Here is a 125,135-nt window from a genome sequence, read left to right on the forward strand (position 1 = left end):
CTCTGAGGAAATCGGTGGCTAGGTAATGCACAAGGGATGTGGAGACGTTGCTCATCCATGTCAGCCAACATGACCTTTCCAGATTTTGTTTCATGCAAACTCCAGGACTATGTTTTGATTGTCCAGAACCATAGTTGACCCAGAATGCTTTGGTACGACTTTTGGAACTCGTCGTTTTTAGGGTTGAAATAAAACTGTTTACCCAACAATACATCAAGATAAATTTTGCCGTATACGTACTGCTATAATCTCCATATCCATAATAGTTATTGTAGCCAGTGTAGTCATAGCCTCCGTAGCCTCCATAACCTTGACTGTTGTATCCATAGTTGCCGTATCCCTGGTTCCAATAATTATTGTATCCTGTGTTCCAGCTTTGACTGGGGCCTACAACAAAATTGCAGCAAGAGAATTAAAACAAAGTTTTTATTTGATATTGCATTCAAGAAAACTGGCCCTTCGAAACAGCAGCTTGTTTCCAAAAAGATACAAGTATAAATGTGTATGTTGCATAAATTTTATGCTAATGAATGATGATTAAGCCATGAACCCTGCAGTTCAGGTGCTAAATAACATGGCAAAATATACCCAAAGTTTGCTGATTAGTTGCCATCTATCTCTTTTTAAAAAAAGAGAAAAGGTATTAAAAAGAGAAAACAGAAACACCTCAGCAATCTTCCTCTTGCTACCTATTTTCCATTTTATTATGGAGGGAAGGGGGGTGAGTTAGCAGGGGATAGACAAGCAGGCCAGAAATGAGGGGCTAACCAACTTCGAGCCCAACTCTTTGCTGTCTGGATTCAGGGGAGAAATTCAGGTAAAGGAGGACGCCAAATTATTGTCTGTGATGCTGGCTAAGGCATTTCTCATTGACCTAAATTTGCGCAGGCATGGATTCTGACATCACAGTTAACTATTAAAATGCTGCACAAAAACAATCTTGTGTGTTTAATTTCAGGCAAGCCAATGATGGGTTTTTATGATGGTGCAGCAGCAGCAGCAGCTGGATCACATTGGGCCACACGTGTGGATGTGTTACATAACTTTCCCAACTGTTCAAAATTATTCCCCTCTAGCAGTTCCTTTTCAAATTTGAAAGTAATAGTACACAAATTAATCTCTTCATCTAAACACAAAGCCAGTGGCTGAATTTTTAACTTTGTTGAATATTGACAAGAATCGTGAAACTCAAAAAGTCTCAGATATGTGGAAAAGACCGGCCTATTTTTTTTTACATGCAGAAACCTACCTCCACCACGGCCACGGGTTCTTCCAGAAAATCCGCCTCGAGTTCCCCACTGCTGTTGCTGCTGATATTGCTCTTTTGACATTGCTACTTTTATTTCGCACTGAAATATCAACAAAAAAAAAAGAGTCAACCGATTATTTTGATATTTTTGTGAAGTGTTAATTATCTACTTCACATTATCATCTTTACCTATGACATTAATGCTTCTATATTCACTGGGAAAGGCAAAGCAATATATTCCTCATATGATTTGCCAGTGTAATTGTTTAAAAACTTTACGTCACAAAAAATGCAAATTTATTTTTTAAAAAAAGGGTTAGCATCACATCACAGGTTCTCTCAAATACCTTGGTAAGAATTATGTATGTTTCAGCAGTATCTACTTAATGAGACAATATTTCTCAGGTTTAATATTTTTGTAACTGGCAAAACCTTATTAAATGTTTGCGTTTGAAATTAAATTTCACCAAGTAATATAAGCTCCAAATACTGTTACTAGGGAAAAAATTGTAAAAGCAAGAAAACACCATTAGTAAAATATTGATAACCCATTACCATACACTTCAGAAGAATCTTTTTGAAATTACTATTACCATTAATAAACTAGATCAAATCAAAAGTGATTAGAAAATGGTGACTCTTATTGAAACAAAAAAAATTAGACTACATAACACAAACACACACAGAGACATATACGCAAAATAATGTAACCTATGGCGTAAGGGAGAAGAAAAACATTGCAGCACATAGCACCCCTTATTAATTTTTCTCATTCTGCAAAAAACATGCAATCTTTTTCAAAACTACCAACTCATTGGTGTATAGATTGAATGAAGATCAAAGGACTGTGTGTGATTAATCACAGATAATGATTCCAAGTAGTTGTTCACCAAACAGGATTTTTGAGAAGCATGCAAAAAATGCATCACACTTGTTACAAGTGTCGCTTCATCCAAGGAATCCACACCAGCCTCTCCATTTGTGTTCTCTCCTGTCTATACTTCAATCTTCAAAGCACTGACCTGAACAAAACCAGGATTCGCTTTCTAAAAAGAAGGCGTTTTGGAATCATAGCTTGAAACATACTTTACTAAGACCAACGTTATGATATTTTTTCTCCATGATTTTCTTCACTGGTTCTTCATCTTTGAAAGTAATGAAGCAAAATCCTCTGCGCTTATTGGTTTTGTTGTCCATAGGAAGTTCTATTGATTCCACCTGATCAATATACCAAACGGGATTAATAAAAATCAGTTATTCTGTAGTCTGATTATTATAAAGCTTAACAGTCATTTATTTATTAATTAATGCTAAGCAACCATTATACTAAATAATCTGAAGAAACTTCCTATTAGTCCATTTACTGAGTTAGAATATGTTTATACTGCTGATCGCACATGAACTTTTATTTATTTACGAGAGTATACATAAAATTGGTAATTACTAAAACCCATATAAAATCCAGCTCAACCTCTTTATAAATCATTACATCTATCTATACACTCGCTAAGAAAAAGTAGCTCTATATATTTATAATTATTTCACTTTTACAGAAAAGATGCCTGAAATTTGACTCATCTCTGCAAAACTTACTACCGCTACTTACATTTAATTTGAAATGCTGTTCATATAATAGAATTTCTTCTACAATAAAATGAGTGCAATTTTCCCTCTCCATTTAACTCAGTGCTAAAACATCTGATGATTTTAGTGAAGTTGGCATTACCTCACAATTCCAGAAATGATCACCAATACAATTATGACATTCTAATCAGTGACAGATCAATACTTAAATTGACTTCTGGGTGAAAAAAAATAAGGCATCCCAAGAAGCACTTGGTTTATAATAATTTATGATTATAAACTCTATGCCCTTGTGCCCTCTAATTGAAGACAAGATTAAAATTTGGTATTTACATAAGCAATTGTGAATCAAACAAACTGGCCAAACCAACACCCAAAACAAAATACAGGTAGTCCTCAATTTACAACAGTTCATTTAGTGACTGTTCGAAGTTACAACGGAACTGAAAAAAGTGATTTATGACCATTTTTCACACTTGTAATCTCATTCCTACTGTCACATGATTAAAATTCAGACACTTGGCAACTGACACATATTTATGACGGTTGTAGTGTCCCAGGGACAGGTGAGATCCCCTTTGGCGACCTTCTGACAAGCGCAGTCAATGGGGAAGGCAGATTCACTTAACAACCGGGTTGCTAACTTAACAACTGCAGTGATTCACTTAACAACTGTGAAAAGAAAGGTTGTAAAATGGGGCAAAATTCAGTTAACTGTCTTGTTTAGCAACAGAAACGTTGGGCTCAATTGTGGTCATAAGTCAAGGACTATTTGTACTACATTTTCTTCTTCAAAAGTATTATACCATTATCTAAATAAATAATTAAGAATTCTTTAACCAAGACATGAAAACAATTAACTCACCTCACCAAAACCTCCAAAATACTCCCTTATTTTCTCTTCTGGCGTATCTGGTGATAAGCCACCCACAAAAATCTTTTTCACTGGTTCTTTTGTTTTCATTGCTTTAGCTCTTTTAGGATCAATCACTTTGCCATTCAGTTTGTGCTCTTTCTGATCCATGACCTGAAAGCAATTTTTATTTTTAAAAAAAGCTTTACAAAATAAAACATATTATGCTTTTATGACTATAATGCAACAACCCTTATCTTATAATTTGTAATATCTTGAAATTAACAGAACCTCAAGAATGTGCACAATATTTTCACTTTTTCATTACTGATGTGTGCTTGTCTATTTATTTTGTTTATTAAGCTTATATGCCACCCATCTCGCCTGGAGACAATTTTGGGCAGCTTGTCTAGTTAGAAAGAAATAAAAACAAGCTTACCTTTTCCACACTCTCAGATTCTTTGAACAGCACAAAGCCAAAGCCTCTTGACCGCCCTGTAATTGGGTCTAACTTCAGAGTGCAATCTACAACTTCACCAAATTTTGTGAAGTAATCCTTAAGATCCTTCTTTGTAGTATCCCAGCTAAGGCCGCCGATGAACATTTTTCTGTAGACACAATTGAGTTTAAAGCTGTAAATTATGAACACTATATAGCAGCGTATGTCACAAGTATACCAATTTGCCTTTAAGGTTCCAAGATTACAAAAATGTTTAAAAACAAACCATCCGTGTCCACAATCACCTTCTGTGACCTAATGCACTAGAAAAATAAAGTGGGTCTGGAATTTATTCCTTATGTTAATATTTAAGAGAAATAAATGTACAGAACAGTAGCAGTGGCCACATATACAAACTCCACTGATTCTATCGATGAATCTTGGGAGGAAGTGATTCACACCAAATATCTTATTTTTCAAAAACTGCTCTAGTTAGAGGCTGATCTGCAAATGGAAACTGGTCCATCAGCCTGGTATTACTGCATGAAGAGAAAATCAGCAAAAGAAAAGTTCCATGCAAGTAGCCTAAGCCTAATTGCTGCAATGAGTCTGAAAGACTGTCTCAGAAGAGGTTACGCGCATAGTATTTTTTATTTAAATAGCAAAGTTAATCGTAACAGTGGCCTAACAGCAAAGCCCCCTTCCTTCCTCCATTCTGCTGACAGTTCAAGCTAACACCCACTCAGTAACCTAAAATACTCCCCATAGCTATACGCTTACCTACATAAGATAAAGTAGGGCTGCCACCTTGGCATGGAAGTGACCACACAACTGGCTGACTCTGCTTACATGTCATATCCAAGGCTGCTTTTACTCTATTGCAATAAAACAAAGTGATGGGTGTCTTAGACCTTGGTGCAAACACAAGTGGTTTTGTCTGAATGCAAATCAATAACAAAATTTGCACCAAGTTTAAAAATACTAGTAACATCAGCTTCAGTCTCTTGATTTTGAAAGTGAATATATCTTGGTTACTGTGAGAACTTGTACAAAATGCACATGACACAGAACCTACTAATCAATCATTATGGATTGTCAAGTTTTCAGAACTCAGTCATGAGTTATCTTTATAGTTCCATATGCTACAGCAAGGAAGTTTTTCATGTAATATTTTATCTATTTATATTTCCTGTTTCTCCGCCCAATCTCCCTCAGAGATTTTTACATTGATATTACTCCTGTAAATCTTTGCCATGTAAGTACCTAACATCAATTTCCAAAACAATAAGTATGGACATGTTCAGCCGCGCCCTACATAGCAATGCCAGACGGAGAAATTTATAATCAGGGAACTGAATGTACCATATATTCAAGTTTTCCAAATAGGCCAAAATGTGGGGAGGAAAGACTAAAATGTGAAGACATACTGAAGAAAAAAACCATAATTATCTCTTCTTCAGAACAGCATATTGAAGTCTCACTTCTCTTCCCAGCCAACGCCATGGAATTTTTTTATCTTAAGTTTGCACCTTATACTTTAACACTTGTTTACTGCATGTGACGAAATGCAAATGTTAACAGAATGCCTCAAATTTGGGCTGAATGAATTTCTATATGGAAACATTAACTAATTTTCAGAAGTGGATCATGCAAAAGGAACCAGCTGATGCATATTTAGGCTAAAATAAGTAAGCATGCATCATTACAAAAGTTCAAAAATAGACCAGACTACCATTTGATTGGGACAGTATAAGATTCCTACCTTGAGTAAAGGGTAAGACCAGAAGACTCTAAAGGTCTCTTCCAGGCCTATGATTCTATCATTCAAAGGTGGCTAATCAGATGCCTGTGGTAAAACAGGGACCCATGACACATGTTGCCACTGAAGCATCCCACAAAATTAAAATTTGGGATTTCTGATGAAGTGTTGGGGATTTAAACAGAAACCAGACTCTCTGGCTTTGCAGAGGCTTATGACAAGGGAAATCAGCTTAGAGAGAGGATGAAACCAAGAGATAAAATTAGTATCTTAAGCCTCAGCAAGGCTTAAGATCTCACAACTGTTAAAAACCATTCCCAAAAGTTTTTTTAATTAACCTAACCTATTCTAATAATGTAACATTTCCAGCCATATCCTTGTGGCTCTAGAGGCCAAACAATGTTGTCTTCTCTCCCAAACCTTCACTAACTGTATGTTTGTTAAAGACTTGGGGAAAAATTTCCAAGTGACAAATGTCCTAAGCAAGCTATTGGTCTGCTTTATGTTGTTAAAAGTTCTACATTGAAGTGAAGACTATTCTTCCTCTTTAAGGTAATCAATGGATGTTACTTAACTGTTTAAATATTTTTTTAAACACCTCAAAAAACCTACGTATTTACAAGACGGATGCACCATGATTGACATGTCTATTTCAAATAAAACATGCAAACCATATGTAATACTAGAAATGCTTTTTAAAATAATGTACTAGTTTTAGTTGCATTAAAAGGTTTTTCTGTAACAACTTTAAAGTTGTGACAGACTAAACTGGAAAAAATCACTCAAACACAGCCAATTTTTGAAGTTTTTAAAACTGAAAAAGTTTGAAATCCTCTGCTTTAGAAAATCAAATCTATATACCATACTGTATACAAACACTAAGCTTTCTTCTCACAAATATATGGGTACCCTCCAGATATTTAACAGCCAATCATGTCAACCACAAAATCAAAATCTACATTAGGGTCTATGACGTTCCATATGTCAATGCCTTTCATTAATCTACATTTCACATTAAAAACACAGTCATATTCAATGCCCAAGCCTAAAGCAAACGTTTCAGATTATTATCCTGAAATGAAGAAAAAAAATTATACAATTTCTCTGGTACTACACTATTTCCCACAATACATTTTTGTACCTGCATACATGGCCTTTTACCAACAAAAAGAGAATTGTTGTTTTCATCCTGCAGGTCATTTTATGTCCTTTCCAACTATGTCAGTCTAAAATACATGTGACTCCAAATTAGATTTTGCTCCTGGCCAGGGGAAAAGGCATATGAAATAATACAGGTAGACCTCGACTTACAACCACAATTGAGCCCAACATTTCTGTTGCTAAGTGAGACATTTGTTAAATGAGTTTTGACCAATTTTACAACCTTTCTTGCCACCGTTAATTGAATCATTGCAGTTGTTAAGTGAAACTGGCTTCCCTATAGACTTTGCTTGTCAGAAGGTTGCAAAAGGGCATCAGATGACCCCAGGACACTGCAACCATCATAAATATAAGTCAGTTGTCAACTGTCTGAATTCTGATCACATGGGGACGTTAAGTATGTGAAAATGGTCACAGATCAGTTTTTCCAGTGATGTCGTAACTTTGAACAGTCACTAAATGAACTATTGTTAAGTGGAGGACGACCCGTAAACTGCATACCATTCTGTTAATTCAGACCACAAGCGTGTGATTTCGAACTACAGGCAGTCCTCAACTTACGACCACAATTGAGCCCCAAGAGTTATGTCCCTAAGGGAGAGACATTTGTGAAGTGAGCTTTGCCCCATTTTATGTGACTTTTCCTGCCACGTCTGTTAAGTGAATCCATCCCCCGCACTTGTTAAATTAGTCGGTTAAGTGAATTTTGGTTCCCCCGTTGGCTTTGTTGGTCAGAAGGTCGTGAAAGGGGGAATCCCATGACGCAAGCCAGGGACACTGTCATAAATACGAATCAGCGGTCAAACATCCTGATGTACATCACGTGACCGTGGGGAGGGGGAGAAATAAACGCTGCGACGGTCGTTAAGTGTGACAAACGGCGGTAACTCCCTTTCTTTTTTCCCCAGCGCCGTTGCAACTTCGGTCACTAAGCGAGCCGTTGTAAGTCGAGGACCGCCTGTAACTTCTGCCACTTCCACCCTCCCTCAGGACGGCCGTCTAAAACATCGACCCAAAAGCGATCCCTTCTGCAGTTTCCACACTCTTTCCCTCCTCCTCCTCCTCCTCCTCCGACGGCGATGCCCGACCGCCCCGCGCCTCAGCCGGCTGGATTTCGGCGCGTTTCTTCCAAGACTCCCTGGAAGCCCCCGGAGAAGGGGGAGAAGGGCCGGGTTACGGGGACGGAGGAGGGAAGAAGGAAAGGAAGGAAGGAAGGAAAGAAGGAAGCGGCGGCCAGAGTTTCCTGCAAGAGGCGATCGCCTCAGCCGCCCGCAGTCTCCTCAGGACGCCCGTCGCCTCCTGCAAACCGAAAGCGCTGAAGGGGGTGGTGGTGGTAGGAAAGGAGGCCTCTCCGGCTTACCCTTCATCCTCCTCGTTCTTGCTGGCGTCGATTTTGGCTCCCTCCGATTCGCTTGAGCCGCCGCCGCCGCCACCTCCTCCTCCTCCTCCCCCTCCGCCTTCTCCATTTCCCTCGGCCTCTTCCGCGCCGTCGCCGTCGCCGTCGCCGCCGGGAGCCACGATCCCTTCGAGCTGCTCGGTCTCTTCCGAAGACTCCGCCAGCGCTTCGTCTCCGGCGAACTGGTCGTCCGACATGAGGGAGGGAGGGTGGGGGCGGTTGTTGTTGTTTTTTTTTAAAAAAAAAAGAGTCTCGAACTGGGGGAGGGGAAGAGAAATAAATATGCCGCTGAAACGGGGGGAGGGGAGAAAAAGCGGTGTTCTCCACAGGGAGGGAAACGGGAGTCTCCGGTTTATTTCCTTCTTTCTCGCACTTTTAATGGCGCCGCCTGGCTGATTCCGATCTAAAATGGCTGACGGGAAGAATGCGGCGGCGCGGTCACGTGAGCCCAGGGCCCCCGTTTCCGAGCGCGCATTTCCTCCGAGCGCGCACCACCGAGCGCGGATGGCTAGAGCGGCGCCGGCTTTCGCGCCACACTCGGAGCAACGCCGCCTGGGGGCCTTTCTCCTCGTTTTGACGCTTCCGACTCTTTGGTTCCCTTAACCTCTTTCCCCACCCCCACCCGCCTTCTCTACCTCAGCGTTCCCCGACCTTGAAAAATTGTACTGTTAAAAAAGACGTGGGGAATTGCAATCCGCTCGATCTTTTTGCCACGGTTGAAAAACACGAGTCCTCGAGACATAAAAATAGGGCTTTTTATTTGCATGCACATTTTAGTCACTTATGGCTTCTGTAGAAAAGGCGCCAGAAAATCACTCCTGCGCTGCAAAACAATCCTTCCAACCGATTCTTAAAACAGCCACGTTACATTTCATAATAGTTTAATAATGCATATTTAATATATTTTATTTTTTTCCCTGTCGATATACTAAGGCTTGGGCTTTATTAGCGAACATTTGTTAATAAAGGTCAAGTCTCGGTATATCTATTTTCTAGGGGAGTAGATAAAACATGACCCAAAAACAATGCTTCCAATTTAAAAAAGAAAAATATTACTGCACGCTACCAAGATCAAATTCCCCCACTGAGGTGGTAACGGAAGAGACTAAAATCCTGCAACTGTTTGGGCATTTTAAAGCACTGCTACCCTCACTATGAGTAATGTTAAGGCAGAAATAAATTGGTCCAAACTTTTTGGAGACCCTTAAACGTCTCAAAGTCAACCCGTCTCCAAGATACAATTATTTTAAATGGGGGGTGGGGTGGGGGAGTAGAGAGCATTCAGAAAAATAAAAATATTTGGAAGTGTCTTCAGCTCCCAACAAATCTTTTTTTAAGAAGCCTTAACTATTTTTTAAGAAACCTTAACTATTACCTGCATATTAGATACAGTACTTAAAACCATCAGTTCTGAGTTGTCAGTGGCTCTAATTTGACCTTTCATTCCAAATTTTGAACTATGAAACAAATCTTCTCATATTTTGGACGTTTTTATTCATACTTAAAATACTGTATTAAAACAAAATAGTTTGCTTTCTTAAAATACAAGCAACACATTTAGCCTTTCCCGTTTTGTTCTGTGAATATCTTTATTTGCAATTAATCAGCCATGTATGGAAGTGAAAACTTATCAGCAAGAGTAAATATCAAGTTCATAACTCTTTTCTAAAAAGCCATTTGCTTCAACTCTTTCAATTAACTCCAAAACAACTCACCTGGGTCTCAAATGGGCAAAAATGAACTTAATAAAGCTGGTAATACATTTTGTGTTTTTGCTTTTTTTATGGATCACAGCTCATGAAAGTGAAGTCCCTTTATGTCAAGCTCAAATCCTTATCTCTTGAATGCATCTGTGGAACTTTCTTGAAACATGAAAATATAACTATTAACTTTTTCTTTACTTCCCAGTAAAGCCTAAAACTCTGAAGTTTTCAAACTGTTGATCAGGTTCAACCAGTTAGCTTTCTGAGATTAGACATCAGCCAATTGTTGCCATTTTCTGGGCAAAATAGTGAAACATTAAAAAAAAGTATAAAAATAAATCTTAAGTTTACAGACAAAATTAGCCTGAATGAGGTAGTTAAGTTTTGAAGCTGTTTATATGGATTCTTAATGCTAGGTTGATATGCAAACTTTCCCAAGTATGCTACATTTTTGTATCTTTAAGATTTAATGTTAACATTTTATCAAGAGTGACAAAATCATATTAAATGTTCTATTCAGGAAACTTTTCAAATTCATCTGATATAGGGGATTTTTGTGTGTAAATCCTTTCGTTACTTACACCTTAAGTAACATAATTTCTGCGTAATTCAGGCTCTATTTTTTCTTTGCTGAAATATTTGCCCAGCCGAATTATTTTCAGATAATCTGCTTTTAAAAAAACATTTTAACCAACAAAATTGTAGTAAAAAACCAATCCTAATTGTGCTGCTTTCATAGTGATGAAATATTATTTATCCAGAAACATCCACTATCCTGCTTCCATAAATCGGTTTTGCAGTCATATTTTATCAGCATTATCTTTGCAGAGGGTTAGAAATAACAAAAGGTTTCAGTGGCAGTACATTCAGAATATATTGTCAAACGTACAAGTTGTAAAAAAGCTCAAATTATTTAGCAGTCAGCATCTTACCAAAGTTGATGGCTACATAAATAAGGTTTGTGTTCGCCTCTATTTTCATGTGATCACAAAGTGGTCATTTCAATGCATGAAAATTTATTTATTAACATTTCTATATTGAAGATTCCCAGCAGTTAACAAAATTATAACAAATCATAAGGCATTACAACACAGGACACTACTCTTGAAAAATCATTCTATCTTTGCAGCCTCCTCACTGCAATTTTCTAAATCCAGGTACATATCACGGCACACTCCATTGCTGCTGACCCTGCAAGTCCCAGCATCTGTCGGAAGCATGGCGACGGAGTCTCAAAAACTGTTCACCTCTGCTACTATACAGCAGTGCCAAGAGCACAACCTCAAAATGCAACAGTCACAGAAGGTAAGTTTTTTTATTTGAGTCATTCAACAAGAAATACAAATAAAATTGTATAAACACAAGAACCACATTGGCATCGTAACACAGATGACAAAAGGACAAAAAAGTAAAAACCATAAAGAAAACTAGCCGGTCACTATGTACAGTTAGACACTGCTGTGTCATACACTAAAAGTCTTTTACAAAACAATTTCATGTCACGAAGACTACCCTCCAGTCAAGTCCTTTTTAAGTTCTGCAAGATGGCTTTGCTGTAGTCTCTACCTATAAAACCAAGACAAAATCATTATGAGACCTGTGCAACGTTTAAAAGAATTTTTAAAAGGTCCATTTTCATGAACTGCTTTAAGTCCTCTATTTATTCCTTGCTTCACCGTTAAAGATCATATGCATCTGTCAACATAAAATACTTTTGATAACCCAATTATATTTTACAACCCGGTTGATCAGTTCAGCTCAAATGATGGAGCTATATCAAAGAACTGTAGAAGCTCAGCCAAGTAGTTCTTGGTTTACTAGAAACCAAGCTGTGGTAGAATCTTTCATAGCTTCAACCGCTAATGAAAATAGAAAAATGGCAATACACCAAGGAAAATTATAGTTAGCCATGTGGTTAAAATAGAAGCTGTTACTTGCACATGATCTTTAATGTTCCCAGATTTAAAAGTTCGTTTTGGTTTGTAGATTTCACTAATAGCTATAAAAGAAAAAAAGCAAGCATTAAATCTTAAAGAACGAACACTTAAAATGAGGTCCACAATTGATATACAACACTAAACAGAAGGCCAAAAATGATTAAGCTGTAAAGGCATTTATGCACTTTAACTCCTGTAAAAAACCATTTTAAGTTAAGTTAAGACACTTAAATCTTCAAAGAAGATTTTTAAAAAGAAGCCAAAGTCTGAAGTTTTCCACTTTAATCTTTACGCTGGTACATGAAGTTGGAAGAGACCATACCACAGGACAGCGTTTTCTGGTGTATGCCTTGCGCTCTGCCTGCAACGTGCGACCCCCAGAGATAGACGTGGTCAGGGTGACACACGGCCTGCAAGGAAGTTCCCGCTGGCGGGTACAAACAAGGTATAATGTCAGAGTTAGAAGACAACAATCTTGTTTTGCTTAAGTTGTACCCATTTCAGTACTTTACCTGTTGGTTAACACTTCTATTAAGTTTAATTATTCGTCTACACCACCTGGCACACAAAAATGTAAACAGAAAAACTCTTATGTTTCTCTGACATACTAAGGACGACGAATCACCTTTTACAGAGTTAAAGATCTATAGACACTTAAAACAGAAAGTTTAACAGACATTCACACGTTTTAATTTTTTTAAAAAAAAAACAAGCTATCCAAGAGAAGTGATTTTTTAAAAAATTTATTTGTCTATTGATCTTTAAATTAGATTAGACATAGGAGAGGTGACACATTCACCCAATACACACCTTTTTCTTCCCAAGTATTTCTTTAATATGGCTGGTAGTTGTTTTGGTGATTACCGCCACCTCGGGATGCCTTTCCATATGTGCTTTGCTGTCCTATTCCAAGAGAGAATATTGGCAGTTTTGGGAACTGTAAGAAACTGCAGGTTGGTTTGACAAAAAGGCACACTCTTGTCAAGCTAGACCTTATTATTTAAACGCAAAAAAAATATTCTGTAATACTCCTACACCGATATCAACAATGTTAATGAATATTCTACCTTAACTACTATTATATAAAAAAGCATCTCAGAATATTGACAAGACAGTTTTTAAAATTATTTGACATTAGACAGTTCAATTAACATAGTTAAAAGTTAAAGAAGGTAAAGGTTTCCCTGTCCAGTCATGTCAGACTCTAAAGCATAGTGCTCAGCTCCGTTTCTTGGCCAAGGGAATCAGTGTTGTCTGAAGACAATTTCCGTGGTCATCTGGGCAGCATAGATATACGCCACAGGAGCACGGAACGCTGTTACCATCCCATCAAAGTGATACCTATTTATCTACTCGCATTTGCATGCTTTCAAACTGCTAAACAGACAGGAGCTGGAGCAAGTAAACAGAAGCTCACCTTCTTGCACGGAGCTCGGGTCTCAAACCCCGGCTATCAGCAATCCAGCTGACAAGGGGCCCAGTTAAAAGGGTGTTTTAAAAAAACTGAACTTTTAAATGCTTCTTTGAAAAGATAATAAAACTGTTAAGATTTCCCCAACTCTGCAGGGAATGCTTTCAAAAAGCATGCACCTACACTTCTGAATAGTATCAGCTCTCCCTGGAAAGATAGAGTTGTCCCAAAGGTTGGATGAGAAGATGTTTCACTTCTCATCCAAGAAGCTTCTTCAGCTCTGTCAGGACTTTCTCTGTCAGAGCTGAAGAAGTTTCTTGGGTGAGAAGCGAAACGTCTTCAAAGAAAAAACAAGAAAGTCCAGTTGCCTCTTGCGAAAAAAAGCACCTTTGGAACAACCATGACCTGGATGACTAAGAATTTCTACAGACTGGAAAGAGAGATTAACTAGAAAAGTTAAATTAACAATATAATTAAATGGAAAGTCAAATGAAAATCTTACCACTGTAGTCAGCATATCCCTGGCTGTAGCCGTAACTTGGGTAATTGTACCCAGAATAATCGTATCCCCCATAGCTGCTGTAGCTTTGATCACTGTAAGGACTGTTGTAACTTCCATATCCTTGATCATAGTAATTGTTATACCCTTGATTCCAATTTTGGCCTTGACCTAAGAATGAAGTAATTGCAGCGTTAAAAGCCCACCATGTGTTTAAATTAATAAACAAGAAGTTTAAGGGCAAAGATCTGCACAGTACCATATTTTTCGGACTGTAAGACGCTCCAGACTATAAGACGCACATTAGCTTTAGAGGAAAACCAGAAAAAAAATCTCCCTCTGCCTCCACGGCCCATTCACTGCAAACGGGTGGCAGCAGCGATGATAGGCAGCGGCGATTCCCCCCCAACTAGAACAGCTGATCTGCGCTGCACCAACCCCCCTCCCCCCCCCACCCCAATATTTGCTCTATAAGACGCAGACATTTCCACCCACCTTTTGGGGGGGGGGTGTAAAGTGTGATTTATAGTCTGAAAAATATAGTACTTGATTTGTTCCTTTCCCATCTGATATCCCAAAGCTTATTTAATGCTAACCCTATCCTTTTACGAGACAAGCTAAAATGTACTTTTCCTCCCCGCTAAAACTGAGGGAATTTTTCACAAATTATTTTATTTCATGAGTTAAAGAGACCGGCTGTTTCCCCAAAAATAAGACATCCCCTGATAATAAGCCCAATCAGGCTTTTGAGCACATGGCAATAAGGCCAAGCGCTTATTTCAGGGTTCAAAAAAATATAAGACAGAGTCTTATTTTCGGGGAAACACGGTATACGTCAGTTACAATTTACCATACTTACCCCTGCCACGTCCTCTGGATCCCCCACGCCCACCAGATGAAGCACCTCTGCCTCCCTTTTGTTGCTGTTGCTGCTGCCTATATACATCTTTGGGCTGTGCTACTTTGATCTCACACTAGGACAAAAAAAAAAGAGTGTAATTTCAATACAAAATATATGAAGAATATATGAAGTTAATTATTGCAGCTTCTGCAAGTAAGAAATTACAAATACCTTGCCAGAACCAATCTGATGGTATCTGCTTTCCAGCAATTTCTTTACCGGTTCTTCATCCGAGTATGTGATGAAGCAGAAACCTCTCCTTTCGTTTGTTTTTGTGTCCATGGGAAGCTCTATATTCTCAATCTGCAAAGCCACATTAAAGACAATCAAAGGGTATTCACCTGACCCCAAGCTCCTTATATAGGACCTCCAATTTTTAAAACAATCTTTTTTACTTAGCACTTTTCTTCTTTTTTTTTTTTTTAATGCTTGGAAGGTATCGTAAACTTTATGGAATTGTAGCTCACATCTTTTAAACCAACTCCATAAAGTTTAGCCCCTTCACTTTTGCCATACAATGAAACATTTTAGAAAATAATCATAACACTTCACCATGTTTGTGTCATCCCTACCCTGACAATACAATACATTTTGCTACAAACACGGATGTACCAAAAAAAAAAAAAGAAAGAAAAAGAAAATTCCCTTGGGAATTTGCAATATTTGCAGGCTATTTGGGCTGCTGTTTCTTGATTTAGAAGTTGCACAGGTCAAGTTAGTCAAAACAATTTAAATAAAGCTTTAAATGGATTATACCTCTCCAAAACCACCAAAATACTCCTTGATTTGTTCTTCGGATGTATCCGGACTCAGTCCACCAACAAACACCTTTTTGGGTGGCTCTTTCCCTTTCAGAGCTTTTGCCCTTTTGGGATCTATTAACTTGCCATCCAATTTGTGTTCTTTCAATTCCAAGACCTAAAAAAAAAGAGATTTATTGGTAATTTAGTTCCAGGAGGAAAAATCAACACAGATGTTTGAAATTGTTTAGAGAAGATTCCATGTCCCACAGAGGTGACTACATACCTTCTCAACACTGGCAGCATCTTTGAAAAGCACAAACCCAAACCCTCTTGACCTCCCTGTGACAGGATCTGTTTTTATTGTGCAATCCACCACTTCACCAAAGCGAGACAAATACTCCGTCAAGTCTTTTTTGCTCGTATCCCAGCTCAGACCACCAATGAACATTTTACTGGAATGGAAAAGAAGTTTCAAAAACTGACATTCATACGAAGAGTTATACATTGACCTAAAAAAACTTATTAGCTAATTTGCCTCAGTTCAGGTTTGTGGTTCAGATACAAATTGTACTTAGAAAAAATATATCCAGAAACACATTTTTTAATTGGAACAGGAGGGGGAGAAAAGAAAATCCTCCAGAATGTCCTCCTTCATCTACTTTCCATCACAAAACATGCAATTGTCATACAGAAGTTATTAATCTTCTCCAACATTTACAAACGATGTAAATGATCCAGAATATCACCTAAACCAGGTGAAGGGAAGAATCAACTGTCCAACCATCCAAAATAGTTCATTACATATGCTAAGTATGCAATACATTTTGAACATAAACAACTATCTTAAGCAAAAAAGCAAAACAAAACAGAAAGTGACTTCAGCCACTCTGGAAACATTCCAAATTCAAAACAGTCCCACAATTCAACCATGAAACACCATTTTCAAAATAGGGTGGCAAAACTTACAGACATACTTATGATGCATGTCAAAATATTACTTTTTGATCTCTAAAAACCTTATTTGAATAAAGTACTGAATTTAAGTGTTTGAAATTTCTGCATGTCTCTACTAAATATGACTGTAAGGAACATAAACAATCTCAAAAACTACCCCCTTCTGATAATTAACATTTGGAAGTCTTTAAAAAGCAGGGTTTTTATTTTAAAAAATTAAGAGCCTATCTGTATATATTCTGAAATTATGGCCAGTTATCTCAGCTCCATAGACAAAATTTGGAGCATGTTTATTGAAAAGGTTAATGGATTACAATGGGATTTTTTTCCTAAATATTTTTCCCCTGAATCAAAACAGTGTAATAAAATAACAAAACTACAGTACTTAGTCTAGTTAGATGTAATTAGAGATCAAGAAAAGTAACTGGATTACTTCAATACTGTGGGGGGGAAAGGTGAACTATAACAACAGGATTCCAAGGAAGTAACTTTTAAAAACTTGCACATTTTATTCCAAGATAGGTGGCAATCACACCTTCCTATAAAATCAGGATATAGTATTGTACCTATAAACTTGTTACAAATATATTTTGGTATCACAGCAATTCTGTGAGACACTGGATAAGCAAATTGAGTTCTTCCTGTTACCAGTTCAATTTCTTAATCATTATATTGCACTTGTAAATTCTCCTTAACCATAAATGCATGTAAGAGGTTTATGCATTTGAAGTGAGGGTCCAACTACTGCAGCTCTCTACAAAAGTGACATTTCTTCATCAAGATCTCAAGCAATCTTTCTTTTAAATGTAATTAAAACAAATAACTGAAACAGGAAAACCTAAACCATGTCTGCCAAAAGCTAAGGGAATCACAAATTTTGCAGTGGGAGATAAATGGTAAGGTATAACTGGTATGATGTTGATTTTGCCAATAGGCCACAATAGTGGTCTCAGGTTTGCAATAGAAAAATGGAACAGAACTCTGAATTCAGAGGTCAGTGTTTGCTATCGTCAAACTTTCCTATATAGAATTTTAGCGTACACTACCTTGATTGTATTTTTACTTCATTATCTTCTCAATGTCCAAAGTAGCGCACACACACTATTGCCTCATTTATTCTTCACAACAACCAACCATGAATTGGCTGAGGGGGCACATAACTTACCCAAAATCAGTCTTATTCTCAAGCATCAGAACTACACTAAAACTAAAGGTGGGCATCCTGAAAACCAACAATCTTCAAATATAAACATATACTCTATAAATATAGATGAAAAATGGATAGATATTATCTCCTTCATAGTTGTGAAGGATCTGATTTTGTGACATTTAAACTTGAAGCACTCAAAATTTGTACTATATTCTCCAAGGAGCTAAGGATCCTTCATCTGCACCCAAAATAACAATCCAAGCAACTTGTTGTGTATGTTTAACCATACAGTCCTTTGCATCTTTTCTAGATCCATTTTGGCTTCCAAGTGCCATGTGTAGCTCTCTCCCTAAGCCAGGGGTCTGCAACCTTGGTAACTTTAAGACTTGTGGACTTCAACTCCCAGAGTTCCTCAGCCAGCGAAGCCACAAGTCTTAAGAGTTGCCAAGGCTGGAGACCCCTGCCCTGCACATGGCTCACTTTCTATTATTTGCAGTCCTCCAAATACAGGCAGTCCCCAACTTCATTTAGTGACCATTCAAAGTTACAGCAGCACTGAAAAAGTGACTTTAAGACTGTTTTTCACACACACAAAAGCATCCCCAAGGTCAAACTTCGGAGGCTTGGCACTGGTTGCAGTGCCCCAGAGACATGTGATCTACTTTTGTGACTTTTTGACAAGCACAAGTCAATAGGGAATCCCGACTCACTTAACTGCAGTTATTAACATAACTGCCTTGATTCACTTGACTGTGGCAAGAAAGGTTCTAAAATGGGGCAAAACCCCATATAACTTGTCTTGCTTTGCAACAGACGTTTTGGGCTCGATTGTGGCCGTAAATCAAGGACTACCTGTAACTACTTTTAAAATGCATTCTGGCCTCCAATCATCTCTTAGACCGGACTCAAACTTGGCAACTTTAAAGGCATGCGGGCCTTCAACTCCCTTAATTCCCTAGCCAGCAATGCCAGGAGTTGAAATACACAGATTTTTAAAGGTTTTTGGACACCACTTTAGATCATCTTTCTCCTCCTGATGTAATCCAGGTGCGTTGGGACTTAAATCTCAGCCGAGAATAAAAAATCATAATCTAATATATCTAGAGAACACACGACTCCCCTACAGCAGGGGTCTCCAACCTTGGCCACTTTTAAGACTTATGGACTTCAACTCCCAGAATTCCTCAGCCAGCTTTCCTCAGCCAAAACTGGCTGAGGAATTCTGGGAGTTGAAGTCCATAAGTCTTAAAAGTGGCCAAGGTTGGAGATCCCTGCCCTACAGCAAGAAGAGTGGCCAATAAAAATGAATCTCGATCTGAAATCTTGAACCCTGGAATGATCTCCCTGGAGAAGAATCAGACCCAAGACCACTCTTAAAAATAAAATACATTATAAAAAATAAAATATAAATTATATCGCGGGGGCTTTGCGGCCAACCACGCTTTTCCAACCAAGGGAAGCCACGAAAAGGCGCCCAAGCAGCGACGCCCAATAAGGATCCTGCGGCGGCGGCCTCGCCCCGCCCACAATGCACCTTCTTGCCAACTCCGCCCCCCCCTCCTTCCTTCCAATGTTGCCAAGGTTTTGAGATCGCCCCGCCCACCCGATGGGGGCCAGCAACGCGCATTCTCGGCCGCTTCGGACCCGCCTTCCTCATCCAGGCACGCCCACTACGTTCCTATAGGCTGCCGGTTGCGTCACGAGACAACGATCAAACCTTTCCCCCCCCTCTTGCCGGACGTGGAGAACCGTCCCCCCCTTCCTCTCGCGAGAGGACATGGGGGGAGTGAAAAGACACAAAGGGAATTGCAGCGGCGGGAGGTGCAACGCTCACCAGGGAAGAGCGCGATCACGTGGCAGCTGCCGGGCGAAAGGCCTTGCTGAGGGCTTCCCCTCGGTTACTCTTTTTTTTTTTTAAACAGGCCAAAATGGCGCCCGATCCATCGACTCGTTCTCCTCCTCCTCCTCCCTCCCTCGTTCGACAAAGCTGCCCCTTCCCTTCCCCCTGCCTGGGATCGATTCCCCTCGTACCCGTCATCCTGCTGGTTCTTGCTGGCGTTGATCTTCGAGCCTTCGGCGAACTCTTCCTGGCCGCCGCCGCCACCGCCGCCCGAGCTTGTGTTGTTGTTGTTATTGCTACTGCCGTAGTCGGTGTTCTCCTCCATAGCGGGAACGGGCCGAAAGGGGGGGCGCAAAAAAAAAAAAAAAAAAAAGCGCGCGCACACCGACGCAAAGGAAAGAGATTGACTACTACGCGGTCCGACCCGAGTATTAAAATGGCGGCCGTAACAAGAGATCCGGGCAGAGCCTGCGCTGCGTTTATATAGGGACCCGCTCAGCCAATCAGGGCGCTCCAGCGGCGCAGGCGCAATGCGGCTTCTGAAGGAGCGGCGGCGGGTGGAGGAGTGTCGGGGTTGCCCATGGCGGAAGGGCAGCGGCGGGGAAGCGCTTTTATCTCTCGGGGTGCCCAACACGCTTCTGCAAAAGGCTTCCCTTCCCTTTGCAACGGCAACTTTGTGGATCCCGGTCCCTTTCCCGGCATAGTTTCCTGAAATTTGAGCCGGCCTCCCTTGCAACAGAGCTAAACCCACCGAAATGTGTGACAAAAGCATGGGCCAAGCATGGCTTTCATCAGGAATCCCCCCCCCACTCCAAACACGTGTACATATATGGAGACCTGGGAGCGGGTCGTAACTTGTGAACACCACTCGGGTTTAACGGGGCCCTTGCGTTGGGCTGCATTGAGGAGCTGAAGGGCCATTGGCTCAAAAAAAATCGGATTTTTTTCCCCTCCCCTCCTTAGAATCTTTTCTTAAATTAGGTTCTGCATTTGCCTTCATTCCTTAAGAAGCGTCAAGTCTTTAAAATGCAGGGCTGGTTTATCCCTTCGTCTTTTTCCTCTCTGCATTATTTTTGCCTCCCGCTTTTTTTAAAAAGAGAATAAAAATGACAAACTCTCGTTGAAGGAGCCCTTGCGACCTCAAAAAAGATATTCCTTGTCTACAAAACCCAAATAGAGAAACTGCCCAACTCCCTTGTTAATGTTCTCGTGTTATTGGTTTGTTGGAAGAAATGCCCATCTGGGTTCAGTTCCAAGTGGGAAGAAAGACACGAAACACGGAGATGGCTTGGAAAGATGAGTTTAATGGTGGACAGGACCACATGGTTTGAGATCCTGGGCAAAAAGAGCAGGAGGGGAAGAGATTTATACCCCCTCTTGGAGCTTCCTGTTCCTGTGCAAGAAATGTACTCCAATTGGTTGTCAGCCTTCCATGGGACCATGCAGGGGTAACTTTGTAAGTTGTCTTGAGTCCCAGGCCTGGTTGAATCTTGCTAGGTGATGATGTAATGAAGGGGCTTTGGGCAATTCCTATTATGGCTTAATGGCTTTGTCCTGGTTTGGATCTTGACTAATCCTATCATGTCCTGAGGGCCATGTCTTTTGTTTTGTAGATAAGCTGGCCCAGCCTTTGTTTTGTAGATACCGTGTTTCCCCGAAAATAAGACCTTGTCTTATATTTTTTTTGAACCCTGAAATTAGTGCTTGGCCTCATTGCCATGCGCTCAAAAGCCCGATTGGGCTTATTATCAGGGGATGTCTTATTTTGGGGGAAACAGGGTAGATTGGCACCAAAATATCTGCTGGAGTGGGGAGGGGCAGGGAGCTGAGGCTCTGAGTTTGTCTTTCGGAACATGTTTCTCCTTTAGGGAAAATATAATATTCTGCCTTTTTAAAAAATATTTCCTACAATATTTCATTCTAGGAGAGGGGTGGGTGCTAACTTTCTACAGGTTCAAGGGGGAATTATTTGGCAGGTACTTTCTTAACAGTATTTACTCAAGGATGCATTTTCTCTCTCTTGAACAGGACTCGTTTTTTTACTATAACTACAGATTGCACGCTTCATCTGCAATTGTAGGCCTTATAAACAGGACACATTATTTTGAAAGTATAACACAGAACATCACAGACCAAGTGTTAGGAGATACATGAGGTTGCATCTCCTAATTTTTTAAAAAATGTAAAGGTTTACTTTGCATCTATGCCGACTGGCATTTCCGAATAATAAAACGAAAACCTTTGAAAATCTGTCTGTCTGCTTCAAACTCTTTAGATGTGCTGAAAGTTAATTTTATTCCAACAAAATTTTCCAAATGGATTATGGATTATTTTAAACTAAAGTTAATCTGCTCTTATTACAGACTTGTAATAGCTTTTAAATTATTTCTGGTCTACGTGGCTGACATGTAACAAAGAGCCTAGGAAAAACTATCTGCGCTATATTCTATAATACAAGTTGGAGGTCTTTCCAAGTGACACATTGTCCCCTTCCCCTTACAAAACTGACGGAAAACCCACACCTTTGGAGATAATATTTAGAAGAGAATGTTACCTCTAAATAGAGGAGCATAAAAAATGATTGGGTATAAAATACCAGTGGACACCATTTGTGATTGGAACTAAGACAGCCTGTGCTTTTGATGGAAGGAGGCAGCACTGTTTTTTTTCCAAAAGATTAATAATTTATTAAATTTGTATGCTGCTTGACTCTCAACTACTCTGGGCAGCTCTCAACAATCAAATCAGAGTAAAATAATAAAAATAAAACATTGCTTAAAACAGCGAGAACAGAGGAAATGAAATTAGAAAAATAGATATAGTCATATTACATTACATATTATAATATTAGGCTATACAGTCTGATCAGGTAATCTGATCTAATCAGTTTTATTAATGGATCTCCAATTTCTTAACCAAACTTAATGACAAAACAGGCAAAATGGTGCTAAAGGTTGCATTCCTTAGAGCCATTTTTACACCTCCGTGATTTCCAAATATGTTGGATTTAATTTCCATCCTCACCATGCAATCCTAAAATGGCAATGCTCATCCACATTTCAAAGGTCCACGATGGGAGATGACTGTTCTAGAAAAGGTATTCAAAATTCCATTGCATGTATGAAGCCACCCAAAAATAAAATCACCAATACCTGTGTTGTTGTTTTTTTAGTCAAACTGTTGATGTGCCTTTTGAAGATTACAAAAACTGAATCACATCACTGGCGACTGCAAATATCGTATTTATTAAACTTACAAAAGTTATAGCTGAAGCGAATTCATCATGATTAAGGGAAGATGTATTGCTACAATAATTCACCGTAGAGGGGCTCAATATTAGAAATAATCACTGAGTGAAGTCTCCTTATGCAAAAGCAGTGTATCTTTGAATGTCTGGTCCATAACCGCTAAAAAAGGAGAGAAGTACAACACTTTGCCCTTATGCTTTTGGGGCTTCCCACAGAGACAAAATGGTTAGATCATATCTAGGAAAACAAGGGTCTTCAACCTACCATCAGTACAGATAGTCCTCGATTTATAACCACAACGGAGCCCATAATTTCTGTTGCTATGCAAAAGAGCTAAGCAAATTTTCTCAATTTTACGACCCTTCTTGCCACAGCAGTAGTAACACAGTTGTAAGATGAACCTGGCTTCCCCATCGATTTTGCTTGCTGGAAGTTCGCCAAAGGTCATCTCATGACCCCAGGACATTGCAACCGTCATAAATATGAATCAGTGGCCAAGCATCTGAATTTGGATCAACTTCGGTCATTAAAACGAATGGTTGCAAGTAGAAGACTACCCCTAAGCACATTTGGAAATTTAAGGACATGCTGGGAGAGGGGTGGGGGGCTCCCTGTTATAATGCTGGCGCTGTTCTTGTATCAATCAATCAGAGTAGAGCTGGAAGGGATCCTGGAGGTCTTCTAGTCCAGCCCTCTGCTCAAGCAGGAGACCTTATACCAGAGCACCAGAAACCCAAAGAGCAGCTGGCCGGCGCACACATGCCTGGTTTTTTTGGCCGTTTTCAGCTGTTTTGGGGCTGTTTTGGGGGCATTTTCAGGCCATTTCCCAGCGCTCCGGCACCCACAAAGACCAGCGCCAGAAGCCAGAAAAGCAGCTGGTGACGGCACGTGTGCCCACAGAGAGGGCTATGTGTGCCACCTCTAGCACCTGTACCATAGGTTCGCCATCACGGTCCTATACCATTTCAGATAATTAGTTGTCCCATCTCTTCTTAAAAACCTCCAGTGATGAAGCACCCACAACTTCTGAAGGCAAACTTGTTCCACTGGTTAATTATCCTCACCACAATCTGGAATTAGGTTTCGCCTTAATTCCAGGTTGCTTCTCTCCTTGATTAGTTTCCATCCGTTGTTTCTTGTCTTGCCTTCTGGTGCTGTGGAAAATAAGTTGATACCAGCCCCCCGCCCCCCTCCTCTGTGACAACCTCTTGGATATTGGAACACTGTTATCATTTCCCCCCTCTCCCCCCAGTCCTCTAGATTAGCCAAAACCAAGTCCTGAAACCTTTCTTCATATGTCTCCAGGCCAGGGGTGGCTTCTACTTACCTTTACTATCGGTTCACAATGGGAGCGCATGCGCTGATCGTCCATTATGACATCCAGGCGGGTGAGCAGAGCTTCCTGCCCAGTGGTGGGTTTCAAATTTTTTTATTACTGGTTCTGTGGGTGTGGCTTGGTGGGCGTGGCAAGGGAAGGATACTGCAAAATCTCCATTCCCTCCCCAATCCAGGGGAAGGATATTGCAAAATCCCCATTTCCTCCCGATCAGCTGGGACTTGGGAGGCAGAGAATGGATGGGGGTGGGGCCAGTCAGAATTTTTACTACCGGTTCTCCGAATTACTCAAAATTTCTGCTACCAGTTCTCCAGAACTGGTCAGAACCTGCTGAAACCCACCTCTGCTCCCGCCACTTTTACTACCGGTTCGCAAGAACCAGACAGAACCAGGAGCAACCCACCACTGCTCCAGGCCCTTAATCATCTTAGCTGCTTTTCTTTGCACTTTTTCCAAAATCTCAACATCTTTTTTTCTTGTAATGTGACCAAAACTGGATGCAGTATTCCAGGTATAGCTTTACTAAGGCTTTATTAAGCGGTACTGATATTTTTTTTATTATTATCATTCTATGCCTTTGTTTACACAACCAAGGATCGTATTCTATACAATTCTATATTTTAAGGGCACAACCTCTTCAAACGCCCCATGGCCTTTCACTTTTATTTGGCATATGGCAAGTCAAATGGTCTCCTCGGTATCATTTTTATTTTATTTTTATTTTTATTTGGGCCCAGTTTCCTTTTGAGCAGCTTGGCAAACAGACAAGAGGTGGATCCACGGGGCAATCACGATAGGTTTGCAGGGAAATGGGGCAAAAATCCTGAAGCATCCAGAATGAGTTTATATGTCTCCCTAAAACCAGGCATTGTTAGTTTTAACTCACAGGGAAGCATTCCAGTATTACTGTCCCGTGTTTTAAAAGGAAGGAAGGAAGGAATTTCTTTTAGAGCTTCAAATAGCCTCGACAAACGTTTGCTTTAGATATTTCAAATTCAGAAGACTTGCAAGCCATATCGGAAGGCCGGGTTTAAAAGATGCGCAGGGCAGCCTCCTCTTCTCATCCCCTTAAAATAAATAAATAATAAATAAATAAATAAATAAATAAATGGAGAACCTGAGCAGTTCCTACTACAGATTTCCATAGAAAACTATACTAAGGAAATATATTATTTAATATTACATATACTGACAGCAGCCTCAATACTCTATGCGCAAAATTGGAAGAAGGAAAACTTACCATCAGAAAAAGATTTAATTAGGAAAATCTTAAAGAGTGTGCAGAGATGGACAAATTAACAAAAGAAATCAAGAAGAGGATACAGAATATTACAAAGTGTGGTGTAGGTGGTATGAATGGTTGGAGAATAGGAAAAATGAGAAAGAGGGAAAAAAGACGGGAGAAAAAATGTTGAAGATCGAAGTAAAATTTAGAAAGAAAGAATGATGGAAAATAAATTGTTGAATAAGATAAAAGTTAAAGTGTGTGTGAATAGATGTAAATAGTAAGAAAGGATCACTTCGAAGTAGCTGTGGGGAAAAGTGATTATGTATATAAACGTTGTGTGTTTGTATCTTGTGTTTAATGTTTTCAAAATAAAAAACTTTAAAAAAAAAAGAGGCTGATGTCAGCTATTTTGGTTTCCTAGCCCCTTCCCAAGCGCGCAGGACCACCAATTCCATCGGTCGCCTCACCCATCCACCCGTGCAACGTGGTCACTGGGGAAGTGGCGAGGCCGGCAAAAGCTCCGCCGTTCCACGCGCAACTTTTTAAAAGAATCCTGAGGAGAAAAGCGGGCGCCACCCTCCGCGGGAAGCCAAGACGCCTTCGCTCCCGGGCTCAGGTCCACTTTTTTACACACATATAAATATACACACACACACATGCACACGCGCTGGGAAAATGGCCGCTCGTCTTACACAACATGGTGGTTTTGGGGCGTGCACGTTCACGCGGGGTGGGGAGGTGGGGTGGGTGTTTCTTAACCTTGCACCGAGCTTCTGGAAAGGGCTCCTTCCTTCCTTCCTCCAAGCGCTTCGACTCCCCTTTTTCTCCCGGCGGGAGTTGGGGGGAATAATGAATAACTTGAATTCTCCCTCGGATGCGATAGAGACGGGGGGAGGACACGGCAGCGTTTTGCACGCCCATTTCACCCTGCAAGCACAAGCACACCCACACAGAGAGAAAGAGAGAGAAACCCTCGTTTCCTGGCGCGGCAAGGTTGGCAGAGGTGGCCTTTATTTTATTATTTTATATTTTATTTTAATTTATTTTAATTCGGCTCTTCAAACCCGGGAACTTTCTGCAAGCCTTTTTTTGAATCAAACCCTCTCCTGAGCAAGAGAAAAGAAAGAAGAGAAAAAAAACGCGCGCCTCCGCGTGATTTGCACGGGGGTGGGGGGAAACCTCCGCGTGCAACGGACAGGCGTGCAAAGCCCTTGCACCACCCCGCGTCAAGCCTACACAAGCCCGAGCCAAGGTGCAAAAAAACCCCCCAAAAAATACAAAAAACCCCCAAGGGTTGAGAAATAGGCAAACGCGCGGCTTGCAAACCCGCCTCCCCACCTCCACCCCCCGGCCAAGCACCCACTCGCAACCTCCCACTCGCAACCTCCCACCCTGCGCCCGCATTAAAACGATTGCAGACCCCCTCCACCTTTTTCGCCCCCCACCTTCCCTTTTCCCCTATTTGCAGCCACCAATCAGAGCGCCGTCATCCCGGGGCGCTGCGGCGGCTCCGCTTCCAGCCACGTGGGTCTCCGCCCTCCGCCCCGCTCGTGCTCGCGGAGGGCTCGTGGCCAGCGCCGCCGTCGGTCTGCTCCTTGAGAAGTCGCCTCCGGAAGCTTTTTCCCCCCCCCCATCACCTCCCGTCCCCGATTCCCAGGGAATTTCCTCCCCCCCACCCACCCCCGATCGCGTCTGTTTCCCGTCCACCCCACACCCCGGGGGAGATCGGGGCTGTGGCGGAGATCGAGCCAAAAGCTTCCTAGCCGGGGACATGGTGGGCTTCACGGTCCCCGCGGAAGTCAGCGTGTTTTTGCTCGACGTGGAAGGCACCACCACTCCGATCACGTTTGTCAAGGTGAGTTGTTGGGGAGTGGGAGTTGCGTACGTTGCAAATCCTCAGGCTTGTAGGAAAGGAGGGTTTTTTGGGGGGGGGGGTGTAGACGGGGCTATTGCAAAAAAAAAAAATTATTTTTTAAAAAAAAACCACCCGTGGCTTCCTCTCGCGGGAAGCAGCCGCCTTTTGCCCTGCCTAAAACTTGCAAGCGCGTGGGAATTGGGGGGGGGGGGAAGCGGTGGGGGAGGGGACGGATCTCCTTCAGTCTGGCTTTCTTTTACAAAAAGAAAGGAAAAAAAACACGTGAGGATCGGGCCCCCCACGCGTGTGGATCGCGCAGCCGGTTTAAGTGGTTAGTGGGGAAGATGCTGGATTAACCCCCCCCCCCCCCAAAAGTAGGCTCTTCTCTTTTAAGCACTGAAGCCTGGTTGGGTTAGTTAGAATTTACAGTAGTGGCCAAAATTGTGGGAACCTTTTGGGGAAAAGTGTATTTTCTAAAACTAGCTAATAATACCACTTTTTTGGCGGGGAGGGGGGGAGAGTAATACCATAAAATTATATATATCAATGGAAAGATAATTTAATCAAGAATGTAAGAATGTATTGATGTTAATCAGTAACTTTTATGAAGGATTTGCTATTAGAATAGCAGTTACAGTAGAAAGTAGAAAGGTGAAACAGGTAGAAAAAACGAGATATACAAAACTTATCACCATAGAAAAAAATGAGATATACAAAAATGATCACCATGTCAGTTAATACTTATTTGGATAACCTTTAGCACGATACAATGTTTTCCCATGGAGTGAGCCAAGTCTTTTAGTTTTGCAGCTGTTATAATGTGAAACCAAGATTGAATGACTGCTTCTATTTTATTTTATTTTATTTATTTATATTTGAATTTATATACCGCCCTTCTCCCCCTAGGGACTCAGGGCGGTGAACAGCCGAAATTAAAATACATACAATATAAAAGTTAAGATAGCTAAAATAAATTAAATCAGTCGGCCCCCAATTTTAAACCCCAAAGCTATACAATTAAAAACTCTCAAGGTTGACTCAGCCTTCCATCCTTTCTAAGGTAGGTAAATTGAGGACCCAGTTTGTGGGGGCAATAAGCTGACTTTGTATAAATATACAAAAGTATGAAGGCTATTGCTTAACGCATTGTAAGCTGCCCTGAGTCTCCGGAGAAAGACGGCATATAAATCAAATAAAAAAAAAAACCTAACCCATAAAAAGCCTAATTAGGCTAGGCCGGCTTGCTGAAATAAAAACGTCTTCAGGGCCTTACGGAAGGTCCGGAGGTCCGGGATCAGTCGTATTCCGAGAGGAAGCTCATTCCAGAGGGCGGGTGCCCCCACAGAGAAGGCTCTCCCCCTGGGGGCTGCCAGCCGACATTGCTTGACCGATGGCACCCTGAGGAGGCCCTCTCTGAGAGCGTATTGGCCGGTGGGAGGTAGCAGAAGGCGGTCTCGTAAATACCCTGGCCCTAAGCCATGGAGCGCTTTAAAGGTGAGAACCAACACCTTGAAGCGCACTCGGAAGACCACCGGGAGCCAGTGCAGCTCGCGCAGGAGAGGTGATATATGGGAGCGGCATATCGCTCCCGTAATCACCCACGTGGCTGCATTCTGGACCAGTTGGAGCCTCCGGGTGCTCCTCAAGGGGAGCCCCATGTAGAGAGCGTTACAGTAGTCCAGGTGGGAAGTGACGAGAGCATGAGTGACTGTTATTAACTGTATTAACTGGGTTTTTATTGCTGGGTTGCTTCTGACAAACAAATTTCTTCGCTCCATAGATTTTCAATTGGGTTAAGGTCTGGGCTATTCCCAGGCCATTCCAGCAGTGGTGGAATAGGATTATCTTGAAACTCCAAAAAAAAGGGATGTTATTAGCCATCAAACCTCAAAAATACACTTTTCCCAAAAGGTTTCCACAATTTTGGCCACGACTGTAGAATCAATCACTCAGCCCAGCCTAGCTTGTAGGGTTGTTTTGTGGGAAAAGGAAGGAGTGTTAGTACATCCGGTTTGAGTGGAACAAAAATCAAGGCAGGGTGGAAATTGTGCCTGGGTGTCTGTATTTCCTGTGGTTTGGATGAGAGTGACAGTGTAGGACAGTGTTTCTCAAATGTTGGCAACTTTTTAAGATGGGTGGATTTCAACTCCCAGAATTCTGGCTGGGGAATTCTGGGAGTTGAAGTCCACCCATCTTAAAAGTTGCCAATGTTGAAAAACACTAGGGTAGGATATGTTTTTTTTTTTTTTTAAGTGGAGACAGTATTAATAGTTTATCTCTGTACAAAGTGCTGGGTTGGGTGTGTGCATTTTCTGTAAAGCTATGCTGACATAGGAAGGAAATTGATTTAAGTTGAAGACTAAAAAGATTAACTGTTTGGTAGCTTTTACTTAAGGGAGTCATGTGGTTTAAAAAAAAAACCTTTTGCGTTATATATTTATTATTTATTTATTTTATTTTATTAAATTTCTATACCGCCCTTCTCCCGAAGGACTCAGGGCGGTGAACAGCCAGAAGATAAAACACAGAGATACAAAAATTTAAAATAGATTAAAAATGAATTAAATAATTTGGCTGAATTTAAAATACCCCATAATTTAAACAGATTAAAATTTGTATTTAAAATTTATATTTAAAAGGGGAGAAGATTTAGGCCAGGCCAGCTTGATGAAATAAAAATGTTTTAAGTGCGTGAAGGAAGGTGTGCAGATCCGGGATCCTCCGTATCTCCGGGGGGGGAGCTCGTTCCAGATCGTAGGTGCCCCCACAGAGAAGGCTCTCCCCCTATGGGCCGCCAGTCAACATTGTTTGGCCGACGGCACCCGGAGGAACCCCTCTCTATGGGAGCGTACTGGCGGTAGCAGGTGGTAGCAGGCGGTCCCGTAGATAACCAGGTCCTAAGCCATGGAGCGCTTTAAAGGTGATAACCTTTATACTGTAAAGATTACTTTTTAAACCTCACATTGGCCATGCAGTTGAATGTTTGCTGATAATCTATATACTAATCTATACAAAATTTGGCTGGGCTAAAAAGATGGATGGATAGATGGATATGATTTGATGCGGTGTGTTAAGGTGAAACCAGCCAACTCTGAAACATTTAGTAAAGCATTATTAAATGATAGCTTCATGCAATTCAGTCTGAGACTCTACACCAATAATGTTGCATTGCCATAGGAAAAAAAATGATTAAATTATGTTTTATATTTGTCTTCCCATTTTTTTTTCCACAACACCAATCCTGAGAGATAAGTTGGACTGACAAAGAGCGACTTCTATGCCCGTGGGTAGATTCAAACCTGGATTTCTCCAATATTAGTCTTAACGCATTAACTGCTTTGCCTTTTCAAGTACCGGAATAGCCCAGTGCATATTTATTGGGCAGTAAATTGCAGTGCCTCTATGGACTTATTACCATGGAAAGACAGGAAGATATAATAGTTAGGAATCGACTTTCTGATTAGAGGGAGTGTTGACTTATGACCACGATTGAGGCCAGAATTTATGTTGCAAAGCGAGACATTTTTTAAGTGAGTTTTGCCCCATTTTACGACCTTTCTTGCCGCACTTGTTCAGTGAATTATTGCAGTTAAGTTAGTAAGACGGCTGTTAAGTGAATTTGATTTATCCATTGACTTTGCTTGTCAGAAAGTCACAAAAGGAAACCTCATGATTTTGGAACACCACAACTGTCATAAATGCGTGACTGAGGTTGCCCACAGTCTGAATTTTGATCAAAGTGGCCATGGGGATGATGCAATGGTCGTAAGTGTGAAAAAGAGTCATAGGTTACTTTTTTCCCAATGATGTCGTAACTTTGATTGGCCGCTAAATGAATTGTTGTAAGTCGAGGACTACCTGTAATATTCTAAGGGATCTGCTGTTATTTTCTTTCCAGGGCCTGTGAGGTATGCAGCCTTTTCACTTTGCACATACTTCGCACTGCAAAGTAACCCCTCCCATTTAGGGAAAAAAAAGTCACAGTAGCACAACAAAGAAATAATTATGGACTGCAGGACAATGGCATGATTGATATAGATTATGTAATGTGGGGGGGGAGGTACTGCTATGGAGAAGACACTCCAGGGCCAATTGGCTGACCAGATACTACAGGAATTTGGTGTCCCTTCAAGTAACCAGGCTGTAGGTCAGGTAGGGCTTAATCGGCAGCACCTTGAATCGTACCTGGAAGCAAACTGGCAACCTGTGCAGCTCGCAAAGCAGAGGTGTTAACATGGGCATGCTGAGCCATGGCCAATTACTGCCTACAACTTCTGCCTTTTGAATCAATTTAAACTTCCAGTTTGTCTTCATGGGCAGCCCATGTAGAGCTGGCTGCAGTAGTCAAGCCACGAGGTCAGCAAAGTTAACGCGGAAGCAACAGATTCACTTAACAATCGTGTTACTAACTTAATCATCGGCCGTGTGTCGCTTAACCCCTGTGGCAAGGAAGGTCGTAAAATGGCGAAATTCACTTATCAAGTGTTTCGCTTAGCAACAGAAATTTTGGCTCAATTGTGTTCATAAGTCAAGGACTACCTGGAGTTGTTTCCTAAATTAAAGAGATTTATCTTTATCGTGTTTTCTTCCAGAATTGTATCTATTCCACACAAGCATCTAGATCACAGTTGTCCAGCCTTTTGGCTTGCTTGGGCCACATTGAGTGGAGAGGAATTGTCTTTGGCCACATAAAAAATATATAATTTGTCTGTCTGTGTCTGTGTCCATGCATCTTTTATTTTTTACGTTTTATATCTTCTGTGACTGCATTACTAGCTGTCCAGGGTCTCTTGTAGCCTATGGGCCACAAGTCGTTCATGCCTGATTTAGAGTTTCTGGATGAGAATGCATATTGGCATGGAATTTAATTTAAAGGAACTTAAAGGAAGGTGAATCATGTTTCTGTTTTCAAAGACAGTACATTGCCTTAAATACACATCTCACACCAACCTCCAAATGTCCATGGAGATTCTCAGTCATCCAGGTCATGTTTGTCCCAAAGGTGATTTTTCAAGAGGCAACTGGACTTTCTGGTTTTTCTTTGAAGACGTTTTGCTTCTCATCCAAAAAGTTGAGAGCTGAAGTTGTGGTCCACCAGCAGCCTGCGGAGCTAGCAGCGGAGTTGGACAGTGAGGAGGCTGGGGAGGAACATGGGCCAGTCCTGGAGTCTGGAGAAGCTCAGACTACGGGCTCTGCATCGGAGGCAGAGATGGGGCCAGGGCCATCTGGGAGGTATTCCTCCAGAGTGGGATATCAGAGAGGCAGAGGAACAGGGAGGAGCCTGTTCCTAGTGCACGCATGCACAGAGCTGCCAGAAGACAACAGTTAAAACTAAAGGGACGACTTGGGAGTAAGGCCTGGTGATTATTGGCCCTTTCCATAAGGTTTAAAAGAGGAGCAAAGGCACGTGGGTCCTTCGCAGGAAAGCAAAGTTGTTAATTCTGTTCCCAGTCGGCATCTGTTTGATTCTGGACTCTGTGTGGCTTTGCCAAGTAGGTCTTTGGCAGCATGTCAAGGGAGATAAAGGTTGGTGATTATCTCGAAGGACTTCTCCCGAATGACTTTTTGCAACTAATTGGGACTCCGCTGTGAATGAACGTAATTCACAGCTGTTGCAATAAAATATGTTTTTAGGACTACTTGTGTGTTTTAATGACTCAGGAAGCCTAGGTCACAACAGAAGAAGCTTCTTGGATGAGAAGTGAAATGTCTTTAAAGAAAAACCAGAAAGTCCAGTTGCCTCTTGAAAAAAACACCTTTGGGATCGACCTCCCGAAGTACTGTTTGCTGCAATCTAATGCACAAATAGGTCATCGGCACAATTAGTCAAACAGAGGTGGAAGTTATCACTTTTGGTTGCCCAAAATTGGGCTTTGTTTCAATTGACCTTAATAACTTTAACAAGGTCTCTTATATAGAATTAATTTTCCCCATGATTTGCTTTTCAAGCACGAGCAGCCAACCTTAACCTACGTGACTTATTTAACATGAAGGTCACATCATGGTCACTTAGCAAGCCCAGTAGACCTGGACATGGAGATCTGGCAGACGTGATCAATCTTAGTTTAATGTAGTTCTATCTCATAGAGATGTTCCTCAAATTATAGGCTTTTTGATGTTTTAAGAATAGCACTTACAGTTGCTGATTCAGCATTTGATTATGTAGCTAATTGAAAAGCACACGGTCTGCTGGAACAGGAAAAAAATATAACAGGAAGGAGGAATCGGTCTCACATCACTGGCATACAGGAAGTCCTTGACTTACAACTATTCATTTAGCGACCGTTCAAAGATACAACTGCACTGGAAAAAGTTGCTTATCGCCAGGGTTCGTATTTATAATCACAGCACCGACAATCAGGTGATCAAAATTTGAGTGCTTGGTAACAAGCATGTATTTACAACACTCTGTGTGTGTGTGTGTGTGTGTGTGTGTGTGTGTGTGTGTGTGTGTGTCTCACACTTGTCATTTCAAACCTTCCCAACTAGATTCCAATAAACAAAATGGGGAAAGCCGGATTCACTTAATGACTTAACAACTGCAATGATTTGCTTAACAACCATGGTAAAAAAAAAAAAGGTCATAAAATTAGTCGTGACTCAGTTAATAACCGCCTTACTTAGCATCAGAAATTCTGGTCCCAATTGTCATAAGTCAAGATCTACCTGTATGTCAAAATTACTGTTTTTCCATTGGGCCTATTTGAGTTTATTGTATTAATTATTGAGGGGCTTTTGCAGCCAAACCAATCAAGAGCCTTAAAAACTAAACCTATTTGTTATCACCTACTTAGACTATGTGGGCAAGGATACTTTAAGAAGAGATTCTTCATTTGTTTTTAACAATGAAGTGCCTTTTTTTAAAAGGTTAATACTTTGAAGGAAAAAAGGAGGAGAAAAGGGGGGGAAAGATTCCCCCCTTGCCCCCCCCCCCCACTTTTTTTAGGCCAAAGAATTTGAAAGAATATAATAAACTTTGTAAATAAAAATGGTGACAGTTTATAAAGATTACTAGATACAAATAGAAATACATGTTATTTCCATAGCAAGGAAGATAAATCAGGAATGGTTAAATTGATTATTTAAAGAGGAAAATACGTTCTTATTTGGATATCACTTCTGGAATTTGTGCATGTGAAAAAAAAAACTTTGATCTTGGTTTGGTTGATTAGAAAGATTTGGTGTTATAGAAATGGCTAGTTATATATTAATGTCTAAAAGCAAAAAAGAAGAGTTGGAAGTCTATGCCCTCTTTTCTTTCTTTTTCTCTTCCCCCTTGTATTCCACACCCCTATTTCCCCCGTTCCCTTTCCTGCCCTTAATTTCTTATTTTCTTTTCTTTTTTGTATTTTATATTTTATGTAATAAAATAAAAAAAATTAAACGGACAATGAAACTGCAAAAAAAAAAATCTGCATTTATTAAGGTATATTTACTCTCAAAAAAGATTCTGTCTCTTTTTCATCTTTGCTCTTACTAAGTATGCTCACTATTTTCCCTAGCTACGTGTGTTTAAATTTCTCTTCTGAGAATTAGGTTGTATAGATTTGGTGAAGTAACTGAATTAACCGTATTGGATAAGCAATGCTTTTGAAGATGCCCCCAAGGTCTGATGTTGTTTCCAAACATATGTCTACAGTAGCTTAAAACACAGATATCTTTTTGTTGTGTCCCCAGGATATTCTGTTTCCTTACATCAGGGAAAATATTCGCGATTATCTAGACACCCACTGGGAAGAAGAAGAGTGCCAGCAAGATGTTGGCCTGCTGAGAAAACAGGTAGAGCATTGGACATCTCTTATTCATTATTTATTTCATTTAAAATACTTGTATAGCCCAGTGGTGGGTTGCCCCGATTCTATAGAACCGGTAGTAAAACTGGCGGGAGGCTCCGCCCACTGACCCTGATGTCATCAGAAGCGATATGCGCAGAAGCAAGGCACGTGCGCAAGTGAAGCGAGCGCACAAGCACAATCCCATTGCGAAGCGGTAGTAAAGGTAAGTAGAACCCTATCCTGGTATAGCCACTTATCAACACTCAGCCACTCAAGCCACTCAACACAACTCTGGCTCTTCTCATGCCAGTCTGATATTGGCAGAATAACAGAGTTGGAAGGGACCGTGGAGGTCTTCTAGTCCAACCCCCTGCTCAGGCAGGAAACCTTATACCATTTCAGGTAAATGGTTGTCCAATCTCTTCTTAAAAACCTTCAATGATGGAGCACTCACAACTTCTGGAGGCAAATCATTCCACTGATGAATTGTTCTAACTGTCAGGAAATGTCTCCTTAGTTCTAGGTTGCTTTTCTCCTTGATTAGTTTCCACCCATTGATTCTTGTACTGCCTTCAGGTTCTTTGGAGAATAGCTTGATTCCCTCTTCTTTGTGGCAACTCCTGAGATATTGGAACACTGCATTCATGTCACCCCTAGTCCTTCTTTTCACTAAACTAGACATATCTGGTTCCTACAACTGTTGTTTGTATGTTTCAGCCTCCAGCCCCCTAATCATCTTTGTTGCTCTTCTCTTTACTCTTTCTAGAGTCTCCACATCTTTTTAATATTGTGGCAACTAAACCTGATTTTCTCCATGAGGATCCGTTGCCCTTCAGGTCTTCAAATGTTATTATTGCTTTAATTTGAGTCCATCCATCTTGCTATTGGCCGCCCTCTTCTTTCCTTCCAACTTTCTAGCTAACCTCCAACCGACATAAATTCTGACTTGCCAAATTGCTGACAAAATCCATACATTAATGAGGTATGGAAGAAATATTTTTTCCCTTCAAAACCTATTCACCTGGAGACAATTTTTATTTGCCCAGAAGTCATACTAATCTAGTAGGAGGTGCATTTTTTTCCCTTTTAAATCTATGTAAAAATTGCATACAGGCCTGCACAGAAATGGCATTGAGGAAAAATACCGAAACCTCCTTTTTTACGACTCTGTAATCCCTTAATTCAGGGCATACTGTTAAAAATAAAGATTATGAGGACATGAATAATATTTTTTTAACAAAATGAAAACTAATTGCATGGCAAGATGCCATGAATTAAAGCAAAACAGCACCCTTCCCAAACTCTGTTAATTTATAAGGTGCTCCCACTCTTCTTGAAAGCTTCCAGTGATGGAAGCTCCCACAACTTCTGTTCCATGGGTTGATTGCTCTTGCTGACAGAAAAGTTCACGTTATTTATTTATTTATTTAGAAAATGTATATAGCCGCCTACTCACTCGCAGTGATTCTAGGTGGCTTGCAAGCAATAAAACACAGTATAGAAAATAAAAATAAAATAAATAACCCAACAACACACACACACACACCGAGCAACAGTAAACAGTTAAATGAAGCATTTGATGGAGTCCATCCCACTTCTGGGCTCCTCAGGCCCGCTAGAAAAAAACTGAGTCTCCAGGACCTTACGAAAAAGTGTCAAAGTGGGAGCCAATCTAATTTCTGAAGGGGTGATATTCCAAAAGGAGGGAGCCACCATGGAGAAGGCCCTTCTCCACCAGACGTATCTCCTTAGGCCAGGGGTCGGCAATCTTAAACACTCAAAGAGCCATTTGGACCCATTTCCCACAGAAAAGAAAAAACCGGGAGCCACAAAACCCTTCCCATGCCTGACTATTTCCTGAGTGGCCACAAAACTAGCATATGTAGTTGAATTAAACGTTCTGTTTTCTTCTGAAACTTTTCTTTTCTTGGATTTATCCATGGTTGGCCTACCGGGGTCGAAAAGCTCAATAAATGGCATGCCAGTGGGTGTCGCACATTGGCGGTTGTGACGCATATTTTGAGCGACAGAGCCGCAGCAGAGGGATGAAAGAGCCACATGCGGCTCCAGAGCCGCGGGTTGATTACTCCTGACTTAAGCTATCACCTTGCTTGTTCTCTGTTTTGATTTCCTTAGGCTGAAGAAGACTCTCATATGGAGGGAGTGGTGCCTATCCCACTGGAAACCAGGGATGGAGAAGAAGAGGTTGAACGGGTCATCCAGGCCGTGATAGACAATGTCCTCTGGCAGATGTCTTTGGACAGGAAGACCACAGCTTTGAAACAGCTCCAGGGCCACATGTGGAGAGCGGCCTACGAAAATGGCCGCTTGAAGGGAGAGTGAGTAGTTCCTTGTGATGGGCAGACTTCTTCTATGGCTGAGGCCGCTTTATACATTATATCTTTCATTATCCAAGAGGTATTGCAATGAAATGATATCATCAGAGGGAGCTAGGATGGAATGTTTGGCTCTTTATCAGGGGGTGATTTAATACAAGTTTAGGTAGGTAGGTAGGTAGGTAGGTAGGTAGATAGATAGATAGATAGATAGATAGATAGATAGATAGATAGATAGATAGATAGATAGATAGATAGATAGATAGAATTTTTTATTGGCCAAGTGTGATTGGACACACAAGGAATTTGTCTTTGGTGCTCTCAGTGTACATAAAAGAAAAGATACGTTCAAGAATCATAAGGTACAACACTTAATGATAGTCATGGGGTACAAATAAGCAATCAGGAAATCAGTAATCCTCAACCATTGATTTAGCAACCATTCCAAATTACAACAGTACTGAAAAAAAGGGGGACTTATGATTGTTTTTCACACTTACGACCGTTGCAGCATCCCCGTGGTCACGTGATCGAAATTCCAGATGCTTGGCAACTGGTTCATATTTATGACGGTGGTCGTGTGATCCCTTTTTGCGACCTTCTGACAAGCAAAGTTATTGAGGGAAGCTAGATTCAGTTAACAACTAATGTAATAACTGCAGTGATTCATTTAACAGCTGTGGCAAGAAAGGTCGTAAAATGGGACAAAACTCACTTCACTACTGTCTTGCTTGGCAACAGAAATTTGGGGCTGAATTGAAGTCGTAAATTGAGGACTACCTTGTCACAGAAAGAAGCATTTTCTACAATGACTCTACTGTATGAAATGCTTTTTCCTCATTTTATAAGACACTTCCCCCCCCTTGCACTGTTTTTTACCATGTTTCCCCAAAAATAAGACCTCCCCTGAAAATAAGACCTCCCCAAAAAACAAGACCTCCCCAAAAATATTTAAAGGCATGCACAGCCAGTCCCTGCCATTTCCTCTGGTTAGGGTTAGGGAGACAGAGCTGGAAATTAGGTAAGACGGCAAGAGGAGCCCCATCTTGCTCCAGGCACCCCAAAATAATAAGACCTCCCCAAAAATAAGGCCAAGCGTTTATTTCAGGGTTCAAAAAAATATAAGACAGTCTTTTTTGGGGGGAAACACAGTACATCCTTGGAAAACAATATTTTTGCTCAACCTTTCCTTAAATATTTTATGATTATCTGATTTTACCATAGATGTTTTAATTGCTTTTCAATATACTTATTTGTCATTCACTGCTTAGAGATCATGATTAGGATAAGCTTCCAGTGATATCTTAAAATATTGGTGAGGAAAGCTGTTTCATTGCCTCTTCAACAATTCTGTCTCCATGTCCTTCCTGGCCTATTCCAGATTCTTTAAGGATGTCGTTCCCGCAGTGAAAAAGTGGAAAGAAGCAGGAAGAAAGGTGTATATTTATTCCTCTGGGAGTGTGGAAGCTCAAAAACTTTTGTTTGGAAACTCTACAGAAGGTGATATTTTAGAGGTAAGCATACAGTCTCAATATCTACGGAGATTCTCAGTCGTCCAGGTCATGGTTGTCCCAAAAAGTGCTTTTCAAAAAGGCAACTGGGCTCTCTTTGAGATTTTTTTTTCCCTTGAAAACATTTCACTTCTCATCCAAGAAGTTTCTTCAGTTCTGATTGAATGGTGAGGAATGGAAGGATCTATATTCTTCACAGTCAGCTGGTCGTTAGCACTCTGAAGATCTGTCTTTAGCTCTCTCAGAGTCATTGAGGCAACTTGTAAATTTATCTTTACCCTCAAGATCACCTGAATCAGTGCAAATGGGTGTGGAGTCTTCTTGGGACTGCTGAAATGACTTGTGTTGTGGACAGGAGATAGTGATATTGTATCCCTTCTCCTCTGTTGAGAGGGGGCTGCTCAATTTCAGAGCGCTAACAACCAGCTGACTGCAAAGAGTATAAATCCTTCCCTTCCCCACCATTCATCTAGAACTGAAGAAGCTTCTTGGATGAGAAGCAAAATGTTTTCAAAGAAAAAAAAAAACAAGAAAGTCCAGTTGCTTTTTGGAAAAGCACGTTTGGGATATACAGTCAAAAGATGAACCAACTGCCCACACAGTGTTTCCCTGCCAAAGATAGTAGCACTTTGTGCCTCTAAAACAACAGTAATATTACAAAGGCAGCCACTGTGGTATAGTGCTTAAGATATTGGACTAGAACCAGTGGTGGGATTCAGCCAGTTCGCACCACTTCGGGAGAACCGGTTGTTAACTTTCTGAGCAGTTTGGCAAACTGGTTGTTGGAAGAAATCATTAGGGCAGAGAACCGGTTGTTAAATTACTTGAATCCCACCAATGACTAGAACTATAGGAATCCCAAGTTTCTAGTTCGGGGTGTCAAACTCAGTTTCATTGAGAGCCCTATCAGTGTTGTGTTTGACCTGGGGGGAGGGGAGGTGGCCAGCTCGACATCACTTGTGTCGGGGGCACCTGTGGTGGCCAAGTGCTAAGGCAGGACTTCCCTCAGACTCTGCCTCACTCTCATTATAATCTTCCTTCCTTCCTTTTCCTCTTTTTTCCTTCCCTCTTCATTCTCCTTTCTTCTTCCTTTCCCTCTTTTTTTCTTCCTTAATCTCTTCCCATCTTTCCTTCTTTTTCTTTGTCTTTCCTCTTTTCCTTTCTCCTTTCTTGTCCCTTCTTGCACGCTCAAATGGTTTTGCTTTTAGTTTGTTTTGCCAGCGCTCTGCCAACGAAAACAGAGTTCAGGCCCCGTTTTCTGCTGGGATGGCCTCCTGCAACCGCACAGCCCCCCCCCCCTCCATTTTCAGTGGCAGAGGGCTGCAGGAGGCCATTGTGGCCAAAAACGGCCTGGGAGGGCCATGCATAGCCCTCCCGAGCTCCTTTTTCGCTGGCACCCCGGGGGGCAGTCCTTTCCAGGGCGCCACCACAGGCCAGATCTATGTACCCCGCAAGCTGGAATCCGGCGCACGGGCCTTGAGTTTGACACCCCAGTTCTAGTCTGTCATCAGCCATAAAAATTCCTCAACTGATTTTGGGCGCGTTCCAGTGTTGCTTACCTCAAGAGGATTGTTGGAGGAATAAAACTAAGAACTACCGCTACATGTTCTTTTTGTAATATTGCATCCAGTTTTGGTCACCACAATATTAAAAAAAAGATGTTGAGACTCTAGAAAGAGTGCAGAGAAGAGCAACAAAAATGATGAGGGGACTGGAGGCTAAAACATTTGAAGAACAGTTGCAGGAATTGGCTATGTCACGTTTAATGAAAAGAAGGATTAAGGGTGACATGATAGCAGTCTTCCAATATCTCAGGGGCTGCCACAAAGAAGAGGGAGTCAAACTATTCTCCAAAACACCTGAAGGCAGGACAAGAAGCAATGGGTGGAAAATAATCAAGGAGAGAAGCAACCTAGAACTAAGGAGAAATTTCCTGACAGTTAGAACAATTAATCAGTAGAAATGACTTGCCTCCAGAAGTTGTGAGTGCTCCATCACTGGTGGCTTTTAAGAAGAGATTGGATAACCATTTGTCTGAAGTGATGTAGGGTTTCCTGCCTAAGCAGGGGGTTGGACTAGAAGACCTCCAAGATTCCTTCCAATTCTGCTATTCTGTAATGTTCTCCTTCCACCTATCAGCTCTTTGATGGTCACTTTGACACCAAGATAGGACCTAAAGTTGACAGCGAGAGCTATCAGCGGATTGCTGCAAGCATTGGATGTGCCACCAACAACATACTATTCTTGACGGACGTCACTCAAGGTAATAAATCTAGTGGCTGCTCTCTGGTGTGGTGAGTGGGCACACGTCTAGTTGGTGCTAGAGGCAAGACGAGAGCATGTGCCCTGAAGGTCAACAGCAGCGTGGAGCAAAAGTTTTACAAAAATAATTGCCTTATGTAATTCCCCCTTTAGGGAAGAGGAGCTGTAGAGGAGATGCTTTGGATCTAAAACCAGGGTGGATTTGATTTAAATCGAGTTGATTTAAATCACAATTGAAATCATGATTTAAATCACTAGTAAAAAGGCTTGATTTAAATCAACTCGATTTAAATCATAATTTTTAAAGAGCAACTGTCATCTCTGCTACTCCTTTGACCCACTGTTGACTCACCGATAGTCCCAGTGTTGCAGAATATACAGCCTCATACTACATAACTAAGCTCCATTTCATGCTGAATAAACTAAATTATTTATGTATCTTAAATAGAAAACTATCGTACGATAGATTTTTACCCCCAAAGTTTTTTATTAAAATAAATTCGATAAAAATAAAAATAAAATCCGATTTAAATCAAAAAAAATCTGATTTTTTTGATTTTTTTTAAAAAAATCATTGATTTTTATCCACCCTGTCTAAAACTGATCGGGTTTAATGTTTGACACCACTAGGTGGAGCTTGGAAACCTCTGTCCAGGCTGATGATTTTAAGGCAACCACAATCCACTAAAGTCTGCTGGGTGACTTCCACAGTGTTGGGGTTTGAAATTGCCAAAAAAAGGAAAGGGGAATATCCCTATTTTAATTCATTCCCACATTTTAAAAAAATGTCTCTTGCAAATGTGAGAGTAACAGGATTGTTTCTGTGGGCAGGGACTTTCTGATGGGAATGTCAGATTAAGCATTGTTCTCCCTTCTCCAAATTATTGCTTGAAATGGTTTGAATGCATTCTTGTTAGGAATTTTTACAAAACCATATTCCAAAATAAAAAAAATATTTGATGCTACACATCTTAACAGCAGCACGAATAACGTATGCAAAAAACTGGAAACAGGAAAGGACACCAACGGAGGAAGAACTAATAGATAAGATCTTAGAATGCACTGAGATGGACAGATTAACAAAAGAAGTTAAGGAAAAAGAAGAGACAGAATATTATAGAGTATGGAATAAATGGTATAATTGGTTTAAGACTAACAATAAAGAACAATAACTATCAGAAGAGAAAAATAGAAGTACAAAATAGAGACGTATCAAATGCGCGGAGTGGAATAAAAATGTATATAACATGAAGGTAGAAATGTATAATAGTAAAGAGATAGATAAAATGTATAGTTCTCTATAGGGGAAAAAAGGGGGAGGAAGGAAAAGGAGGGGAAGAAGACGGAGTAAAAGATTAAGATAAAGGGGAAGAAGAATAAAGTAATAACGAAGACCATTATGAAACAATGCTTAAATATGATAAGTTATTTATATGTTGTATGTTGTGTAAATGTCTTAATATGTGTTCTAATAAAATTACAAATTTTTATAAAAAATATTTTTTTAAAAAAGAAATGGTTTGAATGCAGGGATTTTTTTTTTTTTACCGTGTGCTTTCCCCACCCCCCCACCCCCGGCTTTATAGATAAGCCCCTTACATGTAGTCTTTGACTTACTGTAGCAGGGATCTCCAACTTTAAGACTTGTGGACTTCAACTCCCAGAGGTCTGGGAGTTGGAAGTCCACAAGTCTTAAAGTTGCCAAGGTTGGAGACCCCTGTACTGTAGGACTGTAATAGAGCCTGCCCACTAGTGTTGTAAGTTGTGACAGTTGTAAAACGGAATCGTCTCCTGGCCGACCTGATTTTGCAACCTTTGTTTGGAGGTGGTCATTCAGCGAATCACCGTGGATGTTAAATGAACCCACAGTTATTAAGGGAACGCCGCAGTTGGTTAACTAAACCTGTTGTTCAGCTATGGGGTTGCTTTTGCCAAGACGGGTTTCAGCAAAGAAGTCGTAAATCACAGTCCTGTAATCACTGGACACTGCAAGCAGCCATAGAAGCAGCTTGATTGCTGAGTACCCAAAATGTAGTCATGTGACCATATGGGTGTGCAATCATGTGACCATTGGAACTGGGTCATAAGTATCTTTTGGGGCGGTCTATCATAATTGAATGGTGCTAAGCCGACCCATCGTAAGTTGAGGACTAACTATACAGGTAGTTCTCAACTTACAACAGTTCGTTTAGTGACCGTTCAAAGTTACAATGGCACTAAAAAAGTGACTTATGACTGTTTTTCACGGTTATGACCTTTGCAGCATCCCCATGATCACGTGATCAGAATTCAGATGCTTGGCCACTGGCTCATATTTATGACGGTTGCGGTGTCCCAAGGTCACATGATCCTGTTTTGTGACCGTCTGACAAGCAAAGTCAATGGGGAAGCCAGATCCACTTAACAACCAGGTTACTAGCTTATCCATTGCAGTGATTCACTTAACAACTATGGCAAAAATGTCATCAAATGGGGCAAAATGAACTTAACAAATGTCTCATTTAACAGAAATGTTGGGTTCAATTGTTGTAAATTGAGGACCACCTATAGTTGGTTGTAAGGAAATGGGAAATACAGGTAGTCCTCGATTTACAACAGTTCATTTAGTGACTGTTCCAAGTTACAACAGCACTGAAAAAAGTGACCTATGACCGTTTTTCACATTTACTACCATGTTTCCCTGAAAATAAGACCCTGTCTTATATTTTTTTTGAACCCTGAAATAAGCACTTGGCCTTATTGCCTTATGATAATAAGCCCGATTGGGCTTATTATCAGGGGATGTCTTATTTTGGGGGAAACAGGGTACCATTGCAGCATCCCCCTGGTCACGTGATCAAAATTTGGATGCTTGGCCACTGACTCGTATTGCAGTGTCCTGGGGTCGTGTGATCCCCTTTTGTGACCTCCAAACATGGAGTCAGATTCACTTCACAACTGTGTTACTAATTTAACAACTGCAACAATTCACTTAACGGTGGCAAGAAAGGTCGTAAAATGGGGCAAATTCACTTAAGAAATGTCTTGCTTAGCAACAGAAATGTTGAGCTCCATTGAGGTTGTAAGTCGAAGGCTATCTCTACCTGGACCGAACAGGTGATACCCCGGAAGTAGCCAGTTTGGTGCTGTCCGGACATGAGCTATGGTGGCGCAGTGGTTAGAGTGTAGTACTGCAGGCTACTTCTGCTGACTGCCGGCTGACTGCAAATTTGGCGGTTCGAATCTCACCAGGCTCAAGGTTGCTTCAGCCTTCCATCCTTCCGAGGTGGATAAAATGAGCCAGACTGTTGGGGGCAAGAGGCCGACTCTGTAAACCGCTTAGAGAGGGCTGTAAAGCAATATATAAGTCTAAGTGCTATTGCTATTGTCTAAATGAGCCTCGCTTTGTGTCCTTTAGAAGCAGATGCTGCCGAAGAAGCGGACATGCATGTCGCTGTAGTGATTCGGCCGGGCAACGCAGGACTGACAGACGATGAGAAATCGTATTACAGACTCATAACCTCTTTCAGCGAACTGTTCCTGCCGTCCTCTGCTTAATTTAATTTGCACCTAGGATTAAGGAAGAGGGATGGGGAAAGAGGAGAGGAGCAGCTGAGAAAAATCCTCCTTACCATTTATTGTCATTCCTGCCAGCGATAAAAGAGTCTCAAAAACAGGACTATTGGGCGCCTGACTTCCCCGATGACCCAAAATTGGAACCCGATGGAAAATTTGCCGGTTCTGTGATTGGAGCAAAGTGAAGCTCTCAACAAGGGGTTGCCTTGGTTTTTTCTTTGGATTTGCAAACGGAAGAGTCAAGAGATGCAACTCAAAAGAGAAGGTCCTCCTGTCTTTTGGAGGTCAACCGGTGGGATGCAAAGCCCACCTCCCAGTCAGTTCAAAGGGGCCAGCAGTGAAGACTTTCCTTACAGGATGTGTCTTGGGTATATACTACAAACTCCTCATCTTGTATTGGCGTCACACTTGATGGCAGGTTTTTAAAGTCTTCTGGTCTTCTTGTTTGTAGTGAACGTAGGGGAAATCCAGACTATTTATAGTTGAAAAAAACGTGGCAAACGGAGCTCTCTGAATTGATTGGTCTTGGGAAAGGGAAGGAAAAAGTAGCACAGGCAGCATTAACTCAATCAAACATGCAAGCTAGTAAGAACATCTGTGCCAACTGGAACATGTTTGCATGTGGAAGGCATGATTGATCCTTTGTCACAAAAAAGTTGCATGATTGCTCAAAGGTTGTCCTTAAACCTGGGGGAAAGGGAGTGCTTTATTATTAATTTTTTTTTCCTGGGATCAAATAGCTGGAAAATTGCATTCTAAAAATCCTGCAGGTTAGTCCTTTACCTAGTGCGCTTGAAAGTGTAACGGAGACCTTAATTGTTTTGTGTGGCTTCACTTGTTCCTTTTATGTGCAGCATTTCAAGAGTGGTAAGCATGTCTCAATGTCGACACCGCTTCCTTTTCCTTTTGGTTGGTTTTTCAAGGCCTCCCGAGTGTTTCCAGCAATCCAAAATGGAAATACTTGTCTCTTCAGCATGTTGCACATTTTTATGTTCTGCTAGAAGTGCTATTTTGCTTCCTCAAACCCTACTCCTTCTCACGAAGGATGTAAGGGGGAACAATCCCAAAATCCTATTGAACGGAACTTAATGCCAATATTTGTTTCCATTTGGCCAACCTATTTACCGTGTTTCCCCGAAAATAAGACCCTGTCTTATATATTTTTTGAACCCTGGAATAAGCGCTTTGCCTTATTGTCATGCGCTCAAAAGCCCAATTGGGCTTATTATCAGGGGATGTCTTATTTTGGGGGAAACAGGGTAGGAGTTACATCCTTGCTTGGAAATGGGCCTATTGTAACAACTGCAAAGCTGGATAAAATACTGAAATCGTAAGGTGTCATCCCAATTTAATTGGAAATGTCCAGAGAATCTAGTAGGCTGCCCGGAGTCTTAACAATGGAACCAAGCACACAGTATCTAATTCCAAAATTTGATGTCCTCTATGTATGTTGTGGGCAGCCCTTCCAATACTTGAAGATGTTGTTAGAAATCGGCCTTGCGGTTGTGTTCCAGTAGAAAGGGGTGATTCTCAGAAATCCCCTATACAATCCATGTACGGTAGGAAAAGTCAGACATGGTATTAAAATTCTCGTGTATTGAGCTTATAAATCCTTTCCCAGTCTGGATGCTAATGGAGAGTGGCTCCATATTACCGATTTAATCAATGTCAATATAGGATTGTCGCCTTGTGGTGCATGTCTTGCCTTTAAATAAAATCTATGACTGAAGTAGAAGATTTGTGTCTGAAAGTAGCTTCAGCTTAGGTTGTTGCCCATAAAATGTGCATTTGTGAGGGGAAAAGTCAACTTTTTATTCTTCACTGTTGATAACTCGTTCAACATCTTTTCAGTTTCCGAGGTATGCCAATGAAGACAATCCTGTCCAAATCAAGGAAATCTCTGCTCTTGTGTCTAAACCTTTAGGTATTTAATTCAGATTTTCCTCAGACACATGTCCTTTACTGAGGCTCAGATCCAGATCAATACAGGTAGTCCTCGACTTACAACAGTTCGTTTAACGACCGAAGTTACAACAGCATTGAAAACAGTGACTCGCGACCATTTTTCACACTTATGACCATCACAGCATTTCCATGGTCGGCGTGATTTACATTCGGATGCTTGACAACTGGTTCATATTTATGACGGTTGCAATGTCCCAGGGTCATGTGACCATCTTTTGGCAACCTGACAAGCAGGGTCAATGGGGGAAGCCAGATGGCTTCATTTAACAACCATGTTATAATTTAACAATTGCAGTGAGTCATTTAACAAATGTGGCAAATCGTAAAATGGGACAAAACTCACTTAACAAATTTCTTGCTTAGCAACTTAAGTTCCGGGCTTAATTGTGGTCATAAATTGAGGACTACCTGTATTACTTACTACTTCTTGCTCTGTTTTTCCGTACTACAGAGCTTAGGAAGAAAAGAGTGCAAATACAGATGGTCCCCACCTTACAATTGTAATTGAGCCTGGAATTACAGCCGTTAAGTCATGCTAAGTCATTAAGTGAGCCTTTGTAGGACCAACCTGATTTTTCATTTTTGCATTTGCAGCAGTCATTAAGTGAATGCCATAGATGTTAAACGAACCATTGTCCATGGTGGGGTTTTTGCCAGAAACAAGAAGTAGATGCCAATTTTCCAACAAAGAATATTGTAAATACAAAAATAAGTGAATAAAATTGCAATCATGCAACCATGGTTATTGCAAAAGGACATAAATGTAGACAGGTTGCCGGGCATCCAAACTACAATCATGTGATCAGCGGGAGCAGCCATTTTAACTGAATTCAAGTCATAAGTAGCTTTTTTGGGAGGGTCCATCACAACTTTGAATGGTCAGTAAGCGACCAGTTACAAGTCAGGGACTACCTGTACCTTCCCCATGGAGAAAAATGTAAACGTCATATAATTCCCTTTGGCTTTGGCTGAACCATTTCTGGATTATCTGTCTCTTGCCTGCATGAACACAGATGTTTCTGTGAGTATTTGAGCAACAAGGCTATTCTCGGTGGGTTCCTCTGAATATTTTTAATTGCTTGGCATTTGGGCTCAGCTTTATAAAGCAGGCAAGAATGTAAACATGCTGTGTAGGTGCAAGCACAAAACAATACCCAGGCTTTCCATAAAAGAAATTTATTTAGTGGTCACGTGTCAGTATACAGTTATGAAGTCTTTGCTCAAACATATTGAAAAATGTGCCGTAAGAAATACTTAAAAGGTATTTACACTATTGTGAAAAAAAGTTGGGTTGCATATTCGATGGAGAGAGAGAGGAAATGTTCACAAAACAATTTTTTCCCCTCCCTTTCAGGAAAAAAAATACAAAATATAAATGATACAACATAAACATTAAAAAAAAAGTTCACAATGAATTATTTACAGTAAAACACATTTTAACAGAAACCCATTTAGCTGCTTGTTGGCGGATTTTTTTGTTTCCAACCTTTTCGTAACTTGAGAAGCACAGCTGTTTTGGATTCCTCTACAGCTGGGGAAAGGAACCTGTTACCCACCAGATGTTTGTAACATAATCTTGCCATTGGCCATCCTGTCCGGAGCTGATGAGAAATGAGTTCCAAAACATCTGAACAGCATTTAGCTATCTACACCTGACTTAAAGCGTCTCTCATCAACCCCTCTAATACAGAAACACGTGTGTATTTTACAATTCTGTGTGCGTTTATATCCTACATTGAAAACCATTATCACTTTGACAGGTCTCCTATTTCTAATTATTAAACTTAAGCTTTTCACCCAATTCACTGCTCTCTCTCTTAAATATTTTCTGACTCCTATTTCAAGCATTCGCTATCTCACATCGAGATTCTGGCCCCATTCTTGAAATTTAATATTTTGGACTTAATCCAATTTATGTTCCAAGCCCTCCACCTCCCCCTCATTTCTGTTCAGCGAGAATTAACTCTGATGTAAAAGTAGATAGGATTGTGTGGCAAACCATTTCATCCCAAAAATCTATACCTTCAAGTGTAGTTATATGATTATTCCATATGGCAAATTAGCAACTTTTCAATTGCCCCTTTACAAGCTCCTTGTTATTGCTACTTGGTTAACGTTCCAACATCTTCTGACGCTTCAAACCACGTTACACTTTTCTCCTTAAGTAACAGTTCTAACCCACAGCTTCACATTGGCGTAACTAGTCTTAAAATTCCAGCATAGAAACATCTTCCAATCTCTGAAAAAAAGATGGATGTAAATATACAGGCCATATATAGGGAAAAAGAAAACTCATATGCAACTTGGAAAAATTTAGAAAGAGGATTTTGCAGGACAGGCCCTTGAGATTCCTGCCTCGATGCAAATATTAAAGGCTCAGAAACAATCCTATCCCAATCCTAACAAGCCCATCATTCATCCATTCACTGGGCCCCAGAGGGAAGCCGCATAAAAATGTTCCTGTTTCTTTGTGTTCTTGTTCTCCAAGTCAGTGAGAAGTGAACCTGTTTTCAGTATAAAGGGTGGCAAAAGCACCAGAATATGGGAAGGCAAGTAGGCTGACAATCCAAGCCCTGGTTTTTGTGAGATCAAGCACCATCTGCTCACACACTATAATGGATCAGGCTGCAGTAAAATTGGCAGTTCCTTTCAAAGAGTCTGAAATGCAGAAAACGGGAGGGAAAGAGAACAGTGCACTTCAGCAGACAACTGACCCCAGAAACTCAGTAACACGGGAAACTGGTTTGCAAACCTCCACAAATAATAGTCATGGGAACTGTAGATTCCATGGCCAAATGTACAGGTTATAGTAAAGCTTATACACAAATGATCTGTAAGATACTAGCCGTGGTATCACAATCATAACCCTGTCACAATCGTAGCCTCTCTTCTGTATGTTGTATGCATAGACACCAGATGCAGCTTGCATTGCAACTTGACACTTGGTTTTGCAAATCTGGATACACCTCCTCCACCCAGTGGATGCCCTTATGATAGGTCCACAGACCATGGTTGCTGCATGATCCTGGTCTAAAGCTTATTGCAGGTAACATGACCCTCGCCACTTTTTATAGTCACTCAAGGTGCAGCTGCATATACTGTACGTATGGATAGCAGTCATTCATAGTTCTCTACCTCTTTTTTGCGTAACATAACGATATAATGCAAAATTAAGTTCTGCCAGCCAGTCACGAGAGAACTATGGGGAACAAACCTAAACCCAACATCTCCTACCGTGTTATAAAATGTCTTAAGCAACCAAAAAAAAAAAAAAGGAGCAAAGAGGTAGTGTAGACAAAATGTTTCAAACTGAGCCGTTTCGAGGACCAAGCACCCTGTCCTAAAAGTGTGACAACTATTCTAAGCAAGAAGTGGGCTGTTTTGAACATTGAGGAAAATGTGCCAGCAGTGCTCCGCCTTGAGCCCAGAAAATGTGCAGGAAGTTTCCCGCTTTGCGCTTGAAACAGCCATTTTGCATTTGAGGGAGGATCATTTGAGAAAAGGTGCTCTTTTTCCCCCAAAAAAAAACAACTGGATTTTTTATTCCTTGAAGACGTTTCACTTCTCATCCAAGAAGCTTCTTCCGTTCTGACTGAAGAACTGAAATGAACTGAAGTCAGAACGGAAGAAGCTTCTTGGATGAGAAGCGAAACGTCTTCAAGGAAAAACAAAGCCCATTTGGGACAACCATGATCTGGGTGACAGAATCTCCACAGAATTTTGATGCAGGGTGTTTGTGCTCAAACCGAAAGCGATTCAGTTGGAAACATTTTGTGAATCCATGCAAAGAGGCATCTTATTCTTTCTTCAGAAGAAAGTTTGGGCGATTGCAGAGATAAATTAGCAAAAAAACCCAAAATTTAAAACACGGTAAATGAAAGGGGCCGCGAGTTCAATCCTTGGACATCAAACATCATCCGCCTGGTCAGTTGGGAGTTGGGTTACACCTGATCTGTTTGATACTCGGAGGCTTCAGAGAGGCTTTCAGAGAAGCTGAGGAAATTCTCTTGGTACTCGGAGCAAATGATCTCGAACCGGTAGTGTCTGAATTCCACCGCGAAGGAGCCGAAGAAACATAGGAAGCACATCACCATTCCCCACTGGATCCGTGACGCATGCATGTGCAACTTAAACTCATTCATCAAAATGAAATCTGAAGGAGGGTCAAGGAAAATGCACAGAAACATACACAGTAAGAGGAGCAAACAATGAAATGCCTCTTGGAATCGGCTATACCCAGGAGTGGGCTGCTGGGGGTTCGCTGAGATTCGGGCTGCTGGGGGTTCGCTGAGGCCCGCCCTGCCCCTCCTAGGAGTCCCCATGCGGTCTTTTTGGATGCAGGTTAAGTGCAGGGTGTGTGCGGAGGCTCGGGACAAAGGCGAAAAAAGGACCACCGGAAGTTCGGAAATTTCCTCCAGAGGGCCTGGGGAGGCTGTTTTTGCCCTCCTGGAGGCTCAAGGAAAGCCTCTGGAGCCCAGGGAGGGCAAACCCCCCCCCCGTCGTGATGAAGGAGACTGGCTAGTCCACGCCCACCATGGCCACACCCACCAAGCAACAGGGCAGAGAACCCCTTGCTAAAAGTTTTGAAGCCCACCCCTGGTTATACCTGAAACCTACATTCCATCGAACTCACTCCTGATCATGACAAGCAACATTAAAGGCAGTCCTTGACTTACAACCATCTGTTTAGTGATGGCTCAAAGTTACATTGGCACTGAAAAAAATAACTTATGACGGGGGGGGGGGGGATGTGATCTCCTTTTGTGATTTTCTGACAAGTCAATGAGGAAGCCAGATTCACTTAACAACTGGGTTACTAACTTAACAACTGCAGTGATTCACTTAACAACTGTGGCAAGGTCATAAAATGGGACAAAACAACTCTCTCGCTTAGCAACAGAAATAGTTGGCAGAATTGTAAGCTCAATTTCATATTGCTTATTCAACCATGGTTTGCAACTTTGTTAGTCCTAAGAACAAAACCATATCAACAAGCAACTAAGGTAAGCAACTGGAAATGTTATTGCTTGGCTGATAAGACTTGTCCAGATACTGCTGCTTGTGTTTTTTTTCCCCCACAATATATATTCATTAACACAAAGATTAGATATCAGTAGTGGCCAAAATTGTGGAAACCTTTTGGGAAAAGTGTATTTTCTAAAACTAGCTAATAATACCACTTTTTTGGGGAGTAGTACCGTAAAATTATATATCAATGAAAAGATAATTTAATCAAGAATGTAATGCAATAACTTTTATGAAGGATTTGCTATTAGAAGAGCAGTTACAGTATAAAGAAGAAAAGTGAAACACGTAGAAAAAACGAGATATACAAAAATTATCACCATGTCAGTTAATACTTAGTTGGGTAACCTTTAGCTTACAATGTCTTCCCATGGAGTGAATCAAGTCTTTTAGTTCTGCAGCTGTTATCATGTGAAACCAAGATTGAAGGATGGCTTCTATTAACTGGGTTTTATTGCTGGGTCACTTCTGACTAACAAGTTTCTTTAGTCGGCTCCATAGATTTTCAATTGGGTTAAGGTCTGGGCTATTTCCAGGCCATCCCAGCAGTGGAATAGGATTATCTTGAAACTCCAAAAAAAAAAGTGGTGTTATTAGCTATCAAACCTTAAAAATACACTTTTCCCAAAAGGTTTCTACAATTTTGGTCACTACTGTATGTTACAATAAAGGTAAGTTTCTCAGGAAGACAAGGCGCGTGGCAATTCAGGTATATGCCATCAGATTGATTTTGATTAGGGTAGAGTTCCTTAAGTAGTATTTTGCACAACCCAAAAGTTCTACAAGAATTTGATAAGGTATAGCATATGTGGCAGATTAAGGGCAAAAAAGGATGAATAAATAAGTTCTTTCAAACACAGCCAATTTCTTTTTTATAATCTCAGAGATGTCTCTGGTGTAGGCAATCTGGGAAAATTTCCTTTCTAACTATCAGATTCCACAGCCTAAATAGGTTTGGAAATCTTTGACATAAAGCATTAGATCTGGAATTTTCAACAGCACAAACTCATATTCAGGACCTCCTTAAAAAATGATCTCATCAAGAAAAGAAACAGAGTATTTCCTGTGGGTTATTTCCTCAGGCTGTAGGAACTTCCCAGCGGTCAATGTGTTAGATTGAAATTTTCATAATTGCACAATACTGTCTTGCTGTTAGAATCAATTTGAGTTCAGGGCTGCACATTTTCCATTCCTTTTCTAGGGAGAGAACATTTCACCGAAAAATCCAAATAGAATTTGAAAATTTAGATACACATGAACGTTGAAATGCTAAGAAAAATATCTAGCAATTTTTTTCCCCATTGAATGATGAAACTATTAAACGTAGAGACGTCCTGTCTGTTCTCTGCACTTCTCATGTTGATACACCTGTATTCACACAATACGGACAGCCCCAAAGTGCTACCAAAGAATGCATATAAGAAAAAAACATATGAAGAACGCCTGCAGAAACTTGGTATGTCTAGTTTAACGGAAAGAAGGACTAGGGGAGACATGATAGCAGTGTTCCAATATTTCAGGGGCTGCCACAAAGAAGGGGGAGAGTGAATCTCTTCTCCAAAGCACCAGAGGGCAAGACAAGAAGCAATGGGTGGAAACTAATCGAGGAGAGAAGCAACCTAGAACTAAGGAGAAATTTCCTGACAGTGAGAACAATTAACCAGTGGAACAACTGGCCTCCAGAAGTTGTGAATGCTCCAACACTGGAAGATTTTAAGAAGATGTTGGATAACCATTTGTCTGAAAAGATATAGGGTTTCCTGCCTAAGCAGGGGGTTGGACTAGAAGACCTCCAAAGTCCCTTCCAAACTCTCTTATTCTAAATGACAAGGCAAAAACATGGCCATGTTATTGCAACCCCATTGCGCCGAACTTTTGACCAAGATTTCAGCTTACTCTGCTGTCCAAACAAAAAAAAAGTATTTTAGGCTTTGTGGAAAATAAGAGTTTGAAATAAAAATATATGGATGTATGTATAAATCTGGAATGGTGGATATTTCAGGCTCAGTCAACATGGTACACCTAAAATTTTAATTAAGCAGCTATGTGTGATGAACAGGGTGAGAATAAGATTATAGCATCTGCAAGTTCATTAAGTGGACTTTGCAAAAGTTTATATTGCACCTAAATCCCTGCTTTTCCAGAGTCTTTTTAAGAAGTAAATCTGTTACATCAAGAACAAAGATTTTCAAACTGTGATTAACGGTGAAATAATAATAATTAGCGGCTGCAAGAAGATCGCACATCCTGGCTACAAACAACAGCATGACAAAACAGCAACAATGGTTCATTGGAAGTTCTGCAAGAAATATCACTTGCCTGCAAGCAAAAATTGGTGGGATCACAAAACAGACAAACTGGTAGTAAATTAAGATGCTAAAGTGCTCCAGGGACTTTAGAATCCAAACAGACAAGCATCTGCCACACAACACACAACACCCCAAACTTAGCCATTTTTGATAAGAAAGACAAAGAAGTCTGCATGGTGAACATTGCAATTCCTGGAGATAGCAGAACAGAAAAGAACGAATGGGGGGGAAGGAATCACAAAATATGCATATAAGAGTAGAACAAGTGTGACAAAAGAAAGAAACGTGGTACCATGAATGACATGTGCCTTGGGTGCAATCCAGTGATGAAATCTAGCAGGTTCTGGAGAACCGGTAGCGGAAATTTTGAGAGTTCGGAGAACTGGCAAATACCACCTCTGGCTGGCCCCAGAGTGGGATGGGAATGGAGATTTTGCAGTATCCTTTTCCTGCCACGCCCACCAAGCCACACCACGCCCACCAAGCCACGCCCACAGAACCAGTAGTAAAAAAAATTGGATTTCATCACTGGAGCAATCCCAAAACATTTGGAGCACCAGTTAAACACCATCAGTCAAAAAAAAAAAAAATCACCATCAATCAATTGCAAAAGGCAACTTCGTATGAACTGTTTATGACATTACCCTTTAACATCATCACTGTGCACCAACTATAATAATTCAAATGCCACTAATTTTTAAGCACTAAAGCTTTGTTCCTTCAAATATTGAAACGTGGAAAGTTTGAAAACCCGTAATCTGGGCCATTTGGCTTTAAAATGGGGCCTTCTCCAAACATCAAATGAAGCACATGAAAAAAGCCACAGAACTGAATTTAGGAACGATCCAGAAACAGCTTATCAGGATGCAAGCTAGTTTTTTTTTTTAAAGCAATACTTTCATTTTGAAAAGGGAAAAAAAAACCAAAAACTTAAAGGATACAAAGGACTAGGCAGAGTGTTATTGCTGCTGACAAAATCACTCGTGGGATTCCAGCTTTTCTACCTTCGTTCTTCAAGTTTATTTTGAGGGTTAGTGCGGACTGAATCCAACAGGCCATAGTGCCGAAACCAAAGGCCAAAAAGGTGCCAACGTTATGTATTTCTTCATCATTGGAAAGCTAAAAAGAACACAAAACATGTGACTTTCGTTAATACACCCAGTTAAAAAAAAAAACACTCAGCCAACTTTTCCTAAGAATTCTACTTTCTATTGCTCAACTCAGAATGCCCTAATATATCTGCAATGTTTATTGGGACAGAGGCAGGTCTTTGCTTTCTGTTCCCAAGAATTATTTAGTTTATTTCTCGACTTCCAAACTGATACATGCAATCCTCATTTTAAGGACTGTAGCTGAGCCCAGAATTATAGTACTAAGTCATGCCGGTCATTAAGCCGGTTTCCAAGTGACCTACCGAATTTTATGACCTTTTCTTCCTGTTTAACATTTCATTGAGTTATAAAATATTGTAAAATACAAAATAAAATAGAAAACAAGTGGGGAGGAAAAGGGGGAAGAGAAGTGAGGAAGGATAAGAAAAAAAAGTAAAAGAAACATTGACTTCAGACTCTCTCTGTTGCAGTAAAATAAGGCGTTAACATTAAATCACAACTTTTTGCTTTTTCATAATAATATGAACAAGCCATTTCTGTAATGATCTATCAATCGAATTGGTTAAAACCCAAAACCAAAGTTTCATTCTTTTCCACTTCAAGCACGAAGTTCAGAAGCGGATTTTATGACTTTTTCTGAAGTAGTTGTTTAGAAAACAGGGCAGCTTTTACGTCATTGCCTGCAGTGGGTGTTTTTGTCAAAAACCAGAAGTTCAAAAACGTTGTAAATCACGGGTGTCAAACTCAAGGTCCGCGGGCCAGATATGGCCCGCGGGGTGCTTAAATCTGGCCCGTGGGGCTGGCCTGGAAATAGCAAAGGACTGGCCCGCAGTGCCTCCGGCACCCAAAATGGAGCGCAGGGGGGCCATACACAGGACACCTCCCCTGCCTCGTTTTGACCAGCAAAGTGCTGCAGGAGGCCATCTAGGCTGAAAACAGGGCACAGGGGAGCACGCATGAACCCCACACACCCCGTTTTGGCTGGCAGGGTACTATAGGAGGCATCCGTCCCATCTCCTCCCCACTGTCCCATCTTCCCCCCATCTCCTCCCCCCCCCCCCCCCCGGGCTGGCTCGTGGAGGAGAACTACAATGCAAATCCGGCCCTCGAAGAAATCCAGTTTGACACCTCTGTTTTAAATTGTGGTCATGTGACCATAGAGTGCTGCAAATGGCTGTGAATACAGGCTGGTTGCCAAGCGCCAAAAATGTGATCACATGACTAGAGGGGCAGAATTCAAATCTGGGTCATAACCTGGAGAAGCGACTGGTTATAAATGGAGGACTACCTACAGCTCTTACATATTTGGAGCTATGAGTTAAAGGATGTTGACATTCTTATGTCATTTCCGAAGAAGACCAAAAGAGATCACTGAGACAGTCCCACCTTTTCATCATCTCTTATACTTATCCCAGATAATGTAGGTACTAAGTAGATGGAGGCTGCCTATGGATTCTAACTGCTCATACTGATCTATTAAAACTAGGCATATTTTACAATCTTGCCACATCAGATTTGCTGGCCTGACAGATTTTCATCTCTTAATAAACCACAGTCCTATTCTTGTCAAATCCATCTGTCTTGTTTCTTGCACTCATTTCTTGTTTATTTATGGACTATTACGAATTTGCCAAATGTCTCAGGTGCCTGGAGCCAAAAAAAGTAATACAGGAACTTTTATGGCTTGATCCCAATCAATATTTTGGCCCATGCAAATACAATTTATATATATCCAGGCAGCCAGGCATGCTCAATGGATCCTGCCCTTCTGCCATATAGTTTTCCTACAGAAGAACTGAAGGAAGTTCAGAAGAGGCTTGTGTTGCTGAAGCGAGACCAATGTCACCGAAAGATCTTGCTAAGCACACAGTTACCTCCATGGTCTAGCATAATGGCTTAGTCAATTCAGAAGAAAGCCATTTATAGGTAACTGGGACATTTATTAAATGGGACAGGAAAAAAGAGTTCTGGATGCTGTAAGCTGTAAGTCATAATTTGCTCAACTACATTTTATTGAATAAACCATAATAGTTTATGCAAAAAGGAAAGCCTTAAACCATGGCTAGATATAATGGTATGTAATCTTGGAGCCTGGGCAAAGAGTCACTGCCAAGGGGAAAAAAATAAAGGTTTTCCCTGTCTACTTTTTTCTGCCTCTAGGGGGCAGTGCTCATCTCCATTTCTTAGCCGAGAGAGCCAGTGTTGTCTGAAGATGTTTCTGTGGTAATAGCAATAGCACTTAGACTTATATACTGCTTCATAGTGATTTTTATAGCCCTCTCTCTAAGCAGTTTACAGAGTAAGCCTATTGCCCCCAACAATCTGGGTCCTCATTTGATGCACCTCGGAAGGATGAAAGGCTGAGTCAACCTTGAGCCTGGTAACATTCGAACTGCCGAACTGCAGCTAGCAGTCAGCTGAAGTAGCCTGCAGTACTGCACTCTAACCACTGCGCCACCTTGGCTCTATCTGGCCAGCACGACTATAGCTTGACTATATGCCGAGGCCCATGGATTACCATTCCACCAAAGTGGTACCTATTTATCTACTCGCATTTGCATGTGTTTGAACTGCTAGGTGGGCAGGAGCTGGAGCAAGTAACGGGAGCTTACCCCATCACATGGCACTCGGGTCTCAAACCCAGGCTGTCAGCTTTCCAGCTGATAAGCTCAGCGACTTTAACCCTCTGAAACATCAACAAGGGAATGACCAGATAAAAACTAGCATAACCCACAACAGGATAGTTAATGGGGGCAAGGGGCTTAGAAGAGACCCTTCCTAGTTTCTCAGGCTGTAAAGGAGACGTGTGTATGTGTGTGTGTGTGTGGAAGGACTGTACTTTCAGACTTGCAAGATTCTCTCCACCATAAAGTTGAATTAACTCATCTTGTTGTGGTTCCTATCTGGTTTATCCCAGGAGATCAACACTAGGTTTATGTAACACACTAATCCAAAAACAACAAAATGATGTTACCGCAGAATGAAAGGTGTGACCCCCGCCCCCTACCAGTAAGGAGGAGAAAACAAAATACCTGGAAGTTGCCCAGAAGGGTCATTCCAAAAGAAGCCAAGCAAAAGGCCACCAAGCCACTGACATTGAGCCATGGAGTCAAAACCTTTGGCTTTAGCTGAATGAAGCGGAGGACAGCTATGACCAGTGCTGAAAATAAAGAGAAAAAAATTGGTGACACAGCTCTGCAATTTTAACTTTCACAAGTAAAGACCCATTTACATGGACAGGTATTGTCACTTATTGCGAAACAACTGTTAGCAGAGGTTAAACAGCCCCAAAATGAATTCTCCCTTTAACTTTGTGGATGACTAAACTAGTAAACCAGTAACTAGCACCAGTTCCCCCACTCCTATCCCCATGTGATTAGAAATGTATAACTGAGTTTGCACACAAAGCTTAACTTCGTTTCGGAGTCAGCCTTTTTCTGCATTTATACGATTTTCTGCATTTATACTAAGCAAATGGGCTTGGCTCACACATGCTAAAGAATAACCTAACCAGTGGTGGGATTCAAATTTTTTTACTACCGGTTCTGTGGGCGTGGCATGGTGGGTGTGGCATGGCATGGTGGGCGTGACAGGGGAAGGATACTGTAAAGAGGAAGTATTTACCGGTTCTCCGAACTACTCAAAATTTCCGCTACCGGTTCTGTAGAACTGATGAGAACCTGCTGAAACCCACCTCTGGGTCTAACTAAATCTCTAACTAACCTGGTATGTGAGCATTGCAGCGCATAACAAAACAAATCGCTTGTTATATTTTTGCAGCGTCATCACTTCTCCTGGCCACACATGGGGAGCTGAACACTTGCAGAAGGGAACATAGCATATAGTGTAAAATAAGGGTCCCCAACCCGAAGGCCATGGCCCATTACTGGGCCATGGCCTATTGAGAACTGTGCTGTGCGAGAGGCGTCCTGTGGGGGGGATGTGAGCTGTGCGTGCGTCCATGCACATGCGCATCAGCCCACCATTCATGTGGCCCAGCTCCCCTCTTCTCTACACCCTCCCCCGGCCAGGCCGCCAAGCCGCTGATGTAAAATCTTGATGACCTTAGAGCAAGTTTCTAAATTTTGCAGGAAGCTCACACATATTAAAAAAGACTCCCTACCACAGAGATCCCGCTCCCAAATCAGAAGTGGTAGAACTGGGTAAATACATATTAGTAAAAAACAGGGGGAAAAAAGGACTTTGTGTCTGCTCTTTCACAATGTCTTTCTGTGAACTACAATATCATTCCAATTCGACTGCCGCAAAACATCTGCATAGATAATTGATTGTTTATCTTAGCAATTATGTGGCCCTGTTTCTCCATCTCAGCAACTTTAAGATATCTGGACTTCGACTTCCAGAATTCCTCATCCAGCAAGGTTTGTGTCAGTGGTGGGTTGCCGCCGGAACCAGTAGTAAAACCGGAGGGAGGCCCTGCCCACCGCCCCGGATGTCGTCATCAGCGATCTGCGCATATGCAGAAGCAAGGCATGCGCGCAAGCCCGTTGCGAACTGGTGGTAAAGGTAAGTAGAACCCACCCCTGGTTTGTATGCTCAATCTCTTTTTTGAATGCATGTACAGGTAGTCCTTGACTTACAACAGTTCATTTAGTGATGGTTCAAAGTTACAACGGCGTTGAAAAAAAGTGACTTATGGCTGTTTCTCACACTTACCACGGCTGCAGCATCCCCACGGTCACATGATCAAAGCAACTGACTCGTGACGGTTGCAGTGATTCCCTTTTGTGACCTTCTGACAAGCAAAGTCAATGGGGAATCCAGTTGTTAGTAGCATAATTGTTATTACTAACTTAACAACTGCAGCGATTGACTTTACATCTGTGGCAAGCAGATTGTCAAATGGAGCAAAACTCATTTAACTACTGTCTTGCTTTAGCAACAGACATTTTGAGTTCAATTGTAGTTATAAGGTGAGGACTACCGATACAGTACAGTACAGCGCAATGCTTTCTGGAATATAATTTCTAAGAGTCATTTCATTTTCTGCAAGAATAGCCACAGGTTTACACAAATCGTAATAGTGAAGCTGCTTCATCTTCAGACTAAGTATGGGGTCTTAAAATCATGGATTTTTAAACAGCCCTTGGAACAAAACACTAACTACACATTGACAGTTCCACGCTGGCAATGCAACTAATAAATGCTTATATTTATCAGACTTATGGTTAATGTAGGAATTAAAGGGAAACACACTGATTCAGACCAACAACTTGTTTTCAAGTGGCTAGGCAAACATTTCTGAGAAGCCTGCAAGGAAAATTAAGAAACAGTATTCTCCCTTTTGCTTGGCTTCTGCACTTAACACTGTATGACAGGCACGATATCTCAGAAATTAGAAGCTGTGTTGATCAACATCGGCCAGCAGCAACTGAAAAATCAATTTTCCTCTAATCTTACCACAACAGGGCATTCATCCATGAACACCTCGTAATGGTAAAAGCAGATCAACGACAAGCCTAATTTCTGAGAGTGGTAGTGGTTTTAATGGTTTTTTAACCATTTATAAGTGGTTTTAATGGTTTTTTAACATTTGTATTACATGTATTTTATCTTTTGGCTGTTCACCGCCCTAAGTCCTTCGGGAGTAGGGCGGTATATAAATACAATAAACTAAACTAACTAAACTAGTCAACTTCTTTCTCCTGGACACGGCCAAGCAGAAGGGCCACTTAAGTGAGGATATTGAGCAAAGAGTTTGTCTCAATGTCCTAAGACTCATTTGTGGGGGAAATATGGAACCTTGCTCTCTAGCTCTGTCCATGTTGGTCCTTTTCCTCTTACTACAAGGTGATCAGTGAAGCCCTGGAGGATTTAGGTTCTTCAGAAGATTTAGTACTTTGCAGGTTCAGCCATACAAGAATCACTGCTAAATGAATTTCTTGTATCCAACACTTTTGTTCCACTCTTGACAGAGAGGCTGGCAGGAGACATCATCATGGAGTTAAGACCATCAAGACTGTTCCTGAGTAAGAAGGCATCGACAAGGCTTTATTGTGGTTACTATTTATTGTGGTTACTATTTATTGTGGATACTATACTAAGTGCTAAGTATAATCAATTCTCAGAATTATGAAAAATACCATGCTTCCCCAAAAATAAGCCCTCCCCAAAAATATTTAACCGCATGCACAGCCGGTCCCCGCCATTTCCTCTAGTTAGGGTTAGGGAGACAGAGCTGGAAATCAGGTAAGACGGCAAGAGGAGCCCCATCTTGTTCCAGGCGTCCCAAAATAATAAGACCTCCCAAAAATAAGGTCAAGCGTTTATTTTGGGGTTCAAAAAAAAATAAAATAAGATAAGGTCTTATTTTCGGGGAAACACGGTAATTATCTAAAGTCTTTTGTGCCTATCTATATGGGAAGAGTGACCAACCACCCAGACAAGGAAGAGTTACATATAAATGGTACATTATTATTGCTGTTATTAAATACACACTCACCACCGTGTGATGTTCACACACATGCAGAGTTCTTAAACAACAGAGTCTCTAAATGCCTCATGCAAACCAATAATAATAACTGAAGATGTGGATTTTTAAAAAAATTTCACATGAAAAAACAATATGAAGGCACTCATGGGACAACATTAGAATACTTAACAACATATTTTTATAGGTCTAGTTCCTGCTGAGGTAGTAAGCTTTAGGTCTGATAGGGCTCCCCCAAAAAAGCATCATTTGGTAGCTTCTTCGCAACATTATTGCCCACCAACAATCTATCACTAATGACAGACAGCAGAATTTTCATCTTCTATTTTAATTACCCATAATACTTGGATATGATGTGATTCCAGAGCTTGGTGGAACATTTTAAATGGCAGCCAGCTCACAACAATCTGCAGAGAGATATTAAAAAATGTGACCACCCCGTACAGTAGGACAGGCCCAAGCAAAGTACCTAATTTTTGAGTTTAAAGATTCCAGTTATTTTCACTCTACCTGGAATCTCTACCTATCCTATGTAAACTGAGGCTATAAATAGGGACTGGATGTAGTGTCCATTACCAATTATTGACTAAAACCACACTAAAGCGTTAATGTGTCAGGGAAAATGAAATCACCTAGCATTATCCTAGACATGCTCACTTTCTTTTTTCTATAATAACTGGAGGATGTGATTGTTTTTAGCCCAAACCCAATTTTACCACCTCAGAAAGAATTTAGCCCTTGTAGCTTGCTGCTCACTAAGTCTCAATGACATGGATTTGGCTGAAACAGGAGATTCTCTAGAATGAATTAGAAGAGATTAGGAAAAAAAAAAAGCCACACATTCTTCATGCAACGCCTACCTAGGAATGCTGCCATGTTCATGACTTGGCTAAATACACAGCTAGCAGGAGGGACATCACCTGCAATACTTCAAAAATAGAATGTGTTTCATTGTAAATCTACTAAGAGGCAAATAAATCAATTTAAAATAGCATAGGGTAGAACAAGCCTTGTTGGGGAAAAGAAGAGGGGATAAGAGAAGAGAACGGACAAGGGGATGATTACCTTATATATGGCGGCTTTAAAGAAGTTGGTTTGCTGCGGGACACAAAAGGAAAGTAATCACACCTAAGTCAGAACGACAACATTAGTCATTTGGTGCTGTTGAACTTGCTTTGCATAGAAATACCTAGTTTTAGACAAATGATCTACTTTCAAAGAAGATGAAACAGAGCTCCGATTGCAATCTACCCAAAACATCTACAGCAGTCTTCTCCAATTTGGGCATCTTGGCATGTGGACTTCTACTCCAGCACTGTTGAAGGTAGGAGAACCTCTAAAGTTCAGAATCCACATATTTAGAAATGCATAGGGGGGGGGGCTTTTCACCCTAAATAACAATTTCTATAAGTTCTGGTTCTGAACTCTCAGGAAATTCTTTTTGTGAGGTACTTTCCAACTTTAAGATGCCCCAAGTCTCCTTCTGCATTCACTTCTCCCACCCGTTTCTACTCTCTTGAGAGCTGGTCTCCATTTCTGAATGAAGTTGTGTGGATATGTATCAACTGCCTATCCTGGAGAGCCGTGATGGTAAGCAAGGGCCTACATCAAATAGTTCTTCTCATAATTTTTCTTTCACCTCAGCACTCAGTATGGGGCTTATAATTAGATTCTTCTCCCTGAATTGCGGGGTTATTGGTGGTCTCCAAGTTTTGCAACAAAACCATCAAGCTCAGAGAACACTAAGGATCCTACAATTCAACTCTGAGCTACAAATATTCTCTTCTATCTCTCCCTGAGTTGCACAGGAAGAATGGTGGAATTCCAACTCCTTCCAAGCATGGCATAATGCCTCTTCTTCTTACTCTGCCAGTCATGTATGGGTGTATTTGTTTGAATTAGATTAGACATTCTTTGGTGCTGGAGCAAAAGAAAAGGAAGGAAACTCGGCAGGTATTTGTGGTCTAAGCTGTTTGCCAGGCTTTACAGATTGCTCTTAAAACTCACCTCGAGAGTCTCTTTCTCTATCAGTTCCTCTATCCTAATTCCTCTTATCGGTTGTGCAAATGGTATTTGCTTTTTCAAGCTATTTTGCATATACACTGGTTCTTCTGGTGGCAATATTTTATTACCCTGTTTCCCCGAAAATAAGACCCAACCAGAAAATAAGTCCTAGCATTATTTTTCAGGATGCTCGTAATATAAGCCCTATCCCCAAAGTAAGCTCCAGTTAAGGTTGTCAGCCAAATGGATGCATTTAGTACCGTATTTTCCCCAAAATAAGACCTAACCAGAAAATAAGCCCTAATGTGTCATTTGGAGCAAAAATTAATATAAGACCCGGTCTTATTTTTGGGGAAACATGGTCGTAAATTACCTTTGCTGGCTCAATGTAATTATATCATCCTTCAATATACAGTGGTAGCTTGGTACTTGACTGCTTCAAAACTCATTGAATTTGGTACTCAACACATTCCAACGTGAAAATGTTATCCTAGTACTCGCTGTTTGTTTGAACCTCGACGCGCTGCAATAGGAAAAGGGGGGCAGCCACGGAGAACACACAGGAAGTCGGCCATGCTAGGAAAATCACTGCAAAAGGAAGAAGGGAACCGCTGCCAGAGGTCGGACAGGAAGTCGGTCAATCTGAGAAGATCACTGATATAGGAAAAGGGACAGACAGGAAGTGTTCCTGGCCAAAACAAAGGGTCACACGGTAAGTCACGTGGTTTGTTTGGCACTCATCCTTTTAGTACTTGCCGCATCTCCTGGAACCAATTAATGACGAGTACCAAGGTACCACTGTATCAGAAATGGCTGACTTGCTCCCTATACTGTATATTCCATCTCTCCTTGTCCTCATTCTTCTTAGAGTTTACTTCTTTAATTTCTATATACACATGTTACATTCTGGAAAGCATAAGGTTTACAAGGCATGATGATAATCAAGACCAGCTTCATTCTCTGGGCTCCCATTTGGTAACTGTTTGGAATGTTGCCCCAAAAATAAAGCAAAGAAGAAAAAAGTAGACTCTTGTGCTATATGGCTCAAAACTATGAGAGGCTAGTGACCAAATGTATAATCAAACAAGCTGAACATCTTATATTTGTTTTTATCTACTTTCAGTGTGCCCACCCTTGGCTGTTTATATCATATTGGGTTATTAATAGAGAATAGGCTAATGCCCATGAAGCTCTCAGCTAGGGCTGGCAAGTGCTTCGGAGTCAGTTCCTCAAAGGTTATTCAAAGTGGATGGGAGCAAAATTACAGCACTCATCTGCAATTCTTTAAAGCAGCCATGTCTTTTTCTGGGATCATGCAACTGCCATCCCCAGAAAAGACATGGCTACTTTCAAGAGTTACAGATAGTGGTGATCTTCACAGACTTGTGTGTTTCAAATAGCTCTTGGGAATTAAATCCAAAGCACTGCATAGCCTTATTAAAAAACACTAAGATATATACTGGAACTCAAGTTAATAAAAAAGGCTTTTAAAAAAACACTTCACGCTTAAAGGAAGCTAATTCTGTTTTATTATACCGGTAGATGGAGTAAAAGCTCCTAATACTGTTTTGGAAATGAAACTGGTGAAGCCTTCAAATGCCAAATAAGAAGAAAGGAAATACATATTTTTTAAAAATTGTGTTTTACCTGTCTGGCACATCTAGTGGACGAATTTTGTTGTCTTCTACTGCTATAAAATATCTGTCAAAAATAGGAAAGGAGAAAAACAGGAAATGTTAATACAATTATCTCTCACAAAGAAAAAGGAAGGGTATGTGGGGCTATTGGAACTAGGAGCTGACAGGAAAGTATTTAGGAGAAGGTCAGGGAGAAGCATATGTGGGGGAAGAGTGACTGGACTGAGAGGCAGGAAAAGACCAAGAAAGTTATGTTTGGATGGAGTTGATAAATTCCTCTAAAAAGAGGCAGATGAGAAGTTTAAAGAACTAAGGACAATTACAGGTAGTCCTCAATCACAATTGAGCCCAAAATTTATGTTGCTAAATGAAACATTTGTTGATTTTTTTTGCCCCATTTTACAACCTTTTCTTGCCATAGTTGTTAAATGAATTACTGCAATTGTTAAGTTAGTAACAGGGTTGTTAAGTGAATCTTGCTTCCCCACTGACTTTGCTTGTCAGAAGGTCACAAAAGGTGATCACATGACCCCAGGACACTGCAAGTGCCATAAATATGAGTCAGCTGCCAAGCTTCTAAATTTTGATCATGTGACCATGGGAATGCTACAATGGTCGTAAGTGTGAAAAAAAGGTCTTAAGTCACTTTTTTTCAGTGCCGTTGTTAACTTTGAACGGTCACTAAATGAACTGTTGTAAATTGAGGACTACCTGTAAAGAAGTGGCATATGGGTATTATGAAAACTAGAATCACTGAAAGAAATGGAAAGATATGGAGAGGAATAAGGGATGGTGTTTATGTACAGTAGTGAAGTTATAGATAGGTTTTCCTTTTTTCATATGTCATGTTTCTGGTTTCTCAGCTTAGTAATTTATTATTTTTTGACTTTTATCTTGCTCTTTGCATAATGTTGCTTTCCCCAGGGAAAAGCCATGAGTTGTCAGAGAAAGCCATGACTTCCTGTGACTTCCTGTGACAATCAAACACAGAATAAGCTCCAATTTACTATTAAGGAGTCTTTACTCTGAGCAGATAGTGATGTCTGGCTAACTTTGACTGGTGCTCTTCAAATGAAAACCCATCTTTTTCAGCAAGCCGGGTTGGCTTAAGAAGAAAATTTTAAATTCTTTTAATTAATCTGTGATTCTTAACTTCGGGCCAAAATTTATATATATTTTTAAATGTTTTAATATTTGTATTCTATGTTTTTTATCTTGGCTGTACACCGCCCTGAGTCCTCAGGGAGAAGGGCGGTATATAAATTGGAAATTAAATTAAATTAAATTAAATTAAATAACAGTGTGTGGAATAAAGAAACTTACAGGACATTTGACAAAAACCCAACAAAATTGCTATTAGGGTGGTCTTTGCAGTTGTTGGTGCTGGCCTTTTTTTGGTGTGTCTCTTCCCCCCCCCCCAACAATGTAGGGTATCCTTGTGGCATGGCATTTTGTGATTTTGTGGGAACAGACGTACTGATTCATCTTAATATTTTTTATTGTTTGATTCCACTTAAAACATCTAGCCATCTTGGGAAACTAGGTCAGTAATAACATCTGCTGACAATTTATGGTAGAAAATGAGATTTAGATCTGACTAACTTTTTGCATGCTTTCCAGGGTGGTAAACCGTACCCAGATAAAATATTGCATAAGGTAAAAATTGCAAATTAAACAATGCAGAACAGAACAAGTTTTCCAGATTTGCTTATGTTGCATAACTATGCAGATTACCATCACATTTGGATTGCAGACATAGATGCTTAATTTCTTGCATATGTGTGCATGTTTTTTATCAATGGCATTGTTTATATTGGCAAGGCAATGTTGTTCAACCTCAATACACAACAGATAAACTTTGCCAGGCTTAGGAAATGCTAATTTTGGATCGGTACTGCAAAAATATAAAGAAACAAACTGGGGGAAAGAACTTCCACAGCTCTGGGATCTTGACTGAAAACACTTCCAGGCAAATTTATTATGCAATTATCTTACCTCATCCAAGGAAAGTTATTGTTCTGAAAAAAAACAAAGCATTCCAAGAAAGAGATTTGATTATAATAATGTTCCTTGGGTAGAATGCTGCTTATGCTGGGCATGTTTTCAGTCAAGATCTGCTGGAAACATGTTGTGACTTCTATTATTTGACAGATTTTATTTGTGTCAAATAATCTTCCTTCCAGAAACTACAGCAAAGGTACTTACACAATCCACAGTCCTGATGAGGTAAACAACGTCAAGACAAGCGGTAAGAACATCCATACACTGAATTTCTTCCCATCCATGCCTGAGAACAAACAAGGAAATAGGAAATGAACTAAGCTATGTTGAATGGAAGTTAACAAACTCATTGGCTGAAGACATATTTTTTGCTAAGCGCAAAGAAAGTGTAGAATATGGATGGTGCAGCTCTTCGCCCGTCTTGCTTCTTTATCTCATTGGGATCTCCTTTTTTTTCTCTCTGGAGCAACGTGATCTTATGAGGAAATGGGGTTGTGTTGTTACGATTATTATTTTTATTTATTTGTATCCCTCCTTTATTATTTTTACAAATAACTCAGGGTGGCAAACATATCCAACACACCTTCTTCCTCCTATGTTCCTCACAATAGCAACGCTTTGAGGTGGGTTGGATTGAGAGAGAATGACTGGCCAAAAGTCACTTAGCTGGCTTACATGGGTAAGGTGGGACTTGAACTCATTGTCTCCTACTTTCTAATCTGGTGATTTAACCACCAGACCAAACTGATTCTTAAATTAAAAATACAAAGCATCATGTTCTGGTTGCTCAAACCTCTACCTGGACACTATATTCTATCCCAGTGTTTCTCAGCCTTGGCCACTTATTAAAGATGTGTGGACTTCAACCCCCAGAATTCCCTAATTTCTGGAGGTTAAAAGTCCATATTGAAGTTGTTAAACTTGAAATAGACTGCTCTATCCATTTTCAGCATTTATCTTCCATTCCCAAAAACTGGAATGGAGAAACATCATGTAGGAATTAATTAATTTCAGATGTAAATGATGTAAAGATTGGGAAAAAGATGAGGAGGACACTTTCCAACCAGGGAAATATTATCAACTCATTGGTGCATGCTGAGTTGGCAAAATGGTAATTCTGTCTGGCATCCAGAAGGCAAGAGTGCAATTACGTACTCAGATTACACCCTTAATTTGTTCACAGGTTAAAAATATTGCCTAATATGCCAATCTTGCTTTGTTTAAACCTTGGTAAGAGGTTTGTTTTTGAAGCTCAGGCACAGTTGTGCAAATCCTATTCATGTGTTTAGTCTGCAGTTTAATATATTATGCAAAGATAGAAAATGATTAAATTCAGTAACTAGGCTAAGCATGCCAAGTGAACATAGCTATATATTCAGCTAAGTTATTTGCTACTAGGCAAGCAACTGAACGGTTTAAAATTGCTGCCTCATATTACCCATTCTTCAAACAAGGAGCTTTGAAAGCACATTTTACATAAAATGTAATGAATACACATATGTAAAAGCAGTAGTCTAGCCTATGTTTTGTTTCAAGGACTAAAATAACGTTCCTTTCTTTGCAAAACTAGTATAGAGAAGGGTTTTTCCCCCCATGCAATTTATATTCATGCTGGGGTTTTTTTATTGGCAACACCTTTCAAGTAGTAATAGCAATACTTTTAATTAGCACATGCTTATAACTAGGGGCGAAATAAGTAAATCAAAACAGGCAAATCAAAAGTATATATAAACTAATATAAAAATAAAACAGTATAGCAACCAAGATAAGAAATTCCCTATACAGTACAACAATCAATGTAAAAAAAATTTAATACTACCAAACATTTAGTATAAATCTTTAGGATAGGAGAGAAAGAAAAAGTGAAAAAGAAAGAAAATGAGAGTTTGTTTCAGTTTTAAAGAGTGCTATGAAAAGAAGTGGTTTTTATTTTAAATTTCTGGAAATGGACTAAATGGAGAAAGCCCTAAAACATGAAATGGCCATTTTAAAATGAGGGGAAAAACATGATTGCATTATTAATGCAAGTATTCAAAAGTATGAATGGTAATTAAGTTTTTCAAATAATGGAATGTTTCAGAGGTACAGCCAGAAGGCAGCCTCCGTATTTTAAATGATGACTGAAAGGTCCAACCAATAAAGGGATGGATAAAAATTAAAAAATAATGGGATTTGGTGAAAAATTCATGACCAGTTTGATTCACCAACATACTTTCACTAGTTTCTTACAAACCTAGCAGTCAACATTAGACGGAACCTCAGATCTAACTTCACCTGTATCCCAACGTACATTTGTCACCTGGAAAACTGAAGACTGTTTTCTCTATGTAATTTCCATGTTTAATTTCCAAGCAAGGTGCAGGTCATCTCATAATCAGATTTTCTCTAATTCCTTCCACACCAGTCCTCAGTCCTTGCATATTAACTAACAATTAATTCAAGCTTGTTACTCAACTTTAGAAAGATGCCATCACTGACAGACGGCCATTTCTGTCTTTCATCCTAACATCCTTATTAACTTTTAACTCAGTCAACACTGAGTAATGCCAAAATGCCTCAATTTTGCAGCTATGAACTTCCTATTAGGGGTTTATCTACCATGTTTCCATGCCTCTCTTGTGACCAAATGTGGTTCTTGGCTTGGAAACTCTAAAGCAGAATTACTGGATGAAGTTAGGGAAAACCCATTCTACAGTTCCCATTTATGTGGCGTTGTGGAATGTTTACTTTTATTTTTAAAACTGTACAATATGGTGACGTTTTATAGAACTACCGTATTTTTCGGAGTATAAAACGCACCTACCTTTTTTGGTGAGGAAAAGAAGAAAAAGAAATCTGCCTCTGCCTCTGAGCAATTTTGCCTCATTACAGCAAACAGCAAACAGCCTGCTTTACTTTCATTTTTGTTTTCAGCATAATTTGATTAGTACAAGGGGAAAAAAAACTGCTCCAGCAATTTACCTCTTTGTAGCAAGCAGCAGAGCCCTGCGCAAAACAGCTGAGAGCAAATCAGCTGAGTTGGGAGGCTGATCCAATCAACTTGTGCTAATTAGGCTGTGCTGAAGCTGAAAGGAGCTGTTTTTTCTTACTGTTTGCTTGCAAGGAGGTAAACTGCTGGGAGACACAGGCCAAAGGATGGGGGCCGGTGGGTGGGCGGGGCTACATTTGGTGTATAAGATGCACCTAAATTTTCACCCCCTTTTAGGGGGGAAAAAGGTGTGTCTTATACTCCGGAAAATACGGTAAGTCCTCCTGTTATGGTCAATAAAGGATATTTTAATGTTGTTTTATTATGCATCACCTGGAGTCACAAAGTCAGCAAGAGTTAGAAAGGAAAGAAGTCTAAGAATATGGAGAGGTCATATCTGGATCTCAAACCTTCGTTGTAAGCTCACTCACATGGAAAGGATCGACTGGACCTTCTGTTTGGCTGAGGCCGTGATGGCATCAACTTATCCTTTGTGATTTCAGTGGCAATTTTAGGGCTCTCTGCCGTCTGCTTTTGTTCAAGGTGGGCCATCCCGAGGCAGTCTGGAAAGCTGGTGCACCAATTGCACTGCTGCTTGTCTCAGTGTGCAAGAATGGAATTAAACCTGAGGAGAAAGGAGGTTGCACCTATATCTTTCTTCCGTCCCCAAAAAAATAAAAATAAAATAAAACGGGGCTATGGGTTGGGCAGCCACAGGAGAGATGGACGCTGCAATGTGAAAAGTAGATAAATACAACACAATGCAATTGATAGGGTTGTGCTTAATCTATAAAGAGCTTTAGCGCTCAGCATTGGGTGAAGTGCCAGATCATAAACTCTCTATTGATGTTGACCTGACCATTTTGTTCACGCTGGGAAAAACAACTGTCTGTCCCTCATTTTTAGGAGATGGGCTGATGACTTCTGGAAGAGTTTGCCCATAATGGGTCTGGCTTTCTGGAATGACCTCCCATCATGGAAGGTCTGGTTGGCCCCAATGTCCACCTTCCAAAAAAACACCTGAAAATTGAAGTTTTTTTGAGATGGTGTTTGGGGAATTAGAAGTATTGCACTTTTATCTTGTACTACGACACGATGGTCTTCTTTTGTAAGCTGCCGAAAGTCCACTTAAGATCGCTGAGGGAATAAAAGTTTGATGAATAAGCCAAGCAAAATAAGAAGTGCAATTTTTAGCTCCCTAATCCTTAGGCCTCATAAGTGGGAGAGGCCAAGGAGATTTCGACCGAACAGCATAAGTTAATTCTGTAGAGACTGGGCAACAATTTATACAGCATTGTGGATTGAGGGTTTGTTTGTTTTTTTGGAAATGGGGCAATCTTCTAAAGGAGACCAATACAAGAAAATAAATAAAATAATAAATATTAATAAATAATAATAATAAAATAAATAATAAAATATGGCAGCTGCTGGGAAAAAAAAATTCTCTCCTAATTCCACATTGCCTCCCTAGCGTGTCAGGAATGGATCTGAATAGGACTTGCCTTCACACAGGCCTAGGATTTTAAACTGAGTGGATCGAATGAAATGGTGGGCTAAATTACTTTGACCCTCATTCCTTATAATAATAAAAAAAAAATGAAGTATCCTTTAAATAACGCTCAGCTCCTGGTGACTTTATGAACATGTCCATATTGCCTTTTCGGCCACAATACAGAAGTCCTTTTTCCAGACCTTCTTTCTATAACCCTAACTCTAATTCCTTTCCTTTGACTATTTTTTCCATTCAATTTATACACAAAACTGAATTATACATACGTGTATACAGTGTGTGTGTGTGTGTGTGTGTGTGTGTGTGTGTGTGTAAAATTCAGTTTTGTGTATAAATTGAATGTGTATACACCACACACACACACACACACACACACATGTAAACATTAAACGCAATTATAGAAGAAAAGCTAGCAATGGCCATGCCTCATGCAGTTTTCTCTCTCTATGAGGGAAATTATTTAATATGGCACACATCCCAGCATTCTGTCATCTTCAGGGATTAATTTATCCCCACTGTGAGATAAGAGTCACCTTCATAATTCATCTGCGTATATATGTGTGTGTGTGTGTGTGTGTGTGTGTGTGTGTGTGTGTGTGTGTGTATGTATGTATGTATAAAATTTATATTTTGCTGATAAAGAAATAAAGGGAGACTAGTATAGATCTATTTCAAGCTATTTAGCTCTCATCAGCTAACCATACCCTTACTTGGATTCGAACTTGGGCTGCCTGCATGAGGGCTCCTGGATTGGAGCTGAAAGGCGAAAGGGAAGCAGAATGCTCCCTCCCACATGCTGGGGTAGACCAGGTGCCTCGATAGAAAAACACTTTATATATACACTTTATACTGGAAAAGAAGCTTGCAATCCTTCCTGACACAGTTAAAGCAATATTGCTTTAACTATGTCAGGAAGAATTGCAAGCTTCTTTTCCAGTAGCACCCGCTTTAGAAATAGGGGCCTATTTTAACATTCACCACTGCAATGCTGCAATCTTGATACTAATTAATAGCAGCTACAAGAGAACTTTAAAAAATCTCTGTTTTGAGACTCATCCAGGGCTACGGATCAATGCTATGTTGTTTTAAGGCACGCATTTTCAACTTCATTCTTAGCCTCAGGACCTCCGTACTTGCATTAGCAAATGGCTCGTGTCAGAAAATCATGGGAATGTAGCAACCAGCTATTATGCCACCATTAGAGGAATTAAGATGCATGGCAGAGCTCACTTTGCAACACCAAGGCAGAGATCAAGGTTTCAGTTTAACTCTTCTCTGACAAATTTGTCTAATCCCAAAATATTAATTAGATTTTTTTTATCCCGCCTTCATTGCTTTATAATGTTAACTCAAGGCAGCAAATATAATATTCCCTCCTCCAATTTCCTCCCCACAACAACCCTGTGAGGTGGGATGGGCTGACAGAATGTGACTGGCTGAAATGTGACTGGCTGGTTTTCATGCCTAAAGCGGGACTAGAACTCACAGTCTCCTGCCGATTGGACCAAAGTCTCCCATTCAAGTTCATGCCTTAAGGCAGGACTGGAACTCACAGTCACCTGGTGACTGGCCCAAAGTCACCTAGCTGGCATTCAGGTCTAAAATAGGACTAGAACTTACCGTCTCCTGGTTGTTAGGCCAGCACTTTAATCACTACACCAAATATCATTAGGTCATGCAGATTTGTCCCTTTAATGCCTGAAAAACAGTATTTACAGAACATATCAGAACAGGCCAGAGGAGAAAAGGTGTTGGATTTGGTTCAAGTCTCAACGATAAAAGAGAGTCAGCCACTCCCCCTCAGCTCAACCCACCTCATTTAAACAGTTGTTATGAGGATAAAAAAAAAAGAACTCTATGCGCCTTGAGAAAATAAGAGCATAGATTTGCAATAATCCATTTGTAAATAAAAAAAAAAGTTCTATCTAATTAATCCCATGCTTTCCATTCTGATTGCATTTCATCCTCATATCTTATATTAAAAATAAGACGCCTCATTCAAATAAAGCTCAGTTCCTGGTGATTTTATAAACATGTCTTTTTAGCCGCAGTACTGAAGTCTTTCTCCAGACCTTCCTTCTGTATTTGTAACTCTAAAGAGTTCCTGATGGACTCCTCTGTAAGTACTAACAAGAAGGGTCTGCAATGCTTTGGAAAATCTCTTTTAAGGGCGCATAGCATCTACCTGCCCTTCTTGAAAGTAGACATGTTGTTTCCAGGACTGCAAGATTTACTCTCTGCAACTTTTTGGAATCGAAGAGAAAGCACTCCAGAGGTTAGGCCCTGCTTTATTATGGAGTTCAGACAAGGCTAGGCCAAAACGCCGAGATCATTTCTTGTGTGCTTTGGCCAAATAGAACACAAGGAAGATAGCATGATAGATTAATTATAGGATTCAAATATGTTCTTGGTGATAGGAGCTCATTAGTCTCTGATGTGGCAATGGCACTAGTTTGAAAGTCGTGCCATCATGCCAGGTTAAATATCTTTTTAATTGGGAGGTTAGCAACATCTATGTTCTCCAACAATGATTGGTACCCCTGTTTACATGGTGCTCATTGGACTCTTACATGGCTTCTAACCTAGATCATAGGACATAGGTAGTCACCTCAATACAGAATCATAGTGAGCAGTGTTTAAGCCACTGGATTCACCTCACATCTCAGTGTAGGAATCCAAATTAAAGCAACCCCATATGGTGATTGAACATGTCTAATGAAGGGAAATCCATCCCGTTTGTAGAAACTGGTTCCACAGTTGAACTATTCTTATTGTAGGAAGATTTTCTTCTAATCTTCAACTGAAATCTGTCTTCTAAAATTTAGTTCTTCTGTAACTACAAGAACAGGTCTTGGCCTTCTTCTGGGTGACATTTTTTCAGATAATCGAAGAATACTATCTATCATCTCTGCATTTAGCCCTTTCTTTTCGAAATTAATCATCCTCAGGTTCTATAAGCTCTCTTTACAGATTTAGCTTCTAGTTCCGTAAGGATACCTTTTGTATTTTCTGAACTTATTCCAAAATCTCTGAATCCTTCTTAAAATGTGATATTTGGAACTGGGCAAGATTCAGCAGCTGAGGGCACACTAATCCAGAATAAAGTGGCACAATTAATTCCTATAATTTCTAAATTATACTGTACTTCCATTCATGCAGCTGAAAATCTTTATTTTTGCAGTTACGGTACTTCACACTGCTGACTCACATGCAGTTTATAATTAACTATTATAGGAATAACTTTTTTTTACAAGTACCACCAACTCAGAACATTCCTTTCTCCTTTTTATGTTACACATTTGCTTTCTTTTGTTTTAAGAAAAAAACAAAGTCTTAAATTGCGTTCTACTGTTTTCAGATCATTTATCAAGATTTTGTTAGGGTTTTACTTCTGCTTTTTAAAATATTAGCTATCCTACTGGATTTTGTCAACTGCAAATTTGATAAGCATACCTTCCACCCCTTCCTCCAAGTCGTTAATAAAACTGAAGAAAGGGGCATATAACCATGATAACATGTAATGCATGCCATTTGCATTTTAAATATGATGGGATTTTCTTTCTTTTTAATTGGACAATTTGCATAGGTTCCAACAAGAATAAGATTTAAATCTTTTCCTCTTTAGCCTTTCCCTTCTGAATTTCTCTCCATTATTGTAAAACAAAAATCCCCATGAAAGTATTTGCCATACTAGGTTGACTGCAATTCACAAATAATGCCAAAGCTTTTAATTCCTTAAGAACATCTCATCCAGCAAGATGATGAGGAAAACAAAGGAAGAATGCAAATGCCCAAACAATGACATTGTTTGAAACCGAACATGGAAAAATGATGGATGTGCAAATGAGGTACCCTACAGCACTAACAATGTGTCATACTGCCCTCGATCTTGCCTAAAAATTCACTTTAAGGAAGAAAGAAACAAGCAGATCTGTCACAAAAATATTAAAATCCATGTTTTAAAATCAAATCTATTTCCAATCATAACATAAGTACAGAAAAATCACAGTAGGTGGGAAAAAAAGCTAACCTACTTTTCATCTTAATGAAACTGGAGATCATATTTGAATTTTGTACAGTATTCATTTTAAGGCTATTAGTTTAATAATAATAATAATAATAATAATAATAATAATAATAATAATAATAATAATAATAATAATAATAATAATAATAATAATAATAATAGGGTTATATAATTTAGCCAGTTTGGTGTAGTGGTTAAGGGCACCAAACTAGAAACCGAGAGACTGTGAGTTCTGGTCCCACCTTAAGCACAAAGCCCTTGGACCAGTCACCCTCTCTCAGCCCCAGAAAGGAAGCAATGGCAAACCACACTTCCGAAAAACGTTGCCAAGGCAATCACCAGGTGTCAATAATAACTCAACGGCATTAAAACTGAAACATGTGCAACATAACACTGCAGACTTAACAAAAAGAAAGCAAAAATAATACTACTAATAATAGGCACCTTGGGTGCAAACCCCAAACAACTGGACCATCTGTTGAATATCTTTGGCATTGACAATTGCAAAAGCCAGCTTTACTTGTAATGAGTAACTTTTACTTTGGAACTTTGATCCTCAAAGGATATCTTTAACACCAGTATCAAACAACATCAGCCTATCCCAGTTGCTTGAAAGGACTCTGTAGAAAGTCAGCGTCTACCCCCTCTCCCTGAGGGATGAAATATTTGGGGATATATTAAAAAGGAAGAATATTATATTTCCCTAGAAGAGAAATGGAGAAACATGGTTTTTTTAGAGGCAGAAAGCAACCCCCATTTTCCTTAATAGCAGATATCAGCACTTAAGAGATAAAGAGCTTATTGAAAGAAGACAAGTATCTAGATAGCTCTATTCATAAGCCAAATAACCCTCACCCAAGAGCCAAAACAGGACGAAAGCCATTAAGGCACAATAAGAATTGCCCAACACCCTTTCAGGACACAAGCCCCTTCCTTGCACCAACCCAGAGCAGTCCAAGCTTCACTTGGGAGCTCAGATAAGCAGCAAACAAAAGGTTGACAAATTAACTCAGACAAACACCTTATATAGAGGCCAACTATGACCCCTACATAACCCCTACAGACCCCATAGGAATCTGACAACAGCCAATAAAATACATGTTCTTGCACAGGAACAGGAAGCTCAAGTTCAAAGCCCAAAGAAGGTATACAAACCCACCCACTCTCAACTCCATTTTGTCAGCTGCCCAGAATCACATGTGGTTCTGCGTCATCAATAAACCATCTTTCCAATAAATCAGCCTCCATGTTTTCAATGTCTTTCTCCCAGCTTGGAACTGAACCAGATGGATGTTTCCTCCCACAACTCGATAGATGGATAAATATGCCAAATCCATTCTAAACATCTGGCTGTGTGACAAACCATAATAATAACTCCCCCCATGGACATCCCCTTGTTGTGTGGGACGGATATGCAATGGTCTGTTGAGGTAGAGAATTATGTTGGCTATAGAATAGAATAGAATAGAATAGAATAGAATAGAATAGAATAGAATAGAATAGAATTCTTTATTGGCCAAGTGTGATTGGACACACAAGGAATTTGTCTTTGGTGCATATGCTCTCGGTGTACATAAAAAGACAAGATACACTTGTCAAGAATCACAAGGCACAATACCCAGTGACAGTAGTGTATTCTACTAGAAGGGTCACCCATGCCAGTCAGATTTTATTGGAAGAGGCAGCTTAAGTCTATCAACTAGTGGTGGGTTGCTACCGGTTCGCCCGGTTCGGGTGAACCAGTAGAGGCGGTGGTGGAAGGCTCCGCCCACCCGCCCAGACGTCATCAAATACGCTCTGTGCATGCAAACCAGTAGCAAAGGTAAGTGAAACCCACCACTGCTATCAACTCATTTAATATGGTGTGAAAACAGGGGAAAAAAAGTCCTATATTGGACCAGTCATCACACGGTTCAACAAAAACTACAATAGACGTTACATTCCTGGGTATCTCTTGACAAGTGGGCAATAGGGTTCAACAACAATGGCTGGGCAACCAAGGCCTTCTTCTGTAGGATTATGGGAAGAACAACAACTGCAGATAAGACAAAAACAATGTTTGAAAACCATGCCATTATGGCCTAAAAGGTAGTCCTCGATTTATGACCACATTTGAGCCCAATACTTCTGTTGCTAAGCAAGGAAGTTGTTGAGTTGCGTGTCCCATTTGATATTTTTGCCACAGTTGTTAAGTGAACACTGCGGTTGTTAAGCGAATTGTGACCATTAAGGGAATTTGGCTTCCCCCTGTTTACTATGCTTGTGGGAGGCCAGCTGGGAAGGTTTCAAATAGTGATCACATGACCTAGGGTAGGGGTTTGCAACCTTAAGCACTCAAAGAGCCATTTGGACCCGTTTCCCACAGAAAATAAAACACCGGGAGCCACAAAATCCTTCCCATGCCTGACTATTTCTTAAGCGGCCACAAAACTAGCATAAGTAGTTGAATTAAACGTTCTGTTTTCTTCTGAAACTTTTCTTTTCTTGGATTTATCCATGGTTGGCCTACCGAAGGTTGAAAAGCTCAATAAATTGCATGCTGGCGGGTATCGCACATTGGCGGTTGTGACACATATTTTGAGTGACAGGGAGCCACAGCAGAGGGGTGAAAGAGCCACATAAGGCTCCAGAGCCGCAGATTGCTGACCCCTGACTTAGGGACAGCAACTGTCATAAATACATGCCAGTTTCCAGTTTCCCACATTTTGATCACATGACCATGGGGATGTTGCAACGACCATAAATGTGAAAAATGGTCATAAGTCACTAGTGTTTCAGTGCTGTTGTAATTTCAAATGTCGCTAGCTGGATGTTTGTAAGTTGAGGACTACCTGTGTTATAAATCAGAACCAACAAAGCAGGGGTACTTAAAGCAAATATTTGAACACTGGAAAAAGAACTTATCCAGTCTTAAATCTCATTGAACAACCATTAGCAGATCAAAGGAGATTCATTACCAGAAATAAGATATTCAGGGATACAAAGCTGGTTCAGAAAAATTATAAATGAAGGAATGAGAAGAGAGATGGAAGAGAGAAGGAAGGAGAGAGAGGGAAGGAAGGGAAGGGAGGAAGGAAGGGAAGGGAAGGGAAATTAGAGTAGGAGTGAAGGTAAGAGAGAGAGGAAGAGAGGAGGAGGAGGAGAAAGAGGAAGGAAGGGGAAGTAGGGAGGAGAAGAAGAGGAGGGGAAGAGAAAGTAAGAAGGAAAGAAAAGAGAGAGGTGGTAGGTTTGAGGAGAAAGATTGCTGTACAATAAAAAAAGATGAAATGGAAGAAAGGCAACCCCGAACAAATATAAAGATATTAAGATAAAGAATGAATTGTTTAAAAAATAAAAGAGAACAAATATGAATAAATAGCAATAATTAGAATTTAAGGGCAAATGAAGATGTTGTTTATGTAAGCAAGCATAAAATATTGAGACATGATCAAAGAAAAGGGGAAAAAAGATTTTGGCAAAAACTGTAATTGAGTAAAATGTATTTGAATTTGATTAATTGTATAAGATGAGATATGGCCAATACTTTGTTCAAAAAAGATGTGGGTAAATGTGGGGGGCTGGGGGCAATAAAACTTGTTTTTTTTAAAAAAAAATTATAAAAATGTAAGACCCAAAACCAATAATAGTAGAATAGTAGAAGAATCTTAGATAGCAACAATTGCAAATGTAAAAGAAAGAGCTGATATAAACCGCACAAATGGTAATTTAGAAAAAGTAATAACAACAGAACAAGAACAGGGTATCATTGAAACAACCTATAAATTCACACACACCCAAAAAGAATAATTAAAAGAAAACATTTTAACATATGCAGAATTACCCGAATGACAGAGGCTGCCAGCATTGAAATTGGAGGATTGAATAAAGTGCTTGCAAGGATTAAAATAACATCTATTGCTAATAAGTTTCCTACAGTACGATGGTGGTTACACAAGAAGTGTATATTGATATTATATATACAAAAAGCAAAATTATATTCTGTCCCAAATTGGAACATCAGATTGGAAGCCAAAATAAAAACATTAAGATCAGGTGCAAGTAATTTATAGAACATGAAAAACCCAAAAAAGAGGATTGTAAGAATCAAGATAAGCCTAATAAATATATATATATTGGCTTAGCACAGAAAAAATGAAGAAGCTGTGGAAATCTGTAAACTGACCAGATTCATTTGGCTAGTGAGACGGGCAGTGTCTCAATTTGATAAATAATCAGATAAAATCATAAACTAACAGCAGGGAAAATTGAATGCTATGAGGCACGGATCATCCAATTTAAGCAAAATCAACTATTTCAATGAAATCGGACATAATTCTACCGATGTATAAGTGGCAATAGAAATTATAGAAATAGAAAATAAAATAAAAGGAAAGAATCTAGTCCTGGAAAGGGTTATGGGAAATTTTAAAAGGCTATAATAAAGTGTTGGAAGGATAAGAGAATTTGAAGATGAACTTAGTAAAAAAAAAAGCAAATAGAAAAATCAATAATAATAGCAGGAATGGTTAATAATTGAGTGAAAAAGATTAAAAACTGGACATCCCCTGGAAATGATCAGTTGCATGGATTTTGGCTCAAATATCTAACTAGATTGAGTCCAATTATAGTTAAAATAGTTTAATTAAATATTGCACCAGGGACTGGTTAATAACTTATCCAATTCAAAAAGAATCAGCAAACCAGACAACACCAGGAAACTATAGGTCAGGTGTCGGCAACCTTAAACACTCAAAGAGCCACAAAGGTCCTAACCTGAAGCCCCACGTTCAATTCTGGAGCCAACCGGAAGTCTGGTTCCCCAACCATAGAGTCTCCTCCTAGTGCAGTGTCCTTTTTTCCTCTGCTGACCGGAAGTTCAGTTTCAACACCACCACCACCACCATAGAGTCTCCTCCTAGCGCAGCAACCTTTTTCCTCTACCTGTCCTAACCGAAAGCCCTATTGTGGAGCCGACCGGTGACAGGAAGCCACAACAGAAGGATGAAAGAGCCACATGCGGCTCCAGAGCCGCAGATTGCTGACCCCTGCTATAGGCCAATAACATGCTTGCCTACAATGCTTAAATTACTCCTAATAATAATAACAGACAACATCCAAGATTAATTAGAAAAAAATAATGTCCTTCCAGTAGAACAGAAAGTAAGCAAAAGGAAAAGCAGACATACAAAATATTAACTTCTTATGGTTCTTGAGAATTGCAAAAAATGAAAAAAAAAACATTACATATGGTCTGGATTGATTATAAAAGGCATTTAATTTTTTACCACCTAGTTGGATCATCATCAAATGTTTGGAAAACCACTGTTGCCAATAAAAACATTAGCATGTTTGTAGAAAAAATAATGAAGCAGCGGAAGACAGAATTAGTGACTGGAAATGAAAAATATGGGCTTGTCAACATTCGGAGATACATCACCTTTAATATTCGTCATTGCTACATTCCCGCTTTCTGCAATTTGGAAGAAAAGTAATCTTGGCCATCAAACAGCAAAAATGCTAATAAAAGCTCACATTTGCTTTGTATAGTTTATCTGAAGCTATATAGAAACTCAGACACTGAAATCCAGGCATTGACGAACACTTAAGGATTTTTAGCATAGAACTAGCAATGGAGTTTGGCCTAAAGAAATTTGCTAAGGTAAGCAGAATTGCAGGCTAAGATACTGCTCACTGCCAGGAGTTCGATCCTGACTGGCTCAAGGTTGACTCAACCTTCCACCCTTCCGAGGTCAGTAAAATGAGGACCCAGATTGTTGGGGGCAATATGGTGACTTTGTAAACCGCTTAGAGAGGGCTTGTAAAGCACTATGAAGTGGTATATAAGTCTAAGTGGTATTGCTATAAATCAGGGTAAAATCACAAACATTAATGGAATTGAAACACCAAATGCCAAACCATCAGAAGTCATCAGGATGAAGTTACAGATATCTGGACGTTTTACAGTTGGCTTACATGAAGCATGGACAAGTTAAAATTATGATCAATAAAGAATACACCAAGGAGGGAAAACATTGCTAAAGACAACAAGTTAAACTGAACTGTTTGGACTAAAAAAAACCATGATGTCTATTCATTATGCATTACATCCTCATAATGATATTCTTAGATTGCAGGTAGTCCTCAATTTATCACTACAATTGAGCCCAAAATTTCTGTTGCTCGGTGAGACATTTGTTAAGTGAATTTTGCCCCATTTTACCACCTTTCTTGCCACAGCTGTTAAGTGAATCACTGCAGTTCTTAAATTAGAAACATAGTTGTTAAGTGAATCTGGCTTCTCAGTTGACTTTGCTTGTCGGGAGGTTGCAAAAAGCGATTGCATGACACTGCCACCGTCGTAAGTGTGAACCAGTTGCTAAGCTTCTGAATTTTGATCACGTGACCACGGGGATGCTGCAAAGGTCATAAGTGTGGAAAAAACGGTCCTAAGTCACTTTTTTCAGTGCTGTTATAACTTTGAACAGTCACTAAATGAACTGTTGTAAGTCGAGGACTACTTGTATACGTGCCCTGAAGAAATGGAGGCAGAGATTTACTTCAAGTCAAACAAAGTATCAAAGAAGAAAAACAAGAATTGGCTGGTTATGTAAAAGATAACCAAGACAAGCACTGTTGCAAGTTAAAAATTGGAACCTGGTCTACAGTGAACGAAAAGTAAATATCAAAATAATGTAAACAGAACGCTGGCAAAGAAAAGCATCATATGGTCAATTTCTAAAAAAAACATTGAAGGGACAGTGGATAAAGATAAAATCTGGCTTACAACTGGAACATTGAAAACCAAAATGCTTGATTTTGGCTGCATAAGAACAAGCTATCCGAACAAATGCAATCAAAGCCAGAACTGAAAAATCATCAAATAATTCAAAGTACAGATTGTGCAAAAAAGCAGAAGAAACACATGACATACTTAATTTTCTGCATGAAGATTGCACAAGCAGATTTGCTGGAACAGCTGTAAAAATTGCCATGTGCCATTAATGAAAAATTGGTGGGAACATAGAGTTGAAAATGAGAAGGTTTTAAATACTGTAGGATTATAACCCAGATATAACTGAGTTAGAAAAGAAGAAAGCATGGACTGGATGTGGCAATACCAGGAGATAGTAGGAATAGCAATAGCATTTAGATCACAAAGTATCAAGATCTGAAAATCAAAATTGAAAGATTATGGCATAAATCGGCTGTGGTGGTCCAGGGGTTATCAGCGCACTGAGTGCCACATCCATAAATCTCAGACGGTACTTAGAAAATCTGGGCATTGACAAAAATTTCCATCTGTCAATTGCAAAAGACCACATTGCTCACATCAGCACATATACTGTGCTGATACATTACGACATCCTGGGGTTTTTGGGAAGATGCCTATGAAGGCCAAGACAGCTACAGAACTGGCAGCTATGATTTCACATATGCTTCCCAATTCAAAATGCTCCTAAATTTGCACCAAAGCCAGCATGCTGGAAGTCCGCACACATCTTCAAGTTGCCAAGATTGAGTAACAATATCATTAGAAACTCAAGGGATTTTATAACCCATCTTGGAATTCCAAATTAAGGAAATTGTAGCAGAAGGCAGGGAAGAATAGAACCCCACGGAATAAATAACATCTGATTCAGATTTCTCCACAAGTGATAAGTGCATAATGACAAATCATTGGTTGATTTTATATTAATTCCAGAAAAGAAGTGATTTAAAGCTTGTCACATTGATCAATTGAAACGTTGCCTTTTGCACAGGTCATGGCAGCGTTCACCGTACTTCTTCCCATTTCTCACACAACAACATCTGTCTGAATTATCACATCAAGCCAATCCATTCTATTTGACAGACATTAAACTCACTTTAAATTTACAAAACTGGCACTCAAATTTTAGTCTTGTTTTTTAAAAAAAAACACAGAGAAAAAGAAAAAGAAACAAGTTCCAGGAACACTTTATAGCCTTAAAAGTCCCTAGATATTATGCCAAAAAGCAAACACATACAATATTTCAAGCCCTGAACTCTGCCAATTTCACACAATCGCAGACATTTGAGAGCTCTGGTTTCTCCCTCAGTAATTTATTCTGATTGCACAATATGCTTCTTTGAAATTATCAGGAGAGCTGTAAAAAGCAAAATTAGACAGAGACATTGATCCAGTTCAGATGACAAAGTAAAGTAGCCTGCAGATTAGAATATAAGAGTATGGCTAAGGACCATTTTAACTCCTATCTGTAATAACAGATTACTTTATGATTATCTTATGTCAACCACACAGACCAGCATGTTATCCAAACCCACATTAGTGGTTAATTTATGATTAAGCAGCCATTATTCCTCCAGGAACACAAAACAGGAAACTAGACTTGTGGCAAAGCTGCTTTTCTGATGCTCCCTCTTATTATTCTGTTGCAACTGCTGTACTATCATACATGTGAAAATAAAAAAGTTAGAACAACCAGCATTCCCATCTCACATGCAAAGGCTCTGGCTGTAATCACCCCATGGTAGATTTTAGAAATATTTTTGAGAAACAAACCTCACAACAACTATACCAATTAAAAGGACATAGTCAAACTGCATTCTGACCCAGTTTGGTGTAATTTAGAGCAAATTCATCAAGCAAGTGCCTTAACCATGGTTAAGTCTAATCCTGGTCTAGTAGGTCATGCAAATACAATGGTTGAGGCAGAACCATTAGTCTAGAAGACTAATGCAGTAAAGTCTATCCTAAGTGCCATGCAAAGCAATGACACTTAAGAATTGTTGTGATTAATTTGTTTCATTACTTTAGAGCCGCCCTGAGTCTTCGGAGAGGGGCGGCATATAAATTTAATTAATTAAATTAAATTAAATTAAATTATACAAGTCTTACTCATAACTGTTTTTGACTATTGAGGCTTACAGGACCAGGAAATAAGGAAGACAATAAAGAGAGCTTCTGTTCTTATTAAAAGAAAAAAGCTTTTATCCATAAAATTGGTACATCTGTCTTTTTCTTTTTTTGGGAGAGTTCCAGCAGCTGTGTGCTTTAACGTCTTCAGGGTTATGGAGAAAACTTACCGTCTAACGTCCAAGAGCTTCAGCATATATGACGCTTTGTGGAAAGTCACACTTCGCTCTCAGCCTGTTAGACAGAAAGCCACATGTGAGTTATAATATCCAAGACATGCTATGAGAGGCAATAATCCCAAAAAAGAAGAAGGGGGAGAAGGAGAAGGAGGAGGAGGAGGAGGAGAAGGAGAAGGAGAAGGAGAAGGAGAAGGAGAAGGAGAAGGAGAAGGAGGAGAAGGAGAAGGAGAAGGAAAAGGAGAAGGAGAAGGAGAAGGAGGAGAAGGAGGCGAAGACGAAGGAGAAGGGGGAGAAGGAGAAGGAGAAGGAGAAGAAGGAGGAGAAGGAGAAGGAAAAGGAGAAGGAGAAGGAGAAGGAGAAGGAGAAGGAAAAGGAAAAGGAAAAGGAAAAGGAAAAGGAAAAGGAGAAGGAGACATATTGACAGATCTACTATGGCAAATTTAAATAACCAGTGTGCAGACATGTGATTGCTGCACATATGAATGCTGAACACAAACAGCAGGAACCTGGAATCGTCCAGTTGTTTGAAATTCAATCCCATTAGTTTCCCCCAGCACTGTCCACAGCAATGCATTGTGGGAGACGTAGAACAAAAAAAACGTTTGGATAAGATATAGGCTGCTCATCCCTGATTTATTAATGCCATTTCACTGACTCCTTCATGAAGGCAGCCAGCAGATGCTGGTTGGGATTTAAAAAAAAAAAAACTGGTGATCACAAATTTGAAATTGCTACTTCAACTGGTACCACATGAGTTCATTAGCTGATCAGTTAACATTAGGAAAGATTGAATTTTTAGAAACAGAACAATTCCCCCCTTGACATCGCTGCCTGTAGCACACAATTTTATTTATTTTTTTATTTTTATTTATTTTTATATGCCCGCCCTTCTCCGGAGACTCAGGGCGGCTTACAATGCGTTAAGCAATAGCCTTCATTCTTTTGTATATTTTATACAAAGTCAGCTTATTGCCCCCACTAACCGGGTCCTCATTTTACCCACCTTAGAAAGGATGGAAGGCTGAGTCGACCTTGAGCCTGGTGAGAACTGAACTCGCAGTAATGGCAGGCAGCTGGATGTTAAATGCTGCCTTAGTAGGAGGCATTAGCCTCCTACACCACTCAGGCACAATGATGGGCTTATGTAAATCAGCATGAAGGGACAGGGCCTTCACAGGAATTTAAATGTTCCCCTGCCAGGAACTGCGTGCAAAGTCTGAGTGGTGTATGTGTCTTCCAGGACCAGCCTCCGATGACCGGTATCCGCAGGTATAAAGATACACAACTGGGGGGGGGGGGGAGATTGGGTGGAAGATATGAAAAGATTATGCTCTGGCATTTGTGATGATCCAACCCTCAATTACTCAGTAGTGACTAGATATACAGTCACAAACAGGTGAACTTAGATGTAGCCAAAATCTTTTGCCCAATATTGAATGTTCTTCCTTCTCGGAACATCCAAGTTCATACAAGATGATGACCTTTTTTCTCTTTCTCTTTTCAATTTTCTCTTTCTTTCCCCCCCTCCCTTTCTCATCTTCCTTCTGCTCAGATAGTTGGTACAAGCCTGTGGCAAACTTTCCTTTTTATTCTCTTTAAACTTATCAAAGAATTTGGACCCAAACTAGAATGAAATGGGCATCTCCTTTTCTATTTTTTTTTTTTAAAAATTACAATTGAAAATCCTTCAGCGTCTTAGCCATTGTTGGGAGTATAAATCAAAAGGCAGCCTTGAGGAAGATATGAGGTTTAGAACTCCCAACCCACATTCTAACCACAAATTATGGATTAAAAAATGTACATAAGCCTCAGGTATAGAAAGACAATGTGTTTATTTACCCTAAAGAGAAAGCCAACATACTGTGCTAAATTTATTCCACGTATCCCTATTTGTAAAAAAAAAAAAAAATTACACTTCCACAATCAGAGAACAAAGAAAGGGTGTGGGCAAGGGAAATCCTTCCCTGTGTCCAGTGCTGCAAGCTGATACATAATAAAGTGGACAAACAGGCACGCATAATTATAAGCACAAAAATATTCTCCCTATTTTTCTGTAAAGAGGTTCCCGCAGCTTACACACCAATTGCAGCAACAGTTTTTTTCCCCTTTTATCCTTGCCTTCATTTCCACTCTCTTTCACTCCCTTTTTACAGTATGCAAACCCCTTATTTATTTATTTATTTATTTATTTATTTATTTATTTATTTAATTGATTGATTGATTTCTGTACCCTCCCCCCATCTCAACCTGATGACTCTGGCCAGCTCATAATTCTAAATAGCAATAGAAATAGCACTTAAAGACTTATGTACTGCTTCATAATGCCTTACAGTCCTCTCTAAGCAGTTTACAAATTGCCCCCAAACAATCTGGATCCTAATTTTACCCACCTCGGAAGGATAGAAGGCTGAGTCAACCTTGAACCCGTCAGGATTGAATTCCTGGCAGTGGAATTCTAACTAATGCACCACCACAGACATTTAAAACCAATAAAAACAGTACAAAATAGATATCTACAACATCCAATTTAACAGTAAAACCAATAGATGGGACCCTTAATACATTTGGAACCCCAGATTTGAACACATAGCCAAGTTTTTAGAATTTTTGGGGTCAGGGTCACTCTAATTTCTGAAGGGACCTTGAATCTCTGTCAAGGACCTTTGAGTACTCATATCTAATGATCTAAGTGCCAAAACCCACTGTAACAACATCGCCAAAAAGGCATTAAGAGTTGTAAACCTAGTCTTGCATAGCTTCTTCTCCGGTAATATTACACTACTAACCAGAGCACGCAAAACATTTGCTAGACCAATTCTCGAATACAGCTCATCTGTCTGGAACCCGCACTACATATCGGACATCAATACAATTGAATGTGTCCAGAAATATTTCACAAGAAGAGTCCTCCACTCCTCTGCTCGCAACAGAATACCTTATGCCACCAGACTTGAAATTCTGAGCTTAGAAAATTTAGAACTACACTGCCTTTGGTATGACCTAAGCCTAGCTCATAAAATTATCTGCTACAATGTCCTACCTGTCAATGACTACTTCAGTTTCAACCACAACAATACACGAGCACACAATAGATACAAACTTAAAGTGAAGTGTTCCAAACTCGATTGCAACAGACTGGTCAATGCCTGGAATGCACTACTTGACTCTGTGGTTTTATTCCAAAACTCCCAAAACTTTAACCTTAGACTGTCTACTGTTGACCTCACCCCATTCCTAAGAGGTCTGTAAGGTGCGTGCATAAGAGCACCAGCGTGCCTATCGTCCCTGTCCTAATGTTTCCTCTATTTGTATCTATTTTATGTATCCAATCCATGTTTATACTTATTAACTAATACATTCTTGACAAATAAATAAAAATAAATAAATAAAAGGGAGGATGTTCCACAGAGCAGGGGCTACAGCAGAGAAGGCCCTCTTCTGGTCCCTGGCCAGCCAACATTTTTAGCTGATGGGGATCCACAATGTGTCCAACCTGGTGGACCAAATTGGACAGGCCAGGATTTGAATGCTGATGCACACCTAGAGATCTCATGCGCCTTACCCTACGACAGTCGGTCCCAGCCCTGGCCCCCTCCAGATGTGTGGACGTGATCTCTCAGAATTCTCAGCAATGGCCACACCAGTTAGGAATTCTGGGCGCTGCAGTCCCAGCACATCTGGCTGTTGCCAGCATTTGGAAAGCTGGTGGAAGAAACCCAAGAATAGTTTCGCACTGTTTTCAGGAGCAAAGTTCTCTGAATTCTCTGGAGGAGGCTTAATTGTGGCTTTGGAACTTGATTAACAGTCCGACATTGGGACGGAGAATACCCAGCCCCCACTCCATTGGGTGGCATCTAAATCACCCTATCCTTTGCCAGTTGTTTCTAAGAACAAAATTAACCCGAATTAAAAAGATGCCCTTTCCTCTTTTTCTGGCACATGGCAGCCCAACCAAGTCCTGCAAGGAGGTGCCAAGGCCCTTCCTGCACAATACCAGTACCACATTTTGCACGCTTTTGCACACAAACCCATCGTCAAGGGCACTTCAATCTTGAAACAATAGCAAGCACATGGCTTTGAAATGTCCTCAGGCTGCCTGCCACACGCCAGAAAGAAAGAAAGAAATCTTCATCATCGCCATCTAGGCTTTTTCCAAGATCGACTTCCACGAATGGCTGCAGGATGGAAATACGCTGAAATAAGGGGCATCCTCCCTCCCGCCCAACAGTTTGCTTCTAAGGACTACTAGGATAAAGGAGACAACTCTTTTAAGGTTTTTAACAGGCTAGGATGAGGAGCAGGGTGAAAAAAACATGAGCAAATGGGATTCTCGGGGAGAGCCGGCCTCTCTTCAGGGCAGGCGAAGCCTTGTGTGAAAAGTGGCTACCCTGGAACGATGCAGGAAAGCCAGCATGTAGCAGAGAGCGCAAGGCTCGGGGAGGAGAAACATATTAATAGCACCATCTTATATACCGGCTTCAGCAGGGGTTACCCCCCAGGGAAGAGAAGCGGAGGACTGCAGCTTGCAGCTTGCAGCTGTCAGGGCAAGTTGAGATTTCAGATGGGGGGAAAAACCGCTGCATGAATCCCAAAGTGGGGCTGATTTGCTGTTTTTCCTTCCTTTTCTCCCCCCCCCCCCCCCGTTCTTCTTCTTCTTTTCCTCCAGGCTGGCAGAGAGGGGTTTCAAAGCCCATAAAGGTTGACTCAGCCTTCCATCCTTTCGAGGTAGGTAAAATGAGGACCCAGATTGTGGGGGCAATAAGCTGACTTTGTATAAAATAGAACACTGCTTTGGGGGGGGGCAAAAAGCCCTACTAAGCAGGTATATACAAAAGTATGAAGGCTATTGCTGAATGCGTTGTAAGCCGCCCTGAGTCTCCGGAGAAGGGCAGCATATAAATCTAACTAACAAATAAATAAATAAATAAATAAATAAATAAATAAATAAATAAATAAATAAATAAATAAATAAATAAATAAATTCCGCCAAGCCGGGCTATCAATGTAATGATTTTTAAATTGGGTTTTAAATTTTGGGGGTTTTAAATTTCAGCCGAATTATGTAATGATTTTAATTATTTTTAACTGATGTTTGTCTTTGTGTTTTTTAATAGGCTGTACACCGCCCTGAGTCCTTCGGGAGAAGGGCGGTATAGAAATAAAATTATTTATTTATTTATTTATTCATTTATTTATTTATAAATCAATCAATCAAGGCAGCCTTTAAATCAAAGGAAAGGACTGGCTAAGGCAAGGAAACCAGAAAGCAAGGAAAAACCCTCCTCCTGATGATAAAAGTGCCAATCCTTCAGGGCTGCACCCAGATCTTGGGAGATGCCTGCAAGAAGGAGAAAGTGTGGGGAGGGCAGAGGGAGGGAGGCAGGCAGTGGGTGAACCACACAGGGTACCCCCAATATTCAGAGTCGCTGGGGCTTACAATGGGACCGGGTACTGGATCGCCACTGTCCCGGGGAAGCTGGAGTCTTTTGGAAGATGGTCCAGGCAAGAAGGAAGAGAGGGGAGGGGAGGGGGGGGCGCCAAGGGTGGCAAAGCGGGGAAGCCCCGGTTGCAAAGCGAGCATCCCGCTCGTCTACCCACCTGCCGAGGATCCGCGATCGGCCCGCGAGGAGGAGGAAGAAGAGGAAGAAGAAGAAGGGGCGCGGCGATCTCAGCAAGCCCAAAGACCACCTTGGCCCACGGCGAGAAGAAGCCACGAGGAAGCGGTGCGGTGGAATGGGTGGGGAGGGGGAGCAACCTGCTCTGCCTGGCCAGTCTCCTCTCTCCGGGGTCAGAGACAAAAGAGCGGCCGCCTGCTTCTCCCTCCGATGCTCGCAAGGGGGAGTGGGGGGGGGGGGAGAGAAAGAGAAAATAAGGGGTGGGGGTGGGGGTGGGTGGGAAACACACCCCGAAAGGGGCGTGGGAGGGATGGATCCTGATAGGAAGGGGTGCGGGAGAGGGTGGGGACATCCTGGCGACGCAGGAAAGCTCCGGGCCGCCCGGCAAGAGCCGGAGGGAGGTAGGGTCTTAGGGGGGGAGGGTGGGGGGAGAAGGGGGAAAGAGAGAGAGGCGGCGAGGGCAGGATCGACCTCCCTACCCGGCCAAGCCGCAGCCCTTCCCCGCCTGGCCAGAGGGGAGGCGCCGGGGGAAGGGAAGGGAGGGCTGCGGCTGCGGGGCACGTGTGAACGGGAAACACGCGGGGTGCGGGGGGGGAAGATGCTGGATTACTGGGAATCGCCCCCCCCCCACTCCCGGGATTCCATCGCTCGTGGAAGCCACCATTGCCTTGCCTTGGCAAGTGCTCCACCTTAGCCCCCACCCCCACCCCCCCACACACAATCCGGGTTGCGTGGTCCTCGGTCCCCCCCACACACACACACATACACACAACACGGTGCTGCTGAGCCGCCCCGCTCTCCTGCCTGCCTCTGCGGTGTTTTGTATTTTTTTTTTTTTTTTGTTCCAAAGAGGCTTCCCCCCCCTGCCACAAAGGATCTCTGGTCCCGGGGTCGGGACGCTTTGGTTTAAAATCGCCGATCGATGGGGTTTTATTGCTGTCCCTACTTCTGGTGCTTGGTCGTGTTTCGATTTCAGTCACGAGACTGCGGTGGCTTCGAGGGTTGATCGATGAATAATAGAAGATACAGATATGCATCATGCAGGGCCGATAAAGGAGAATATATACGATAGGGATAGGGATAGGGATAAGAATAGAATAGAATAGAATAGAATAGAATAGAATAGAATAGAATAGAATAGAATAGAATAGAATAGAATAGAATAGAATAGAATAGAATAGAATAGATGGAATGCAATGCCATGCAATGCAATGGGTTGCAATAGAACAGAACAGAACAGAACAGAACAGAACAGAACAGAACAGAACAGAACAGAACAGAACAGAACAGAACAGAATAGAATAGAATAGAATAGAATAGAATAGAATAGAATAGATGGAATGCAATGCCATGGAATGCAATGGGTTGCAATAGAATAGAATAGAATAGAATAGAATAGAATAGAATAGAATAGAATAGAATAGAATAGAATAGAATAGAATAGACCTCCCCCCTTCCCTTTGCCTTTGCTTGTGGAAGCCAAGGGGAAGATTGCAAATAGAGACCACATGACCCTGGGATGCCATAAACTAGTGAATTGCGTTCCATTTATCCAGGGCCCAAATTTTGATTGCGTGACTGTGAGTATGCTGTGAAGGTCTGAAGTGTGATGAAAAGTCGCTTTTTTCATGCCATTGTAACTTCAGTCACTAAATGAAAGGTTTTAAGTCAAGGACTACCTGAGTCATGGGCATTGCAGAAGGGGCAGGTGAAAAAAAATCCATCTCTTGATCACTTTTGTGGAACATGGTGATGCAAGTACCGTACAGAATAGAATAGAATAGAATAGAATAGAATAGAATAGAATAGAATAGAATAGAATAGAATAGAATAGAATAGATGGAATGCAATGCAATGGGATGCAATAGAATAGAATAGAATAGAATAGAATAGAATAGAATAGAATAGAATAGAATAGAATAGAATAGAATAGAATAGAAAATGCAATGCAATGCAATGGGTTGTAATAGAATAGAATAGAATAGAATAGAATAGATGGAATGCAATGCAATGGGTTGCAATAGAATAGAATAGAATAGAATAGAATAGAATAGAATAGAATAGAATAGAATAGAATAGAATAGAATAGACCTTGTAGGTGATCTATTCCAGGGGTCTCCAACCTTGGCAACTTTAAGCCTCGCGGACGTCAACTCTCAGAATTCTGGGACTTGACGTCCGCCAGGCTTAAAGTTGCCAAGGTTGGAGACCCCTGATCTAGTCAAACCCCCCACCCCCAAGCAGAAGACCCTACACCCGTGATGGCGAACCTATGGCACGCATGCCACAGGTGGCACGCGGAGCCATATCAGTGGGCACGTGAGCGTTGCCCTACCTCAGCTCCGGTGGGACTGGAAGTCAGGAAACCGTCTGTTTCCTTCCTCCAGAGGCTAGGAAGGGTTTTATTTGAGCTCCTTAAGGTAACGGTTTAGAAATGTATTTTAATTACCGTAGGCCGATTGAACGCTGGGAACTAGTTAGCAGTTGGCTGAATCTCTCAGTACTTTGTGTCAACACTGTGAAAGTCCAAAGTATGGCATATGATAGATGTCCCCTTTTCCACTTCCTGTCAGGGTTCCGAATAATACATCCACCAAAAGCAGAACTCCAAGACAGGTATATTCTTCAAAGAACATGTTTATTGGACACACCATATCGGCACAGCTAGTGAAGACCAACTCTAAAAGTTTTCGCGGTTTCTCCCCTAATTAAAAGAGCAAATATTCCCTCCCCAGGTGTCACCACTCACATTGTCCGATGAAGGTAGCTGGGAGGCTGCTTGGTCACTCCTCTGCCATCTGCTGGGATGACCTTGGTTCCCCAGAGGAAAACTTGTTGCTTTGACTGGTAGCCGATCTATCTACTTCCCCGCTCCCTTCCCCCTTTCAAAGTTCATGGCAACTATGGAGCAAGAGAGAAATGGCTTCAACCAGGTCAGCTTCAGAGTTGACGCTTCCATTAAAAACATATGTGCTACTTACATGCCATTTGTACATTGTATCCATGTGTGTGGTCGTAGTAGAAGGGAAAGACTCAAATGTGGTCTCATGAATCATCACTCAGAGATATGATATAAACGAATGAACTTGGATGTAGGGATGAATAAAATGTTTCCTAACCACCATTTGCAAAAGAACAGCATCTGTGACTTGGGTAACTCATTTCTTTTTCTGAAAAGCAGACCCAGTTCTTAGAAATCAATGGAATTTTGAATCTCAAAGATTATCAAAACAACTTGTTTCTTTTCGGTTTTGGTTTAGTTTTTGCAAGAAAAAAGATCCTTAATCGGAGGAGCAGAGTTTTCAAGTTCCCAATAGCAAAAAGGATAAATGAAACCTTCAATGGGATAAAATTTAGCCTGCTGAACAACACCAGGGAGCCTTAATCCCAATATTTTAGGGGATTAGTCACTATTTATATTATTATGATGAGAATAAATATAGGAAGGAAAGAATGCTTTGGTCACTGAAAGTTCCCACAAAGCAACAGTGAAACATAAATATGACTCACTGTTTAAACCAGGGGTCTCCAACCTTGGCAAGTTTAAGACCTCTGGACTTCAACTCCCAGAATTCCTCAGCCAGCAAAGACCCCTGGTTTAAAAGTCACAATTTATTGGCAACTTTTGCAGGTGTGCCAAATGCAGCTAGATTTAAGGAATCAGGCTGTGGGCTGTTGATACATTGCATAGATCAAAGGATGTAAGAACAAGACAGGGTTGGTGGAACCAAGCCCACTTCAGTTAATTGGCACCCCAGTGTTGCATGCTGGGTTACAATTAGCCAAAAGAATAACCTCTGCATTGTGACATCATAAGTGCCACCCTTTTGTACCATCATTAAGTGTTGTACCTTATGATTCTTGACGAATGTATCTTTTCTTTTATGTACACTGAGAGCGTATGCATCAAGACAAATTCCTTGTGTGTCCAATCACACTTGGCCAATAAAGAATTCTATTCTATTCTATTCTATTCTATTCTATTCTATTCTATTCTATTCTATTCTATTCCATTCCATTCCATTCCATTCCATTCCATTCCATTCTGTACAGTACTTGCATCACCATGTTCCACAAAAGTAATCAAGAGATGGATTTTTTTTCACCTGCCCCTTCTGCAATGCCCATGATTCAGGTAGTCCTTGACTTAAAACCTTTCATTTAGTGACTGAAGTTACAATGGCATGAAAAAAGCGACTTTTCATCACACTTAGGACCTTCACAGCATACTCACAGTCACACGATCAAAATTTGGGCCCTGGATAAATGGAACGCGATTCACAAGTTATGGCATCCCAGGGTCATGTGGTCTCTATTTGCAATCTTCCCGTTGGCTTCCACAAGCAAAGGCAAAGGGGGGAGGGAGCCAGATCTGCTTAATGACTTATGTGATTCACTTAACAACTGCAGCTTAATGAGCCGCGGTGGTACAGTGGTTAGAGTGCAGTGCTGCAGGCTATTTCTGCTGATCTCCGGCTGCCCACAATTTGGCAATTCGAATCTCACCAGGCTGAAGGTTGACTCAGCCTCCATCTTTCTGAGGTGGGTAAAATGAGGACCCAGATTGTTGGGGGGCAATAGGCTGACTGTAAACAGCTTAGAGAGGGCTGGAAAGCACTGTGAAGCGGTATATAAGTCTTAAGTGCTATTGCTATTAATAACCATGACCAAAAAAGGGAGTAAAATCAGCATCACTCACCTAACAACCATACTGAAAAGCAACAGAAATTCTGGTCCCAATTGTCATAAGTCGAGGACCACCTGTATGGCAAATGAACCTTAGGGTGGGCTTCTTGGAGTACGCAGAGCTCAAAACTGCACCTCTTCTTATGGATTGGGGGAAATCGGAGTGATTACAAGGGGCAAAATCCAAATACTTCAGACAAATATTTCCCTTTAAACACAGCCCACCCACCCACCCACCCACCCAAAATCAGTTGTCCCTTGAGTTCCTTGGACTTTCCTGCTTTAGGAGCATGGTTTCCCAAATTCTGCAATGGCCAAATCAGCCTTTGAGCCAAAGAAAATGTTGTACATTCTTGTTGTAAGGTGTACGTGTTTTCATTTAACTTAGATAATTTGTGTTACTTCCCTGTCCGCCCAATCCAAGATATTTATTCAAAGTTTCATCATTTCAGAGAGGGAATTGTGTTAATTATCATAGCCAGAACAACAACCAGATAAGACATATCTTATATTGCATTCTTCATGGACAAAATGCAATGTAAGATACATGATAAGGAAGTTATAAATGCTATTTGAAAATGGTAAGGCTGCTGGGAGGAATGTTGTAACTAGAAAAATGGAATGTTTGCGTGGCTTGTATAATGTGTGCAAATATTATAATTGTGACTGGTACCTGAACAAATGCAAACAAGGGATTAATTTGATAAATGTGCATAGAAAGGCGTTCGGCATAATTCTGACTGCAAATGAATTCCGGATCACAATGGGCAACCTTTGGAAAGTACAGTGTGACTTTTTATTGTACAGGCATTATGCAGAGAAGACTTAGATGCTGATTTAGAAAAAGCACGCAATCAGGTTTGAATTATGAAACATTTCGCACAAATAGGGAATTGAAAGTCAGTTAATGACTGTGGTAAAAGTTGATGCAAGTAAATAATTGTATGCGAATAATTGGAATGCTTGGCAAATGACTTCAACCCTAAACAGAGATTTTTTTTTTTGTAAATATTTTTTATTTATTTTTTCAAATTTAAACATAAAAACATAACTTTCAAGAGCAAAAATCTCGATCCGGTCATAGATGGTAACCACGCTTACATTCCTTTCACAAGCTCAATTCACAATTTCCATTACTTCTTTTATAAATAAACAAAAAAAGGGAAAAAAAAGAACATAACCCTAAACAGAGATTTTAAACCAGAATGTGTGATGTTCCCTTATTGTTATTTATTTGTGAATGAACATATTTAAACATATTTAAGAAGCAAAAGGGACGGGGTGGCTCAGTGGCTAAGACACTGAGCTTGTCGATCGAAAAGTCGGCAGTTCAACAGTTCGAATCCCTAGTGCCGCTTAACGGAGTGAGCTCCCGTTACTTGTCCCGACTTCTGTCAACCTAGCAGTTCGAAAGCACATTAAAAAATATGCAAGTAGAAAAATAGGGACCACCTTTGCTGGGGAGGTAACAGCGTTCTGTGTGCCTTTGGCGTTTAGTCATGCCGGCCACATGACCACGGAGACGTCTTCGGACAGCGCTGGCTCTTCGGCTTTGAAACGGAGATGAGCACTGCCCTCTAGAGTTGGGAACGACTAGCACATATGTGCGAGGGGAACCTTTACTTTTATTAAGAAGGAAAAGTGAATGTGTCAAGGGAAAGGAGAACTCCAAGAATATTGTGTTGTGAGTTCTATAAAGCTGATGCAACCCACACAAGTCTAGGTTTATTATGCACAGTCTGGCAGGGATTAAGAAAAGTATGTTTATTTTAAAGAGAGAACAAATTTCTAAGCCCCAGATATTAACAACAGAATCAAGGTATTTCAAAACTTTTACCATGTTACATCCATCAACGTCTGGCTGGGAGGTACCACGCTTGCTAAAACAAGAACCAGAGAAACCAACTAGACCAGTTTTGGCAACTTAACCCTGAGAAGAAACAGAAAGAACCATTTTCATGTAGAAGAATTAAAATTAAGTGTCATCTTGGACTGTGCGGGTGAAATGATATTTTGGGGAAAATCAAATATACCATTTACAGCCACATGTCTAGCCTTACTAGGACCAACTATTGGTAGAAATACCCTTCTGGGTTCAGTTCCAAGTGGGGAAAAAGACACTGGATTCATGGAGGTTGCTTGGAAAGAAGGTTTATTGATGAAGAGGATCACGTGGCTTGAGTTCCTGAGCAGAAAAAGGACAGAGATGCTGAGAGTGCCTTGGTTTTATGCCCTCTGTTAATTAATTAATTTATTTATTTTGTCGCATTTCTATGCCGCCAAACTCCCAAGGGACTCTGGGCGGCTTACAACAGAGAATAAAACAATGCAACAATATCCCATGCAAAAGTTAAAAGAAGACATTAAAACGTTAAACACATACACTCCAATTTGTGGCCGGATCTCGCAAGATCACTATAACGAGATCAACGGCCACAGGCCTGCCGGAAGAGCCAGGTCTTCACCGCTTTCCGGAAGGCCAATAGGGTGGGGGCGGTCCGTACTTCAGGAGGTAATTGGTTCCAGAGAGCCGGGGCAACCACAGAGAAGGCCCTCCCCCGCAGGCCTGCCAGGCGACATTGTTTAGCTGACGGGAACCGGGGGAGACTGACTCTGTGGGATCTTACTGGTCACTGGGAGCTATGTGGTAGAAGGCGGTCTCGAAGATAACCTGGTCCTGAGCCATGTAGGGCTTTAAAGGAAATAACCAACATCTTGAATTGCACCCGGAGACCGATAGGGAGCCAGTGCAGTTCGTGGAGAATTGGTGTAATGTGGGTGTATCTAGGTGCACCCACTATAACTCACGCTGCTGCATTCTGGACCAACTGTAGTCTCCGAACACTTTTCAAGGGTAGCCCCATGTAGAGCACATTGCAATAGTCCAACCGTGAGGTGACAAGGGCATGAGTGACTGTGAGGAGAGCCTCCCGATCCAAGTAGGGTCACAATTGGTGCACCAGACCAACCTGTGCAAAGGTCCTCCTAGCTACAGCTGTCAGATGTTGTTCCAATCTCAGCTGTGAGTCTAGAAGGACACCCAAATTGCAAGCCCGTTCTGAAGGGGGCACTTTTTCTCCCCCCAAAACCAAGGATGGACAATCAACATAGTCTTTAGGGGGCAAGACTCTGTTGGGCTTTGAATTTGAGCTTGTGTTCTGATTGGTTGTCAGACTCCCAAGGGGCCATGCAGGGGCAACTCTGTAGTCTGTCCTGAGTCCCAAGCTTGGTTGACTCTTGCTGGGTGATGATGTAATGAAAAGGCTTTTGGATTCTTATTATGGCTCTGCCTGAAGGAGGTAGATCTTTGTTATGTAGAATAGACTGGCCCAGGCCTTAATGGCTCATTGACAAAGGGGGTGGGGGCGAGTTTCTGTCTCACTTTTAGGGGAAATATTCTGCCCTTTTAATATTTTCTAAAATATTTCACTTTCCTAGAAGAGGGGTGGGTGCTAACTTCCTACACAACCAAAATGTTAAGAACCAATTTCTTAATGTTGGATTTTTTTTAGTAAAGGGTTGGAACTACCGGTAATTAATGTTTGGATAAGAGAACTGTCAAGAAAATTCCCAGCTATAACTTTGCTAGAGAGGGGAGGGGGGAAAAACCCCTAGAAGGATGCAAATCACTTTCATGTTGGTTGCTAAGACTTGGATATATAATCTTCCTTCTTTTACTTCAGTTCTACAGAATTAAACATGTAGTAAAGTTGGCACCAAAGTCGGATTTTGCCTTCCTATGAAGAGGTTTATTTATCACCTAAAGCAGGGGTGTCCAATGTTGACATCTCTAAGACTTGTGGACTTCAACTCCCAGAATTCCCTAGCCAGCCGTTGGGGAATTCTCGCTGGGAAATTCTGGGCTGGCTGGGGAATTCTGGGAGTTGAAGTCCACAAGTCGTAAAGTTGCCAAGGTTGGAGACCTCTGCTCTAAACAACACTACACAGTTTGATTAATTCTTTCCTGAGGGAAAAAACCTAATTCCTTTCATGCTTTTCAGACTGAGACATTTTTTCCCCCCAAAAAAAGTTCTGCTATCTGGCTGAGGAATGAAATCGGTCTGTAAATTCCAAACAGCAGAGCCTTTGGTGAAAAGATAAAGCTTTTTTAGTAAAAAGGGAGGGTATTTCCTTCGTTTTTAAAACCGTCCTTGTTTTTATAAGAACATCTGAAGAAAAAGAACTCTTCATGCTGGCTTGGGTCGTTTGAGTTGGGCCTAAAAGGGATATTATCGACAACAGTTGTTAGATCTTTAAAAAAACGGACGAAGTAACTCTGACTGCTCTTACTAAAAATGTTCTGACCTAGGCTTCCTGAGACAGTAAAAAGCATACAATTAGTCCCAAAAACCCTCTTTTTATTTCAAGGACTGGGAATTGTGTTCATTCACAGCCCATAATGAGTCACAAATAGTTTGTAAAGAGTCCGACAGAAGTCTGCCACAGTCCTTCGGGATAAGGCTGATAAGCACCCACCTTTATCCCCCTTGACACGCTGCCAAAGACCTAATTGGCAATTAGCTTTGCAAGGCCACACGGAGCACAGAGTCAAAACGGAGCTTCAGAATTTAAACCGACCAGAACGAACAAAGTTGCTTCCTGCAAAGGCTCACGTCCCTTTGCTCCTCCTTTATGTCTTATGGGGGGGGCAATCATCTCCAACCCCTACTCCCGAGTCGTCCCTTTTGTCTTAACTGTTCTTGCCTTCTGGCAGCTCTGCGCATGCGCATACTGGGAACAGGCTTCCCCTGTTCCTCTGTCTCGCTGATGTCCAACTCTGGAGGCTCCTGAGGCAGCACATAACTCCCAGATGGTCCTGGCCCCATCTCTGCCTCCGACGCAGAGCCCTCATCCGAGCCTTCCCCAGACTCCAGGACTGGCCCATGTTCCTCCCCAACCTCCTCACTGTCCAACTCTGCTGCCAGCTCTGCAGGCCGCTGGCGAACCACACACACACACACAAAAAAAAAAAAGCTGGCAGTGGCTCTATTGAACTTTCTGGGAAAATGGGGTGCTTTTACCTTTCATTTTGGCAAGTCAGCAAAAAAAGAAGAAGAAGAAACGTTGTTGTTTTTTTAAAAAAAGTCCTTTCTTTTAAGCAATTCCTATTTTTAATTCCAGACTTCTTCCTTATAGCTATCTCACATTGACTTCAACTTCAGTTTCTTTCTGTTTGATAATAACCAGTGGACGGTCATTTAGTCCATGCTGTTACTTTTTCTTTCTTTTTTTGTTATGGATGAGAGGCAGAACTCCCTTCCTGGAATTGATGCTTCAACATAAAATATATCTGAACCCACGACTTCTACTTGGTAGTTACTGGTAGCGACTCTCCTGGCTGGTTTATTTCTCTAACCCTTTAGAAGTTTATGGCAGGTGTATCCCACATTTCTTCAGGGAGCTCAAGAGATGGTACATGGCACCCTGCTGACACACTCCATTGTTATTCTTTCAATAGCTGCAGTTATTATGCTAAACTGTTTCTAGGAGGTGGTTTGCGGCATTCCTCACAATGGGATGGATTCAGGGGTGGGCTGCTGGGGGTTCGCAGGGGTTTGGGAGAACCTCTAGCTAAGATTCTCTGCAGTTCGGAGAACCCCCAAATCCCACTCCTGGCTGGCTCGACCCACCCTGCTCCGCCCCTCTCAGGACTCCCCACCCAGCCCGTTTTGGATGCAGGTAAATGGAGGGCACGCACGGAGGCTCAGGGAGGGCGAAAAATGGGCCTATAGGAAGTTCAGGAATGCTGGAAATGGGCCTGTTTCTGGCCTCCAAAGGGCCTCCAGAGGGCCTCTGGAGCCTGGGGAGGCCATTTCTGCCTTCCCGGAGGTTCAAGGAAAGCCTCCGGAGCCCAGGGAGGGCAAACCAGTGGTGGGTTGCCCCTGGTTTGCACCGGTTCTATAGAACTGGTAGTAAAACTGGCGGGACGCTCCACCCACCGACCCCGATGTCATCAAAATGCTTCTACGCATGCGCAGAAGAGCGTACACACGGCCCCTTTGCGAACCGGTAGTAAAGGTAAGTAGAACCCACCCCTGGAGCAAACCTCCCCCCCCACCCCACTGTGGTGCAGGAGGCCGACTAGGCCATGCCCACCCAGCAACCGGGCAGAGAACCCCTTGCTAAAAATTTTGAAGCCCACCCATGGATGGATTCATGCATCATGCTAATCCATAAATCAGAATGGACAACTTTTGGATATGGGGGATCCTTGGTGCTCTCTGAGCTTGCTTGTTTTCTTGCAGTCGTTTCATTACCCAAGTTAGGTAACGTCATCAGTGCTAACAAGGAATTCTCTAGTAATGATGATGTTACCTATTTTGGGTAATGAAACATCTGCAAGAAAACAGCCAAGCTCAGAGAACACCAAGGACCCCTCATTTCAACCCTGAGCCACAAATGTTCTCCTTCATTGGAACTTTTTGATAATTGGGCCACACATACCAATGGTGGGTTTCTACGGTTCGCCCTGGTTCTGGCGAACTGGTAGCGGTGGTGGCGGGAGGCTCCGCCCACCCACCCGGACGTCATCATGGACATCAGTGGTGGGTTGCCCCTGGTTCAGACTGGTTCTATAGAACTGGTAGTAAAACTGGAGGGAGGCTCCGCCCACTGACCCCAACATCATTAGAATGCTTCTGCGCATGCACAGAAGAGCATGGCCCCGTTGCAAACCAGTAGTAAAGGTAAGTAGAACCCACCCCTGACAGACACTCTGTGCATGCGCAGAAGCGCTGTGCGGACACTCACAGTTCCGAACCGGTAGCGAAGGTAAGTGAAACCCACTACTGACACATACACGTTTTCAATCGCGCCAAGAGCTATTGTAGTTAGAGGCCATTGGGAAGTGTGTGAGGGCCCATCTCAGATATTTTCTGAATGACTTGCCTTTGGCTTTCAGATTGTGGAGATTCTCAGTTATCCAGGTCATAGTTGTCTCAAAGATGCTTTTTCAAAAGGTAACTGGACTGTTTTGTCCCTTGAGGAAGAAGAAGAAAATGTTCCGCTTCTCATCCGAGAAGCTTCATCGGTTCTGGCAGGATGGTGGGGGTGATGAAAGGATTAGTTCTGATAGGATGGGAGGGTAGGGGAGTTGGAAGGATCATATTTCTTTGCAGTCATCTGGTCATTAGTACTATCCCTGAGAGCTCTTTTAATGAAAGGTAAACCTTTACTAAAGGAAAGTGATTACAGTGTAACAAAGCCAGATTTGAGGATTTCCTGTTTAGTCCCGATAATTTTCCTTTCTCTCAAGCCCTCCCCCGCTTGGTCCTCTTGTTGATATCCAGTAAGAGTAAATTTAGGTGTTTTGGTAACAGCGCTACATTTTGGCGCCTTTTTGGATGGGCGTTCTGCCTGCCGTTCCCAGGATAGTGTCCTTGAATCTCTCAACCGTTGTCTCTCGATGGCGCCTCTGATTCCTGTCATCCTCCCTCCCTATCTTCCCAATCCCCCCCTCCCCACATTTTATGGAAGTCTGCCATCAAACCAAAGCGAAACAGGGCTGAAGCGGTTTGATGGTAGATCTGACAATTAATATTGCTAGTTTCTGGGCAAGATCCGTTTAAGTTGTACGTATTTGAATCTGATATTTCGCACTTTACATTTCATGTCATACAATATGACATGCATTTATTTTAATTGTGATGCCTCTGACACAAATAAACAAACTAACATCGAGGGAATTCGGAAACATGGTTAGATACAGTTCTGAGATCCAGTCATCCAGCTTCAGTGGGCTTCTATAACCCTGATATTGCAAACTGCCCACCCCTGCCCCAAACCACAATGATTGGTTTGCACAACACAAATTAAAACACAAGCTACTTTATTACCCAAGACACAAAACATCTGAGGCGTCTCCAAGGGGTATGATAAATTAGGCTGAGGGATAACACCCCAAACCTTTCCCTGAGTTTCATGGCTGAATGGGAATTTAAACATCTAAGCAGTGTACCAAACTGAGTTCAGCAGGTAAGCAAGCCAATTGCATGTCTTTTTTTTATTTTTTATTTTATTTTTTACACAAACACACAAACATACAATGCATTTTTTCTGAACAGAGTATTGGCCAAGTCACAAATTTATACAATTTTGAGTCATCTCCAACACAATTTATATATTTCACTTTTTGCCATAATAATCTTTCTCTCTAATTTTTATTAACCAATGTTACCCTTCGCCCTAATCTCTAATTTTAAATCAAATTTAATTTTTTCCTTTTCTTGCTCCAAGTTAAAACCCTTAAATTTAAAATTTCACAACATAATGTAATTCCCCGTATTTGCCTAGATTCCCTTATTCTAATCACAAATATTTTTCTTTGTCAACTTTTCCAAATATTACAATCCAATATCTTACTAAAAGTCACTTAAGTATATAGCATTACAATCATTCATTTCTTTTCCATTTCTTTTTCAAATATATATGTAATCTCGCCAATCGCATGTCTTGATACGTTCCTAAAGCAGAGGTGGTATTCAGCCGGTTCGGATCAGTTCAGGCGAACCAATAGTAGCGACGTGTGGGTGGACCCACCTGCCCGGACGCAATCCTGTCCTACGTCACTGTGGTTTTGGCACTGCATGAATGTGTGGATGGCGCGTGCGAGCGAAATGCTGTATTGTTTAACATCGCACACATGTGTGGATGGCATGCGCACACTGACATTTCCGGTGCTGGGCAAACCATTGGTGACAGAATGTGAAGGCTGCCTCTGTCCTAAATGATTTATTTCCTAAATCTGAGGTTTCAGTTCCTCCATTAGAGCTTGAGGTTGCTCTGTGATGGTTTGGTTTGGAAAATGACTCTATAGCAGTAATGGCTAACCTTTTTGCCGTCACATGCCAAAAGTGGGGGGAACGCGGGGGGGGTTTACGCACATGTGTGCCCACACCCATAATTCAATCCCCCATGCCCCACCCCTGCTCATGCGTGTGTGACCCCTCCCTTCGCGTTCCCCCTGCTTTTGGCACGCAATGGCAAAAAGGTTACCGGTGGGCCCAGTAGGCCCGTTTTTATTATTATTTGTTCAACTTGTATACCGCCTTTCTCCGAAGACTCAAGGTGGCTTACAATGCATTTAAAAACCATATATAAAAACATTAAAAATTAAAACATTAAAAACAATTAAAACCCATTCACACTCCAGAGGCTTTCTTGGAGCCTGGGGAGGGCGAAAACAGCCTTCCCCACCCCCCCAAAGGCTGTCCGGAGGCCGGAAATGGCCCATTTCCCAACTTCCGGTAGGCCCAGAAGGCCTGAAAATGGAGCTCAGGAGGGCTTCGTACAGCCCTCCCGAGCTCCATTTTCACTGGCAGAGGGTTGCAAGAGACTGTCACAGCTGAAAACAGAGCTCGGGAGCCCCCAACACAAGTGATGTTGAGTTGGCCAAGCCCACCCTGGCCACATAACCCTCCCCCCCTCCCCCGAGATCAAACACATCCCTGATGCGGCCCTCAATGAAATCAAGTTTGACACCCGTGTCCTAGATCTTCTCGATCTTTCTAACGGGTTTGCATGCCTCGAGAACCCCTCACAGAAACCAAACCACAAGCAGCAGATGTCTTATTTCAAATGAACCCAGGAATGGGTTGTGTAATATCCTGCTGGTGTGATCTGTATGACCCGTTATAGTAGCTTTACATTCTGGCTAATAACGACATATTTTAGTTGCAAAGAAAGTAGAAGAAAGGCAGATGTCTCAAGGGGACATATAAGAATATATTTAGTTGGCCAGCTATTTCCGCAACAGCCCAAAGGATTTCTGTTCACAGGCCATAAATGTGTATTAAATCAAATACTTGGACAGAGGGACGACATGACATTCTTGTCTCTTTGTAAATACTTTCATAGGCTTTTATTTATTTTTCCTTTCTCTTCTTCCATCCTGTCTATGAGTAGTTACTTCTTTCGCTTGCATTCCCCATCCAAGCATTAATGCCGACGCTTTGATAGATAGTCCTTGACTTACAATTGACCCCAAAATTTCTGTTGCTGAGTGAGACAGTTGTTAAGTGACTTTTGTCCCATTTTACAACCTTGTTTCTTGCCACAGTTGTTAAGGGAATCACTGCAGTTGTTAAGTTAGCAACAAGGTTGTTAGGTGCATCTGGCTTCCCCGTTGACATAGCTTTCAAAAGGTCGCAAATGGTGATTGTGTGACCCCCCCAGGGCACTGCAACTGTCATAAATATGAACCAGTTGCCAATTGTCTGAATTTTGATCACATGACCATGGCGATAGGTGCAACAGTCGTAAGTGTGGAAAATGGGTGTAAATCACATTTTTTTCAGTCAAGGATTAGTGATATTCTCTCTTTCTTTCTCTCTCTCTCTCTCTCTCTCTCCCTCCCTCTCTCTCTTTCTTTCTCTCTCTCCCCCTCCCTCCCTCTTTCTCTCTCCCTCTCTCCCTTTCTCTCTCCCCCTCCCTCCTTCTCTCTCTCCCTCCCTCTTTCTCTCTCTCTCTCCCTTTCTCCCTCTCTCCCCCTCCCTCCCTCTCTTTCTCTCTCCCCCTCTCCCTCTTTCTCTCTCTCCCTCTTTCTCTCTCTCTCTCCCTTTCTCTCTCTCCCTCCCTCTTTCCCTCTCTCTCTCCCTCCCTCTCTTTTTCTCTTTCCCCCTCCCCCCTCTCCCTCTTTCTCTCTCCCTCTCTCTCTTTCTTTCTCTCTCCCCCTCTCCCTTTCTCTCTCTCCCCTTTCTCTCCCTTTCTCTCTCCCCCTCCCTCCTTCTCTCTCTCTCCCTCCCTTTTACCCTCTCTCCCCCTCCCTCCCTCTCTTTCTCTCTCCCCCTCTCCCTCTTTCTCTCTCTCCCTCTTTCTCTCTCTCTCTCCTTTTCTCTCTCTCTCCCTCTTTCCCTCCCTCCCTCCCTCCCTCTTTCTTTTTCTCTTTCCCCCTCCCTCCCCCTCTCCCTCTTTCTCTCTCTCCCTCTCTCTCCCTCTCTTTCTCCCTCTCTCTCCATCCCTCTCTCTCTCTCTTTCTCTCCTAAAAAACTTTGATTCTACCTCACATTTTCTCCAGCAAATTCTATGACAAGAAATAATTAAACCTTTACTACATTTTTTTAAAAAAAGATACCTTTGCAGCTGAGTAAGGAAGCTCTTCGATTTCATTTGCTCTTTGTTTTTGCTTTACAAAGTCAACAAATGATGCGAATAATGGTGAAAAGAATAGGTGCGATCCATCCATCTATTAATTTCACCCAAATGTGATCAAACTACAGGATATGAATTAGTAATTCACAATATAAAGATATTCAAATGTTAAGAGAGAAAAGGGGATTTGTTTTTTCTGGAAATTTGTTTCATAACCAGAACAGCTTCTGAAAAACTGACCACATTGCTTAAAAACATTTCCCCTGTGCAATTGCTAAAAAGGAAAAAAAGGGAAAAAAACTCATACAAATCAGCATTTTTCAAAAAGCCCCTGCTATGAATAAAATGTTGCTTTATCTGGTATAGTAATTATTTTAGCTAAACATTATATGTGGAGGGTCCATAATTCTTGATGTTTTGCTCAATTCCAAATATTGGGGATATAGCCAGGAGGGGAAAAATGAACTCTTAATCAACAGCTGTCACTCTGAAAATGATGTTAAGAATTGCATTAACGTAGGATTAAATTATAGTAATATAGGACAAGCCTAAACAATGGGGCTTGATGTCTATAGCTCTTTAAATTGTGCCTACAAGGCGTTAGTGACATAACTATCAATAGAATCTTTCTCCATCTTCACACTAGTGCAATTTCCCCTTACTATGTTCCAAAACCGACAAAAAAGACACCAGAGAAATACCATACAATTCTATCTCTACAGCTGCATTCAAAAATAGACATTTCTATAGACATTGTCATCATGACAATGGATTCAACTAAGGTTTGATATGGTGGTCAACATCCAAGAACTTGCAACCTAAGGATTCAAACCTGTGAAGTATGAAAGTGGTAAATGGTCGGGCAGCAATAAACAGATCACACAGTATCAATAGAAGGGAATATTTGTAGCTCTGGGTTTATTTAATTTATTTCATTATTCATATTTCTATGCCGCCCACTCTCCGAGGACTCTGGGCGGCTTACACCAAAGACAGTATACTAAATACCATATTGCCCCCAACAATCTGGGTCCTCATTTTACCCACCTCGGAAGGATGGAAGGCTGAGTCAACCTTGAGCCAGTGAGATTTGATCTGCTGATCTGCTGAACTAGCGGTCAGCTGAAGTAGCTGCAGTACTGCACTCTAACCACTGTGCCACCTCGCCATCTCGGCTTGGTTGAACTGTGGGTTCCTTGGTACACTCTGAACTTGATGGTTTTTAGAATAGAATAGAATAGAATAGAATAGAACAGAATTCTTTATTGGCAAAGTGTGATTGGACACACAAGGAATTCGTCTTGGTGCATACGCTCTTGGTGTACATAAAAGAAAAGATACATTTGTCAAGAATCATAAGGTACAACACTTAATGATAGTCATAGGGAAACAGTCAATATAAATCTTAAGGATACCAGCAACAAGGTTACAGTCATACAGTCATAAGTGGGAGGAGATGGGTGGCGGGAACGATGAGAAGATTAATAGTAGTGCAGACTTAGGAAATAGTTTGACAGTGTTGAGGGAATTATTTGTTTAGCAGAGTGATGGCGTTCAGGAAAAAACTGTTCTTGTGTCTCGTTGTTCTGCTGTGCAGTGCTCTATAGTGTTGTTTTGAGGGTAGGAGTTGAAACAGTTTATGTCCAGGATGCGAGGGTCTGTAAATATTTTCACAGCCCTCTTTTTGACTTGTGCAGTATACAGGTCCTCAATGGAAGGCAGGTTGGTAGCCATTGTTTTTTCTGCGGTTCTAATTATCCTCTGAAGTCTGTGTCTGTCTTGTTGGGTTGCAGGACCAAACTAGACAGTTATAGAGGTGCAGATGACAGACTCAATAATTCCTCTGTAGAAGTGTATCAGCAGCTCCTTGGGCAGTTTGAGCTTTTTGAGTTGGCACAGAAAGAACATTCTTTGTTTTCTCACAGACATTTCATTGCCCAGCTAGGTAACATTATCAGTGCTAGAAGGGAGTGGGGTTTGCTCTGTTTATATCCAAATATCCTTATATACAATTATAAGATAGATAGATAGATAGATTATCTATCTATCTATCTATCTATCTATCTATCTATCTATCTATCTATCTATCTATCTATCTATCTATCTGATAGATAGATAGATAGATAGATAGATAGATAGATAGATAGATAGATAGATAGATAGATAGATAGATAGATAGATAGATATTATAGGGTCCTTGGTGCTCTCTAGCTTGGTTGTTTATATATATTTATATGTCACAGTGATAGGGACAGCTTGCAAATACAAATCCACATCATCTACCTGTCCAGGTGGAGCTGTTAGGAGCTAAGGTTGCAGAGAAGGACCCTTTTTAAGGATCCATTTTAAAATGTGATTTTGTAACCGTCTTTTCTGGAGAGAAAAGCCAAGACATCCCACTCACCCTTGTCATAATTTCAACGATTAAAATTTGGACGCCTTTCCCCCCCACTCCTACTGACAATCAGTCGTGAACCGGGGGGGGGGGGAATCAACTGACTTGAATATGTAGCCTACCTCTTTCCTTCAAACGTCCACAATCAGGACGTAAACAAACGCAGGAAAATTCTTCCAGAGGATTGCAGTAAATCTTAAAATAAGCCCTACGAAAAAACAAGAGAAGGTCTTCCAACAGTTTTCCGACCGTTTCGTGAAGAACAATAGCAGGACGCTGCTAGCTAATATCTCCCCCAAAGGGCGAGCTAAGTATAGTAACAAAAATAAAGCCACTTATTTGTATTGAACACTGTCCCACAGTTGACCGGCTAAATCTCCCCTCTCCAGCCATCTGCTCATCTGTTTCGGGTTTAAAAATGTATGGAGACCTTGAGTGTTTTAAAGACAGATTCCGTACTATACCATAGGTTTCATTCAGCCTCTATTTGCATCATTTGGGCTCCTTATCATGTTGTTCCCACCTAACGTTCCCACCTATAATCAAGATCAAGGGAGGTACTAATACCACTCTATAAAGCCTTAGTAAGACCACACCTAGAATAATGCATCCAGTTTTGGTCACCACACTGTAAAAAAGATGCCTGTCCTTTCTTTCTGGTGATTAAAAGGTTAAATATAGTAAAAATGAAGTCATTTCAATAGAGCTTCCTCTTGGCTTTATAATAGGCCGGCCTGGGTCTGGAGAAGGCAGCCTTTCCCTCCAGCCTTACCTCTGGGAGAGAGATTCATCTCACCAAAGATGAACAAAATCAAACTTCATTTTAAAAAAAAGAAAAGAAAAATGTAGAATAGAATAGAATAGAATAGAATAGAATAGAATAGAATAGAATAGAATAGAATAGAATAGAATAGAATAGAATAGAATAGAATAGAATAGGTGGAATGGAATGGAATGGAATGGAATGGAATAGGAATAGGAATAGGAATAGGAATAGGAATGGAATGGAATGGAATGGAATGGAATAGAATAGAATAGAATAGAATAGAATAGAATAGAATAGAATAGAATAGAATAGAATAGAATAGAATAGAATAGAATAGAGTTGGAAGGGACCTTGGAGGTCTTCTAATCCAACCCCCTGCCCAGGCAGGAAACCCTACACCACTTCAGACAAATGGTTATCCAACATCTTCTTAAAAGTTTCCAGTGTTGGAGCATTTACAACTTCTGGAGGCAAGTTGTTCCGCTGATTAATTGTTCTAACTGTCAGGAAATTTCTCCTTAGTTCTAAGTTGCTTCTCTCCTTGATTAGTTTCCACCCATTGCTTCTTGTCCTGCTTTCAGGTGCTTTGGAGAATAGCTTGACTCCCTCTTCTTGGTGGCAGCCCCTGAGATATTGGAAGGCTGCTATCATGTCTCCCCTAGTCCTTCTTTTCATCAAACTAGACATACCCAATTCCAGAACCCATTCTTCATATGTTTTAGCCTCCAGTCCTCTAATCATCTTTGTTGCTCTTCTCTGCGTTCTTTCTAGAGTCTCCACATCTTTTTTTTACATGGTGGCGACCAAAACTGGATGCAGTGTTCCAAGTGCATTATAAAGTGGTTTTCTTCCTGGATTCTTTTGTTATTTCCTAGTGGTCTCCCTACCAATCAGTTCTAATCCTGCTTAGCTTTCGCACGATCGGTAGGCAACGGTATTTTTGGCACGTTTGAGCAGTTATGCGCTAAGCTGATTATTCCTGCAAAAAGTCATTTATAATTGATGACAGATTCCTTGAGGAGCAGACGTCCACTGCGATTACGCATAGCTCCACAGCTGCATCTTTTACCTTACGGACAGACTTTTGCACCGAAAGGTGGCCTTGTGTCCCAGTTTACATTATCCTCTTATTTGACACGTATCCAACCTAATTCCAATCTAAAGAGAAGAGGAAAAAGCGGTCTCCATCCACCGTTGGCACATACCGTACTCTGTTTTTCGATCATGACGCAACGGGGTTGCAATGCTGTCTAAAGCGCCATGTTTATTTCAGCAGATATTTCCAACTGGTTCTTCTTTCTGTTTTGCTCGATTGCATATTTATGTTTTGCAGAAGACGATGAAATGTCACCAGGCTGTCTGTTTTCGAGGGAAATTGAAAGAGACTAAAAATAAGTATAGTCCGTAGAAGTGGCAAAAGAAGAAGTAGTATCAATGGTCACTTTCGGTAGACATTATAGAACAGTGATGGCTAACCTTTTTGCCATCATGTGCCCGTGCGGGTGGTTATGGGAGCGACGTGGCGCTCCCATATAACACCTCTCCTGCGCGAGCTGCACTGGCTCCCGGTGGTCTTCCGGGTGCGCTTCAAGGTTTTGGTTACCACCTTTAGAGCGCTCCATGGCTTAGGGCCTGGTTATTTACGGGACCGCCTGCTGTCACAAACGGCCTCCCACCGGCCAGTACGCTCTTCTAACCACTGTGCCACTGTGGCTCTTCATAATTTACAGTGTCCACCTAACTACTCTTTTATGGCAGTGTAAAACCTCTTTCCTGTTATTGCCTCATTGTTGTTATTAATGCACTTGGCAAACCAAGTACGTAACATGCGGAGGCGCAGTGGTTAAAATGCAGTAGTGCAGGCTCCTTCTGCTGACTGCCGGCTGCCAGCAGTTCAGTAGTTCGATTCTCACCAGCTCAAGGTGGGACCGCCTGCTGCCGCAAACGGCCTCCCACCGGCCGGTACGCTCTCACAGAGAGGGACTCCTCCAGGTGCCGTCGGCCAAACAATGTCGGCTGGCGGCCCCCAGGGGGAGAGCCTTCTCTGTGGGGGCACCTACTATCTGGAACGAGCTCCCCCCGGAGATACGGAGGATCCTGGATCTACGCACCTTCCGCCGCGCTCTCAAGACCTTTTTATTTCACCAGCCTGGTCTGGCCTAACCTCTCCTATTCTCTTTTTAATGTAAATTTTAATGTAAATTTTAATTTGTTCTTAACCTGGGGTTTTAAATTTGTCTTGGGCTAAATTGATTTAATTCGATTTTACTTCTGCTCTTAAATTTTTGTATTCTATTGTGTTTTATCTTGTGCCTGTTCACCGCCCTGAGTCCTTCGGGAGTAGGGTGGTATATAAATCAAATAAAATGAAATGAAAATGAAAATGAAAAGCGTGGGGAGTGTGGGGGGGCGCGCGCACACATGCCCATATCCATAATTCAATGCGCCCCGCCCCCACCCACTCACGCTCCCCCTGCTTTTGGCACACAATGGCAAAAAGGTTACCAGTGGGCCCGGTAAGCCTGTTTTTCACCCTCCCCAGGCTCCAGAGGCTTTCTTGGAGCCTGGGGAGGGCGAAAATGGCCTCCCTCATGCTCCCGGAGGCTGGAAATGGCCGTTTCCCAATTTCCAGTGGGCCCGGAAGGTCCAAAAATCAGCTGGCCGGTAAGCCCATGCATGCTGGAGCTGAGCTAGAGCAACGCTTGCGTGCCCACAGAAATGGCTCCCCATGCCACCACGGTTATAGAAGGAGCACAAGTAGTCCTTGACTTACAATGGTTTGCCTAGTGACTGTTCGCAGTTACAGCAGCACTGAAAAAAACCTGACTGACAACCTTTTTTTTCACACTTACCTCCACTGCAGTATCCCCATGATCATGTGATCAAAATCCAGAAATCAAGGAAATCACCTGTGCATCGGTGTAGATTCTTAGTCACCCAGGCAAAGTTCTCTGGAAGTTGAGCTGGGGCAATTGAACTTTTTAAAGCACATGCAACTATCACACAACTTTTCTTCTCTTTTTATTACTTTGATGTAGGAGAAGGAACAGGAAGAGACTGGGGGTGGAGTCAAGTGAGTCATCAGCCTAGAGTCCTTATGTCCTCACAAGCAGTCCAACCCTTCTTGAATTCCATTAACTCTTATCTAGTGCCAATTTAGTGCTGACTGGATTCTTATGAATAGGCATGAGCAATAAATCAGCTTAACTGACTTACTGCTCATGCCTATTCACAAGAAACTAGTCAACTAAAAGTCAGTGCTACATTGGTGCTAGACAAGTGTTAAATGAATTCAAGAGGGGCTGACATGTAGTCAAACAGAAGAGAGCCAGTTTGGTCTAGTGCCGTGATGGCGAACCTATGGCACACGTGCCACAAGTGGCACACGTAGCCATATCAATGGGCACCCCAGCTCAGCTCTGGCTCGCATGCCAGCTGAATTTTGGGCCTTCTGGGCCCACCAGAAGTAGGGAAACAGGCTGTTTCCTGCCTCTGGAGGGCTTGGAGTGGGTGGGGAAGGCCTGTTTTTCTTTCTCACCTGGATCCAGATCCTCTCTATGCATCTGGGGAGAGCGAAAACAGCCTTCCCCACCCCTTCGGAGATCCTCCGGAGGCCCAAAATGGCCCGCATATAATTATGGGTGTGGGCACACATCTGCGCGAACCTCCCCGCCCCCCCTTCCTGGCACGCGATGGCAAAAAGGTTAGCCATCACTGGTCTAGTGGTTAAGGCACCAGGCTAGTGACGCCTTAGGCATGAAAGTTGACTGGGTGACTTTAGACCAATCTCCAGGTGACTGAGAGTTCTAATCCCATATTAGACATGAAAGTTGACTGGGTGACTTTAGACCAATCTCCAGGTGACTGAGAGTTCTAATCCCACATTAGACATGAAAGTTGACTGGGTAATTTTAGACCAATCTCCAGGTTTCTGAGAGTTCTAATCCCACATTAGACATGAAAGTTGACTGGGTGACTTTAGACCAATTTCCAGGAGGCCGAGAGTTCTAGTTCAGCCTTAGGCATGAAAGTTGACTGGGTGACTTTAGACCAATTTCCAGCAGGCTGAGAGTTCTAGTCCAGCCTTAGGCATGAAAGTTGACTGGGTGACTTTTGGGCCAAACTCTCTCTCAGTCCAACTCTCTTCACAGGTTTGTTGCTATTGGGAAATTAGGAGGAGCAAAATGCCTTGGATATGTTCACCCTCTTGAATTACTTATAAAAATAATAAAGGCTGCAAACAAACAAACAAACAAACAAACAAACAAACAAACAAACAAACACCATTTGACAGCTTCCAAGATTTTTGCAAAAACCCAAGACTTCTGTCTCACATTTTCTGGGTCTTCTGTAAAGCTAAAGATTTCCTGGATCTGCTGTTAGGTATTTTCTGTAGCGAGCCACCAAGTAGCAAAAGCTATCAGTTAACAACAAGACGGTTTAGAGTAGACACTGTCTTTTACCCCTTAATGGCCCTTTGAGCAAACACGATGCAATGGTGATTTTTTTTTGCTAAGTTGTTCCTGTTTTAAACATTGTGTTCTCTTCTGCCATATCCTCTTCTCACCCCAGGGATCATCTGGGTATTTCTTTCTTCTGAAATCCCGGAAAGAGGGAAAAAAAGCAAAAGAAACCACACGGAGGGGGAACAAAGGGAGAGAACAATGAAAACTTCTCATCTGTGTTTGTAAGAGCCCAACTCACAGGATTCATGGGGGGGGGGGGAAGGCCTAAAACCTACAACCTACACTGCAAAAGGATAAACACACAATCAATGGGCATTGCTTGGTGGGCATGGTTTGGTGGGTGTGGCAGGGGAAGGATACTGCAAAATCTCCATTCCCACCCCACTCTGGGGCCAGCCAGAGGTGGTATTTGCCAGTTCTCCGAACTACTCAAAATTTCCGCTACCGGTTCTCCAGAACCTGTTAGAATCTGCTGGATTTCACCCCTGCTCCAGTGATTCACTTAACAAACTGTGGCAAGGATAATCATAAAATGGGGCAAAACTCACTTAACAACCAGATGACTAACTTAACAACTGCAGTGATTCGCTTAAGAACTGAGTCAAGAAAGGTCGTAAAATGGGGCACAACTCACTTAACAACCGTCTTGCTTAGCAATGGAAATGTTGAGCCCAGTTGGGGTCATAAGTCAAGGACTACCTGTATTGAGAAGAAGAAAAACTCACAAAGCAAAGTGAGTGAGATGCTGGTTGGTCAGGAATGTATATCTATTCTCTTATTTCAAAAGCCACCAGCTCTCTTGAAGTTACTCTATAAAGTAATAAAATACCACGAGTTTTGGTTTAGGCCACTGTATTAACTTAGCCAATTGCAATGTCTTTAAAAATAAATTATGGGAACCCAAAAAACTTGAAGCTGTTTTTGCTGACTTTCCCGAATACTTTTAAACTGTTTTGCATGTAGTTTTAATAATTTTCAAAGTACAGTAAAACATTCACAGTCCTTTAAGACAATCTTTTTCAATAGACTCCCTAAACATTGTGCTAAGCCATAGTTTGACAATGCACAGAGCTGGGCATGCATATGTTTCCATCTAGCTGGGATTATCCTGCTGCATTTCCTGATTGCCTCCAGACTGCCAATGAATTTATTCAAGAAGATCATTATAGAGATATCCAAACCCAAAGTTCATTAAAGATACATCGCATTTGCAGCAGTTAAAAAGATTTTTAAAAACCCAACAACTTCTTTCTGCTTTCATGGACATTCAGGAATACATGATAACAGAGTTGGAAGGGATCTTTGAGGTCTTCTAGTCCAACCCCTCAGGCCGGAAGCCCTATATCATTTCAGACAAATAGCTATCCAGTCTCTTCTTAAAAACCTCCAGTGATAAAGCACCCACAACTTCTGGAGGCAAGTCATTCCACCGATTAATTGTTCTCACTGTCAGGAAATTTCTTCTTAGTTCTAAGTTGCTTCTCTCCTTGATTAGTTTCCATCCGTTGCTTCTTGTCCTGCCTTTGAGTGCTTTGGAGAATACGTTGACCCCCTCTTCTTTGTGGCAGCCTCTGAGATATTGGACTCTCGGCCTGCTGGAAATTGGTCTAAACTCACTCAGTCAACTTTCATGCCTAAGGCTGAACTAGAACTCTCAGCCTCCTGGAAATTGGTCTAAAGTCACCCAGTCAACTTTCATGTCTAATGTGGGATTAGAACTCTCAGTCACCTGGAGATTGGTCTAAAGTCACCCAGAAACGGAATTGGTTAAGGATTCTATGATAAAATGGACACAAAACTTTCAGGAAAATATTTGAAGCAAAAAGATTACTGTTGAATATGCAAGTAGGAGTGAGTGATACATCAGCCATCACTCATTGGTTCATTTTCCCCGGCGGGAAAATAAACAAGCATCAGTGGCTGACAGGCTGGACAGCTCCAGGTAAAAGGAGCTGCAGCCTCGGGCAGTTCTCAGTTCGTAGTTATTTTGTTACTGTTCTCTATTGCCTGAAATAAACGGTTGTTTTACTTCACTATGATCATCCTGCCTCTCTTTTCCTGTCCGGACCTAACTATTACTACATGGAAGCACTCGGTTGTCCTAAAAGCATTCAGAAATAATTGGAAACACAGGTGTCCACTACTACACTGAGTAGACCTGTTGTTTTCCAGGAGGAGTGATGGTGAACCTTTTTGCCATCGCGTGCTAGGATGTGGGGGAAGGTTGCGTATGCGCCCCGCCCCATGCATGCGTGCGCTCCCCCGCTCCCCCTCCCCCTGCTCCTGGCACGCGATGGCCCGTTTTTCTCTTTCTCCAAGCTCCAGAGCCTTTCTAGGAGCTTGGAGAGGGCAAAAATGGCCTTCCCCACCCCCACCCCCCACCCTGGCGGCCCACTGGAGGCAGGAAATGGGCCATTTGTCAAGTTCAGGTCCAACCAGAAGTTGGCAAATGGCCCATTTCCTGCCTCTGGAAGATCTCTGGGTGCGGGGGAGGCCATTTTCATCCTCCCCAAATTCCTAGAAAGGCTCTGGAGCCTGAGGAGAGAGAAAAACAGGCCTTCCTCACCACCCCCACGAGGCCCTCCGGAGGCAGGAAACAGGCTGTTTCCTTACTTCCAGTGGGCCCAGAAGGCCCGAAAATCAGCTGGCGCGTGCCAGAGTTGAGCTCACATGCCCTCTGATATGGCTACACGTGCCACCTGTGGCACATGTGCCATAGGTTCACCATTTATTTATTTTATTTATTTAATTTGATTTATATGCCGCCCTTCTCCGAAGACTCAGGGCGGCTTACAATGTGCTCAGCAATAGCCTTCATCCTTTTGTATATTTATACAAAGTCAGCTTATTGCCCCCACAACTGGGTCCTCAATTTACCTACCTTAGAAAGGATGGAAGGCTGAGTCAACCTTGAGCCTGGGGAGATTCGAACTTGCAGTAATTGCAGGCAGCTGGTCTTAATAACCAGCTTAATAACAGGGTGCCTTAAACCCCTGTACTACCATCATGGTCTTATGACATTAAAGTCCTACCTCCCAAAATAGGAAGAACGGAAGGAGAGATTTTTGCAGTCCAAAAGGTGCTTTTCAAAAGGCAACTGGATTTTATTTTTATTTTTTTATTTTTTTTGCTTCTCATCCACGAAACTTCTTCAGTCCTTGGATACAAAACATTTTCAAGGGAAAAAACCAAGAAAGGCGACTTGCCTTTGAAAAGCAGCTTTGGGACCGGGATGATTGAGAGATTCTATATTTTTCATTCTCTTCTGGATGTCAAAGAGGTGTCTGCAGAGAATGGGCGTCAAAAAAGTCAAGTTGTGTATTGCAATGCACAATTTTAAAAGAGCAACGCTTTGATATTGGTTTTTAAAAAACTTTCTCCATGCAGATACTCCTGCTGGCTGTTTTAATTACTAAATAAAAGGATTTCTCACTATGACAGCAAGTTTAGTCTAATGGTTTTGTCCAGTTTGGTCTAGTGCTTAAGGCATCAGGCTAGGAACTGGAGACAGTGAGTTCTAATCCCTCTCTTTAGGCATGAAAGCCAGCTGGGTGCCTCTGGGCCAATCACCAGGAGATGGTGAGTTCGAGTCCTGTCTTAGGCAAGAAAGCCAGCTGGGTGCCTCTGGGCCAATTTTTTTTAAAAAAAATTTTTGATTTATATGCCGCCCTTCTCCGGAGACTCAGGGTGGCTTACAATGTGCTAAGCAATAGCCTTCATCCTTTTGTATATTTATACAAAGTCAGCTTATTGCCCCCACAAACTGGGTCCTCAATTTACCTACCTTAGAAAGGATGGAAGGCTGAGTCAACCTTGAGCCTGGCGAGATTCGAACCTGCAGTAATTGCAGGCAGCTGGTCTTAATAACAGGGTGCTTTAGACCACTGTACTACCAAGGCTCCTCAATTACCAGGAGATGGTGAGTTCTAGTCCTGTCTTAGGCATGAAAGCCAGCTGGGTGCCTCTGGACCAACCATCAGGAGAAGTGAGGTCTAGTTCCACCTTAGCCGTGAAAGTTGACTGGGTAACTTTGGGCCGATCACCAGAAGACTGTGAATTCTAGCCCAGTCTTAGGCAAGATAGCCGACTGGGCGGGGTGAAATGTAAAATTTGTTACTACCGGTTCTGTGAGCGTGGCTTGGTGGGGCGGGGTAATGTGACTGGGTGGGCGTGGCCAACCTTTTTTTTTTTTTACTTTTCAAAGCATTTTTTCTAATGCTTTGAAAAGCCTCTGCCAATTAGGCAACTCAGCTGGGATCGTCAGAGACTTTTCAAAGCATTTTTTTTACCATCTCTTCGGCCAAGAGGTTGCAAAAAAAAAAAATGCTTTGAAAAGCCTCTGATGATCCCAGCTGAGCCGCGCGATCATCAGAGGCTTTTTTTTTTTACTTTTAAAAGCATTTTTTCGTCCGAAGAGGTTGTAGAAAAAATGCTTTTAAAAGTAAAAAAAAAAAAAAAAAGGCCTCTGATGATCGTGCGGCTCAGCTGGGCATGGGGGGGGCACAGCGATTTTTGCTACCGGTTCTCTGAACCACCCGCCGCCATCGCTACCGGATCGGGTGATCCAGTCTGAACCGGGAGCATTTCACCCCTGCAACTGGGTGATCGAGGGTCAATCACCAGGAGACAGTGAGTTCTAGTTATGGGCCAGTCATTTTCTCATAGTCCAGCCCAGCTCACAGCGTTAAGTTGTGGGGAAATAGGAGGAGGGAGGAACATTAGATACGTTCGCTGCCTTGAATTATTTAAAATAATAATAATGACAGGAAATAAATGAATAAATGATGGAGAATGTGTTCCTGCTATTGCCAGAGCTGATTATAATGCCATCTTGGGTCCATATTAAGAAGCTGAGCCTCCTTTGAGCCATCAAAATTACTTTATTCGCATTCCTGAATCTGACACATCTTTTTGGACATTCTTAGACATCGGACTTGCCAACAAAGTTGGTGCAATGCTGAGAATATTTCCGACCTCCAATCTTCCCCCATCTCTGCCTCTTCCGAGGTTGGGGCCGTTATCCATTCCCTCTTGGAAGGAAAAATCCAAAGTCTCCTTAATCCCGCAGAATGCCTTCCCACCTCCCCCCGCTCCACAAATGAATAATTATTTTCCCCAAAATTGGATAAGCTTTCCCTAAATTAAATTTAACAATCCATGAAGTGTCAAGGGAAGTGGTTAAATTTTGGCAGTGAGCTTCATAGTCATTTTTTTTGCAGCCTGGCTGCCAAGTGACTTAAGGGTCTCAGTTCTGGGAAAGAGGCTGTGTGTTTCCAACAAAATATTCCCAGCTCCTTCTTTATATTGCAATTCTAGAATATCTGTGACTATCAAAGGCAGATGAGTGGAATATTCCCAACTAGACCAACTCTCAGTAGCCTTTGGGGTACATTTAGACAGAAATCTCATGTATGTATGTCTGTCTTCTTGACTTATATAGGTACGCAGTGGCTCAGTGGCTAACAAGTGAGCTTGTTGATCGAAAGGTCAGCAGTTCAGCAGTTCGAATCCCTAATGCTGCGTAACGGGGTGAGCTCCCGTGACTTGTCCCAGCTTCTGTCAACCTAGCAGTTTGAAAGCAGGTAAAAAATGCAAGTAGAAAAATAGGAACCACCTTTGGTGGGAAGGTAACAGCATTCTGTGTGCCTTTGCCATTGAGTCATGCTGGCCACATGAGCACGGAGACGTCTTCGGACAGCATTGGCTCTTCGGCTTTGAAACGGAGATGAGCACTGCTCCCTAGAGTCAGGAACGACTAGCATATATGTGCAAGAGGAACCTTTACCTTTACCTATTCTAGACTTATAGACTGTAACATACATGTAGTTAATGTTGGAAGAAATATCCATTTGGTTCAGTTCCAAGCTGGCAGAAAGGTGCTGGAAATAAAATGAAGGCTGGAGGCTGATTGGAAAGAGGGTCCATTTATTGATGAAGCAGAACCACATGTGATTCTGGGCAGCTGACAAAATGGAGTTGAGAGTGGGTGGGATTTTATATCTTCTTTGGGCTTTGTATTTGAGCTTCCTGTTCCTGTGCAAGAACATGTCCTTTAATATTCTATTGGCTGTTGTCAGAGTCCTATGGAGTCATGTAGGGGTCTCCTCCGGGTCCCGTCAGCTAAACAATGCTGGCTGGCGGGCCCGCGGGGGAGGGCCTTTTCTGTGGCTGCCCCAGCTCTCTGGAACCAGTTACCTCCTGAGGTCCGGACCATCCCCACCCTATTAGCCTTCCGAAAAGCGGTGAAGACCTGGCTTTTCCGGCAGGCCTGGGGCCGTTGATCTCGCTCTTGTGATCCGGCGAGATCCGGCCATGAATGGCGTGAATGAGTTTTTAATGTTTTTAATGTTTTTAATTTTAAAATGTTTTTTATAATGATTTTAAATGCATTGTGAGCCGCCCTGAGTCTTCGGAGAGGGGCAGCATACAAATTGAATTAATAAATAATAATAGCTGACTCTATAGGCAAAAGGGGAAATGCAAACGCTAAGTGTTTGTCTGAGCTCATCTGGTCAACCTCTGGCTTATTGTTTATCTGAGCTCCCTGTTGTGACCTAGGCTTACTGAGTCATTACAAGACACAATTAGTCCCAAATAAACCTATTTTATTGTAACAGCTGAGAATTACGTTCATTCCCAGCTGAGTCCCAATTAGTTGCAAAAAAAAGTCCTTCGGAAGAAGTCCTTTGGGATAATCACCAACCTTTATCTTCTTTGACACCCTGCCAAAGGCCTTACTTGGCAAAGCCCCACGAAGTTCAGAAACAAACAAGAGATGCCAACTGGAAACAGAGTTAGCAACTCTGCAACTCTTCCTGCAAAAAGGCCCAAGTGTGCCTTTGTTTCTCTTTTAAGCCTTATGGGAGGGGCCAATCATCTCCTGGCCTTACTCCCAAGTCGTCCCTTTTGCTTTAGCTGCTCTTGCCTTCTGGCAGCTCTGCGCTTGCGTGCACTAGGAACAGGCTCCTCCTGTTCCTCTGCTTCTCTGCTGTCCAACTCTGGGGGCTCCAGAGTCCGCACATCACTCCCAGATGGCCCTAGCCCCATCTCTGCCTCCGACGCAGAGCCCTCGTCCGGGCCTTCCCCAGACTCCAGGACTGGCCCATGTTCCTCCCCAACCTCCTCACTGTCCGACTCCGCTGCCAGCTCCGCGGATCACAACACTCCCAAGTTTCTCTGACTTTGAAATATGGACTGTTCTGGGGGTGGGGGGAATGCAATGAAAGGGCTTGTGTTCTGAAAGGGTATTGGGCAATTCCTATTGTAGCTAATGGCTTTCGTTCTGTGTTGGATCTTGGGTGAGGGGCTGCTTTCTAATCCTACCATTCTGCCAAGGAGTTTTGAAATATCCTGTCTTGAATGGATTTCTGCCTGCAGTATTTGCTTTGCTTATGAATAGATCTATTTAGATAGTCGTGTTCCTCTGTCAATAAGGCCTTTATCTCTTAAATGTTAGCCTCTGCTGTGGGCTATTAAGAAAGACTTGGGGACTGCTTTCTGTCTTTAAGAGCATGTTTCTCCATTTCTCCTTTAGGCAAACATAATATTCTGTGTTTTTCAAATATTTTCCCCAAATATTTCATTCTTCTAGGAGGCGGGGTTTCCCACATTAAAGATGCACCTTTCTGTAACAAGATCAAAACAAAGGATACCTATGTCCTAAAAACCGGATTGGCATTTTTAGATAGCAAAAATAGAGGGAGACAGAAAGAATAGAAAGCCAGAAGAAGAAGAAAAATGCTTCCATTTATTGGTCAGTCATCTTTGGCAAGATTTATGTTGGCCCCCTTATTAATCTTACACTTTTTTTTGGAAGAAATCCTTCAAACAGCAGATGGCTCAAATCAGCACTGCTTTAATTTAATGGTACTATTGTATACAGCTTCCCAGAATTAGATTTTTTAAAAAAAAAAACCTATTTTTTTTTTTTTTTTAGTTTTCAAGAGTTTGGAGGTTTAAAATGTCCTGAAAAGTGTTTAAAATTTTGCAGAAAAAAATAAATAAAAATAAAAAATTAAAGCACGCGTTTCATTTCTTACAAACTCTAATCTTCCCGCAATAGGGCCCATTTTACTGTAAGCCCTGGTTTCACCCTCTTTTGCACTTGTTGTCTTTAGTTTATTGCGCAAAATTCAGATCAGCCCATAAGTTAAGAAGTGTAGGTTGACTGGTTTATTAGATATGTCTATGGCAGGGGTGTCAAACTGAGGGCCCGGGGCCTGGATCTAAGCACCTTGGGGTGCTTAGATCCGGCCTCGAAACAGCAAAGGACCAGCCTGTGGTGCCTCTGCCAGTGAAAACAGAGCTCGGGGGTGTAGGGGTGCGTGCGGCCTACCTGCACCCCGTTTTCAGCCACCACGGCCTCCTGCAGCCCTCTGCCAGTGAAAACAGAGTTTGGGGAGGGGTCCCTCCCCCTCCGGGCTCCATTTTCACTGGCAGAGGGCTCTCAAAACAAACTAAAAACAAAACAAAAGGAGAAATGTTTCCCCTTTTGCATTTGAGTATGCAAGAAGGGATAGGAAAGGAGGAAGGGACAGAGGAAAGACAAAGTAAAAGAAGGGAAGATGGGAAGAGAGCAAGGGAGGAAAAATAAGGAAAGACAGGAAGGAAGAAGAAAGAATGAAGAGGGAAGGAAAAAGAAGAAAAGGAAGGAAGGAAGGAAGGAAGGAAGGAAGGAAGGAAGGAAGGAAGGAAGGAAGGAAGGAAAAAAAGATAATATGAGAGTGAGGGAGGGTCTCGGATAAGTTCTGCCTTAGCACTTGGGCACCACAGGTGCCCCCGACATGAGTCCTGTTTCATGCTCACCATGGCCACGCCCATCCCCGGCGATGCCCCCACCCCCCACTCCCTGGCCCTCCGAGGCTTCACTCGCTTGCGAGCCTTGCTTCTATGCATGCGCAGAAGCTTCTGCACATGCGCAGATCGCTGATGATGACATCCAGGGCGGTGGGCAGGGCCTCCCACCGGTTTTACTACCGGTTCTTGCAAACCGGTCCGAACCGGGGGCAACCCACCACTGCCCTGATCTATGGTATATTATATTTCTTCCGACCATTCTATCAACAGCAGTGATATCATGGGGGTGGGGGGGAGGCTTAAACAGTTCAGCCTATTTATATGAATGGACTATGTTTTGTAGGCTTTAAAACTTTGAAAGGGAAATCGCTATCTTTGGAAAGACCTTACACACGTCTATTTTTATTTTTAACATTTTTCAGCACAAACACATATTGCCTTACTCTGGTCATCGCATGAGGCACAATTACAATGATCCTTTGTCTTTTATTATAAAGGACAGAAAACTGTCCTTTATTTTTCAAAAACTCATTTTTTGCACTTTAGTCATTTAACTTTTATTGGTCCCTAAATTTTTTTTTTTTAAATATATAATTTTTATTAATATATTCTATACACTAATACTAAATTTAATCCCTAAATTTAACACATAAAAAAAAAATCAAGGGTACAAATGGTGCCATTTAGTGCACCCACTTTCGCATTCATGCGAAAAATGTGGAAATTAAATTGTCTTGTAAAATTATTATCTATATATATTATTCAATTTTAGATTTATTTATTTTTTTAGAATATGTGCTTTCGTAAAGTTTTTCTTGGTTGCATTCTGGAATTTTCCTTTGTAAAGCATATTTTCAACATACACAATTTTTAAAATCCTTGTAAACCTCTTTCAAATTTGCTTTTCAGGTTTGTCTTTTATTTTTTCCAATAAAATATGGTTATTGTAGGTATAATCTCGTTTCTTTTAACAACAAAAAAGAAGGGACCCGATCCGGAGATATTATACTGAAGATGGTGGATTGAGTGAGAAACAAAGGAGCACTCTCATATCTTCTGTGCTCTTGGTTTTAACCTTTTATTTAATTGTTGTTAATCTTCATTTTAATGTTTTTAAACATTAAAATGAAGATTTTGAAGACGTTAGGACATTCAACCCAAAATGAATGCAGTGATTGATTAATTACGGCTGGCATTGTCCTTCCTCTATTGGTTAATTGTTTGTACTTCCTGAAGTTTAAAAATAAATGCAACATAAAATATATGTTTAGTTCCTATTATTAACTGCCAGATTTATAATTGCAATACATTTGAAAACTAAACACTCTCACTCATTGGCTTAGTGGCATTAACACAACAAAAAAGAGATTTAAAAACAGTGATAAATTTACTCAGGTACTAGCATCACATATGCAATGTTAAAAATATTTTTTGCTAATCTTTGTTCTGCGTAAGTATCATTTTGGAGAGGAGCATTAAAATGTGTGTATTCCTTTCTAAAATAAAATACGCTCTTCTAATTTTTTCTCTTTTTTAGATGTTGTCCAGATTATCTTTTTTTAATTCTATAATTTAACTCTGTACTATGATCTACTTAAGTATCTTTCCAGATCCTGTAATTCCCTGAATCCTACATTTTTTCCCGTAGATCAAGACTGGGACATTTGACAGGTCAGCCTTCCTACAGGATATCTTAAAGAAAATAATCAAATTGCAGCATCAGCAAATTTTTTTCAGCCTCCTAGGATGCAGTTAATCTGACCCTGGAGATTTTGCACGTAACTATATTATATTGCAATATTTATTTTGGCCATTCAAAAGCACAGTAGTATAATCACAGGAATTTCCAAAGCAAAATATCTAAAACCCATTTGCTGGGCTTTAGGTCAGTGGGGAAAAAGAAACATTCTTAGATGAACAACAAAATCTTCCAAAGGTCCGAGATAGTTGTGAAGAATGTGATCAAGCTTCCTATTCCCCTTTTATAGCCCTGTAATCCCTTAATTCAGGGTATAGTCGTCGCAGCTGGATGGAGCTGAGCATTTACTGGCCAGATGCCCTTCCTGATGCCTATGTGGAGTTCACAGTAGATATTTTTTCTTTGTGCCCCAGGATAGACACATCTACTGCTACCTAGGATTGAATTCTCAACCTTCTGAGTGGGAGGCAAGCGTCTGAAGCATATTAACTTTCTTTTTATCACAGTGCTCCTATTTGCAATACAATATAAGGATAGTAACGCTGATCTATTTTTCTGGCTGGTAACATAAGCACTCTGAAATATTCTATGCGTCTTTCAGTGTAGCAACATCTCTAATTTGGCCTCGTTTTCCAAGCAAGTAAGGCACTTCCTTTGCTGTATCTTCATTCACATGAAGAGTGACACCTAGTGAATACTTTTTTTAAAACAATCCTTTGCATTCAGATGTTCAATGAAAACTGGGCTTGGCAAGTCGGCTGCAAATTGTTGATTCTTGGACCTAACGTACAAATAACAAAAAAATCAAAGCTGGAGAACCCATTGCATATTTTCGCTCTGAGAGATTCTGAAGCACCAAAACTCTTAATCTGATAT

General features: G+C 41.3%; 4 protein-coding genes across 15 annotated transcripts in view; 1 reads left to right on the plus strand and 3 right to left on the minus strand.

The window, feature by feature from the left end:
• Window positions 1-10,200, minus strand: part of HNRNPD (heterogeneous nuclear ribonucleoprotein D) — a 15,065-nt gene extending 4,865 nt beyond the window's left edge. For all 6 annotated transcript variants that reach the window (XR_004593542.3, XR_015729203.1, XM_034431187.3 and 3 more), the window contains exons 1-6: window positions 8,406-10,200; window positions 4,126-4,294; window positions 3,699-3,860; window positions 2,336-2,467; window positions 1,250-1,349; window positions 241-387 (exon numbers count right to left, since the gene is read on the minus strand). Coding sequence is in view for 4 of the 6 variants with exons in the window: in XM_034431187.3 (XP_034287078.2) it covers window positions 241-387; window positions 1,250-1,349; window positions 2,336-2,467; window positions 3,699-3,860; window positions 4,126-4,294; window positions 8,406-8,638 (943 nt within the window). In the remaining 2 variants the exon portion in view is untranslated. The remainder of the gene's footprint in view (window positions 1-240; window positions 388-1,249; window positions 1,350-2,335; window positions 2,468-3,698; window positions 3,861-4,125; window positions 4,295-8,405) is intronic.
• A 943-nt stretch (window positions 10,201-11,143) lies between these two features.
• Window positions 11,144-20,095, minus strand: HNRNPDL (heterogeneous nuclear ribonucleoprotein D like). Of its 2 annotated transcripts, XR_004593543.3 has the most exons (9): window positions 19,771-20,095; window positions 15,919-16,087; window positions 15,649-15,810; window positions 15,064-15,195; window positions 14,851-14,965; window positions 13,995-14,162; window positions 12,892-12,984; window positions 12,404-12,508; window positions 11,144-11,710 (listed from the first exon to the last, which is right to left on the minus strand). XR_004593543.3 is itself a non-coding variant. In XM_034431192.3 (8 exons), exons 1-7 carry the CDS (start codon window positions 19,902-19,904, stop codon window positions 12,914-12,916), a joined length of 951 nt encoding a protein of 316 aa, XP_034287083.1. In that variant the 5' UTR covers window positions 19,905-20,095; the 3' UTR covers window positions 11,144-11,710; window positions 12,892-12,913. The 2 variants fall into 2 exon arrangements, 1 of the variants encoding a protein (XP_034287083.1); XM_034431192.3 differs by lacking the exon at window positions 12,404-12,508.
• A 6,501-nt stretch (window positions 20,096-26,596) lies between these two features.
• On the plus strand, window positions 26,597-46,420 carry ENOPH1 (enolase-phosphatase 1). The gene is made up of 6 exons (XM_034431194.3): window positions 26,597-27,246; window positions 34,924-35,025; window positions 37,158-37,360; window positions 38,739-38,871; window positions 41,008-41,131; window positions 44,528-46,420. The coding sequence occupies exons 1-6, from the start codon at window positions 27,163-27,165 to the stop codon at window positions 44,665-44,667; spliced, it is 786 nt and encodes a 261-aa protein (XP_034287085.1). The 5' UTR covers window positions 26,597-27,162; the 3' UTR covers window positions 44,668-46,420.
• A 1,390-nt stretch (window positions 46,421-47,810) lies between these two features.
• On the minus strand, window positions 47,811-90,746 carry TMEM150C (transmembrane protein 150C). Of its 6 annotated transcripts, none has more exons than XM_034431184.2 (11): window positions 90,347-90,655; window positions 84,740-84,803; window positions 73,288-73,365; window positions 70,589-70,782; window positions 67,394-67,475; window positions 65,199-65,252; window positions 62,613-62,645; window positions 62,408-62,475; window positions 58,129-58,256; window positions 54,926-55,103; window positions 47,811-50,803 (listed from the first exon to the last, which is right to left on the minus strand). In XM_034431184.2, exons 4-11 carry the CDS (start codon window positions 70,707-70,709, stop codon window positions 50,592-50,594), a joined length of 876 nt encoding a protein of 291 aa, XP_034287075.1. In that variant the 5' UTR covers window positions 70,710-70,782; window positions 73,288-73,365; window positions 84,740-84,803; window positions 90,347-90,655; the 3' UTR covers window positions 47,811-50,591. The 6 variants fall into 6 exon arrangements, with proteins under 6 accessions (XP_034287075.1, XP_034287073.1, XP_087731165.1 ...); XM_034431182.2 differs by having other exon boundaries at window positions 62,613-62,675; window positions 90,347-90,625; XM_087875039.1 differs by lacking the exon at window positions 73,288-73,365 and having other exon boundaries at window positions 90,347-90,746.
• Between the last annotated feature and the right edge of the window lie 34,389 nt (window positions 90,747-125,135).

This window comes from Pantherophis guttatus, chromosome 8 (assembly GCF_059756535.1).
Source record: "Pantherophis guttatus breed Tessera chromosome 8, ASM5975653v1, whole genome shotgun sequence".
Classification (NCBI taxonomy): domain Eukaryota; kingdom Metazoa; phylum Chordata; class Lepidosauria; order Squamata; family Colubridae; genus Pantherophis; species Pantherophis guttatus.

Excerpts from the sequence above, each read along its gene's own strand:
- TMEM150C (XM_034431183.2), bottom strand. The coding sequence starts at position 70,709 with ATGGCCCACCTTGAACAAAAGCAGACGGCAGAGAGCCCTAAAATTGCC. Across the intron at positions 55,104-58,128 it reads CCCTTCTGGGCAACTTCCAG|CTTTCCAATGATGAAGAAAT; the intron begins GTATTTTGTTTT and ends TGTTCTTTTTAG. Across the intron at positions 50,804-54,925 it reads AACACTCTGCCTAGTCCTTT|ATTTCATTTTGATGAATGAG; the intron begins GTATCCTTTAAG and ends ACCCTCCTTCAG.
- ENOPH1 (XM_034431194.3), top strand. The coding sequence starts at position 27,163 with ATGGTGGGCTTCACGGTCCCCGCGGAAGTCAGCGTGTTTTTGCTCGAC. Across the intron at positions 37,361-38,738 it reads AATGGCCGCTTGAAGGGAGA|ATTCTTTAAGGATGTCGTTC; the intron begins GTGAGTAGTTCC and ends GGCCTATTCCAG. Across the intron at positions 41,132-44,527 it reads CTTGACGGACGTCACTCAAG|AAGCAGATGCTGCCGAAGAA; the intron begins GTAATAAATCTA and ends TGTGTCCTTTAG.
- HNRNPDL (XM_034431192.3), bottom strand. The coding sequence starts at position 19,904 with ATGGAGGAGAACACCGACTACGGCAGTAGCAATAACAACAACAACACA. Across the intron at positions 16,088-19,770 it reads AAGAACCAGCAGGATGACGG|TAAAATGTTCATTGGTGGTC; the intron begins GTACGAGGGGAA and ends TTTCCATTCCAG. Across the intron at positions 15,811-15,918 it reads ATGCTGCCAGTGTTGAGAAG|GTCTTGGAATTGAAAGAACA; the intron begins GTATGTAGTCAC and ends CTTTTTTTTTAG.